The 142,747-nt window shown below is 43.5% G+C and overlaps 3 protein-coding genes and 1 long non-coding RNA gene across 13 annotated transcripts; 3 read left to right on the top strand and 1 right to left on the bottom strand.

Moving 5' to 3' along the window:
- The first annotated feature begins 1,886 nt into the window (after positions 1–1,886).
- On the top strand, positions 1,887–34,880 carry SLC26A2 (solute carrier family 26 member 2). Of its 6 annotated transcripts, none has more exons than XR_008993392.1 (6): positions 1,939–2,246; positions 19,596–19,678; positions 19,865–20,040; positions 22,147–22,878; positions 24,274–32,084; positions 32,115–34,880. XR_008993392.1 is itself a non-coding variant. In XM_036881531.2 (6 exons), exons 4-6 carry the CDS (start codon positions 22,177–22,179, stop codon positions 25,789–25,791), a joined length of 1,743 nt encoding a protein of 580 aa, XP_036737426.2. In that variant the 5' UTR covers positions 1,939–2,246; positions 19,596–19,678; positions 19,865–20,040; positions 22,147–22,176; the 3' UTR covers positions 25,792–34,880. The 6 variants fall into 6 exon arrangements, 5 of the variants coding, with proteins under 5 accessions (XP_036737428.2, XP_036737427.2, XP_057346841.1 ...); XM_036881531.2 differs by having other exon boundaries at positions 22,147–22,288; positions 22,766–22,878; positions 24,274–34,880; XM_036881533.2 differs by lacking the exon at positions 19,596–19,678 and adding an exon at positions 16,031–16,104 and having other exon boundaries at positions 1,887–2,246; positions 24,274–34,880.
- Positions 34,881–54,518: 19,638 nt separating this feature from the next.
- On the top strand, positions 54,519–112,967 carry HMGXB3 (HMG-box containing 3). Of its 5 annotated transcripts, XM_036881539.2 has the most exons (21): positions 54,822–54,955; positions 57,497–57,635; positions 58,508–58,682; positions 61,652–62,149; positions 63,232–63,330; positions 68,357–68,488; positions 72,735–72,881; positions 72,978–73,153; positions 74,929–75,104; positions 75,214–75,311; positions 83,126–83,224; positions 85,865–86,014; positions 96,702–97,003; positions 97,499–97,626; positions 100,066–100,197; positions 101,105–101,289; positions 106,206–106,425; positions 107,723–107,856; positions 108,642–108,758; positions 110,655–110,864; positions 111,557–112,967. In XM_036881539.2, exons 2-21 carry the CDS (start codon positions 57,499–57,501, stop codon positions 112,022–112,024), a joined length of 3,783 nt encoding a protein of 1,260 aa, XP_036737434.2. In that variant the 5' UTR covers positions 54,822–54,955; positions 57,497–57,498; the 3' UTR covers positions 112,025–112,967. The 5 variants fall into 5 exon arrangements, with proteins under 5 accessions (XP_036737438.2, XP_036737434.2, XP_036737437.2 ...); XM_036881543.2 differs by having other exon boundaries at positions 54,519–54,955; positions 72,735–73,153; XM_036881542.2 differs by lacking the exon at positions 72,735–72,881.
- Positions 63,344–65,139, top strand: LOC130680407 (uncharacterized). Its single transcript, XR_008993403.1, has 2 exons — positions 63,344–63,455; positions 63,666–65,139. It is a non-coding gene; the product is annotated as an uncharacterized LOC130680407 (long non-coding RNA).
- Positions 112,968–113,119: 152 nt separating the features above from the next.
- Positions 113,120–141,136, bottom strand: CSF1R (colony stimulating factor 1 receptor). Its single transcript, XM_036881546.2, has 21 exons — positions 140,924–141,136; positions 136,803–137,060; positions 136,081–136,365; positions 134,214–134,350; positions 133,432–133,591; positions 130,804–130,990; positions 128,353–128,468; positions 128,063–128,183; positions 127,794–127,981; positions 126,613–126,728; positions 121,116–121,242; positions 120,879–120,983; positions 120,294–120,404; positions 119,458–119,620; positions 117,277–117,368; positions 117,081–117,175; positions 115,941–116,063; positions 115,749–115,860; positions 115,085–115,184; positions 114,090–114,198; positions 113,120–114,001 (listed from the first exon to the last, which is right to left on the bottom strand). Exons 1-21 carry the CDS (start codon positions 140,970–140,972, stop codon positions 113,864–113,866), a joined length of 2,892 nt encoding a protein of 963 aa, XP_036737441.2. The 5' UTR covers positions 140,973–141,136; the 3' UTR covers positions 113,120–113,863.
- Positions 141,137–142,747: the final 1,611 nt, after the last annotated feature.

The following is a 142,747-nucleotide window of genomic DNA, read 5'->3' as shown; positions in this document are numbered from 1 at the left end:
GCTCCCCAGAAAGGGAGTCTGGGAGAGAGATTAAACTTTCATTGTAAACTCTTTGCTATTTTGAATTTGTTTACCCTACTTGTATATTTGTTTCCAGAACAATCAAATTTAATAAAAAGTTAAAACACTTCCACTGGTGAAAATCAATCAGAACAGCACATTGGGAACAGCTCATTCACTAACACATGTCACTTTGGGCCTACATAGTGGGGCCTCAGAGGAAATGACCTCACCTACCTTGAAAGAGGGGTTAGTCAAGAAGTCCTGAGGAGTTACATCCTGAAGTCCCCTCTAACCAGAATGACTTGTTTGCTGACCCACAATACCCTCACTTAACACATCATTAGTTATTCTTTGGAAAGCAGTTTGGAACAGAGCAATGTCTATAAACCCTCTGGTTGCCAGCCACCTCTGTGAACCCTGAGACCAACAGGAGGGCAAATGTCCTGGCTTAGAGGAGAGAAGTAAAGAGTTTGGGGTCTGGCTGATTGGGAGGCTGCCCTGCTGTTATCAAGGAAAAGCAAATTATTAGCCCGCTCTCCATTCTCAGGGTGGTTATCTGGTTACCCCCACACCTCGCAGACGACCAGGTCATTAACTGTGACCCTGGGCAAGTACCCTAACATCTCTAAGTCTCATTTCCTATAAAGGAAGAATTATAATACAGAACCTCCTTGAAAGCTGCTGTGAGGATTAAATAAAATAATGACTATGAAGAGTTTTGTGCATCCAGAAATTGGCATGGGTTGCCATTCTGCTGATTTTGCAGCCTTTAGGGAATTGACAAAGTACTTTACACCTATTGACTTGCTTGACCCTCTCTAGGACTCTGGGTGGTGGTAAGGAATAACTACCCTTTGAAAGGTGAGAATATTGATGCTTACTGACATGAAATGATTTATCTCACAGTCATAAGAGAGAGCATCAGGAGCAGAAACCAGCTGTTCCAATTCCAAATATGGCTTGTGACTTCTGGAAGCTCTGAATTTGGTGGCTAACAGAAATTTGATGATCATCTCTAGAGAAGAGAGGGAGTTCCTAAATGACTGTGAAGACGTTTATTGGAAAGGGAAGCGAAAGAAGTGAACCATTTTGCTTCCTTCACAGGTCATACACTTCTCCCTTAAACTATAAACAAGAAGACGAACAAATTGACATATACTCGTGGCAGATAGTGCCCATATACTCCGGGTCGGATAGTGCTCAATGCCAGGCACATAAGCAAGACAACAGGTTAGTGACTGGCTGAGAAGGTCTCACTGGGGAGAAGGGAGGGGAGGCGTTTAGGCTAAAACCTGACGGACAAGAAGAAAACAGGTAACCCGAACCAGTGTTAAGATCCCCAAAGGGAACAAGCTTGGCGGGTAAAGAGGGGCCAGCATGAGCGGTGAACAGTGAGGAACGGAGAGATGCAGGTGGAGGAAGCGGTCAAGGCCAGAGCATTTAGGACCTGGAGGACATAAGGAGGTATTTGATTTTATCTGTAAATGTCAAGGAAAGCCACAGAGGGTTTTAAACGAGGATTGGAATTACATTTCATATTTATTTTTACCATGTTTATTTACATCTTAAAAAGAGCTTCTGGCTATTGGGACCTCCACCGGAGAATAACTTACACTAGGGGAAGAGCTCCTAGTTTTCAAGCTTTCCTTTCCCCATTCAGGGCCTCCATTTCCCCATCTAATAAGGGGGACGGGAGGGAACGGGGTCGCAAGGAGTCAGTGACTTTGCCCCTTGCAAACGTAGCGCACTTTGCAGGTCTAGGCAGAGCGCTTTCGCGTCTCTCCTGATACTTTTTCCCCACTACACTCTCGGGGTTAGGTTGGAGAACCCGGAACCTGCCCACTTTGCAGATGATTCATAGCTACCAGGAGCGGGAGCGGAATCGCCTTAAGGCCCAAGGCAGCCAATCGCAAGGAGGAGAGCGTGCAGGGGCCGGGACCCCCGCCGGTTCTGACTGAGTCATTGGCTGGCGGCAGCGTCGCTCTCCCGCGATACCACGTGACCGCCAGGCCCGGGTGTTGGCACTGGATCCGCCTTCCACGCCTCCGCTGCTTCCGGCTCTCAGCTTCCCTAGGTCTCTCCCGGTCCGGCCCCGCCTCCGCGGGGGCCGGGCGATGGGCGGGGAAGGGTTCGGGCCGGTTAAAGGGAGGCCGGCTGGGGAAGTGCTCCTTGAGCCTTCGCCGTCTTGTTCGCTACTTCTCCGTGGCGGAGGTCGCACCGCCTGGCCGCCCCAGACCCAGGAGGTGAGAGGAGGGGAGGGGCGCAAGAATAGGGAGCGGAGCGATGCCGGCCTCCCGAGTCAGCGGACCCCTCGTAGGGTCGTCCTGGCCTGTGTCCCAGGCGCGGTGAGAGGAAGCCCGGACCAGAGGGGGCCGGCCGGCGTCGCGGCTCGCCGCGGCAGGGGGCGCGCGTCGGGGCTGTGCGCTCGGTAGGCAGGCCCGGAGGCAGGGCAAATATCAAAGACCCGCGCCCCCTCTGCAGTGATCCCGCCCCCGCCCCTGGGTGCCCCCGCACCTCGCAGACGACCGGCCTGCTCTTCACCCCGGTCGTCGTCGAGCCTTTTCCAACCCAGATATCTGGGAGCTGTACCAAAGAGATAGGAACTGTCACTACCATCCTCCCCTTCACCTCTTTAAACAGATGGGGAAACAGGCTGAGATAGGAAAAGAGGACTTGATCATCTTGGATTTTAAAACCACACACCCGGTTAAGTGCAAATCAAGACTCGTAGTACTTGGAGGCCCATAGACTAAGTTGAAATTCTTCACTGGATAGATAGAGACGCTGAAAGGACACCGAGGGCTAAGGCTTTGCCTAAAATTACACAGCAAATGCTTTGCAGAGCTAGGAATTATGCCCAGCTCTCCCAGACTCAAAGAATATTAGGCTGGGGCCCTTTGCTTGCACAGATGAGTGAGTTAGCATTAAGAACTTAAAAACTCCTTTCTGGCTCTCATTCCAATACATTGTTTTTCCTCCATGTCCCTAGACTCTTTATGTGAAATCTGGAACTCATGTGATATCCAATATTGGGTTAAGCAGAAGTTCTTGTTTTTGAGAATTGAGTCAATAGGAAATGAAGAGCCAAACCTGTTGGGAAAAAAATGAACCCAGTTTTTTCCTTCAGGAGTTCCCCCAAGGGACAGAGTTTGGTAGCTATCATTTATTTATTGAAGAAATGCTATGTGCCAGGCACTGTGCTAGATACTTTACTTGTGTTAGCTTTACGAAAACGTGCAAGTTAGGTAATGTTAACCCATTTTACAGGTGAGAAACTGATGCTGAGTAAAATGAAGTTTTTCACCAGGTGCCATACAGCTGTTGAACAATGTAGCTGGGATCAGATTAGAGATCTGTCTGACTTCAGAACATATCCATTGATCTCTGAGTATGGCCCTCAGTTCACTGGCTCAGAATCATCCAGGGTGCTCTCTTGGATCTTATCCCTGGATCTGCCTGAGAATCTGCATTTTAACAGATTCCTATATGTGAATTACTATTCTATAGGCTATCTAGAGATGACATTCAGGGCTTTGGAGAAGTCTAGATTAGATTTACTGGGAATGACTTTTGAACATTGATTTCACTTTTAGTAAGCATAATTCCCTAGGTGGATGGTTGCCAAACTATAATTTCTTGACACACACTGGATTATGGTGTATAGGGCTGAATGGGGAAGGGTAACTCCTTTTTCTTTACCACACAGCTGTTAAACTGTCATCCACTCAACAAATATTTGTACAACACTTATTAGGTGCTGTACATTGTTCACGGCACTGGGAATACAGCTGTGAACCAAACTAAGTTGCTGCCCTCATAAGAAGGCTAGATGATTCACACAAAAAAATAAATGTATAGTATGAGATGGTCAGAAGGGCCATGAAGGGAAGCAAAGCAAAATAAAGGTGATAGGAGTACAAGGCAGGGTGGGCCCAGGAGGGAGGCATGGCAGCTGCAGTGGTGCTATCTTATATATTGTGTCTAAGAAGGAATTGATTGAGGCACCATTTGAGCGAAAACCTAAAAGAAGCAATGGGGAACGCTATGAACTTAGCTGTGGAGTAGCATTCTAGACAGAGGGCCCCCAAACGTAGATGCAGGCAGGATCCTGCTTGGCTTGTTTGATTCCTATTTGGGATGGTAATTGTCTAACCAAAATGTATCTACAGATGTAAATTTTGCATTGTTGCTCCTAATAGACAAAGAAAACCACAATGTTACCAAAGCATGTGCGTAACATGAAAGATAAAAGTGCTTTCATTGTAATTCTTTTACCAAACCTTCTATTAATAATGTTGTATAAACAGCTTTAAGCACTTTGTTACCTTCACTTATTAAAATGAATAATAGACTCACACATGAATTGAGCACTTGGCGGTAAAACAGTGCTTTGAACTAACTGTACCAAGACCTCTTAGCAAGGAAAATAATGTTAGAGTCATGAGGCATTTTAGAAAAGGAGCTAAGCTTGAAAATTGGAAGATGAGGTTTGAGAATCTGGTCCCACCAGTTGCACACGTGACTAAACTTTGATAGTTCTTATACGGAGAATACAAATTCATAGTCTGTTCTCAAGTTTATTGAGGAGGCAAGTGAGAGGTGTATATGAAATATTTTTGAAAGCAGTGAATTACTGTGCAAGGAGCTATTATTTATGGTTTTATATTAATGTATTTTCCTCTTGGATAGTTTACTATATTGTCTTATATTGGGCTTTATACTAGAAACAATATGTCATAGTGCTTGCACTACTGATATAATCCTTCTGTTGGTTCTTCCTTTTGCATCCCAGATATAAATGAACATAGCTAATTGTTAGGCTGGAGAAAGGAAAAACAAGGACATGCAAACAGAACAGAGAGATGCCATAGGGGGAGAACAGACCAGACCCCAAAGTCCGTGCTGTATATGGAAAGGGGACAGCTCTCCCTGAATTCCATCCTGATGTGCCAACTAAGACCCGGATGTCAGCCTCCTCCCTCTTGGAAAGAAAAAAGTTTCTAGTTGACTATTATGTCACCTTTAGCCAATCATACCTCTCAACACCCCTTAGGATAGCTTGCCCTCTCCTCCCCCTCCTAATCCCTTATAAGCGCCCCACCTCCCTAACTGAGTGTGACTTCTCTGGCCTCTGGCAAGAAGGCCACAGAACCTCACCCGGGGGTATTTAAATAAATTAACTGGCCCTTTGTTGCCTCTCTTTGCCTGCTTATTCTGGCTAGAATTTATCTTACACTAATCATTTGTGATAACTGGAAAAAGAAATATTTTTTGTCTTAATTATCTTTACTTGTTCATTTCAATAAACATAGGTACATACGCATACATACCAAATAGGAGGCACTGTGTTAGGTGTTGGTTTATGTAAAAAGGAGGACAACTTGGTGCCTGCCTTTCCATGGATATCCTAGTTTGAGAGAGATGTAAACGTAAACGCTAAGTAGATATATGTACTCTGTTGAGAAAGCATGGCCTAAGAAGTTTCAGCCTCCTTCTCCTGTGGTATTTGAGGTTGTCCTTAAAGGATGGGAAAAAGGACCACCATGGATGAATATAGATGGGAAAGGCATCCCAGACTGAAGGAACAACATGAGCAAAGGCCTAGATGAGCAAAGGATACTTAATATTTTCGTGGATTGGTGACTGACACACTCTTGCATGGAAGAAGGCAAAAGAGGCAGTTTGGGGCTCATTCATCTCATTCATACGAGAGAAGAAAAGTTTTTAGAATATATTCAGTAGGGAGCCATTGCAGATTTTTGGAGTGTATCTAAATGGTGATCCTGTGTTGTTAGTGAATGATTTCTTTGAAGAAGAGGCAGCATAGTATTGTAGTTAAAAACATTTGTTCAATTAAGTGTTGAAGGATAAAATATGTCTACAACTTTCAAATAGTTCAGGGGAAAAAAAAACTAACCTGTGTGTACAGAGAATGCAAAAAAGCCAGATGTAATGAAACATAAATAATTGGTGAGTTGTTAGATTGTTGAATAGGTGAATTGTGAATATACAGATGTTCCATGTATCATTCTTTCAACTTCTCTGAAGATTTGAAAAGTTTCAAAATAAGCAGTCCAGAGACAGAGTAAGTTTGAATCAGACAGGATTTGGCTCCAGTCATGGTCACAATTGCTTATAAGTGTGGAGTACTGGAAATTTATTTCCAAGCCCCACAGTCCACACCTATTCCAGCCTAGTTCAACTGAAATTTTCCATGTAAAAGACTATTTTTGATAGATGACTTGTTTACATTACTATTAGGTTAATGTTAAGACTTCAAGTTTTCCCAGACTTCAGATCTAGATTATTTTATATGATTGCTATTTATTTCTCTGTCTTGTTTTGGAATTTTTAGTATTTGCTGTGATTCCATTTTATCTCCCTTGCTGGTTTATTAGCCATAACTCTTTTTTTTTTTTTTTAGTGTAAACAGAACTTTTATATGCACTGAAACCAAAATATTCATCTGACTCAGTTAATCACGATTTTCGCCTTATTGTGGTGGTCTGGAACCAAACCTGCACTATTATGCCTCTGCCTCTCACTTGTTATATATATTTCACAGTGAGAATGTATTCATGCAATTTCAAAAGAAAAATTCCTCAAAATTCTCCCTCTCTATTCTAGCTCAGGCACCATTTTGCAAAGGCTATTTTCAGACCACACAAAAACAAACATGCACATATTTCATATATATACATACATACCTATGCATATATGGTTATATATAGTTGTGTGTTTGCTTTTGCTCTTATTGTTTATTTAATTTTTTAATTTTGGTATCATTAATGTACAATTACATGAGTAACACTGTGGTTACTAGACACCACCCATTATCAAGTTCCCACTACATACCCCATTAGAGTCACTGTCCATCAGCGTAGTAAGATGCTATAGAATCACTACTTGTCTTCTCTGTGCTATACTGCCTTCCCCATGCCCCCCCACACACATTATGTGTGCTAATCCTAATGTCCCTTTTTCCCCCTTAACCCTCCCTTCCCACCCATCCTCCCTAGTCCCTTTCCCTTTGGTAACTGTTAGTACATTCTTGGGTTCTGTGAGTCTGCTGCTGTTTTGTTCCTTCAGTTTATTCTTTGTTCTTCTACTCCACAGATGAGTGAAATCATTTGATACTTGTCTTTCTCCACCTGGCTTATTTCACTGGGCAAAACACCCTCTAGCTCCAACCATGGTGTTGCAAGTGGTAGGATTTGTTTTATCCTTATGACTGAATAATATTCCATTGTGTATATGTACCACATCTTTATCCATTCATCTACTGATGGACACTTAGGTTGCTTCCATTTCTTGGCTATTGTAAATAGTGCTGCGATAAACATAGGGGTGCATCTGTCTTTTTCAAACTGGGCTCCTGCATTCTTAGAGTAAATTCCTAGGAGTGGAATTCCTGGGTCAAATGATATTTCTATTTTGAGTTTCTTGAGGAACCTCCATACTGCTTTCCACAATGGTTGAACTAATTTACATCCCCACCAGCAGTGTAGGAGGGTTCCCCTCTCTCCACATCCTCGCCAACATTTGTTGTTGTTTGTCTTTTGAATGTTGGCCATCCCTACTGGTGTGAAGTGACATCTCATTGTGGTTTTAATTTGCATCTCTCTGATGACTAGCGATGTGGAGCATCTTTTCATGTGTCTGTTGGCCATGTGAATTTCTTCTTTGGAGAAGTGTCTTTTCAGATCCTGTGCCCATTTTTTAATTGGATTATTTGCTTTTTGTTTGTTGAGGTGCATGAGCTCTTTATATATTTTAGATGTCAACCCTTTATTGAATATGTCATTTATGAATATATTCTCCCATACTGTAGGATGCCTTTTTGTTCTACTGATGGTGTCCTTTGCTGTGCAGAAGCTTTTCAGCTTGATATAGTCTCACTTGTTCATTTTTGCTTTTGTTTCCCTTGCCCGGGGAGATATGTTCATGAAGAAGTTGCTCATATTTATGTCCAAGAGATTTTTGCCTATGTTTTTTTCTTAAGAGTTTTATGGTTTCATGACTTACATTCGGGTCTTTGATCCATTTTGAGTTTACTTTTGTGTATGGGGTTAGACAGTGATCCAGTTTCATTCTCTTACATGTAGCTGTCCAGTTTTGCCAATACCAGCTGTTGAAGAGGATGTCATTTCCCCATTGTATGACTCCTTTATCGTATATTAATTGACCATATATGGTTGGGTTTACATCAGGGCTCTCTAGTCTGTTCCATTGGTCTATGTTCTATTCTTGTGCCAGTACCAAATTGTCTTGATTACTTTGGCTTTGTAGTAGAGCATGACGTTGGGGAGCATAATCCCCCCAGCTTCATCTTCCTTCTCAGGATTGCTTTGGCAATTCAGGGTCTTTTGTGGTTCCATATTAATTTTAAAGCGATTTGCTCAAGTTCATTGAAGAATGCTGTTGGTATTTTGATAGGGATTGCATTGAATCTGTAGATTGCTTTAGGCAGGATGGCCATTTTGACAATATTAATTCTTTCTACCCAAGAGTATGGGACAAATTTCTATTTGTTAGTGTCCTCTTTAATTTCTCTTAAGAGTGTCTTGTAGTTTTCAGAGTATAGGTCTTTCACTTCCTTGGTTAGGTTTATTCCTAGGTATTTTTTATTCTTTTTGATGCAATTGTGAATGAAATTGTTTTCCTGATTTCTCTTTCTACTAGTTCATCATTAGTGTATAGGAATGCAACAGATTTCTCTATATTAATTTTGTATCCTGCAACTTTGCTGAATTCAGATATTAGTTCTAGTAGTTTTGGAGTGGAGTCTTTAGGGTTGTTTATGTTACAATATCATGTCATCTGCAAACAGAGACAGTTTGGCTTCTTCCTTGCCAATCTGGATGCCTTTTCTTTCTTTGTTTTGTGCAATTGCTGTGGCTAGGACCTCCAGTACTATGTGGAGTAAGAGTGGGGAGAGTGGGCATCCCTGTTTTGTTCTTGATCTTAGGTGAAAATCTTCCCCCTTCCCGCTGTTAAGTATGATGTTGGCTGTGGCTTTGTCATGTATAGCCTTTATTATGTTGAGGTACTTGCCCTTTATACCCATTTTGTTAAGAATTTTTATCATGAACGGATGTTGAATTTTGTCAAATGCTTTTTCAGTATCTATGGAGATGATCGTGTGGTTTTTGTCCTTCTTTTTGTTGATGTGGTGGATGTTGTTGATGGATTTTCGAATGTTGTACCATCCTTGCATCCCTGGGATGAATCCCACTTGATCATGTTGTATGATCCTCTTGATGTATTTTTTAATTTGGTTTGCTAATATTTTGTTGAGTATTTTTTGCATCTATGTTAATCGGGGATATTGGTCTGTAATTTTCTTTTTTTTTTTTTGGTGTCTTTGCCTGGTTTTGGTTTTAGAGTGATGCTGGCTTCATAGAATGAGTTTGGAAGTATTCCCTCCTCTCCTACTTTTTGGAAAACTTTAAGGAGAATGGGTATTATGTCTTCTCTAAATGTCTGATAAAATTCAGCGGTGAAGCCATCTGGACCAGGGGTTTTGTTCTTGGGTAGTTTTTTGATTACCGATTCAATTTCGTTGCTGGTAATTGGTCTGTTTAGATTTTCTGTTTCTTCCTTGATCAGTCTTGGAAGGTTGTATTTTTCTAGAAAGTTGTCCATTTCTTCTAGGTTATCCAGTTTGTTAGCATATAGATTTTCATAGTATTCTCTAATAATTCTTTGTATTTCTGTGGTGTCCGTCATGATTTTTCCTTTCTCATTTCTGATTCTGTTTATGTGTGCAGATCCCCTTTTTCTCTTAATAAGTCTGGCTAGGGGTTTATCTATTTTGTTTAGTTTCTCAAAGAACCAGCTCTTGGTTTCATTGATTTTTTTCTATTGTTTTATTCTTTTCAATTTTATTTATTTCTTCTCTGATGTTTATTATGTCCTTCCTTCTGCTGACCTTGGGCTTCATTTGTTCTTTTTTTTCCAGTTTCAATAATTGTTACTTTAGACTATTCATTTGGGGCTGATCTTCCTTCTTTAAATAGGCCTGGATTGCTATGTACTTTCCTCTTAGAACTGCCTTTGCTGTGTCCCACAGAGGTTGGGGCTTTGTGCTGTTGTTTTCATTTGTCTCTATATATTGTTTGATCTCTATTTTAATTTGGTCATTGATCCATTGATTATTTAGGAGCATGTTGTTAAGCTTCCATGTGTTTGTGAGCCTTTTTGTTTTCTTTGTACAATTTATTTCTAGTTTTATACCTTTGTGATCTGAGAAGTTGGTTGGTAGAATTTCAATCTTTTTGAATTTACTGAGGCTCTTTTTGTGGCCTAGTATGTGTACTGTTCTGGAAAATGTGCACTTGAAAAGAATGTGTATCCTGCTGTTTTTGGGAGTAGAGTTCTGTAGATATCTGTTAGGTCCATCTGTTCTAGTGTGTGGTTCAGTGCCTCTGTGTCCTTATTTTCTGTCTGGTTGATCTGTCCTTTGGAGTGAGTGGTGTGTTGAAGTCTCCTAAAATGGATGCATTGCATTCTGTTTCCTCCTTTAATTCTGTTAGTGTTTGTTTCACATATGTCGGTGCTCCTGTGTTGGGTGCATAGATATTTATAATGGTTATATCCTCTTGTTGGACTGACCTCTTTATCATTAAGTAATGTCCTTCTTTATCTCTTGTTACTTTCTTTGTTTTGAAATCTATTTTGTCTGATAGAAGTACTGCAACACCTGCTTTTTTCTCCCTGTTGTTTGCATGAAATATCTTTTCCCATCCCTTCACTTTTATTCTGTGTATGTCTTTGGGTTTGAGGTGGTTCTCTTGTAAGCAGCATATAGATGGGTCTTGCTTTTTTATCCATTCTATTACTCTGTGTCTTTTGATTGGTGCATTCAGGCCATTTACATTTAGGGTGATTATCGAAAGATATGTACTTATTCCCATTGCAGGCTTTGGTTACCAGTGGTTCAAGGGTAGCTTCTTTACTATCTATCCGTCTAACTTTAACTCACTTATTATGCTATTATAAACACAGTCTTACAATTCTTTATTTCTCTCCCTTCTTATTCTTCCTCCTCCACTCTTTATATGTTAGGTGTTTTATTCTGTACTCTTGTGTTTCCCTTGACTGCGTTTGTGGATAGCTGATTTTATTTTTTACCTTTAGTTAGTATTTGGTTGGTCTGCTTTATTTGCTGTGATTTTATTTTCTCAGGTCTGTTTAGCCTTAGGGGTACTTCAATCTAGAGCAGTCCCTTTAAAATACCCTGTAGAGGTAGTTTGTGGAGGTAAATTCCCTCAGCTTTTGCTTATCTGGAAATTGTTTAATCCCTCCTTCAAATTTAAATGATAATCTTACTGGATACAATATTCTTGGTTCAAGGCCCATCTGTTTCATTGCATTAAATATATCATGCCATTCTCTTCTGACCTGTAAGGTTTCTGTTGAGAAGTCTGATGATAGCCTGATTGGTTTTCCTTTGTAGGTGATCTTTTTTCTCTCTCTGGCTGCTTTTAATACCCTGTCCTTGTCTTTGATCTTTGCCATTTTAATTATTATGTGTCTTGGTGTTGTCCTCCTTAAGTCCCTTGTGTTGGGAGATCTGTGAGCTTCCATGATCTGAGAGACTATTTCCTTCCCCAGCTTGGGGAAGTTTTCATCAATTATTTCTTCAAAGACACTTTCTATCCCTTTTTCTCTCTTCTTCTTCTTCTGGTACCCCTACTATATGAATATTGTTCCATTTGGATTGGTCATACAGTTCTCTTAATATTCTTTCTTTCCTAGAGATCCTTTTATCTCTCTCGGCCTCAGCTTTTCCATATTCCTGTTCTCTGATTTCTATTCCATTAACTGTCTCTTGCACCTCATCCAGTCTGCTCTTAAGTCCTTCTATTGCTCGTTTCATTTCTGTTATTTCTCTCCAGACTTCATCCCTTACCTCTTGCATATACCTCTGCAGGTCCATTAGCATGGTTATGACTTTTATTTTGAATTCTTTTTCAGTAAGATTGGTTATAGCTGTCTCATCAGGCCCTTTGTCTGGCAGCTGAGTGATTTTGGACTGGACCAGGTTCTTCTGCCTTTTCATGGCGATAGAAGTGATCGCTGGCAAGTGGTGCGTGTGTCGGCTGGGAGAACAAAGTCCCCTCCTGCTTGCTGGTCCCCTTGCCCTTCTCTGCTGCCCCTGTGGCCAACTGCACACAGGAGCAGTCTCTGGGATAATCCCCTCAGCTACCATAGGCAGGGTGGCCCTTGAGATAGCCTAGGGCCCTTGCAGGGGTCCCAGATGAGCAGCATGTGTTTTCCTGTGAGAACAATGTCCCTTTGTGCCTTCTAGAATTTATGCCAGCTTCCTCTGCCTGTGCCAGGCAGCTGCATGTAGGCAGCAGCCTCTGGGTTTGTCCTGGTTAGCTGCATGCTGGGAGAAGACTCTGTGTAGTTGCTGTCGGCAGGGCTGCTCCCCGGCTGTTCTGCAGCAGTGGCAGGTCAGCTGGTTTGCTTGCAGTGCTGGCCAGGGTTAATGAACAGCAGGCTGCTTATCACTGTGAGGGGCTTCGGAGCTGCGATGCCACCCAGTGGGTTAGGACGCCTGAAGTTCCTTAAAATTCCCAGCCTGCTGGGCTGAGTATGCCAGGATGATTTTGTCCACTTGTTAAGCCCTTGTCCCATTAAGAGTTTCAAAGCGCCTGCTTTTCTTTTGTCCCAGGGGGGCCAGCTATGGGGACCCACCTGCTTGCAGTCTCAGTCTCAGATTTTACTTTTCCATTTCTCTAATAACCAGTACACCATGCAATGTTTGTGCTCCCGGTACAGATTACTAGGGCTGGTTATTTAGCAGTCCTGTGCTTCCACTCCCTCCCCACTCTGATTCTTTTCCTCCCACTGGTGAGCTGGAGTTGGGGGAGTGGTCAGGTCCCGCTGGGTGACAGCTTTGTATATTACTCTTTTCGTGAGATGCTCAGTTCTCGCAGATGTAGATATAGCCTGGCTGTTGTACTGTATCTCCTGGTCTCTCTTTTAGGAATAGTTGTATTTGATGTATTTTCAAAATATATGTGGTTTTGGGAGGAGATTTCTGCCGCCCTACGCATGCTGCTATCTTGAGAAATCCCTCGCCATAACTTTTTGTTATTATTGAGACTGCATATTGTTTATAGTATGCATCTTTAACTTACCTACCTAGCTTCCAGTGATATTAAACAATTTCATGTATGGTATAAGAACTTTATAATACTGTGCTTTCTCCCCTCCCGGTTTTGTGTGTGTTAAAATATTGATAACATAAAATTGGCCATTTTAACTGTTTTAAGTGTACCATTCAGTGGCATTGAGTACATTCACAATGTTGCATAACCATCACTATGTATTTCCAAAACTTGAAACAAACTCTGTAACCATTAAGCAGTAACTCCATTCCTCCCTGTCCCTGGTAACCTCTAATCTGTTTCCTGTCTTTATAAATTTGACTAGTCTAGATATTTCATCTAAGTGAAATTATACAATACTTGTCCTTTTGTATCTCACTTCTGTACTTAGTATAATGGTCTCAGAGTTCATCCATGTTGTAAATGAAGAGTAACAGGACATCATTCCTTCTTAATAGCGAAATAGAATTCTAATGTATGGCTTATACCATATTTCGTTTATCCATTCATCTGTTGATGGACACTTGGGTTGTTTCTACCTTTTGGCTATTGTAAATAATGTTATGAACATTGGTATACAAGTATTTTTGAGTCCCTGTTTTCAGTTCTTTGGGGCATATAGTGAGGAATAGAATTGCTGGGTCATATGATAATTCTCTTTAACTGTTTGAGGAACTACCAAACTGTTTTCCACAGTTGTTGCACCAGTTTACATTCCCACCACAATGTATCAATTGTTTTTCAAAGAACAAAATTCAGATTTTAAAAGTCAAAGTTAATTCTTTTTGAAAAATTTTTTTATTAAAATAATCTATCCATCTACAAAATACTTATTAAGTGCCTCCTATGTGCCCAATTCTCTGCTAGGTGTGAGAGAACATGAAAAGTGTAAAACAACTCCTTAAATAATTTTTAATCTAGTTGGGAAGACAAAGCGTACAGTCAACATTTATTGAACATCTAACAATGGGAATTCAGAGAAAAATAAGATACCACTTAAGTACTTATGACCTATATATATTCCTTCCCTCCCCATTTAGTTTTCTAGTTTTGGCTTCTCTCCTGTGTTTGACACATCCATTTGGACACTTAGAGAAATCTCAAACCCACAAAACCTAAAGTCAGAACTTTTTGTTGCCTCCTATTGTTCCATTTCCTCCTCTGTATTCCCATATGCCATCCTTCCTTTTGTGTGGTGCACCTCAGAATTCATCTTAGATTTGTCTTATCTCCTTCAAGTGCCATCTCTCAGCTAGTACCACTGAAAGTTCGAATCTCATGTCCTCCATTCCTGCCCTGCCTTGGAGTTTATGCCTTTGCCAACCACAGCTTCCAGGATGAAGTCCAGGCTTCTTCTGGTTATGTAAGAAATCGATCTTTCACTCAAGTCTTATTTTCTGTGACTTAATCCAGGTGAATTTTTCCTGGGTCTTGAATTATGCTAGGACTCTTCACTTGACTTTCCTTTCTTATTTGCTTTACGACTTCTTTGTGTTGGCCTGAAGTCTATTCTCTAATCTCAGAATACACCAAACCTCTTACAGCACCTAAAGTTAAAGTTTATCTGTTTATAGCTCTATCTTAACCTACTGATTTTGGGTGGAGACTGGGTTTCTTACTCATTTTAGCAAGAACTTCATGCTCTCGCATGTGCTGAGTAGGCATTGTTCTTGGTACTGGGGATAGAGTATGTATGAGGTTATAAATAATAGTATTTAAAATATATATAAATATGTATTATTATTTCAAAAGACACTATGAAAGTGCTATGAAGCAAATAAAGCCAGGTAAGGGTTTAGAGACTGATGGGATTGTGAGTATTTTATTTGGGACAGTCAAGGAAGGCGTCTCTATGGAGTTGATATATAAGCTGAGACCTGAAGGATGAGAAAAGGCTAACAAAGATCTGGGGGATGATTATTCCAGATCTTGGAATAACTTGAGTAAATGCAAAGTTCCTAAGAAGGGAATCACTTTATTTAGCCTGTTTCAGCAACAGCAAAAAGGCCAATAAGAAATGAGGGTGGAGAGGTAGGCAGGGTTCTCAGATATTGTAGGCTATTGCCATAGCCCAAGTGAGATATGATGGTGGAGAAGTGATTGGATTCCAGATACTTTGGGCAGTGTGGAGAGGATGGATATGTTAATCAAGGTAGAGTAGACAGGATTTACTGATGGATTACATATGGGAGAAGGGGGATAGGGAAAAGAAAGATTACTCCCTAGGTGTGGGGTTCTAGGTTCTGACACATTGTGTCTAGTGCAATGATTAGCTTTTGTAGGTGTTTAATAGATGTTTATGATTTAAGACCACTACTCTGTCTCTAGGAGCTCACATTAGCCAATCCAGCCTTGGAAGGCTTGTTGGCATGTATGAACATCTGTGAAGTTAGTAGGGGTTGCTGGTCCAGAGAACAAAGATGGTTCTGAACTTTCACCTGATGGGGAGTGGTCCTTCCTTTTCCCCCAGGAGGCCATTTATCTCACAGTGTTAACTTCTCAATCTACAGCAAGGGCCTGGACCAGCGGCCTGGGCTCTAGCCATCCTGGTTGCAGGAATCTGTAAATGGGATGGATATGGATACTGAAGCTTCACTCATCCTTGGCTTCCCTGGGCCTGACAATGCTGGGATCTTCCTCAGATTTGTCTGACAAGAGTGAGTTGGACGATCAGATGGGACGTGTAAATGGAGACTCTGTCTTGGTTGTACCTGTTTACGGTTTAGTTTTATTTTTCTAAAACAATCTTAAACCATTTTTTATTCATAGAAAGCACAAAAGTAAAATATTAATTGCTTAGTGGAAAAAGAATCCCATGACATAACAGATCAGAAGATGTAATAAGGTAATACATAACTATTCATCAACTGAGTGGTGTAGTAAGTGATTTTGTCAAAAATTTTCAGGGCCAATGTACTGCCTGCAGATTAAAATCTACCTTTCCTACATGGCATACAGGGTGCTCCAGAATCTCTCCCAGGTATGTTTGCATTTCACACTAACCTCCCATATGCATCTGATGCTTTAAATATACCATTCTAATTTTTTATTCATTTCTACTAGCCTCAGAACTATTGCTGCTTTTGTTTTCTTCTCCCTCATCTGTTTTCTAAGTCCTCCCTTATCCTTTCAACTCTGACTCAGACTTCAGGGCCCAGGTGAGATATGTCCTTTCCTTGGAGCCTTTCTGAACGATTCCAGCTCTCGCGGACTTTCCCCTGCTTAGACGCTATGTTTATAATAGGTGGCAGTTCAGTCTTATTTAGCAGTGAGTTATGGCATACATATACAGTTAGAACAAAACATGAGACAGACTTTACCATTCCCTTCCGAAAATTATTACCCTCTGAAAAGGCATTTCAGTTTCACAAACTGCTGAACTGTTTTATATGCACTATTGAAATTTATGCTGTAAACAACTTACGAAAAGTAGGTATTGTTTCACTTATCTCTGCAAATTTTCAGAAAGAAGTTAGCTGACCCCTCATGTATTCTTTTCTAGTCTAGTGCTCTTAGACTCTCAGTAATTCACATGGGAAATTGTGCCAGTGGCTGGGCTGTTCTAGGACTGTTTGTGAGTGAAAACCTAAGTTTTTAAGAGCTAGAGATGGAAAAGTGTAGAGAAAGGAGAGTTGGGTACAAGTTTGTAAATAATTAGGCTAGGTTGTCTGGGTAGCAGATAGGCAAAACTGGGGTTTCTGGTGTTTCGATGTACCTGAAGTTTGAGAAATCTAATTAGGTGATAGGAATAAGTACTATGCTCAAAAAAGAGCTATTGTTGGATTCCTAAAGTCTGGATTGTATTACCTAGTGTAGTCACTTTATAATCTATGTATAGCTTTATATTTAAAATGGGTTTCTTATAGACAGCATATAGTTGGGTCTTTTTTTTTTTGTCTGATCTCTTAGTGGTTTTTTTTTAAGATTTTAAAAATTTTGATATCATTAATGTACAATTACTTGAACAATATTATGGTTACTAGACTCCCCCCATTATCAAGTCCCCTCCACATACTCCATTACAGTCACTGTCCATCAGCATAGTAAGATGCTATAAAATCATTACTTATCTTCTCTGTATATACTGCCTTTCCCGTATCCCCCCTCCTACAATATGTGTGCTAATCGTAATGCCCCATTTTCCCTCTTATCCCTCCCTTCCCACCCACCCTCCCCAGTGCCTTTTCCTTTGGTAACTGTTAGTCCATTCTTGGGTTCTGTGAATCTGGTGCTGTTTTGTTCATTCAGTTTCTCTTGGTTCTCCTTCCCCAGAGGTTAGTGAAATCATTTGATACTTGTCTTTCTGCGCCTGGCTTATTTCACTGAGCATACTACCCTCTAGCTCCATCCATGTTGTTGCGAAAGTAGGATTTATTTTCTTCTTATGGCTGAATAATATTGCATTGTGTATATGTACCACATCTTCTTTATCCATCTACTGATGGACACTTAGGTTGCTTCCATTTCTTGGCTATTGTAAGTAGTGCTGCAATAAACATAGGGGTGCATCTGTCTTTTTCAAACTGGGCTGCTGCATTCTTAGGGTAAATTCCTAGGAGTGGAATTCCCAGGTCAAATGATATTTCTATTTTTAGTTTTTTGAGGAACCTCCATATTGCTTTCCACAGTGGTTGACTAGTTTACATTTCCACCAGCAGTGTAGGAGGGTTCCCCTTTCTCCACATCCTCACCACCATTTATTGTTGTTTGTCTTTTAGATGTTGGCCATCCTAACTGGTGTGAGGTGATATCTCATTGTAGTTTTAATTTGCATTTCTCTGATGATGAGTGATGTGGAGCATCTTTTCATGTGCCTGTTGGCCATCTGGATTTCTTGTTTGGAGAAGTATCTGTTCAGCCCCTCTGCCCATTTTTTAATTGGCTTATTTGTTTTTTGTTTGTTGAGGTGTGTGAGCTCTTTACATAATTTGGATGTCAACCCCTTATCAGATATGACATTTATGAATATATTCTCCCATGCTGTAGGATGTCTTTTTGTTCTACTGATGGTATCCTTTGCTGTACAGAAGCTTTTTAGTTTGATATAGTCCCACTTGTTCATTTTTGCTTTTGTTTCCCTTGCCCAGGGAGATATGTTCATAAAGAAGTTGCTCATGTTTATGTCCAGGAGATTTTTACCTATGTTTTTTTCTAAGAGTTTTATGGTTTCATGACTTACATTCAGGTCTTTGATCCATTTTGAGTTTACTTTTGTGTACGGAGTTAGACAAAAATCCAGTTTCATTCTCTTGCATGTAGCTGTCCAGTTTTGCCAACACCAGCTGTTGAAGAGGCTGTCATTTCCCCATTGTATATCCATGGTTCCTTTATTATATATTAATTGACCATATATGCTTGAGTTTATATCTGGACTCTATTCTGTTCCACTGGTCTATGAGTCTTTTCTTGTGCCAGTTGATCTGTTAGTCTTTTAATTGGCATGTTTGAACCATTCACATTTAATGTGATTATTTATATGTTGGGGTTAAACTATCATCTTGCTAGCAACTTTTAACGTGGTCCATCTTTTTTCCCCTTTTTTTTCCATGTTCTTTTGGGTTAATTGAGAATTTTTAGTGACTCCATTTTATCTCAAGTGACTTATTATTTATACCTTAAAAAAGTTTAGTGGTTACTCTTGGGTTTACAATATATACCTTTAATCTAAGCCTACCTTCAAATAATATTATAATGCTTCCCATCTAGTATAAGATCTTACAATTCTCAATTTCTTTGTGCTTCTGTTTTTCTACATTTTATTTTACATATAGTATAAAAAAGCATTTCTATTTTTGTTTTAGACAATTATATTTTAGAGCAATTAAAGATTTTTGAACTAAAAATTTTATTTATTTTCATTTGTTCCATTTCCTGAATTTTATTTCTTTGTTGGGTACGATGTAGACCTGAGTTTCTGTCTGGTATATGGGTATAGAATAGTGCTAGTCTGCTGGCAGTAAATTCTTTTACTATTTGTTTGAGAAAGTTTTGTTCCTCCATCTTTTAAAGATATTTTCTCTTGGCATAGAATGTTGAGTTGACAGTTATATTTCTGTGATAATGGTATCACTCCATTATCTGGCTTGTGTGGTTTCTAAAAAAGCCTGCTCAATTCCTGTCTTTGTTCCTGAGTGTGTAATGTATTTTTTTCTTTGGCTCTCTAAAGGATTTTACCTTTGTCTTTTGTTTTCAGCAGCTTGAATATGATATGTGTAAGTGTGGGGTTTAGATTTGTGCCTGGTATTTTTGGTGATTCTTGGATCTATAGTTTGGTGTCTGACATTAATTTTGGAAAATTCTTGGTCATTATATCTTGAAATATTTCTCCTGCCCATTCTCTGTCCTTTCCTTTCAGGATTCTAGCTATGCATGAATTATATTGCTTAGTGTATCCCAGAGCTCTTGGATGTTTTCTTTATTGCTGTTATTTTTTAGTATTATAAAAATTCTTTTTTTCTCTTTCTGTTTCAGTTTGGGTAATTTCCGTTGGCCTGTCATCAGTTTTACTGATAATTTTTTTGACTCTGTCAAGTCTGCTGATGATCCTGTAAAAGGTATTCTTCATCTCTGTTACTGTATTTTTCACTTTTAGCATTTCAGTTCAGTTTTTTCTTAGTTTCCATAACTCTTGTTGTGTTTTCTAGTATTAATTTTTGTCTTTTTCCTTCCCAGATAGCAGCCATGTAGAGCAAGGTTTAGATTTTGTTAGTTTTTCCTTATGCTTCTTTTGCCTATTTTAGGCTTGGGGCCTTTTGGTCCAGAAATTACCAAGAGCTGTCTCAAAACAGAAGAACATACGAAGTGCACTCAAACTAGCTTGGCTGGAAAGTATGAAGTAAAAAAGAGTTATAAACTGGTTGCACAGTGGAATGAAGAGCTGCTGTGTATATTCACCAATCTGATTGACTTGCTCAGGGTAAGTGGTCATCTAAACATACTTTTCTTCCTCACCCATTTAACAAGACTATCTAACTAACTATTATTTTATTCTTATTTAGTGAGATGGCCAGCTGTAGACCCTTCATCCTAAACAAAATTGTGGGTTACTTTGATAAATCTTGTGTTCTTGAGTGGGTCATAGGTTCTGGATTATGGTATCTTGGTGTCGGCTCCCCCCGCCTCTGACCTGCAGATTTGGAGGGAACGTGACAGAACGCTGCAGATCTGAAAGGCCACCAGGGGACTCAAGGCATCACAGCACGAGAGTCATGCTGAAAAGGCACTCCTCATATTTATTGAGCAAATGAACTTAAATATCAAAAGAATTCTGTGTAGGGGGTTCAACACAGGATCAGCACACAATCATTATCTGACCTTGAATCTAGCCCTAGGGTGTGACGCTCCTCAAGGATACTGAAACCATGTGAGGGCGTCACGAGTTGGAGGAACTGTTTTGGCTCTAATCACTCTGTTTTTGATCATGCATCAAGACTTGTAGGAAAAACAATCAAGTCATATTATTTGTACATTTGATTTCTATATTACTTGATTTATGTATTAATCCCATACTTGGTAATGTTAAATTTTTAGAACCTCACAAGGGCCTGTCAATTCCAAAACAGGGAACTTTCTGAGTCTCCCATCCAATACATTTTATCTCTGTTTGTCCACAGTCTTAAACTTGTTTATTCATTATTCTTTCAGTCATTATTTTATAAGCCTAATATCTCAATTAGAGTTACTATGTATTTGTTGATGATTACAGTGACTTGTAAGATGTCCTTTCCTCCACAAGCTGGAGAGACCCTTACTTAACTAACACAAGAGTGTGGTTAGTCCTGTAATGGAGGTGCAAAATTCTATGGGACTCAGAAGGTATAGTGATTCATTTGGGCTGGGGGAGATTGGCCAGTGCTCTATAGAAGGAATAGCATATTAACTGGGTTTTTAAAAAGATTAGGATCTTTATAGGCAAAGAGGTGGATGGTCAGTTAAGCTATGCAAATATCTACCAAAGACACTGAATTCTGAAGTATTTGGTAAACAGTTTATATTCTATGCCTTTGAGAGCCTATTTCTCTTTCTTCCTCTTTTAATTCTTATTACAAGACCTTGTTTTTTTATTGTCCCTTCTCTGTTTCTGGTTATTTTTACCTTGTTTTCCTGTAATTCTTAGTGGTAGATCTTATATTACTAATTCTGTAGTTTAGTCCCCAGTGATGCAGGATCACCTGGGTCCCCCTTCAAGTGGACATGTTGGCAACATTATTCCACCATCCAGCTTATGTTTCAGAGTGTGTATTTAGAACAATAAAGCAAATCTTGCTTTGCTTGAATACAGGCCCTGCCCACAGGGCAGCTATGACTCAATCCTGGAACAAAGTAGAATAGACCAAAACCTTCCAGAATTTATCCCCATCATGCCCACCCCACAATCCTGACATTTGTTTGCTTCAACACTCTCTTAATCAGCTTCCTACTTTTCTTTCCTACTAAGCAAGGGTATGCTGTTCAAACACCCAAATGCACTCTGCCCTAGCTCCTTTTTATTTCCCAATACATTTGTCTTTACTCCATCACTCACACTTTCTTCTGTGTTTTTTCCAACAATTTGTAGTTATTTAAAAAGCCCTCTCTCATCAAAGGACCATCTTCCTTGTTTTGGGGGCTTACAGGTAGGGATGATGGTTTGAGACTAGTTTCTGTTTTGCAGTGTATGTTTGAGTAAACAACCTGGAAGGAAGACAGTTGACAGTATATAGAAATGAGGAGAAAGGCCTTTTCTGGAGGTAAAACTGCAGGGGAAGCGGGGAGCCAGGTAGACATGGAGAAGAATCCTTGATGGTTTATACTTTTTGGGAAATCCTGTACCCAGTGAATTAATTTGCTTTGACTTGGCTGTTTATAGTCCTGTTCCTTTTTTCCTAATCAAGACAAATGAGGCTCAACTAAGGAAAGTGAATATAAGATACTTATCCCGAAACTGAACTCCTCTTTTAACTCTCATGAATGACAAGTAGAACTATTAAAATGTGTGAGCACTGAGAATTACTTAATTAACTAACCCTGGTATTTTCTCTAGGGTAAGAGGCTGAAGCATCTTTCTCCAGAAATGTCTTTGGAAAGCAAAGGGCGACATGACCTTCCATCTAGAGACCCTGGTGAAGGAAGTGTCCAGTGCAGTCCTCCGTCTAGGACCCATCTGGGGCTTGAAAGGGAATCAAGTACTGACTTCAAGCAATTTGAGGCCAATGATCAATTCAGACCTTATCCTAGGATCCATATGGAGCCTCAAGAGAAATCAAATATTAACTTCAAGCAATTTGTCATAAAAAAACTACAGAAGAGTTGCCAGTGCAACCCATCCAAAGCCAAAAAGATGATTTTTGGTTTCCTTCCTGTTTTACATTGGCTCCCAAAATATGACCTGAAAAAAAACATTTTAGGAGATTTGATGTCTGGCTTGATTGTGGGCATCTTATTGGTGCCCCAGTCCATTGCTTATTCCCTCTTGGCTGGCCAAGAACCTATTTATGGTCTGTACACATCTTTTTTTGCCAGCATCATTTATTTTCTATTGGGTACCTCCCATCACATCTCTGTGGGCATCTTTGGGATTCTGTGCCTTATGATTGGTGAGGTAGTTGAACGAGAACTGCACAAAGCTGGCTGTGACACGGCTCACATTGATTCTTCTTTAGGGATGACTTCACATGGGAGCACAGTAGACCAGACACCATATAGGATATGTGACAGAAGTTGCTGTGCAATTACAGTTGGCAGCACTATAACCTTTATCGCTGGAGTTTATCAGGTGAGAAACAGTGGAACAAAGGGATTGTTTCAGGCAAACCATGAAATCTCAGGCCTCTAACGCATCTTAGAGGTCATAATAATTAAAGCCATCATTGACTGAATGCTTAGGCTATGTGAGGGATGGAGCCGGAATTCAAATCCCTGCTTGATTCCCCACATAAGATATGGCTGCTGCTTTTCTCCATAGGCCACTTCTTAACCAATGAATTTCAGTCAGCCAGATTTTAATTATTTGGTTGTAAAAATTTAGAGCAAAAAGGGACTTTAGGCCACCCAGTACAAACTCCTTAATTTTGTATGTCGAGAAACATTGGGTTTGCTTGGTGTGGTTGGTTGTTGGCAGAGTCAGTGTCCACGAACGGGCCCTGGAAGAGAAGAGTACGGGAGGCTACAGACGACCTCCACCCCGTCCTTCAGAATTGTTGCGCTGGTCATTTTCTTGGACTGTTGGGGAGGGAACAAGTTAAGGACCACTATTTCATATCAGCCATGACAAAGGATTAAAAATTAGTCTTCTTGGGTTTCCCATAGAATCCACCAGTCTGCCATTATCCTCATGCCCCTGCCTTTTGGCATCCAGAGTCAGTGCCAGCATTAAACCTCTTCTGTTCCAAGCATTTGGAACCAGTAAGGGAAGGGGAAGAGTAACTCTATTTGGCCCTTGCCTGAGGGTCGGGGGGAGGATGGAATGGTGTGCAGAAGTTGTGCTCCTCAGAATCCAGTTTGCTTTTTTGTTGGTATGCTTTGCTAAGAATAAAGGAGGGTTTGATAGAATTCTGAGGAACTATTGGGAAGAGGGAAAAAGAAAAAAGTTGTATCTGTGAGGATGCAGAATTGGTATGGGAAGCAGTGTGACATAGTCACAGAGACACTGGATGAGAATAGTTTCTCCCTATCAAGTCAAAGAGATCTATAATAATTTTAAAAGTATGATTCTATTTTTATGTGAATCTAATTTTTTGTTTTATCAGTTAAAAGTTCATTCTTACAGTAATTATTTGTAATTTAAAGAAAATATGTTTTTTAATTAGAAGAACTTTTCCAGTCTGAGTTTCTATGATTTCTTGTGGGTCTTTGAGGATTTTTTTCTTTTTCAAAGAGGTTGGAATCTTATTCCAAGTTTAAGAAACATTGTATAAGAAGGTAGAAATAAATTCTCATCTCTTTTGAGCTAATGAGTAACAGTGTGACCTTGGGCAAGTTGCTTAGTCCTCTGTCAGTAAAATGAGCCCCCTTGCTGTAAAATAAGTGGATTGACATATGATTGCATTTTTTCAAGCTCTAACCTGTGATGCTCTACTGGTATGTCACCATGCAAAGAAATGCCAAGGTAATACAGGATTCAGAAGCTCCTTTCCATTTATATTTAACACTTGTATATCTCTTCTTCCAGGTAGCGATGGGCTTCTTTCAAGTGGGCTTTGTTTCTATCTACCTCTCAGATGCCTTGCTGAGCGGATTTGTCACTGGTGCCTCCTTCACTATTCTTACATCTCAGGCCAAGTACCTCCTTGGGCTCAAACTTCCTCGGAGCAACGGTGTGGGCTCACTGATCACTACTTGGATAAACATCTTCAGAAACATCCATAAGACCAATCTCTGTGATCTCTGCACCAGCTTTTTGTGCCTTCTGGTTCTTTTGCCAACCAAGGAACTCAATGAGCACTTCAAGTCCAAGCTTAAGGCACCGATTCCTACTGAACTCATTGTCATTGTGGCAGCCACATTAGCCTCTCATTTTGGAAAACTCAATGAGAAATATAATATCAGTATTGCTGGGCATATTCCCACTGGATTTATGCCACCCAAAGCACCGGACTGGAACTTGATTCCTAGTGTGGCTATAGATGCAATAGCTATCTCTATCATTGGCTTTGCAATCACTGTATCACTTTCTGAGATGTTTGCCAAGAAACATGGCTATACAGTCAAAGCGAATCAGGAAATGTATGCCATTGGCTTATGCAATATCATCCCTTCCTTCTTCCACTGTTTCACTACTAGTGCAGCTCTTGCAAAGACACTGGTTAAAGAATCAACAGGCTGCCAAACTCAGCTTTCCAGTGTGGTGACAGCGCTGGTGCTTCTGTTGGTCCTCCTGGTAATAGCTCCTTTATTCTATTCCCTTCAGAAAAGTGTCCTTGGTGTGATCACTATTGTCAATCTCCGGGGAGCCCTATGTAAATTTAGGGATCTTCCCAAGATGTGGAGGGTTAGCAGGGTGGATACAGTTATCTGGTTTGTTACTATGCTGTCCTCTGCATTGATAAGTACTGAAATAGGCCTGCTCATTGGGGTTTGTTTTTCTATGTTTTGTGTCATCCTCCGCACTCAAAAGCCAAAGATTTCATTGCTTGGCTCAGTGGAAGAGTCTGAACTCTTTGAATCCGTGTCTGCTTACAAGAACCTTCAGGATAAGCCAGACATCAAAATTTTCCGCTTTGTAGCCCCTCTTTACTACATAAACAAGGAATATTTTAAATCTGCTTTATATAAAAAGACTGTCAACCCAATCTTAGTAAAGGCAGCTTGGAAAAAGGCAGCAAAGAAGATCAAAAAGGAAACAGCGACTTTCAGTGGGGTCCAGGATGAAGTTTCAGTGCAACTTTCTCATGACCCCTTGGAGCTCCATACCATAGTGATTGACTGCAGTGCAATACAGTTTTTAGATACAGCAGGGATCCATACACTGAAAGAAGTTCGCAGGGATTATGAAGCCATTGGCATCCGGGTTCTGCTGGCTCAATGTAATCCCTCTGTGAGGGATTCTCTGGCCTGGGGAGAGTACTACAAAAAGGAAGAAGACAACCTTCTCTTTTATAGTGTATATGAAGCAGTGGCTTTTGCAGAAGAATTGCAAAATCATAAAGGAATATGTACTCCCAACAGTCTGAGTCTTTCCACTGAGTAGATAGAAGGAAGAAAGATAGCTAACCAGTAGGTTCCACAATGGAAATGTTGTACGCTTCAAATGCTAACCTGCTGGCTAGGCAGTATTCTTCTTTGGAAGCTGATGGCTTTTATAGATAGAAAGGTGCAGCAGAGCTCATAGGTAAAATCAAAAAGAAAATACTGTGGTTTTAAGCTTTCCTGCAAATATGAGGTATTCTTGAAATTAAACATCTATTGAATTGAACTATAAAGTATCCCCAGGACTTAACTACCACGTTGTTTTAGAAGATAAGCATTTAGACTCTTCTCCAGGAAGTAAAGGGGTGAAGCTGGCATTTATATAAGAAGTGCTGGAGCCTGCTTGACATGGCTCTTTGGAGAGGAGTAGAAAGGTGGCAGGGAAAGGATGTTGTGCTTGCTTTTGTACCTGCAGGCCCAGAGGCTTCTGGAGCACACAGTAATGACTAGACAAGTTTATTCTTTTTGTAAAAAAATTTTTTCTTATCATTAATCTACAATTACATGAAGAACATTGTGTTTACTAGGCTCTCCCCTACCCCAAGTCCCCCCCACAAACCCCATTACAGTCACTGTCCATCAGCATAGTAAGATGTTGTAGAATCACTACTTGTCTTCTGTGTTGCACAGCCCTCCCCTTTCCCCCACCCCCCACATTATACATGCTAATCATAATACCCCCTTTCTTCTTCCCTGCCCCTATCCCTCCCTACCCTCCCATTCTCCCCAGTCTCTTTCCCTTTGGTAACTGTTAGTCCATTCTTGGGTTCTGTGAGTCTGCTACTGTTTTGTTCCTTCAGTTTTTCTTTTGTTCTTATACTCCACAGATGAGTGAAATCATTTGGTATTTGTCTTTCTCCGCTTGGCTTATTTCACTGAGCATAATACCCTCTAGCTCCATCCATGTTGTTGCAAATGGTAGGATTTGTTTTCTCCTTATGGCTGAATAATATTCCATTGTGTATATGTACCACATCTTTATCCATTCATCTACTGATGGACACTTGGGTTGCTTCCATTTCTTGGCTATTATAAATAGTGCTGCGATAAACATAGGGGTGCATCTGTCTTTTTCAAACTGGAGTGCTGCATCCTTAGGGTAAATTCCTATGAGTGGAATTCCTGGGTCAAATGGTAAGTCTATTTTGAGCATTTTGAGGAACCTCCATCCTGCTTTCCACAATGGTTGAACTAATTTACATTCCCACCAGCAGTGTAGGAGGGTTCCCCTTTCTCCACAACCTTGCCAACATTTGTTGTCTTTTGTCTTTTGGATGGTAGCCATCCTTACTGGTGTGAGGTTGTATCTCATTGTGGTTTTTATTTGCATTTCTCTGATAACTAGCGATGTGGAGCATCTTTTCATGTGTCTGTTGGCCATCTGAATTTCTTCTTTGGAGAACTGTCTGTTCAGCTCCTCTGCCCATTTTTTAATTGGATTATTTGCTTTTTGTCTGTTGAGGTGTGTGAGCTCTTTATATATTTTGGATGTCAAGCCTTTATCAGATCTGTCATTTACAAATATAGTCTCCCATACTGTAGGGTACCTTTTTGTTCTATTGATGGTGTCCTTTGCTGTACAGAAGCTTTTCATAGACAAGTTAATTCTTATTTGTACTTCTCTATCCCAGTCTTTGCTCCCTAGATGGCAGTAGGATCTTTGGCTTTTAATAGGAAAGGGCTCTTCCTCTCCTGAAGGCAAGGGACCATGGGCACAACCGTATCAGGAGTATCATGGCCAGGCAGATCTGTGGAAGCCTACTAGTCAGTCAGCCACACTTACAGAACACTCTAATCCATTTGATGTATTTATTCACGTCCTTTGTTTAGGGTAACTAGATAAGCAAAGTGCTTCTCATAGCAAAAATAATGGGAAGCCTCCCTGTCTTTTCTGTGATCTGTCTGTTTCTGAGTATTTCCCTACCATTAAAGCTCTGGTTTAGCTTTTAGTTACTTAGTGTTTCCTAGAGAATCTGTCCTAACTGCTGTGTCTGATTACCTGTGACAAGGATGCCAGATAAAAGGCAGAATGCTGACTCAGATTCTTTACAGCATTTTAAATGAGCTTGACACAAACGGTTAAGGATGGATTGCAAAAAAAGGAATGATTGACAATTTCCCTTAAGAATTTGTTTACTTAGCAGTGAACTTTTTCTTTCCCATAGCATTTTAGTGCAAGGGTCAACTGGGGGATGATGATCTTTCTCAAACAGAAGCTACTGTTCATTTTTACTCTGCAAGAAAAATATATTGTAATCAATGGAAAAGAATGCACAGAAGTGAGAGTGCTTCTAACAGAATGTCAGTGAATTTGTAGCTATTTTAGTGAAAACTAAGCTAATGCTTACTGCCATGTACCCTACTGTTGTACAGTAAATATTGATGACAGTGACAGCTTTTGAGTATTTGGGCCACCAAAAACTGTTATGCAGGAAGATTTAGAAGGATCACATTCATACATCCCAAGTTCTGTGGGTGTATTATTTATGATAGCTGGCCATATGTTGTGGCTATGGAATAATTCCTTTTGGAAAGCAAGAATTTGCAACATTGAAAGCTTATGGTTCTGTATCTGGACCTTGATAGGTGAGGGGTGGGGGGACAGGTTTTCAAAAATTAGGACTAGGAGACTAATTTATGTGATGTTGAAACATTTAGCCACACCATTTAAGACAAAATAGTAATTGCAAAAGTGCAAAATAATTTTTAACCTTCTCTTACATTCTAAACAGTTCCAGTATTTATGAGAGGCAAACCCTGTATTAAGGTATCTATTGGAGAAGAGTGATTTTAAAAATACTTCGCCTTCTTGTTGGCTCCATGAACTGCAAGTGCTGCTTTTCTACTGGTAGAGCTCTGTTCATCTGTTTATATGGAAAATGCCTTTCCATTCTTAAAACAAAGCAGTTTCTCAGAAAAGCTGAATTTCTTTCTTTGAGATGATTGACATCATGATTAAAGAGCATCCTAAACTTTGACATCCCTTTAGAACTTAAGTCCAGAATTCCAGAAACGTTTGTATGTGTGGGTTTTATTCTTTGTTTTTAGCCAATTTTTGCTGCCATCATCCAGTCTTATGAATAGTAACAGTGTCTTGTTGGTCATTTGTCTTTAATCCCTCTTGTCCCTCCCCCAAGCCAGGTGTGAATCCAGACCATTAAAAATGTCTAATGCCGTGTGACAGAGTAATGAGTATGTGTTCAAGATGACTATTAGCAAACACTAGCACAAGGGAAAAAAGTCAGCCCAAGGAATTTAGAAAATCCTTTAGAAGAATGGAGTAACAGGATTTGGACTTTTATATCTGACATTTCTGTCCATTGGCTATAAACAATTCTAGAGCTTTATGCAATTAGTAAATTCTTGAATTGTATTCTGGTTTGTTTCTCCCTCACCCAAACAAATGAGATTCTGCTTTGGTAGCCATTTGTAAAAACATTTAAGATTTCACTGCAATTTTTATCTCATCTCTCTTAAATTGAAGTCTGCCTATACTAATATGTTGTTAAACTTTTTGATTACTGGTACTTAAAGGATGAGACCAAGTCCTAACAAAACCAAATTTTTCATTTGCTTTCTTGCTCAAGGGCTTGGATTTTAGTTCAGTAGGTAATATTTTACATGATTGATTAACAGAAATATCTTGCTTGCTCAAAACTTTATAGAGTCTAAATGAAGTGTTTTCTTCTTTTTAAAAAATTTTTTATTAAGGTATTATTGATACATGAAGGTTTCACGTGAAAAAACAATGTGGTTACTACATTTACCCATATTATCAAGTCCCCACCAATACCCCAATGCAGTCACTGTCCATCAGTGCAGCAAGGTGTCACAGATTCACTGTTTGCCTTCTCTGTGCTACACTGTCTTCCCCGTGACCCCCCTACACCATGTGTACTAAACATAATACCCTTCAATCCCCTTCTCCCTCCCACACCCCATCCCTTTGGTAACCTCCAGTCCCTTCTTGGAGTCTGTGAGTCTGCTGCTGTTTTGTTCCTTCAGTTTTGCTTTGCTGTTATACTCCACAAATTAGGGAAATCATTTGGCACTTGTCTTTCTCCGCCTGGCTTATTTCACTGAGCGTAATATCCTCCGGCTCCATCCATGTTGTTGCAAATGGTAGGATTTGTTTCTTTCTTATGGCTGAATATTATTCCATTGTGCATATGTACCACATCTTTATCCATTCATCTACTGATGGACACTTAGGTTGCTTCCATATCTTGGCTTTTGCAAATAGTGCTGAGACAAAACTAGGAGTGCATATGTCTTTTTGAGTCTGAGAACTTGTATTCTTTGGATAAATTCCTGGGAGTGGAATTTCCAGGGCAAATGGTATTTCTATTTTTAGTTTTTAGAGGAACTTCCATACTGCTTTCCACAATGGTTGAACTAGCTTACATTCCCACCATCAATGTAGGAGGGTTCTCATTTCTCCACATCCTCGCCAGCATTTGTTGTTCTTAGTCTTTTGGATGTTAGCCATCCTAACTGGTGTGAGGTGATATCTCATTGTGGTTTTTATTTGCATTTTCCTGATGATTAGTGATGTGGAGCATCTTTTCATGTGCCTATTGGCCATCTGAATTTCTTCTTTGAAGAATTGTCTCTTCATATACTCTGCCCATTTTTTAATCGGGTTATTTGCTTTATGGGTATTGAGGCATGTGAGTTCTTTATATATTTTGTATGTTAACCCCTTGCCAGATATGTCATTTACAAATATATTCTCCCATACTGTAGGATGCCTTTTTTTTCTGCTGATGGTGTCCTTTGCCATACAGAAGCTTTTTAGCTTGATGTAGTCCCATGTGTTCAATTTTGCTTTTGTTTCCCTTGCTCGAGGAGGTACGTCCAGGACAAACTTGCTCATGTTTATATTCAGGAGATTTTTGCATATGTTGTCTTCTAAGAGTTTTATGATTTCATGACGTACATTCAGGTCTTTGATCCATTTCGAGTTTACTTTTGTGTATGGGGATAAACAATAATCCAGTTTCATTCTCTTACATGTAGCTGTCCAGTTTTGCTGACACCAGTTGTTGAAGAGGCTGTCATTTCCCCATTGTATATCCATGGCTCCTTTATCGTACATTAATTGACCATATATGGTTGGGTTTATATCAGGGCTCTCTAGTCTGTTCCATTGGTCTATTGTTCTGTTCTTGTGCCAGTACCAAATCTTGTTGATTACTGTGGCTTTGTAATAGAGCTTGAAGTAGTAAACCATTTTCTTATTGCTTATTGACAAATGTACAAAATTCTGAATATCTTCAAATGGTCATTTAATTGAAGTGTAATGTGTACACTCTTGTGGTTAAAACTCTTATATCCAGAGGGGTGGAGTGTACCAATACACAGGGAGACTAAGGATAACATTCAAGCGAGGGAATAGACCATTGAAGACTCTCTCTGGCAAATGAGGGAGAAAAGAGAGAGACTCATCAGAATAGGATCCAGTCCCTGGTTAGCCCCATTCAACAGTAGGGAGATGAGGATAGGAGCCACACCTTAGTTTGAGAGCAAGGTCAGAGCTGGGTTCTGTTTCTAGAAACAGAGGGGCACAGACTCGCCAAAGCAGAAAGAAAGCAAGCATGTGGTGGCCTGGTTGGTGCAAAAGCCTGAGTTGACCTCCAGAGCACTAAACCTAGTGACTATAGCCTCTGAAAACAGATCTTTACTTTATAAATACATTTTATTTTGAAAATAGGACCAAAGAAAAACAAAGTTTGGATACTCTGACTTAGCTTTTAAACAGGAAGAGACATTGAAGCCAAAGTTCCTTGGTAAATTTGCAGGGAAATAACTGGTGGTCTTTAAAGACTGATCAGAGTGTTAGATGAGTTCATTAGACTATTATAATGCTAGTGGCTACATTTTGACAAGAATAGTCATTCCCTGCAGGAGTGTTTTCTTAGTAATTTGTCATTTCAAAACACTGGGTGTTAGCCCTGATCTTAACATAAAAGTGAGAAAAGGGCTGCAGTGAATTCCTTGGGAACTTAAATGGAGTCCAGAAGTTACCTTGTTGCCAGGCTGCTGTGTCAGGAGGTGTCTCCTTGTGTGCTCGGTGAAACCGCGACCCAACCCAGATCGGGTGGTTTCTTGACACTAATTGAGAAAGAATCCTCGAACAGGTCAGTTGAGTGTAAGGAAGGAATTCACTAAAGCAAGAGTAGTAGTGAGTGGCAACAGCCATGCGTGCAGTAGAGAGCAAGGAAGAGCAGAGGGAGGAAAGGGAAGTTCATTGAACTGCTCGGCATAGGGCTAATCCCTTGCCAACAATTCGGTGTAGGGCTAACCCCTTGCCAACAACTGAAGCCAGGGTCGCCTTGCGTCCAATGTCTGCTTGAATCTGCACAGCGTGGGAATTAAGCCCCTACCATTCCAGGATTTGGAGGAGCTGCAGAGCACTAGATGGAGTGAGATTATGTTCTGAGAACGTCCCCAAGCAATGAAAGGAGATTCTCGGGCAGGCTACTAAAGAGTGTGATTGTACAGCTGCCGTCCCATCACGGTCACCCAGGTGGTTGGAGCTTGCAAGCCCAAATCAGAGATCTCAGTAGCCCTTCCCTGGTTGTTTAAAGTAGAACAGAGTAAGACTTGTGCTTAAGTCTAGAAAACTGAATGAAATAGCAAAGTAACACACTTAGCACTGGGAAAGAGGTCTCTTACTAAAAATCTCCCAAGGCTTGGAAGAGCATGGAAACAAAACAGTAACCTGAGCAGCAAGAAGGCTTTACTTAAGGCAAAGAACACACTCGGAGACAGGGGAGTGCAGGAAGCCTCAGAGAGGGGGCGTGTGTAAAGGCTTAGGATTTGTGTCTTTTTAAGGATTTCAAGAATGTGGTAAAGGGACAAGGGAGCATAGGCTTGACATGTGGTCTCATGCTGTCTGTCTGTCTCTGATGACAGACATGTCATCATCCATAGTCAGCCCTCTAGAAACTCTGTAAAACAGACTTAAAACACAGGAATTTATTGTCCCTGTTCTTCTGTAAGACTGGTTACCCTCAAGCAGTGGAGACATATCATTTAGGACTGCTATTCCTGCCTTAAGAGGGTCGGTTGTTAGCTAATTACCATAAAGTATGTTAGAATTTTGCATCCTAACTCCCTGGCTTTTAAAACGGAATCTTAGCCTTAAGACGAAGTCCCTCCTGTTCTTACTATATCTCAGCATTTATATTTATATATCAGCATTTTTCATCATAGGCAGGAAAAATTAATCATGATACTTGTCCCATGTTCCTGCTCTACCTCAGTATTAAGATAAATTTGGGCTATGTGATCTCTATTAACATTCTTAATGAATTGTTTTCCTCTATGTATTGCTATGCATGAGCCATAGATTCTTTTTGCATCAATGTGGACAATACCTCAAATACTTGAGGACCTATGCAGGAGTCCAGGATCCTGGGCCAACTGCTGGGACTATGATACTAAATCCAGTGTGTGGGCTGGATGATAACTACTAGATAACACACAGCGGCAACTCAGAGTTGTTTTATGGGGGAGCTGATTTGAGCTTCTACTGGGGTCTCAGCAGGAGTCAGGCAACTGAGGCAAACAAGGAGGCATGGATGCCCCTGACCTAATCAGGGAGTGATTCCACAGTAACATGGGAAAAACCCAATCGATATGATTTAGACTTTGCTTAATTTTTCTCTTCTGTCATGCATTGTATTTTTCCCCTTCTAATGTTTTCCTTACCTGTTCTAATGATGCCTTACTTGAAACTGGGTTTAAAAACTGAAGAGGAGGAAATTGGATTTAGAAATTTTTTAGGCTCTAAATTGGCTTTTGTGTGTGTGTATGTGTGTGTGTGTGTGTGTGTGTGTGTGTGTGTGTGTGTGTGGATTTAGGTGATCATGAATAGAATCATTTGCATGGTAATAACAATGAAAATTATCATGGAACTGGCCAAAATAATACACCAGCTGGTTTGTTATAGCCTAATACTAAAGTAAAATACTATTGAAATACTGTAAATTAAAGGTACATTTTAGTTTTTAAAAAAATATTAATAACTCTGGAAATGGAGAATTTAGATGTGGGAGTGGGGAAGACTTATTTTTATAAGGTAAGTTTATCCTGACAAGGACTGTTTTTTCATAAAGTATTTTGCACCTGAAATTTTAAAGTCAACATGTTAAATACCATTAGGAAAGTTAAATAAGTGCTATACTAAATAGTGGATTTTTTTTTTTTTTTTAGTATTTTTCTTTTATTGATGTAAAATAGGGTAGGGTGGAGATTTATTGAATTATGACGACTGGATTAATGAAGGACACTAAATGCCTTCATTGGAGACACCATGCTTGTAAGTCTACACTGGAACCTTGTATAACTTTTCTTGGACTTGAATTATGGCTCTGAAAAAGTCCAAATAATTATAATCTTATTACAAAATACCAGTGACAAAATTTCTAATTGAAGGATTTGTAGTTAACAAACAAACAGCCTTAGCTAGAGAGGATTTTTAACTGCAGCTCTAGTAATCTTATTTTAGGGAGGTTCTCTTCCCCCATCCCATCCCTAAAATAATAAGATACTTGGAATCAAACAGCTCTTGCCTTTTCAGTTCAAATTAGCAGGTAAATTACTGTTTGAGTTTTGTTGCTGCCATGATTTCTCAAAAATCAGTGTGAACAAACTAATCTGTATACAATGCTGCCTTTACTTGTCTCCTTTACAATTTTATATACAAGTCAAGACAATATCAGGGTGACAGGTGAATGAACTTAAATTCTCAGTCTTGTCTATTCACTAAAAAAAAAAAATACTGCCTTCTTTTTTTTCAATTATTCAAGGCTAATGAGTTTAGGAACATTTTATACCAAATACATCTTTTTTAATTGAAGCTAAGTGCTTGATGCTATTCCACATAAATCCTGCTTAAACCTCAATGGGATATAGATGAGTTACTGATGGATTGCAGCCTACTGCAGGAGAGGGACTTGGTGAATAGCAGATCCTTTTCTTCTGGAGGGATATGTTTGTGCTCTTCATTATAAGATACTATGTGTTGAGATCTAAAAGTATAATTTCATTTGTCTGCTAATAAATTGTTATGCTAGTAAAATATTACTCTGTGTCTAAATTATTTAAGAGCAAGGGGCGTTCTAAGAAACACATTTAGGTCACCAGTGAGCATTAAAATACCGTCTCTTACATAATGAGAGTGATTCAGTCATTAATTTTCCTCAACTGCAACCAAAGGATCTGTCCATATAGAAAGATGACATAAAGCATAGAGAAACCCGATTCTTTCCTTTTTATTTTATGGCCTTAGGTGAGTCAGTTAACCCTTTAAGGACTCTATTTTTCCATCAGTGTAGAGAGGAGGAGGATTTGATTGCTTGAGGACCTTCTAGTTCTCATGTTGCATGACTTCTATTCTGTACCGTGTTGGAATCAGAAAACCCAAGTCTGGCTCATGTTTGACTACTGACCTAACTCTGATTTTTGGTGAATTTTGAGCCACATTTTTCCCATTACTAAACTGAGGCTAACACTTTATACAGACTAAGTGAGAGAATTGGGAGTGTAATTCCTAACTAGAACATAACACTTTGTAAGGAATAATCTGTGCCATGACCTCCCCATACCTGCCATGAAGCCTCTCCTAGAATTCCTCCCCTTTCTGCCTCCTAATCCTGTGGAAGAAGTGAGAGTGTGGGCATAGAGCTAAGGACAGTTTTCACTCTTCTTTTATAGTACTTCTGTAACTGGGCATTCTGCCTCCAAGCTCATGTCCACCCCACAGAGTGAAGGAGCTGGACTGAATGGCCTTCTGAGGACTCTTCTAGTCTTACCATCATGTGCACTAAACACCCAACACCCTGGGTCTGCATGTAGCATCTGGGTTCCAGAGCTAGTGAAGCGCCTCACAGATTCCTCCAGCATCCCCTTCAAGCACCTGGGAGGCCCTGCACCCCCATCTGTCCTTTCAGTGCTTGTGTTCTCAGCCTCTTCTCTCCACATTTAGCACCACTGCTTATGTTTTTAATTTTCAGATCCACTTGAAACTGATGAAAAATATGGCTCTCCTTGGAGCAATAGCCACTTGTGCATGCGCATACACACAAATGATCATAAAAAGACTTTTCATAGACCTCCCCTATATCATGAACACCTTGCATTATAAGCTTTCTCCGGATGAATACATCCACATCTGTGGTTTCAACTCCCTTGTTATCTGTGTAATAGTGGTAACCAAACATGATTTCCAGCCTGGCCTTTCTAGAACAACCAGCCTGTCTATAAATCTCCAGAGCTGTTGCTATTGGACAGCTCTGCCTGGATACCCAGAGGCACCTCACATGCAACACACCCCAAACTCATCTTCTCTTTCCCTATTAACCTATCTCAATAATGGGTGACCTAGCTACTCAAGCCAGAATCTAGAACTGTTTCTCTTAAACTCCCATCCAAATCCACCTACCTGGTAAGAGTCTCTTAATGTTCTCACCTTCAACGATCATTTTGTGCCCTCAATGTTCATCATTTCTCTTCAGAACTATACCACAGCCTAATTAGTTTACCCATTTCTCTATAACCCAGTCTCCACACATAAGTTATCAATTCTTTTCTAAAAAGATACTTGAGAAAGGATCATGGAAAGATGGTGGCGTGAGTAGTTCAGAGGAAATTTCCTCACCAAAACATATATATTTATGAAAATACAGTAAATACAACTATTCCTAAAAGAGACACCAGTGGATGCAGTACAACAGCCAGGATACATCTACATCTGCAAGAAATCAGCATCACATGAAGGGGGTAAGATAAAAGCTGTGGCTAGGCGGGACCCAAATGCTCCCCCACCCCAAAACCCAGCGGGAAGAAAGGAGTCAGAACAGGGAGGGAGTGAAAGCCCAGGACTGCTAAACAACCAGCTCTAGAAATCCGCACCTGGACTGCAGACACAAGGTGCACGGGGTGCTGGATATTAGAGAAACGGAAAACCAAACCTGTGGGCAGGTCCCCACAACCGGCATCCCTGAGACAAAAGAAAAGCGAGTGCTTTCTGCAAGTCTTAGAGAGACAGGGCCCCATAGCTGGATGAAGTTGTCCCGGCAGCTGGGAATACCGGGGAAACTTAGGTGCCCTAAACGGAGGCAGTGCAGCTTGAAGCCCCTCACAGGACTAGGCAGCCTGCCAGTCATTCCTCCAACTGGCGCAGACCCCAACACACGGGCCCAGTAGCCGGAGAATGGGAGCGCGCGCCGGGGGTGGAAGCGCTAGAAGGAACCGAGAGAAGATCTGTGCGCTGCAGGGCTAGCCCACAGCGGCGTGACCAAACAGCCCGGGCGAGGCTCGCGTGCACTGGCAGCGGAGCCAGAGGGAGCAGGCGCGCTCCCAGGAGCTGACTGGAATCCCAGCCCAACACACAGCCGCCCAGCCAGACCCAAAGGCCAATGCTGCCACACAGCTGCCTGGCAGGATCACTGCTAGCACGGACGAGCGCACCTGGCATGTCTGCCACTCCCCGCAGGGCTCCGTGCTGTACTGACGGACACCCCGCCCACAGCAGCTTAGGAGATTAACCCAGTGAGTGCTCCAGGAGTGCAGGTAGCCATCACAGGCAGCGGAGAAGGGCAAGGCATCCAGCAAGCAGGAAAGGACTTTCTTCTCCCAGCTGACACACCCGCAACCAGCCTACAGCCACTGCAATTGCCATGAAAAGGCAAAAAAATCTGGTCCAGACCAAGATAGTTACACCTGAGAAAGGATCTGCAGAGGCAGACCTAACCAGTCTCCCTGAAAAAGAATTCAAAATAAAAATCATAAACATGCTGACAGAGCTGCAGAGAAATATGCAAGAGCTAAGGGATGAAGTCCGGAGGGAGATTACAGATGTCCGGAGGGAGATTACAGAAGTGAGACAAACTCTGGAGGGATTTATAAGCAGAATGGATAAGATGCAAGAGGCCATTGATGGAATAGAAACCAGAGAACAGGAACGCATAGAGGCTGATGCAGAGAGAGATAAAAGGATCTCCAGGCATGAAACAATATTAAGAGAACTGTGTGACCAATCCAAAAGGAACAATATCAGCATTATAGGGGTATCAGAGGAAGAAGAGTGAGAAAAACAGATAGAAAGTGTCTTTGAAGAACTAATTGCTGAGAACTTCACCAAACTGGGGGAGGAAATAGTTGCTCAGACTACGGAGGCACACAGAACTCCGGAGAGACAGGATCCAAAGAGGTCAACACCAAGGCACATAATAATTAAAATGGCAAAGATCAAGGACAGGGACAGAGTATTAAAGGCAACCAGAGAGAGTAAAAAGGTCACCTACAAGGGAAAACCCATCAGGCTATCATCAGACTTCTCAACAGAAACCTTACAGGCCAGAAGAGAATGGCATGATATATTTAATGCAATGAAACAGAAGGGCCTTGAATCAAGGATACAGTATCCAGCACGATTATCATTTAAATACGAAGGAGGGATTAAACAATTCCCAGACAAGCAAAAGTTGAGGGAATTTGCCTCCCACAAACCACCTCTACAGGGTATCTTACAGGGACTGCTCTAGATGGGAGCACTCCTAAAAAGAGCACAAAACAAAACACCCAACATATGAAGAATGGAAGAGGCGGAAAAAGAAGGGAAAAAAATAATCATCAGACTGTGTTTATAACAGCTCAATAAGCGAGTGAGGTCAGACAGTAAGGTAGTAAACAAGCTAACCTTGAACCTTTGGTAACCACGAATCTAAACCTGCAATGGCAATAAGAACATATCTTTCAATAATCACCCTAAATGTAAATGGACTGAATGCACCAATCAAAAGACACAGAGTAATAGAATGGATAAAAAAGCAAGACCCATCTATATGCTGCTTACAAGAGACTCACCTCAAACCCAAAGACATGCACAGACTAAAAGTCAAGGGATGGAAAAAGATATTTCATGCAAACAACAGGGAGAATAAAACAGGTGTTGCACTACTAGTATCAGACAAAATAGACTTCAAAACAAAGAAAGTAATAAGAGATAAAGAAGGACACTACATAATGATAAAGGGCTCAGTCCAACAAGAGGATATAACCATTATAAACATATATGCACCCAATACAGGAGCACCAATATATGTGAAACAAATACTAACAGAATTAAAGGAGGAAATAGAATGCAATGCATTCATTTTGGGAGACGTTAACACACCACTCACCCCAAAGGACAGATCCACCAGACAGAAAATAAGTAAGGACACAGAGGCACTGAAAACACGCTAGAACAGATGGACCTAATAGACATCTACAGAACTCTACATCCAAAAGCAACAGGATATACATTCTTCTCAAGTGCACATGGAACATTCTCCAGAATAGACCACATACTAGGTCAAAAAAAGAGCCTCAGTAAATTCCAAAAGATTGAAATCCTACCAACCAATTTTTCAGACCACAAAGGTATAAAACTAGAAATAAATTCTACAAAGAAAAGAAAAAGCCTCACAAACACATGGAGGATTAACAACATGCTCCTAAATAATCAATGGATCAACGACCAAATTAAAATGGAGATCCAGTAGTATATGGAAATAAATGACAACAACACAAAGCCCCAACTTCTGGGGACACAAGTGAAATCAGTCTTAAGAGGAAAGTATATAGCAATCCAGGCATATTTAAAGAAGTAAGAACAATCCAAAATGAATAGTCTAACGTCATAATTATCAAGATTGGAAAAAGAAGAACAAACGAGGTCTAAAGTCAGCAGAAGGAGGGACATAATAAAGATCAGAGAAGAAATAAACAAAATTGAGCAGAATAAAACAATAGAAAAAAATCAATGAAATCAAGAGCTGATTCTTTGAGAAAATAAACAAAATAGAATAGCCTCTAGCCAAACTTATTAAGAGAACCAGAGAATCAACACACATCAACAGAATCAGAAATGAGAAAGGAAACATCACGACAGATTCCACAGAAATACAAAGAATTATTAAAGACTACTATGAAAACCTATATGCTAACAAGCTGGAAAACCTAGAAGAAATGGACAACTTCCTAGAAAAATACAACCTTCCAAGACTGACCAAGGAAGAAGCACAAAAGTTAAACAAACCAATTATGAGCAAAGAAATTGAAGCAGTAATCAAAAAACTACCCAAGAACAAAACCCCCGGGCCAGACGGTTTTATGTTGGAATTTTATCAGACATACAGAGAAGACAAAATACCCATTCTCCTTACAGTTTTCCAAAAAATAGAACAGAAGGGAATACTCCAAAACTCATTCTATGAAGCCAACATAACCCAAATACCAAAAACAGGCAAAGATCCCACCAAAAAAGAAAATTACAGACCAATATCCGTGATGAACATAGATGCAAAAATACTCAATAAAATATTAGCAAACCGAATTCAAAAATACATCACGAGGATCATACACCACAACCAAGTGGGATTCATCCCAGGGATGCAAGGATGGTACAACATTCGAAAATCAATCAACATCATCAACCACATAAACAAAAAGAAGGACAAAAACCACATGATCATCTCCATAGATGCTGAAAAAGCATTCGACAAAATTCAACATCCATTCATGATAAAAACTCTCAACAAAATGGGCATAGAGGGCAAGTACCTCAACATAATAAAGGCCATACATGATAAACCCACAGCTAACATCATACAGAACAGCAAGAGGCTGAAAGCTTTTCCTCTGAGATCGGGAACAAGACAGGGATGCCCACTCTCCCCACTGTTATTCAATATGGTACTGGAGGTCCTAGCCACAGCAATCAGACAAAACAAAGAAATACAAGGAATCCAGCTTGGTAAAGAAGAAGTCAAATTGTCACTATTTGCAGATGACATGATATTGTACATAAAAAACCCTAAAGACTCCACTCCAAAACTACTAGAACTAATATCGGAATTCAGGAAAGTTGCAGGATACAAAATTAACACACAGAAATCTGTAGCTTTCCTACACACTAACAATGAACTAATAGAAAGAGAAATCAGAGAAACAATTCCATTCACAATTGCATCAGAAAGAATAAAATACCTAGGAATAAACCTAACCAAGAAACTGAAAGACCTATACCCTGAAAACTACAAGACACTCTTAAGAGAAATTAAAGAGGTCACTAACAAATGGAAACTCATCCCATGCTCTTGGCTAGGAAGAATTAATATAGTCAAAATGGCCATCCTGCCCAAAGCAATATCCAGATTTGATGCAATCCCTATCAAATTACCAGCAACATTCTTCAACGAACTGGAACAAATAGGTCAAAAATTCATATGGAAACACCGAAGACCATGAATAGCCAAAGCAATCCTGAGAATGAAGAATGAAGTGGGGGGGGATCTAACTCCCCAATTTCAAGCTCTACTAAAAAGCCATAGTAATCAAGACAAGTTGGTACTGGCACAAGAACAGAGCCACAGACCAGTGGAACAGATTAGAGACTCCAGACATTAACCCTAACATATATGGTCAATTAATATTCGATAAAGGAGCCATGGACATACAATGGGAAAATGACAGTCTCTTCAACACATGGTGCTGGCAAAACTGGACAGCTACATGTAAGAGAATGAAACTGGACTATTGTCTAACCCCATAAACAAAAGTAAATTTGAAATGGATCAAAGACCTGAATGTAAGTCATGAAACCATAAAACTCTTAGAATAAAACATAGGCAAAAATCTCTTAGACATAAACATGAATGACCTCTTCTTGAACATATCTCCCCGGGCAAGGAAAACAAAAGCAAAAATGAACAAGTGGGACTATATTAAGCTGAAAAGCTTCTGTACAGGAAAAGCCACCATCGATAGAACAAAAAGGTACCGTACAGTATGGGAGAATATATTTGTAAATGACAGATCCGATAAAGACTTGACATCCAAAATATATAAAGAGCTCACCCACCTCAAGAAACAAAAAACAAATAACCCAATTAAAAAATGGGCAGAGGAACTGAACAGACAGTTCTCCAAAAAAGAAATTCAGATGGCCAACAGACACATGAAAAGATGCTCCACATCGCTAGTTATCAGAGAAATGCAAATTAAAACCACAATGAGATATCACCTCACACCAGTAAGGATGGCTACCATCCAAAAGACAAACACCACCAAATGTTGGCAAGGTTGTGGAGAAAGGAGAACCCTCCTGCGCTGCTGGTGGGAATGTAAATTAGTTCAACCATTGTGGAAAGCAGTATGGAGGTTCCTCAAAATGCTCAAAATAGACTTACCATTTGACCCAGTAATTCCACTCATAGGAATTTACCCTAAGAATGCAGCACTCCAGTTTGAAAAAGACAGATGCACCCCTATGTTTATCGCAGCACTATTTACAATAGCCAAGAATTGGAAGCAACCTAAGTGTCCTTCAGTAGATGAATGGATAAAGAAGATGTGGTACATATACATAATGGAATATTATTCAGCCATAAGAAGAAAACAAATCCTACCATTTGCAACAGCATGGATGGAGCTAGAAGGCATTATGCTCACTGAAATAAGCCAGGCAGAGAAAGACAAATACCAAATGATTTCACTCATCTGTGGAGTATAAGAACAAAGGAAAAACTGAAGGAACAAAACAGCAGCAGAATCACAGAACCCAAGAATGGACTAACAGGTACCAAAGGGAAAGGGAGTGGGGAGGATGGGTGGGTAGGGAGGGATAAGGGTGGGGAGAAGAAAGGGTGTATTATGATTAGCATGCATAATGTGGGGAGTGGGAGAAAGGGGAGGGCTGTGCAACACAGAGAAGACAAGTAGTGATTCTACAACATTTTGCTATGCTGATGGACAGTGACTGCAATGGGTTTTGTGGGGGGGACTTGGTGTAGGGGGGAGCCTAGTAAACATAATATTCTTCATGTAATTGTAGATTAGTGATAACAAAAAAAAAGGAGAATGAAAAGGGGGATTACTCCCTGATAGGATAAAACTAACTGCAAATCAAAGATTAATGCATGCTTTACATATCCTTAATTTTTATCTTTTAAAGGGTGTCAGATGATCAGCTATGGAAGTACATTTTTCTGATAATATTCCTTTCTCTTAACAACAAAAAAAAAGCAGTTCCTGTGTGGTGATCTCCAAAGGTTCTTCACAATGGTATAACGGTCATATCAAAGTGTGGGCAAAGGGTTTGTTTGTGTTTATATACAGAGGATCAAAGCCTAATTTGGCTACCCAGAAAATGAATTAAGATATGATATGAAGAAGAACTTCCAACATCAACATCCTCTGGAAGAGTCATTCCAGAAGATGATCATCAAAAAACTTCAACAAAGATCCTGGCACTGTTGCAGTTGCAGCTGCATTAATCCCACCAGTTCCTGGACTTGCCTTTGGAATGAAGAAGGAGATATCTAAGCTGGCCTGTGCATACAGTAAAACAACAAATTTGACTGGATCTATACTGTCAGAACTCAACCAAGAATTAGGAGAAGTGCAAGTTGCAGTGCTCCAGAATCATGTGACTATAGACTATCTACTGTTAAAAGAACATATGGGATGTGAACAGTTCCCAGGAATGTGTTGTTTTAATTTGTCTGATTTTTCTCAAACTATTCAAATTCAGTTAGACAATGTCCATCATATCATTGATAAGTTTTCACAACTGCCTAGCGTACCTAACTGGTTTTCTTGGTTTCACTGGATATGGCTGGTAATTGTAGGTCTGCTTTTGTTATGTAGCTGTATTCCTATTATGTTAATGTGTGTACGCAATTTAATTAGTAGTTTGTTAAAACCTATACATGCTTATGTTACTCTACAAGAAGATATATCAAAGAAATAGTCAATCTTCCCATGTTTTCTTCCGTCTGCGACTTCTATAGCTTTTCTTCTTCCTTCCTAATTACAACCCTTTAGTAGAATTCGTGCCTCATATCGAAAATTACCGAGTATCATAATTCTTCCAAGTGGTAAAGATACCTCAAGACAAATGCTGGGCATAGAAACCACAGGGCATAAATCTGCAAAAAAGTAAGAAGCTAACCTTTTCAAAGAATATTGCTTCTCCCTCACTTACCAACTTTACATTTCCCTGTATGGCCCCGGAAGATGACTGGTTAGCCAGAGACGGGTAAGATTCCTCAAGGGGGGAACAACCTAAGACAGGCACAGTCACAGGGGGGCCATCAGGTGAGAAATTGGGAATCAACAGAGGTGAGGCTTAGAACCTCATCCCCCCTGTTTTGAGAGAAATCTTCTGCATCCGTGGATGTTTTGTTGCCCTTGTCTAGCTTGGATTAATACTTAGTCTATAGGCACAGACCTGTTCATCTACATTTGCCCTCTTACAGCACTAAATTATGTTTTCTACCTTTATCTTGCATCTACCTACTACTTCAGCATTTTACTAAAAAATAATAATAATAATAAGGGAGAAATGTGGGATATACATATAAATCAAGTACAAAAATCAAATGAATAATCATATCTGACTTGATTGTTTATAGTTCATGATGCGTGATCAAAACCGAAAGTTTCTGTGATGACTGCCCTTGTACTGTTCACCATGTAACTTATTCACTATGTAAGAATTTGTTCCCCATGTAAGAACTTGTTCATTATGCTTCACAAGATTGGAGACTGTTGAGAATTAGGCTTGGGGTTGATTAATGATTGTGCATTGAGTCCCCTGTACAGAATTTTATTGTTGTTAACAGCCACTTGATCAATAAATATGAGAGATGCCTCTCAAAAAAAAAAAACAATAGAAAAAATCAATGAAACCAAGAGCTGGTTCTTTGAAAAAATGAACAAAATAGATAAGCCTCTAAGCCAAACTTATTAAGAGAAAAAGAGAATCAACACACATCAACAGAATCAGAAACGAGAAAGGAAACATCACGACAGACCCAACAGAAATACAAAGAATTATTAGAGAATACTATGAAAACCTATACGTTAAGAAGCTGGAAAACATAGGAGAAATGGACAACTTCCTAGAAAAATACAACCTTCCAAGACTGACCAAGGAAGAAACGCAAAACCAATTACCAGCAAAGAAATTGAAGCAGTAATCAAAAAACTACCCAAGAACAAAACCCCCGGGCCAGATGGATTTACCTCAGAATTTTATGAGACATACAGAGAAGATATAATACCCATTCTCCTTATAGTTTTCCAAAAAATAGAAGAGATGGGAATAATCCCAAACTCATTCTATGAAGCTAACAGCATCCTAATACCAAAACCAGGGAAAGACCCCACCAAAAAAGAAAATTACAGACCAATATCCGTGATGAACATAGATGCAAAAATACTCTATAAAACATTCGCAAACTGAATTCAAAAATAAAGCAAAAGGATCATACACCACGACCAAGTGGGATTCACCCCAGGGATGCAAGGATGGTACAACATTCGAAGATCCATCAACATCATCAACCACATAAACAAAAAAAAGACAAAAACCACATGATCATTACCATAGATGCTGAAAAAGCATTTGACAAAATTCAACATCCATTCATGATAAAAACTCTCAACAAAATGGGCATAGAGGGCAAGTACCTCAACATAATAAAGGCCATACATGATAAACCCACAGCTAACATCATACTGAACAGCGAGAGGCTGAAAGCTTTTCCTCTGAGATCGGGAACAAGACAGGGATGCCCACTCTCCCCACTGTTATTCAATATGGTACTGGAGGTCCTAGCCACAGCAATCAGACAAAACAAAGAAATACAAGGAATCCAGCTTGGTAAAGAAGAAGTCAAATTGTCACTATTTGCAGATGACATGATATTGTACATAAAAAACCCTAAAGACTCCACTCCAAAACTACTAGAACTAATATCGGAATTCAGCAAAGTTGCAGGATACAAAATTAACACACAGAAATCTGTAGCTTTCCTATATACTAACAATGAACTAATAGAAAGAGAAATCAGGGAAACAATTCCATTCACAATTGCATCAAAAAAATAAAATACCTAGGAATAAACCTAACCAAGGAACTGAAAGACCTATACCCTGAAAACTACAAGACACTCTTAAGAGAAATTAAAGAGGTCACTAACAAATGGAAACTCATCCCATGCTCCTGGCTAGGAAGAATTAATATCGTCAAAATGGCCATCCTGCCCAAAGCAATACACAGATTCGATGCAATCCCTATCAAATTACCAACAGCATTCTTCAATGAACTGGAATAAATAGTTCAAAAATTCACATGGAACCATAAAAGACCCCGAATAACCAACGCAATCCTGAGAAGGAAGAATAAAGTGGGGGGGGATCTCGCTCCCCAACTTCAAACTCTACTACAAAGCCACAGTAATCAAGACAATTTGGTACTGGCGCAAGAACAGAGCCACAGACCAGTGGAACAGAATAGAGACTCCAAACATTAACCCAAACATATATGGTCAATTAATATACGATAAAGGAGCCATGGACGTACAATGGGGAAATGACAGTCTCTTCAACAGATGGTGCTGGCAAAACTGGACAGCTACATGTAAGAGAATGAAACTGGATCACTGTCAAACCACATACACAAAAGTAAACTCCAAATGGATCAAAGACCTGAATGTAAGTCATGAAACCATAAAACTCTTAGAAAAAAACATAGGCAAAAATCTCTTAGACATAAACATGAGTGACCTCTTCTTGAACATATCTCCCTGGGCAAGGAAAACAAAAGCAAAAATGAACAAGTGGGACTATATTAACCTGAAAAGTTTCTGTACAGCAAAGGACACCATCAATAGAACAAAAAGGTATCCTACAGTAAGGGAGAACATATTCATAAATGACAGATCCGATAAAGGATTGACATCCAAAATATATAAAGAGCTCACATGCCTCAACAAACAAAAAGCAAATAATCCAATTAAAAAATGGGCAGAGGAGCTGAATAGACAGTTCTCTAAAGAAGAAATTCAAATGTCCAACAGGCACATGAAAAGATGCTCCACATCGCTAATCATCAGAGAAATGCAAATTAAAAACCACAATGAGATATCACCTCACACCAGTAAGGATCGCCATCATCAAAAAGACAAACAACAACAAATGTTGGCAAGGTTGTGGAGAAAGGGGAACCCTCCTACACTGCTGGTGGGAATGTAAATTAGTTCAACCATTGTGGAAAACAGTATGGAGGTTCCTCAAAATGCTCAATATAGACTTACCATTTGACCCAGGAATTCCACTCATAGGAATTTACCCTAAGGATGCAGCACTCCAGTTTGAAAGAAACAGATGCACCCCTATGTTTATCGCAGCACTATTACAATAGCCAAGAAATGGAAGCAACCTAAGTGTCTATCAGTAGATGAATGGATAAAGAAGATGTGGTACATATACACAATGGAATATTATTCAGCCATAAGAAGAAAACAAATCCTACCATTTGCAACAACATGGATGGAGCTAGAGGGTATTATGCTCACTGAAATAAGCCAGGCAGAGAAAGACAAATACCAAATGATTTCACTCATCTGTGGAGTATAAGAACAAAAGAAAAACTGAAGGAACAAAACAGCAGCAGAATCACAGAACCCAAGAAGGGACTAACAATTACCAAAGGGAAAGAGACTGGGGAGAAAGAAGAAAGGGGGCATTATGATTAGCATGTATAATGTAGGGGGTGGGGATAGGGGAGGGCTGTGCAACACAGAGAAGACAAGTAGAGATTCTACAACATCTTACTACACTGATGGACAGTGACTGTAATGGGGTTTGTTGGGGGGGACTTGGGGTAGGGGAGAGCCTAGTAAACATAATGTTCTTCATGTAATTGTCGATTACTGATAACAAAATAAAATAAAATAAAAATAAATAAATAAAAATAAAAAAAGGAAAGCTGTTGCTTTTTTTTTTTTTAACAGTAATTGGAAGTATTCAGAATGCCGACTGAAGAAAGAAAAGCTAGAATCCAGCTAATCCAGGTTTTGTAAATGTACCGACTCTGGACTTCAACATCAGCATTACCTGGGAACTTGTCAGAAATGCAAATTCTTGGGCCCCACCTAAGACCCACTAATTCAGAAATTCTGGAGGGGGAGCCCAGCAATCTGGGTTCTAGCAAGCCTTCCAAGTGATTCTGAAGTGAGCAAACTTTGGAAACCACTGAGCTTATTGGGAAGTTGGCTCCTGACCCACAGTGTGCTTGATTTTCCTGTGGCTAATCCAGTTATTCCCAATCTTTTTTGCACATGGGAATCACCTGGGGAGCTTCAAAAACTATTAATGCCTGTGGCCCATCACCAGAGACTGTGATTTAATTGGTCTGGGATTAGGCCTGGATTTAGGAAATTTTTTAAAGGTCCTCCAAGGGACCCTACGAAGCAGACAAGTTTGGGAACTATTGGGTTACTCAAAAGAGAACACACATATTAGTCAAATTCATTTCCAAATTCCATTCAAGGATGTTTCCTGATTACTTCAGAAGACTGGAATCCTGTCATAATGATACTGCCTAAAATTTAAGTGCAATATCCCAGTGTGGATAAAGTGAAGGTTCCTGTGGCCAGGATTCTCACCTGGCCCTGGTTGGCTAGCTCACTACACACATGTGGGCAATGCATCGTTATTGACTCTATAAAGAGCCCAGCCCAGTGCTCTGGGCAACATGGTAGCACAGCTGCAAGGCTGCAGGAGAGCAGAATAGAGGACAGAGACTGGGACAGCTGTGCAGGCAGAGGGGCCCAGAGGCAGAGACCGGCTTGCTGCATGCAGACTCACTCTGAATGGATGGGATTCTTGTGATTGACCTGCGACTGTGGAAATAAAGTTGGGTATAACCCTTTCACCCCAAGAACGTTCTACTGTCATTTCTTTGGTCACATTGAATGCATAGTGAACTTGCCCAGGGCTGAAACCCATTGGCAAGACACCCATGTAAAAAAAATCTTTATTCTTGTGAACTACATCTTTTAAATTAAAAGAGGCAGTTAATTCCTACATTATTTTGTTTGGAGGAAATCTGTAATTTTGGAATCCACAAGAGTTTGTGTCACTCATTAAATATTCATCTATGCCATTTAGCTGTCCAAAAACGGCATTGGGAACACCTACACGAGTGGAAAGGAACCATCAAAGTTTCTGTATGCTTGAGATGGCCTCTGTGATGGTGATTTTTGGCTGCTGTAGTAAAGATGCTTCCCCCTCACCTTCACTGCCAGTTTCATCAGGACTTTCACCAGTCTCCATGCCCCGGATGACCTCTGTGTCCCTCAGCTCCTGCGAGATGATGAGATCATCATCTGCAGTGACAAAGTCCTGGAAATGTATTTCATCTGGGACACAGGTGGCAATAGCCACTGAGTGCCACAACTTTTCAATGGCAATATCTGGTTCACTGGCTGCTGCTGCTGTGTCAGAATCTGCCAGTTGTATAGGTATGATGCCTGCCTTCTGCCAGCATTTCACTGTGGACTGCTTGACTGACCACCATGCTGCAGCTATCATGTCAATGGCCTGCTTGATGTCCACTGTTTCTTGATCTTCATGGCTGTTGAGCTGGAGCAGAATCTGCATTAGAAGGTGGCTCCTGTACAGTGCTTTCACGATATGAATTATGCCAAGTTTCAGTGGCTGTAGAATTGGCAGCACAGTTGGAGGGCAGATACCCCACCTGAATCCTTTCCAAGCGTGGAAGCACGTTGTGAGCAGAGCAGTTGTCAATCAGCAGGAGGATCCGGCCTGCTTCATCCTGGTATCCACTTGCATCAACCACTCATTAAACAGACTGTGTCATCCATGCCAACTGGTTGGCTCAGTAATCACAAGGGAGGCAATGGACGTTCCTGAGGCAGTGTGGGTTGGCTGACCTACCAACAATCAATGGCCTCATTTTTTCAGTCCCTGAAGCATCGCAACAAAAGAGTACTGCCAACTGCTGCTTTGCTTTCTTGCCCCCTCTACAATGGTCCCCTTTAGCAGCAAATGTGTGCTGGGGAAGCAACTGAAAAAATACTCCTGCCTCCACCTGATCATCTACATTTGCTCTCTTACAGCACTAAACTGTTTTCTACCTTTATCTTGCATCTACCTACCACTTCAGCATTTTATTAAAAATTATAATAATAATAAGGGAGAAATGTGGGATTCACATATAAATCAAGTATAAAAATCAAACGAATATTCATCTTTGACCTGATTGTTTATAGTTCATAATGCGTGATCAAAACCGAAAGTTTCTGTGATGACTGCCCTAGCACTGTTCACCATGTAAGAACTTATTCACTATGTAAGAATTTGTTCACCATGTAAGAACTTGTTCGTTATGCTTCAGAAGATTGGAGACTGACGAGAATTAGGCTTGGGGTGGATTAATGATTGTGCATTGAGCAGTGAGTCCCCTATACAGAATTTTATTGGTGTTAACAACCATTTGATCGATAAATATGAGAGATACCCTCTCAAAAAAAAAAAAGAAAAAGGACAGTGGAGCTAGTTTAGCAAATCCATGTCAGAGCAGTAAGGATGTGGTCTGGTTCTCAAATCTCCTCCAAGGACACACCCAGTAGCTGCTGTGTACTTCCTAGGGTGCCCAAGTGCTGTATCAGACGTTCTGATCCTTCTAGGAAGGACTTCGACAGGGCTCTCCAAGTGACACTTCCAAGTTAGATTCCTCAGATGTATGCGTTATGGAGAACAAACGCAATGTAATACAGTGAAATTCTGAATAATGATTAAATTCCAAAGTATGTTCTGTGGGATGTTCTTAAATGTTACATGACAAAGAGAATTCTGTTATCAGATATTTGGGAAACACAGGATCAAACCAGAGTAAATAATTTTTGTACTGCAGGATTCTAGAGTCTTTAATGTGCTAGTGTGTGACAGATCTCCAAAGAGGGAGGCTTGAAGGATACTTATACAAGTGTTTGCCAAATGGATTTGACCACACAAAGCTTTCTCATGATCATGTGAGGGACTCATGTTCCATAGATGCACTTAGGAAAACTTTCATTTAGAGAAAACTAATAACAGAATATGAGTGTACACTAGGCCAGGGGTTGGCAAACTACAACCCTTAGGCCTAATTCATCTGGCTGCCTTTTTTTCCCAAAGAGCTAAGAATGCTTTTTACATGTTCAAATGGTTACATTTTAAATAGTTACGTAAGTCCTTGCATAACATTCTGGTTTTTCCTCTTGGCTCCCAAAGCCCCAGATATTATTATCTGGCTCTTTAATAAAAGCTTGCCAAGTCCTGTACTAGGCAAAATAAATAAATAAATAAATAAATGTGTGATTTACATTCTATCTCATCTGAACTCATAGGTGCTTCAACTAGAATCTATTAATATGATTTCAATCAGTGATGTGATCAGAAGGTAAGGGAAAATTAGAAATATTTTTATTAATTGATTAGTTGGCTCTGTATTATTTCCTAAGATTTTTACTCTCATATCTCACTTTGAAAAATAAAGATTTCAAAACCAAAAAAAAAATACTCCTGCCTCATCAGCATTAAAGATATCATCTGGGCTATAGTCAGCAATCAGTTTTATGATTTCCCCCACATGCCACTCATAAACCCTATCTATTCCTAGACCATTCATTAATCTTTCACTATCATCTCTACAAACTGCTTTCAAAGCAATTCCACGGCAATCCCTAAATCTGTTCAGCCAGCCCATGCTTGCTTGAAAATTCTCATAGCCAAGCATGTTGGCCAAATTCAGTGCTTTTTCCCGAGTGACAGAACCAGTCGCAAGACCATTTTTGGCATGGATTTCTTGAAACCAAGCAAAAACGGCCTCATCAATGTCATCATAGAGAGCGTTTCTCATCCTTTTCCTCTGGGGCCCCACAGATGCCTCCCGCACCTTTTCTTCAAATTTAGTGCGATCCTTTAAAAATGTAGACAAGGTAGGAGTGATAATGAACTCTTTTGCCACATCACCTTTCCTCCTACCTGAGTCTACAGCTTCCACAGCTTTCATTTTCTCCTCCAGGGAGAACTGCCGACACTTCTTGTTTCCCTTGTTTGCCATATCCACAGAATGAGGGCTGGGCCACAACTACAGGGTTGTGTTCCTCCTCTCCTCTACTTGTTTTGCCACAAGTGTGGAAAACTGAGAAGAAAAAATGGAGTACCTATCAGGAACCAAAGATAATGGATTCCCCTTAGAAGATGGGTTCAAGTTTTTAAAAATCCTCTTAGGAAATGGTAACATAAGGCCAAAGTCAAGAGAAGATAGGAATCATGCTGTTTGTAGAGATTAACTTATACAGACTCATAGAATGTTTGAAATAGAAGAGCTCTTAGATAAAACAGTCCGAGCCTCCATAAAAATAAGAACAATCTCTGCTCTGCCTATGAGAATGCATTGAAATAATAGATAGTAAAAGAACTTTGCAAATAGCAATGCATTGTTTGAATTCAAGGGATTGTTATCTGGCTCATTTTATAGATATAGAAACAGGCCTGGGGAAGGGGTCTACCCAGATTCACACAGCTGAAATTTGTTAGTTTAGTGCTATTTGTGCCACTCCACAGTCCTGCTTGAAATTCCACCAAAATGAGATCTTCAAAGCTCTATCATCATTTAGGTTGGAAGGATTTTCACTGTGGGAAGATGTTTCTGACAGCCATACATTCACTTAATGGATATTTAGAGGTACCAAGTGCTAAGGATAGTGATGAACAATATAGTTAAGGTTCCTGCCCTTATGAAATATACACTGTGGTGGAGGGAGATAAACAATAAGTGAACAGATAAATAAGATAATTAGAGTGTGATATATGCTATGAAGGAAATTAACATGATCCAGCAGTAGCAGTTTCGGTAATTGCCTGCTTGGACCTTTATTGTGAGAGTTCTCAAAGGATGAGAGGAAATGTTGTGACCTTATGCTGTGACTGCCCCTACACAAGGGCTTCTACCACACCTCCACACATCTATCTATTCATGGCATCCTTTACGTGTTACTTATTGTTCTCGATGCCAGCCATGTATAGATGAGTGGAGAATAGTACTACGTTAAGCATAATACTATAAAGAGGTTACACAGTACGTATGACATAAAATGGGGATGACTGACTGGGTGGGGTATGGATAGGTAGTGAACTTCAAAAAGCAAATTATATTGATATTGGGTCTTAAAGTATAAACAGTAAGAATTAGTGAGATGGAAGGAAGTATAAAGTACTACAAAAAACAAGATGGCATGGTCAGAAAAAAAATTAGGCTTTTTGAAAAGAAAACAAGGGCCAAATCACAAAAATGCCTAGTAAAAATTCTAGCTTGATCCTGGGACAATAAGAAGCTTTTAGAGGGTTTTGTTTTGTTTTTTAATAATATGATCAGATTTGCACTTTATATAGAGTCCGTTGGTTGCAAGGTGGAGAACCTAAGGGTAAAGAGAAGGCCCTAAATCTGAAGATAAAAGCAGGCTAGCCTGATAGGCCATATAGTTGGGGTATGTTGAGTACAATAGGAAGCTACTGAAGGACTGTAAGCAAAGAAGAAAGATAACTGCTGTGTGAAGAATGGAGTTGAAGTGTGTCAAAGAAAAAGTAGACTAGTGAGGAATAAAGGTTTGGATTAGAGTAACAACGGAATTAGTAAGAAGCAGTCAGTTCTGAGCGACATTTGTGCAGATCTTGCTGATGTCCTGTGTCAAGGATAACTCCCAGATAACCTGGGCTTTAGCACCAACCTAGTGGATGGTGGTGCCATTTACTGAGATGAGAACCAGTTACAGAGAAGATGGGAACCAATTACTGTGGCTCTACTTCATAAACGTAATTTGTTACTTTACATGCTTAATATATAGTTTTCATGCGGCAAGACTGGGATTCAAACCCATGGGGGCTCACTGCAAAGCCAGTGTTCTGAAAGCTAGAGTGCTGTATAGCTTGTGTAAACTACCAGTACTGAGAAGGGACGTGGGAAGAGAATGAAGCAGGAACCAAACCAGTCTTGTAGGTCAAGCTGTTTGACTTTTACTCTGAGTGAAGAAGACACTGAAGGGTCTTAAACAGGGAGTGACCTAGTAAGACTTACAGGGCAAAAAGGTCAGCCTGGCTGTTGTGTCAACAGACTGTAGAAGGGACAAGAGTGGAGGCGGGAAACCTGGTAGAGAAAAGTAGGCAGACTGGAAATATATCGACAAGATGGTGAGGGTCGTGCGGGTACTTGTACAAATGTGGGACAATCTGTGACATTAGAGGGAAAGGGCAATACAATGCTTATCTGATTCCGTAGCCTCTCACACAGTCATTCAGCTTGGTTCGAATCATTTCAGGAACTTACTACCATTATTGTGCGCGGGACAGTGGGTGGGACCGACTGAGGGAAGATCGCCGGGTTGAGGAGGACGGCTTGACGCGGCACTAAGAAGAATCCCATCCTGAACGAGCGGGTACAGACTAAGGACGGCGGTGTGAGGCCTTGGGGGCGGTGCTGGGAGTCTGGTGCTGGAGATCCGCAAAGTAGGACGTGGCTTTGAGAGATAAGGCGGGGCCTCGACACCACACGTTCGGCACAGCCCCGCCCCAGTTACCTGAACGCCCTACAGGAACGCCCCGCATTCCCCCGGGGGCGGCTGCAGCTTCCTCCTCCTCCTCCTCCCGGAACTTCCAGCCGGAAGCGGCCCGCCCGCCATAGCAGCCGGGCTCTAAGCCTCTGAACAGCTCCTATGGGCCTGCCCCTCAACTAGGGCTGGACTGTTGCGCTTGCGCTTCGGGCGGTGTGGTGGAGGGGTGGGGGGTGCGGGGGGGTGTCGGACGCAGTCACGCGCCGCCTGCCGCTTCCGGCGCGCCGCTAGGGCAGCCGGGACGGGTCTCCTTGGCGATCCTGGGTGTGCTGTTGCCGTTGCCGCCACCGCTGCCGCCCCGCCGTCCGTGTCCCAGCTGCCGTCCTCGGGCTCCCGGGGCTGGATCCCCCGGGGCCCTCGCAGCGCTGGTGACGAGCCTGCGGGACGAAGCTCTGCTCCACATCGCGGCTCCGAGGAGGGGAGCGAGGGGGCTGTCGCGACTCCGCGCCGTGTGTTGCTGGGCGGCGCCGCGGCGCCGGGGCTGCTCTAGAGCCCGGGATGCGCGCGCGGGCGCTCGCCGCCACTTCCTCGTTGCCGCTGTCGTGCCTGGGGCCGCCTCTCGCGGGCAGCGGGGAGCGCGAGTGCGCCGCGCGGCCGGGCGCCCCGGGGAATGTGAGTCGCCCGGTTCGCACGGCCCTGCGGGTGAGTCCTGCGCTCGGCCGCCGCGCTGCACCTGCCGCGGGCCCGCTGGTGCCCTGCGGCCTCCTCCACAGAGCGGAGGGGTGGTGCTTAGGCACCTCCCGCCCGCAGGCGGTGCCTCCGGGAGCCCTGAGGCCCGGAGGGGAGAGGGACGACCCGAGTGATGCGTGGCCCGCCGCTGAGCCGTCAGACGCCGTCTATGCGGTTCCGGGAAGAAAGGAGCTGATGGGATAGTGAGAGTGTCTCTCAAATTTCAGTTACTGCCCTTAACCAGTTTCACAGATGAGAAGACTGAGGCTCAGAGGAAGCAGATTGCTCAAGGTCACAGAGCTCTGTGCGGATGCTATTATGATATTTGACTTAAATTAGAACCCTCGTCTGCCCTTGGTTTTAACCTTTATATTAACCTGCCTTTTTTTGCATTGCTGTCCTGAGGCCTAGCATCTGAAAGCAATGTTGGGCTCAGGCCTGAAATGGGTAGACAAACACACACAAACCCAGGGTAGTTTCTCCCTGCCCCCACCCCAAGGTGGTCGTAATGACTTTGGTTTCCTAACTTGTTTTGCTCTGGGTGTTAAAATCCTGTATGCTCTTCTTTACAAATGCTCTCCTGCTTTTGTACTGCTTTTCTCTGCAAGACTGAAGGGCTGACAAATCAATTAATGAGGACAGAAAAATGCAGACTCCGCATAGCTTTGATTTGAACTCTAGCTTCCCTTAACTCAGTAAAGTGATTGGCCTGTTACCCAGCCAAACCTGTGGGTTATGTTCTTTTCCAGGGTTGCACTGTGACAGAATGAAGGGGTTTTTTGGTTTTGTTTTTAGTGGGAAAGGAAATCATGTGAAGATGACAGAACTAGAAAGAACCTTAGGAATAATGTGTTCTTAACCTGGGGTATATCTTTAAAATTATAGGTGAAATATTGTCTGTCTGCATTTTCTGGGGTAGTAGTTTTCATAAAGGGATTCTGGCCTCCCAAAAGGTTAGGAGCCACTGATTTCAGCCTCTTCCACTCACATAAGGAACAGTTGAGATTTAGGGCAGGGTATATACACTTGTCTGCGATCATATGTTCAGACTGTAGATGTGGACCTAGGTCTCCTGACTTAACATGTAGTGCTCTTTTCATCTTTATGCCTCATCAGATACCTCACTGTGGAGTGAGGTCTGAAGGAGAGTGAGTGCCCTTTGTATTACACACATCAATCAGTCATGTGTTTACTACCACAACTCCCTTTTTCTCAGAAGCTTAATTTTCACAAGCACTTATATTATTTCCTTCATAAAGTTCAAGTGGTTTCTGGGAACCTTTTCTCCCTCTAAAGAGTGAATCTCCTGGGTAAGACTTCAATGTAGAATGTGGCTACAAATAAACTAGCTCTTTTTGAACCATTCATTCAGTTTTTTTTTGTTTTTTTTTTAATGCCCTCTGTTTCCTAGGAAAAGCTATTAGTAGACTTTCTGATTTTTTAGGCCAGTGGTGAGAGAGCTATGGTTGGCCTGTCAGACTGCCTTTTGGACCTGACCTGCCAGTACTGTAGCCACTAGCCTATATGTGGCTGTTTAAATTAATTACAATTAAAACAAAATTTAGTTGCTCAGTCACGCTAGCCATATTTTAGGTGCTCCATAGCCTTAAGTAGCTGCTATATTGGAGAGCACAGATACAGAACATTTCCATCGTTGCAGAAAGTTTGTTGAACAGTGCTGGTTTAGAGGGTTGCCAGTGGTAATGAGCAGCATAGTATAATGAACAAAGGCTCAGAGTTGGAATTTTGAATTTAAAAATCTGTCTTTCAAGAACCTATCTGGGTGGTGGCCTTGGGCAGGTCATTAAGCATCTCAGCCACAGATTACTCATCTTTAAAAATGAACCCCTTTTGTGTACTGCTTGACTCTTCCCAAAGTTATGTTCTATGACATCCTTTGAGCCTCATCACTCAATCTGTGGTAAAGTGGGTGAGACACCTCTCTCTTTGCTTGTGAGAGAATTGACCCTAAAGCAGCTAAAGGTCCTGCCCAAAGCCATGCATGCTTCAGAGTTTAAAGAAACCTCTTACGTAGAGGCACTGAACTGCAATTGATTCACTAAGTGAATCAATGAGGTAGCTTGCTTAAGGTGATGAAACATGAAACATGAAGGAGGGTCCAGAATTTGTGATTCCTCCAAGTATTCTTTCTGCCTGTTAACATGTGGAATTCTTGTAATGTGGGGCTAATCTTTGAGTTGAAGGATTACTATATCCACGAGTGAATGCAAGCAAAAGGGCTATCTAAGCTAATGATCCCAAATTGGCCTGGTCAGAGGAGTCACCTGGAACACTCGTTAAGTGCAAGATAATGCAGATTACCCTCTAGAGATTCTGATTGAGAGGGACCAAGGTGAAACCCTGGAATCTCTGTGTTAAGAAGAACCCCTCCCCGCCCCCTTAGCATCTCCTGAGTTTGGGAAATGACTGAGCCTTAAGGGCTTCACGGAGGTAAGGGATATTGGACCAAGAAGGTACATTCTTCAAATTTGTTTGTATTTGACTTTCCTCTAGCCATGGATGCATCATGTGATGGTACTGAGGTAACTGTCGTGATGGAAGAAATTGAAGAAGCCTACTGTTATACCTCCCCTGGGCCACCCAAGAAGAAGAAAAAGTATAAAATACATGGAGAAAAGGCCAAGAAACCCAGGTTAGCCAACACATTTTGGTAGCAGGCATTTATAAACAGAAGCTGCTTGGAGAGCTGTGTTGAGGAAGACTTTAAGCTGCGTCCAGACTCACTGAGAGTGCCGTGTCCATGGTTGACATCTCTAGATGGGCGGTGGGGTTGGAGGGAAAGGGAGGTGGGGAGTGGGAAGTAGTGGATTGATGTTAACAATTGCCTTTTCCCAGCCAGATCTTGGTCATGTTTCCAGCTGTCGCAGGAAATCGTACCATACAAATGGTGGAAGCTCTGCACAGAAGAACTGTGTTATTTATCATTACCATAGTTATTTAAATGTTTAGGGCATTAATAAAAATAAGGTATTATAAATAGTACCAGTGATATCTGTAAAGAATATCGAAATTGTAGCTTTGCTCTCCCTCTTAACTTGAGCATGCCAAACTTCTTGCTGGGGCTACCAACACTCAGTGGCCTTGATAGTTCTACTTACTTCCTGCTCTCAGCCTGGGGGAAGTGCTGCTGACCAGTGAGATGACCAAAGGCTGTGTAGAGGTGTAAAGAGGGTAAGTGAAAACCAGACTGTAATCAGCTCTCTAAGTAGCCTTTACCTGAGAATGGAATAATGGCATCGAGTCTGTCTGTGTTCGTGTTGGGTTTTAAAGCCAGTCATCCCTGCAGAAAAAGTGGTCCATGGAAAAGTAAACCAGATAAGCCAGATTTACTTCTCCTTCCAGGTTTCTGGAGGGAGAACGTTCCTCCTGTATACCGTCTGGGGGTGTTATTTAACTCTTCACTACTCAGACCCTAACACTGAGGCTTTGAGTGCTTGGATCAAAGAATAACACTGTAGTACTGGTTGAATGAGGGAAAATCTTAAGAAGTCGTTGCTTCCTCAGGTCGGCTTACCTTCTGTACTATTACGACATCTACCTGAAAGTGCAGCAGGAGCTCCCCCACCTCCCGCAGTCTGAGATCAACAAGAAGATTAGCGAGAGTTGGAGGCTTCTTAGTGTAGCCGAGAGAAGTTACTACTTGGAAAAAGCCAAACTAGAGAAAGAAGGTTTGGATCCTGTAAGTAATTATTTGTCCAGCTGATTTCTCCACTGGGTCACTGGTGAAGGCCCTGGGAAGACCTCTTCTCCTGTTCTCCTGTTTCCTTTTCTTGGGAAGACTTCGAGTTGGGTCCATTTTATCTTTTTTAGTCTAATACTGTCTGTTCCCATTTTTATGATGCGCTGCACTCTTTTTTTGTCATCTTTGGTTGCAGCAGTACATGGGACTAACATTTTCTGAGTTATCTGCAATGAGCCTTTGGTTCCTTTTTCAGATTTTAGCATAACTTGGAGACACTTATCCTTGTGAGTAGTTAGTATTATTTTTCCCTTAACTTAATAGTTTATTTAGGCATTTGTCCTACACTGAGTTTTCATGTTATCAGTGTAATGAAATTAATTTTTATTGTATTGATTGCTATGAGTTGTAACACAATCAGCAATTAGCTCCTGTGTTCAGAGGTAGATACAGCTGCTTTGTCCATTGCCATGTTCTTCTGTTACCACTAGTGGTTGTGAACTATGCTACAAGCAAAATACTGAAGGCTACAGCCAAAAATGATGAAGGCTTTGAGTGCTTGGGTCAAAGAATAATCAAGAAAGCTTTTAGGTTTGTTTCTGTCAGCATTTTGTTATTTCTAGTTCACAACAGTAAAATGTTTGGGCAACTATTAACATGGTTTGTTTTTTAACTGAAACTCCTGCTGGAAAAATAATAAATTTCAGCTTGTTAGTGCAGGCTGAAACCTTTTAACCTTAATTCCTCTCTTCAATTGAAAGAATTGTCTCTAAGTTATCTTTTGATAATGTAGAGCAAAGGTTCTTCAGAAATGCAACAGCTGTGTTGTAGCAGAACAGGTTGTATTTTCTCTAAGTGGAGCTCATCTTCCACCGTCATTTAGATTATTCTGTCCTTATTGGCTTGGCTTCCCTTCCTGGAAGAGCTTTGTGTTACCTATAGTCTTGGATATGCCACTCTGTACACTGTCCTCTAGATGATTTGTTTATAAATTGTGAGTCTGGGAAGCAATCCCTGCGGGGTAAAGGAGGTGGAGTCTAGGAAAAGTACATACACATTCTTCCTTTGGTTTCCCCATTATAAAGGCAGCAATCTTTTTGCCCATGCTACAGGAAAATTTTATCTAATCCTGGAGTGATACAGTTTTTAAAACTAGGCACTAATGTGGGTCCTTATTAAGACTTCAAAAAATTTTAAGTAAGTCATCTGTAATGATTTTTCTTTGTCCATATGTGAATTTATATTTGCCATCATCTCTACCACTTGCACAAACTATTCATTCATCAACTCTGATATTATCTAGCTATGACCTTGGAAGAATAACCTTTGAGGTTTGGTTTCCTCATTTGAAAAATGGGGATAATAGTAGATACTCAGAATGTTTAACATAAATAATTTAAAGCTGAGTTCTTGGCACATACTGACTTGGCCAATAAATATCACTCTTTAGTAGATTTAATGTCCAGTGACCGTATCATAAGAAAAGGTGTCATTTATTGAGCATCTGGAATATGCCAAGACTGGGTAAGGCTTCATGTGCTGTTTGACCTCTCCCAGATTGCCTGATACGACAGTGAAATTCCCCTGCCTGCATGCTTCGGGAGCCTGTCAGAGAATTTCATGGCAGGCTGTCTCCTTAGCAGACCATCAGGTCTCCTGCTAAGTGGCAAGATCTGTGATTCTGGTGTTACTCCTTCCAGTTTGTAAGGTGAATGTCGTTCAGGCTGCCCTAATTTCTCTGTTTGAATTTGTTGATTAAGTCCAGACCATCCTATGCATTTGCCACCATTTAGTCTTGTTCTCCTGACCTGACTGCTTCAGAGGGTGACTTAAATGTCATTTCTCCATTCTCTCTCCAATAGAGGCTCCATAAAAGATTCAGTCTGTCTACTTTCATGTTTCATCTTGAGTGCTTCTTTTGTACCCTCAGTAGTCTCATTGACTTCTTTTGATTTAAGGATCCTTTTGTAATTGACTTGGTGTTCCTTTTAAAAGATGCTTCTCAAATTATTTTTTTGCTCCATTTAATTTCAGTTCTCACTTAACTGTTCACTTTGAACTTTTCTCTTTTCCTTAGTGGGTAATTTCAGTTTAAATTGGAAAAATAAAGCAAAAGCACCTTTTCTTGATACCAGTTAACCATTCAGGGTTGTGCTTCTAGTACCTGGTCTACTTGCTTTTAGAAGACTTGGCCTGGAGTCCCAGCTTTACTGCTTACAAATTTTGTGTTTGGGAGAAGTACCTCCTTGAACTTCAATTCCCTCATTTGCCAAATGGGAATAATAATAGTATCTAATACTTGTGTTGTTTTTTAAGGTGAGGGAAGTATTTTCTAAACCTTGATATCCTATGTCAGTGTTAATATTTATATTACCCCCCTGCCCCAAACATACAAATACATTCAGGCCCTTTTGTCAGATAATTCCTTCCATGTACACCTTAGCTTTTTGATCTGTTCATTCTCTTCTTGTAAGTCTGGGAAAACCAGTGATGTCAGAAGCCGTGCTTGCTACCTTGATTTCCAACTTGGCTTTAAGTCTTCGGCTACTTTGGAAACCTACTAAGTGTCATAGCTGATCATGAACTCATAAATAGCCAGATTCAGCCTCTTCATTTTACAGATAGAGCAGGGAAGCCTAAAAAGGGGAAAGGATTTGGGCAGGACTGTGCCACACCTGGGATTCCAGCTCAGTTTCAGATGCCAAGATCAGTGCCCTTTCCAGAGTCTAATCCACTTTATCTGTCTCCTGTGTGATTGAGCAAGTAAGCCACATTGACTAAAGTGTGATTCAAATGAAGATGTATTTCTGTTGACAGTGGCTGACCCTGTCTAAGTCTCAGGTGAAGAGAGTGGAGTCTTTCTGGTCCCTTGTGCAAAAATAAACAACAGAAAGAACTCCTAAATGTATATTCTTGGTCTTACTGCATTTATCTGTTTGTCTCCCCCTTCTTGGCTTCCTCATCCCCAGAACTCTAAGCTCTCTGCACTGACTGCTGTGGTTCCGGACATCCCAGGTTTCCGCAAGATCCTCCCCCGTTCAGATTACATCATCATTCCCAAGAACAGCCTGCAGGAGGATCAGAGCTGCCCTCAGCTAGAGCTGTGTGTGGCCCAGAACCAGATGTCCCCAAAAGGACCATCTCTTGTGTCCAGCCCTGCCCTGGAGACAGTGCCCAGCCACGCAGGCTTGGCAGAGCAATGCCTGGCTGTGGAGGCTCTTGCTGAGGAGGTGGGAGCCCTTGCCCAGCCAGGTGCTGTACAGGAGATCACCACGTCAGAGATTCTCAGCCAGGATGTGCTCCTGGAGGAAGCCTCCTTGGAGGTGGGAGAGAGCCACCAACCTTACCAGACAAGCCTGGTGATTGAGGAGACCTTAGTGAATGGTTCACCAGACCTCCCCACTGGAGGCTTGGCTATGCCTCACCCCCAGGTTGGGGAGAGCATGTCAGTGGTAACAGTCATGAGGGTAAGTGGCTTTGGTGCTGATGTCTTTTGCTTTGTCTGGAATTAATCAAAAGGCAGCTAGCACCATGAAATGTGATTTTGGAACAGTGGTTATTAAGAGCACTCTTGTGGAACTTCTAGAACACTGCAGTTCTCCTTTTTGCCCTTGGGCTTGCTCCAAGGTTCTCTTCAGTTTCTCAGGCAATTTGACCAATTCCTCTTGCCCAACGTAGCCAGAATTTTCTTCATATGAGATAGTACATAGCAGAAGGGGTGGAAGTGGTATTTGGGCCAACCATGAGTGAAAGCCAGGATTTGTCAGGCTATTCATATTAGTCAGGATGTTATTGGTTTGGTAAGCACAGTGGCAGCTTGAACTGTTAAGGAGAATTTTCAAATTGTCTTCCTGGGCACTGAGTAGGTAGGAAAAAGGAAGTTCTCTTCAAGACCAGGTTGATGGGACTAAAAGCTGAGAAAGAAGAGGCAAGTCTCTCTCCAGTGGCTTAAGTGTCATGCCTAGTTGAGGAGAAAGAACAGTTTCAGTGATCATAGCCTACTTCCCTAGAAGGGGGTCACTGCTACTATGCTCTCTGTTACCCTGGGTAGGGTGGATCCCTAGAGAGGTAGGGGTTCTGCTCAGGCTGAGGGGACCAGCATGCTGCAGCCCCTGAAGCCAGGACTAAGGAGAGCAGGTACCCCTGTTAAGGAATCCATGCCAGGCCTAAACCCATTTTATTGTTTGTTGCCTCAGTGCTGTTTTTGGTGATAAAGCATGCCACTGGCTGGGTTAGGGCAGATTGATCGGGTGCTAAGAACATTTGACAGAAGAATTGGGTTCTTTAAATTTAATTGATTATATAATCTTAGGAGTCCTAACTCTCTTAGAACTTGAGTTTTCTCATCTGTAGAATGAGGATCGTACATTCTGTGTAGTAATGGTTTTCTCTCTCTTTGTTTTTAAACATTTGTGATAGTTGTAAATTCTTTTTTTTAATAAGCACATTATCTATGGTTATTGTATTTGATCAGTCTTCCAGTGTTACAGGTGGCCCTCAGTGCTCTTCACTCCGTTGCAATAAAACTATTCTCTCTGTGTGCCCATAGGATTCCAGTGAGAGTAGTCCCTCTGCACCAGCCACACAGTTCATCGTGTTGCCTCTTCCTGCCTACTCGGTTGTGGAGAACCCCACCTCCATCAAACTGGTCAGTGTATGGGGAGTTCATGGAGATTAAGGCTCCATAATAGCTCTCTTCCGGGTAGCTTTCCAGAGGTCTTAACAACCTTAGGATACTGGGACTGGCAGAGGTCTCCAAGATATCTGGCCCAGGTATTTAAACTAGAGGTGAGGGGTAGGGTGGGAGTGGTTCTATGAATGGAGCTCCACAGGATCCATGAATTCCTTAAATTACATACAAAGTTTTTTCCTTGAGAGCATTTTCCTGGGATAGGTTCCATGGATTTTATCAAATTTTCAGAAGCATACATGTTTAGAAAAATTGTGGGGCCACTGATCTAAATCAATTATGTTACTGTGCAGGTCAGGAATAATGCCCAGAAAAGAGAAAAGATTTGTTCTCTTTGTGAGTCAAGCTGGGCTGCAAAACAAGCCAGAACTAGGACCCAGGTCTTTTGATTCTCAGCTGGTGTTTTTTTCTGTCACACACTTCAACAGGCTGAAATTTATACCTAAGTATTTCATGTTTCTTTATGCTATTGTAGGTGGTATTTTAAAGCTTTTTTCAATATCTGATTTCTTACTGCTAATACAGTATTAATTGATTTTTTTGCATATTAAGTTTGTATCCTGTAACTGCTAAACTCATGTATTCTGGTAGCCCCTTTGTAGAGTCTGTTGCGTTTTCTGCATAGATGAGCATGTCTAAATAAAGACAGTTTTGTTTTTTCCTTTCTCATCTGGATTCTTTCTTTTTCTTGTCTTACTACATTGTCTAGAAACTCTAGTATGATGTTGAATAGAATTGGTGAGAGTGTCTTAGAGGGATCCTTATCTTAGGGGGAAGTATTTAGTCTTTCATCACTAGGTATATTAGCTTTAGGTTTTTCCTAGGTAATCAAGTAAGTTCTCTTATATTCCTAAACTGCTGGGAGTTTTTATTAGGAATGGGTATTGGATTTTGTCAAATGCTTTTTCTGTGTTGATTGAGATGATTGTATGAATTTTCTTTTTTAGTTTGTTAATGTGATTTCATTGTTTTTCAAATGTTAAGCTAATCCTGCATTCCTTGAATATACCCCACTTGGCAATGATATATTATCCTTCTAATATATTGTTGGATTTGATTTCTTTTTATTTTGTTAAAAATTTTTGTATCCAAATTCTTGAGGGATATTGGTTTCTAATTTTCTTGTACAGTGTTTGTTTGGTTTCAGTGTCAGGGTGCTACCTCATAGAATGAGTTAGGAAATATTTTCTCCTTAGTTTTCTGGAAGAGTTTATGTACTATTGGCATTATTTCCTTCTGAAATGTTTGGTAGAGTTATCAGTGAAGTCATCTCAGCCAGGAGATTTCTTTGTACGTAGGTTTTTTGTCCAATTTAAAAAATAAAATGTATGGGTGCATTACATATATAATAAGATACATAATATATAAAATATGTAAAATGTGTATTCTATTGAGTGAGCTTTAGTAGTTTGTCTTTCAAGGAATTTGTCCTTTAATCTTAGTTGTCAAATTTATTAACATAAAATTGTTCAAAACATTTCTTTCTGTAAAAAAAAATGTAAAATAAACATAACATAAAATTTACCATTTTAACCATTTTTAATTGTGTAATTCATTGCCATTAAGTACATTCACAGTGTTGTAAAGTCATTACCAGTATCCATTTCCAGAATTTTTTATCATCCCAAACAGAAACTCTGTACTCATTAAATAATAACTCCCTATTTCTCCCTATCCCCAGCCCCTGGTAACCTCTGTTTTACTTTCTGTAACTGTATTTGTAAATTCTGTATACCTCTTATAAATGGAATCATGCTAATATTGTCATTTTGATCTGACTTTTTCACTTGCATAATGTTTTTCGTGGTTCATCTATCTTGTAGCATGTATCAGAATTTTATTTCTTTTTGAGGCTGAATAATAATCCATTATATATATACTAAATTTTTTTATCCATTTGTAGACATTGGTTTGTTTTTACCTTTTGGCTGTTGTGAGTATTGTTTTATGAACTTTTGGTGCACACAAGTCTGTTGGAGTCCCTGCTTTTAGTTCTTTTGGTTATATACCTAAGAGTGGAATTGTGGGATCATACAGTAATTCAAGGTTTAAAGTTTTGAGGCGCCCTTGTACTTTTAGTATCTATAGAATCTCTAGTGATTTTACTTCTCTCATCACTGATACTGGTGATTTGAGTCCTTTTTTACTGATAAACCTGCCTAGAGATTATCAGTTTTATTGATCTTCTCAAAGATCCAGCTTTCAGCTTCATTGGTTTTTCTCTATAGTTTTTCTGTTTCATATTTCTCTGATTTCTGACCTGATTTTTATTATCTATCTTCAGCTTACTTTGGTTTTAATTCGCTCTCTTCTAGTTCCTTAAAGTAGAAGCTCTGGTCATTGATTTGAGACCTTTTTTTTCTAATATAGCCGCTTAGTGCTATAAATTTCCCCCTAACGAACTGCTTTAGTGGCATCCCCCAAATCTTGAATTGTGTATTTTCATTTTCATTCAGTTCAAAATACTTCCTAATTTATTTCTTTGACCCATGAGTTACTTAGAAGTGTATCCTTTACCTTCCAAATATTTGGGACTTTCCAAATACCTTTATTTTATTGATTTCTGATTTAATTCCATTGTGGTCAGAACTTTGTAGTTTCTAAGACTGACTGAATCATTTAAAATTCACTGAAACTTATTCATGGCCCAGAATATGGTTTGTCTTGATAAATGTTCTCTGTCCACTTGAAAAGAATGTGCACGCTGATGGTGGGTGGGGTGCCCTGTGCAAGTCAGGTCAGGTCAAGCTGATAGTGTTCAACTCTTTTATGTCTTTACTACTTCCATTCTGTCAGTTGTTGAGGGAAGGCATCCACCTATCATTGTAGATTTATCTATTTCTTTTTCTAGTTCTGTTAGCTTTTGTGTCATGTATTTTGACTGTTAAGAAGTACATAAACATTTAAAATAATGTCTTGATAATTGGTCCCTCAGCCATTATGAAATGACCTTATTGATCTCTGGTAACGTTCTTACCTAGGTAATCTGCTTTGTCTGGTATTGAGTTTTCTGTTGATTATTGTTATTAGCAGGATATATCTTTTTCTATCCTTTTGCTTTTGACCTATTTATGTCTTTGTATTTCAAGTACTTTTTCTTGTAAGCAGCATATTGTTTGGATCTAAGAACAAGACCTATCTGACAATCTCTTTTTTTAACTGTGATATTTAAGCCATATATTTTTAATGTGATTATTGATATGGTTAGGTTTAAATCTGTCATCTTACTATGTTTCTTTTTGTCCTGTTTTATTACACTTTCTTTTGAGTATTTTTTGTGAATACATTTTATCTCCCATTATTGGCTTGTTAGCGATTAACTTTGTTTTGGTTTTTGTAGTGGTTTCCTCAGGCATAATAGTATGCATCTTTGATTTATCACAGTCTGTCTTCTAAAATCCCTGCTGTGGATAAACAATATATTCTTAGAAAGTGGTAGTATTTTAAACAGCCACTGCAACCTGATTCATGGAGAAATTGCTTATTTCTTCTGATCTTTTGCTCTCCTGGAAATTACTATTCTTTCATGGTCTAATGGGTGCCAGCCAAGCTCTTCTAGAAAAGTGTTTTATGAACAATACTTAAGAATGAAGCAATTCTTGAACACTTAAATTTTTCCTAAAGCCATTTCTGTAAGTTGCTATATAGGAGTATTTCCAGGTTCATGGTAATTGATTTATAGAACAGACCTAACTTTAATTTTTACTGTTTTCTGGGGGTATTTAGAATGAATGTTCTATATGGGGCCACAGTCTGAGAAACGAGATGTTTTATGTCCCAGTAATAACAGTCTCACAAGCCTGTAGAATCTTTTACTATTGACTAAAAGACATGTCTCCTGATTTCTTACCTCATTTGCTTCTTCAAGATATCCATGAAATCGGAAGGGCAGATGATTTTACAGAGGAGGAAAACCAGGGCCAAAGAGCTAAGGGACTTTGCCTTGGTATTCAGTTTGTCAGTGGCAAAGTTGAGACCTGAAGCCTGGTCTTTTTCCCTGCTGCCACAGCACATCACACTTAGCTTGACCTGCTGCCACTATCATAATCACCTTTTTCGTAGGTGTTCTGGCAGAGGTAGCCCAGTGACAGCTTGGTGTTTCCTCAAGGGAGATTTTTGGTTTTTGGTCAGCCTAAGGAAGCTGGGATTAACAGCTGAGTAAACCTGCATAAGTGACAGAATAAATCTGACAGGGAAATGTTTTCCTCCCAGCATTAATCAAGAAATGAGCAAGGCTAATTTCTCTTTGTAGCTGAAATGTGATAACCCATTGTAATACATTCTGTTCAAAGGAAAATCTTCGGAGATGGTGAGAGCCAGTGGCTGAATATATTCACATACAAAAATTCTGTAGAGTGTCAAAGGACCTGTTTTCTCCTGAAGTTCCCTCTCATTTTTTTAGTGACCGTAGTCTATTTTGGTATTTCTGAATCCTAGGTCCTAGGTTCTCTGACTTATAACTAACAATAATGAAGAACAAGCAATTGTTTGAAATAGAAATAGAACTGTAGGGTGCAGCCAGATGGATGGGAGGAATCTTGGACCAAAAATTAAAGAGATCCGGGTCCTAGGTCTAGCTCTGCCCTTAAGTTACTATGATTTGAGGCAAAGCACTTCACCACTCTGAACCTCAGTAGTAATAATACCAACTTCATAGCATTGCTGAGAGCATTAAATGAAATATTGGTAAAGTGTTTAGCATTGTGTGGTACTTTGTTAGTAGCAACTATTACTGTCTTTATTTTTCTGGTACCTGTGTAACCTTGGGCAGCTATCTTTCCTTATTTGAACTGAGTTTCTCCATTTCTAAAAAGTGAACTAGTTATATCTTACGACCTTTCTAACTGTGACCTTTTAAGATACCATGAGTTGGATATTCTTCTACAAGCTGGTATCCTCCTGGCATTGTTGTGTTTAAAATGGTCATGAGGATCTGAGAGAAATCAGACTGTGGTGTTGATTCTGTCCCACTCTTTCATTACAGACCACTACTTACACCCGCCGTGGCCATGGTACATGCACCAGCCCAGGTTGCTCCTTTACATATGTCACCAGGCACAAACCACCTAAGTGCCCTACCTGTGGTAACTTCCTAGGAGGAAAATGGATCCCAAAGGTAAGGCCCACTGACCATTGCTGCTTTGGAAGCCCCACAAAGTAGGATAGGCTTCCTGTTCTTACAGAACAGAAAGAAGACATAAAAAATAAATACCCTTTTTTATTTTCTGACTGTAGAAATAAGTCAATTTCATTATAGACTGCTTTAAAAAGAAAGAATAAAATGTTATCCATAATCTTACACCGTCCAAATAAAAGCTATTATTAAATAACATTTTGGCATATATTCTTCCAGTCTTTTTTCTGTGAATATACAACTTCTCTGTCTTGCTTATTCTTATTTAACATATCTTGCCATTAAATATCCTTCAGGATGTTACCTTTATTTTATTTTTAAATTTTTTTTTAATTAAGGTATCATTGATTTACAATCATATGAAGGTTTCACGTGAGCAACATTGTGGTTACAACATTCACCCATATTATCAAGTTCCCCCCAACTCCATTGCAGTCACTGTCCACCAGCGTAGTAAGATGCTGTAGAGTCATTACTTGTCTTCTCGGTGCTATACCTTTATTGTGTGTGCTAATTATAATGCCCCTTAATCCCCTTCTCCCTCCCTCCCCACCCACTCTCCCCAACTCCTTCCTTTTCATGATTGCTAGTCCCTTCTTAGAGTTTGTGAGTCTGCTGCTCTTTTGCAGAACGTTATCTTTAACTGCTTCATAATTTCCCACAAAGACTACACCATGTTAATTTATTCATCTCCTATTAGGGTTAAATTTTTAACAATCTACCTTTCACACTGACTGCTTAGTTATTCAGATGCATTGCTCACATCCTTTTGCTCCTTAGCAAAAGTCCTCTCAGTCTCCTATAGCTCCCATTAAAAGTGTAAGTCTTTAACCTGATACTCGAGATCTTCCATAGTTTATCTTTCCAAATATATACCTCTGTCTCTCTCTCTAAATAAATGATGCTCAATAAATAAAAGAGTATTAGAGCTATGCCTCTGTGAAGTTAAGTTCATAATATGTTTTTTGTTACCTGTTTATGCTTGGCATTGACTGTATAAATCATACTTGACATATTTTTGATATGATACTATAAATTATTTAAGGTCAAAGGGACCACAATAGTCAGAAGGTTTTGTAGAGGAGATGGTCCTGAAGGATCAGTAGAATTGTGGGTGGGTAGAAAAGGTAAGAGAGAGCATTGTTTTTGTGAAAATAACTTAGGTTAGGATTGTGTTTGTTGTGTGTCAGCATGGTCCAAACTCATTGGTGTGGAGAAAATGGAAACAGCATACTGTACTGCATACAATAGTAAATATATACATACCTACTATACAGCATGCTATATTGTAACATAAAATTGCTCTGGGGCAGTTTCCACAGAACATCTCTTAGAAATACGGAGATACTGGCTTTTACCCTCTGGCTGACTGTCAGAGTTCAGGGCAGCACCAATTCCAGGAGACAGAATAAGTTAATGAAGAATTCCTCATTATTCAGGGAGTCAACTTCCCTCAGTTCAAACCCCTGCTTTTCAAGTTTTTAGCTGAGTATCCTTGGACAAGTCATTTTATATCTCTATTCTGGAGTTAGGTTTCCTTGATTGATAATGGGAGTTAACAGTAGCACTTACCTCATTTGGGGCTGTAGGAGGGGTCCGATGAGATGATCCGTGGAACGTGGATGGTGCATTCCATGTGTATATTAAATCCTCAGTGAGGGTTCCTCACTATCATTAGCAGCAGTGTAATTACTGTCTGTTATTGCTGTTCACATTGCACTTCAAGGGGCAGGAAGGACTGGGTGCCAGTGTCTCTGAGGAAGTTTTTTTATATTTCCTGTGCCCATCCTCTCTGGTGTGCTGCTATGAAGCAATTCAGTTTATTCTCACCCTAATTATTCTCCCCGAAATGAACTTGCTCAGCTGCAGTGTGGAGGTTGAACTGGAGAGTAGTTGGAATCCTTCCTGACTCTCTTCACTGCTGCACAGCAGGCCTGTCAAATGACATTACCTCTTGTGCTTTTGCATACGAGAGTCTAGTTGACCCTGAGGCCTCATCTCCTTCAGATTCTGTTTGCACTTTGGCTTTCTTCTCATTTTCATTTTATGTCTGTTTTCCCCTCTTTGATCAAAACAACTTTTGAGCCATGGTTCTCTTTCTGAGATCAAATTCATGACATGAAAGTTTTTCTTAGCTACTTGTCCCCATCATGACTTGCTAAGTGAGAATTCTTTTTCCCAAAGGTTTTTTTGCTTACATAAAGAGTAGATGCCATGATTTCTGAGTCTTATAGGAATAGAATTAAGTGAGTGAGAGAAGAAAATGGATAACATTTTAGTATCACTGCACTTAGAATTGTAGAGTTAAAAGTGACTTTGGATATCAGTTAGTTAAACTCCCAAAGTTTTTAACTGAGGAAAAGTATATTCAAGAAAAGTGACTTCAATTCACATAGATAATTATGCCAGCTACTTTTTCACTAAGCCACACTTCCACAGGCATTACTATATTGTTTAGCTGCAGCATCTTAAGATTTTTTGAGTTCTGGTTTTGAAGGAGCAAGTATAAACCTTTTATAAAAGCTCCATATGTATCCTTGCCAGTCAGGAAGTGACTCACCTTTTCTTGTATTGTTCTAGAGTTCATACTGGCTGACATTAGCCCAAGAAGCATGTGGCACAGTTCCCAGTGAGTTGGATGGAACAAAAGATGGTATATAAGGCTCTTCAGTGCAGGGCCTCACTCCTGTGGGCTCTCTGATAGTGGTAATTGAGGTCTCTCAGCCGAGTGGGCAACTGGTAGTATTTACTTTCCATTTTTAAAGTGACATCTAAAAAGGGTAGGCTGAGTTAAGGAAATGTGAGATCACCAGCTAGAGTCGTTTGCTCTGATTGCTTAGATTTCGAGTCTTCCTACAAAGGATTTTTGTCTAAAATAGTCTACTTCATGAGCAGTGCTTTGCTTAAAGATCTCATCTCAGGAGTTTAACTTGTCTCCTGTTTTACTGCTGAGTTTTCCCGCTTTAGTAGTCAGTGAGCTCTGTTCAGTTTGCCTGTTATTTTTCCCTGTATTTACTCTTCCTCATGGGCTATTACATGTTAGAATTTGAGGATACTTTACTGGAGATCTCTTAAAGCACATCAATACTGGTTCTTAGCCAGAGGCAGCATATTTCCCCAGGGGGTTCTGGAAATGTGAGGGGTTTTGGTAGTCAGTGACTGGGAGAGAATACTGAAATTTAATGACATTATGTACAGATGTTAAACTCCCTGCAACATGCAGAGGGTTCCTGGACCATGAAGAATTGGGCCACTCAAGGCTGTCTTGCTGCTGTTGAAGAACACTTAAAAGAGTCCAGCTCTTATTTTATAATGGGGAAATGAGGGTTCAGATGAAGCTTGCTTTAGATGACAAGTAATCAGTTGTAAATCAGAGCCTAGATAGAACCCAGCTTTTAAGTTTTGTGTCTCTTACAGTTCCTTTCACTGTTTACATGGAAAAAACTTTCTGAGACTTATCCCAGAAACAACCACTGTTGTAGAAAAAATTTTTTGAGTGTGTGTTTGTGTGTGCATGTGCATATGTAAGTAATATGTTTCCAAAGCAGTACTGATTGGATAAAGTCCTGGCACCAAGGAATTTTTAGAAGTATGTCTAGTACGGCAGCTGGTATTTTACTGAGTTTGAGTATTTTCTAGCACATATGTATGAGTTAGTTTGACCCAATAAGAAGTTTGTGTTGTAGATGTATGTCAGCTTTAAGGTTTACCTAAAAGAATCAGGGACAAAAGATAAAAAAGAGTTTTCCCTAATGGAGTTGGAAGCTCTGCATCTATCCATGTGAGATTGTGACCACATTGGGATTAACTCTCATAAATGGGCCACCAAGATAAACAATTTAGGGTTCTAGGCCCAATATGGCAATACGACAACCTCTTTCTAGACATAAAGGAGGCTTTCAGCAGTCAAAGGTCGAGTTAAAAAATACCAACATTTGTTTGCTGAAACCTAAAGAGACATGTGAATGAGAAATTCATTAGGAGGAGAACAGCTTTATCCTAACTCAGGCATTGAATACTATAGTGAAAGGAACCTGAAGTTAGAAGACTTAAGATTCAGGCCAGTTTTATAATAATTGAGACCTCAAGTTAGCCTCTTCCTCTCCATGGGCCTCAGTTTCTTTATCGGTTGTCCATATGTTATTGTTGTAAGGATCAAGTGAGAGAATATTTGTGTTGTCAGCTGTACAATGCCATATGCATGCAACGTATTCTTATTTTTTTCTAGGAAAAGCCAGCCAAAGTCAAAGTGGAATTGGCTTCTGGTGTCTCCTCCAAAGGCTCTGTGGTTAAAAGAAGTCAGCAACCTGTCAACACTGAGCAAAATTCCCCTAAGGAAAATGCCTCCAAACTGACTCTGGAGAACTCAGAAGCTGTAAGCCAGCTCCTAAGTGTAGCTCCTCCAAGAGCAGTGGGTGAGGAGAGTGAGTGGGAGGAAGTGATCATCTCAGATGCCCATGTTTTGGTCAAGGAATCTTCTGGGAGTCGTGGTACAGCAGCCACTAAGACACCGGTGGTCAAGCATGGTGTGCAGCCTGAGGTCTCTCTGGGGACAACTGCAAATGACAGTACTGGACCAGATACACCACTGCCAGCCGAGGGGACCAGCACCTCCAGTCTACTCTCTGCTCCTAAAAAACCTACAGGGTAAACCAATGTGTTTATATATTGCAGGATTGTATTTTAGAATAGCAGTTTTGGAAATGTCCCATGTTTGTTTTGTCCCATGTCCTTATAGCATTTTTAAGAGAGAGAGCAGAACCCAGTTATTAGTTCCTGTTTTTATAGATTCAGAAATCAAAGCCTAGAGACATGGAATGATTTGCCTTCCCTCCCTACACTGTGCTATCCATGCACTGCTCTCGGGTTCCTGTATCCCTCTTCGAGTCAGTCTCCCTAAAGCAATTATTAGGCTTTTGCTGGTACAGGCGTGGGCAGTATTACAAACTGGCATCCAATCCTGAATAGTAGATTTGGAAAGAGAAGCCTTATTAAGGCAGCTTAGAGAACGAGTTCCTTCATGGTGGCCAGAGAATTCAGTTCTGGTGTGACTGTCCCTGTCTTCTGTTTGACCTTGGGCATGGTCATTTCATGCTCCTTCTCTCCTCTGAAAAGTCTTGAGTTGATATTAAAAAAAAATCTCATCCTTAATGGTTGACCACACCACCTGAAAAAGCTTATGTGTAAAACATGCAGCCCAGTGACTTGCAGTTTAGGAGGAGGTCCATAAGGTGGGCTATTTTTTCCCCCTTCCCTCTTTAAATGCTTAACTGGATTCTCCATGTAGTGTCTTCACACAGGCAATTAGGATCTTATAACTGAAAGCCCTTATTTATGGCAGTGGTTCTCAGTGGGAAACAGTTTTGCCCCCAGGGTACAATGTAGCAATGTTTGGAGACATTTTGGGTTAACAACTTCAGAAGGGGTGCTACTGGGATCTCGTGGGTAGAGACCAGAGATACTGCTGAGCATCGTATAATGAATAGGACAGATCCCAACAACAAAAATTAACCAGCTCAAAATGTTAATAGTGCCCGCCAAGGTTTAGAAATTCTGGTTTATGTTATTATGACCTAGAACTTTTTATTGTCAAGCAGGAAATATGTTCACATGGTTCAAACTCAGAAGGTATATGGAATATACACTGAAAAAAAAATCTTCCTTCTATCCCATCCTTTGGTTACCCATTTCCCAGAGACAGTAAATATTCCCACCTTTCTTTGTTTCTGGAGATAATTTTAAGGACATAAAAACATATATGTTTGTGTGTATGTATATATGTGTACATATATTTTCTCCCCACCTTTTTTTTTACATAAATGGTAACATAACACACATACTTCTACATCTTGCCTTTTTTTATTTAACAATACACCTTGAGATGGTTCTGTATCCTTAGAAAATGAAGCAGTGTGCTTGAGACCTTTTATTTTGAGCAGATCACTTTAACAGTTATGAGGCCTTCTCTGGTATAGGCTCTGTTCTCAACATTGAAACTACAAAGATGAAGAAAACATGGCCCTTGTTCTCTGGGGTCTGTAAGCTGCCCTTATGGTTGAGATGGATACACTTTAAAAATACTTGCTCTAATTAGAGACAGATTAGGTGTTACAACTGTAATACCTGTTGGTATGCCATACTTTAGGCACTGCTTTCAACTTTTTTATCTTCATGATGACCCCATCAAGTATATTTAATTACTGTCCCACTTTACCATGAGGAGCTTGAGGTTAGTGAAAGAGTAAGTGAAATTGCTTGCCCAGGCCACACAGCTACTTACTGGTTTAATTCTCCCGTTTGTCCAAAGCCTAACAGTGTAACCACTCCACTATCCCTTTAATAAAGTGGCATTTGGAGATTGCACGTTGGTTTCTTTGCCTTTGGTCCAGAATTTATGAGATTTACTTTCTTGCTTTTTTCAGAGTTGACCTGCTCACCCATGGGCCCAGAGCTTCAGAGCTTAAAGGCAGAGCACGGGTCAAGTCCTCCTTACTGGCTGCAGCAAGACCCATGAGAGCAATTCTCCCGGCCCCAGCTAATTTGGGCCGAGGCAGTAATGTGGGACTGCCTCGGCCCAGGCAGGCCTTTCCCCTGAGCGGTAAGGAGGAGGGGCTGTCTGATGGGAAGGGGTCAGGGTTGGGGACAGGGATGGAGGTAAGAGACTCTGAATGCACTTAAGTCATCAGTTTGGCTCCTGGTTGTCTCAGATAAGACTTCCTCTGTGAGGACTTGTGGCCTGAAGCCAAGCACGCTGAAGCAGCTGGGCCAGCCCGTCCAACAGCCATCTAACAATGCTGAGGTGAAGGTAAGACCCACCCCACAAAGGGGGAGCTACTTGCGGGGCCTGGCTGCTCCAGTACAGGGCTTCCATTTAGTGTGTCTAAGCCATAGCAAAAAGCCTATTCTTACACTGGTGGACCTCTAGGAGGAGGTTTAGCATGATTGAGTTAATATATATATATATATATATATATATATATATATATATTTCTTTTAATTTTGTTATCATTAATCTACAATTACATGAAGAACATTATGTTTACTAGGGTTCCCCCTTCACCAAGTCCCCCCCACAAACCCCATTACACTCACTGTCCATCAGCATAGTAAGATGTTGGAGAATCACTACTTGTCTTCTCTGTGTTGCACAGCCCTCCCCATGCCCCCTCCACATTATACATGCTAATCGCAAGGCCCCCTTTCTTTTCCCCCACCCTTATCCCTCCCTTCCCACTCATCCTCCCCAGTCCCTTCCCTTTGGTAACTGTTAGTCCATTCTTGGGTTCTGTGATTCTGCTACTGTTTTGTTCCTTCAGTTTTTATTTGTTCTTATACACCACATATGAGTGAAATCATTTGGTATTTGTCTATCTCCAGCTGGCTTATTTTGCTGAGCATAATACCCTCTAGCTCCATCCATGTTGTTGAAATGGTAGGATTTGTTTTCTTCTTATGGCTGAATAATATTCCATTGTGTATATGTACCACATCTTCTTTATCCATTCATTTACTGATGGACACTTAGGTTGCTTCCATTTCTTGGCTATTGTAAATAGTGCTGTGGTAAACATAGGGGTGCATCTGTCTTTTTCAAACTGGAGTGCTGCATTCTTAGGGTAAATTCCTAGGAGTGGAATTCCTGGGTCAAATGGTATTTCTATTTTAAGCTTTTTGAGGAACCTCCATACTGCTTTCCACAATGGTTAAACTAATTTGCATTCCCACCAGCAGTGCAGGAGGGTTCCCCTTTCTCCACAACCTCACCAACATTTGTTTTTGTTTGTCTTTTGGATGGTGGTCATCCTTACTGGTGTGAGGTGATATCTCATTGTGGTTTTAATTTGCATTTCTCTGATAACTAGCGATGTGGAGCATCTTTTCATGTGTCTGTTGGCCATCTGAATTTCTTCTTTGGAGAGCTGTCTGTTCAGCTCTTCTGCCCGTTTTTTAATTAGATTATTTGCTTTTTGTTTGTTGAGGTGCGTGAGCTTTTTATATATTTTGGATGTCAACCCTTTATCGGATCTGTCATTTATGAATATATTCTCCCATACTGTAGGGTACCTTTTTATTCTATTGGTGGTGTCCTTTGCTGTACAGAAGCTTTTCAGCTAGATATAGTCCCACTTGTTCATTTTTGCTTTCGTTACCCTTGCCCAGGGAGATATGTTCATGAAGAAGTTGCTCATGTTTATGTCCAAGACATTTTTGCCTTTGTTTTTTTGTAAGAATTTTATGATTTCATGACTTAAATTCAGGTCTGATCCATTTGGAGTTTACTTTTGTGTATGGGGTTTGACAGTGATCCAGTTTCATTCTCTTACATGTAGCTGTCCAGTTTTGCCAGCACCATCTGTTGAAGAGACTGTCATTTCCCCATTGTATGTCCATGGCTCCTCTGTTGTGTATTAATTGACCATGTATGTTTGGGTTAATGTTTGGAGTCTATTCTGTTCCACTGGTCTGTGGCTCTATTCTTGTGCCAGTACCAAATTGTCTTGATTACTGTGGCTTTGTAGTAGAGCTTGAGGTTGGGGAGCGAGATCCCCCCCACTTTATTCTTCCTTCTCAGGATTGCTTTGGCTATTCGGGGTCTTTTGTGGTTCCATATGAATTTTTGAACTATTTGTTCCAGTTCATTGAAGAGTGCTGTTGGTAATTTGATAGGGATTGCATCGAATCTGTATATTGCTTTGGGCAGGATGGCCATTTTGACGATATTAATTCTTCCTAGCCAAGAGCATGGAATGACTTTCCATTTGTTAGTGTCCTCTTTAATTTCTCTTAAGAGTGACTTATAGTTTTCAGGGTATAGGTCTTTCACTTCTTTGGTTACATTTATTTCTAAGTATTTTTTCTTTTTGATGCAATTGTGAATGGAGTTGTTTTCCTGATTTCTCTTTCTATTGGTTCATTGTTAGTGTGTAGGAAACCCACAGATTTCTGCGTGTTAATTTTGTATCCTGCAACTTTGCTGTATTCCGATATCAGTTCTAGTAGTTTTGGAGTGGAGTCTTTAGGGTTTTTTATGTACAATATCATGTCATCTGCAAACAGTGACAGTTTAACTTCTTCTTTACCAATCTGGATTCCTTGTATTTCTTAGTTTTGTCTAATTGCCGTGGCTAGGACCTCAGGTACTATGTTAAATAACAGTGGGGAGAGTGGGCATCCCTGTCTTGTTCCCGATCTTAGAGGAAAAGCTTTCAGCTTCTTGCTGTTCAGTATGATGTTGGCTGTGGGTTTATCATATATGGCCTTTATTATGTTGAGGTACTTGCCCTCTATACCCATTTTGCTGAGAGTTTTTATCATTAATGGATGTTGAATTTTGTCAAATGCTTTTTCAGCATCTATGGAGATGATCGTGTGGTTTTTGTCCTTCTTTTTGCTGATGTGATGGATGATGCTGATGGATTTTCGAATGCTGTACCGTCCTTTCATCCCTGGGATGAATCCCACTTGGTCATGGTGTATGAGCTTTTTGATATGTTTTTGAATTCGGTTTGCTAATATTTTGTTGAGTATTTTTGCATCTACGTTCATCAGGGATATTGGTCTGTAGTTTTCTTTTTTGGTGGGGTCTTTCCCTGGTTTTGGTATTAGGGTGATGTTGGCTTCATAGAATGAGTTTGGGAGTATTCCCTCCTCTTCTATTTTTTGGAAAACTTTAAGGAGAATGGGTATTATGTCTTCTCTGTATGTCTGATAAAATTCCAAGGTAAATCCATCTGGCCCAGGGGTTTTCTTCTTGGGTAGTTTTTTGATTACTACTTCAGTTTCTTTGCTCGTAGTTGGTTTGTTTAGATTTTGTGTTTCTTCCTTGGTCAGTCTTGGAAGGTTGTATTTTTCTAGGAAGTTGTCCATTTCTTCTAGGTTTTCCAGCTTGTTAGCATATAGGTTTTCATAGTAGTCTCTGATAATTCTTTGTATTTCTGTGGGGTCTATCGTGATTTTTCCTTTCTTGTTTCTGATTCTGTTGGTGTGTGTTGATTCTCTTTTTCTCTTAATAAGTTTGGCTTTGAGGCTAATCTATTTTGTTCATTTTCTCAAAGAACCAGCTCTTGGTTTCATTGATTTTTTTCTATTGTTTTGTTCTTCTCAATTTTATTTATTTCTTCTCTGATCTTTATTATGTCCCTCCTTCTGCTGACTTTAGGCCTCATTTGTTCTTCTTTTTCCAGTTTTGGTAATTGTGATGTTTGACTATTCATTTGGGATTGTTCTTCCTTCTTTAACTATGCCTCGATTGCTGTGTACTTTCCTCTTAAGACTGCTTTCGCTGTGTCCCACAGAAGTTGGGGCTTTGTGTTGTTGTTGTCATTTGTTTCCATATAGTCCTTGATCTCTATTTTAATTTGTTTGTTGATCCATTGATTATTTAGGAGCATGTTGTTAAGCCTCCATGTGTTTGTGAGCCTTTTTGTTTTCTTTGAGCAATTTAGTTCTAGTTTTATACCTTTGTGGTCTGAAAAGTTGGTTGGTAGAATTTCAGTCTTTTGGAATTCACTGAGGCTCTTTTTGTGACCTAGTATGTGGTCTATTCTGGAGAATGTTCCGTGTGCACTTGAGAAGAATGTATATCCTGTTGCTTTTGGATGTGGAGTTCTATAGATGTCTATTAGGTCCATCTGTTCTAGTGTGTTGTTCAGTGCCTCCGTGTCCGTACTTATTTTCTGTCTGGTGGATCTGTCCTTTGGAGTAAGTGGTGTGTTGAAGTCTCCTAAAATGAATGCATTGCATTCTGTTTCCTCCTTTAGTACTTGTTAGTATTTGTTTCACATATGTTGGTGCTCCTGTGTTGGGTGCATATATTTTTATAATGGTTATAGCCTCTTGTTGGACTGAGCCCTTTATCATTATGTAATATTCTTCTTTATCTCTTGTTACTTTCTTTGTTTTGAAGTCTGTTTTGTCTGATACTAGTACTGCAACAGCTGCTTTTTTCTCCCTTTTGTTTGCATGAAACATCTTTTTCTATCCCTTGACTTTTAATCTGTGCATGTCTTTGGGGTAAGTCTCTTGTAAGCAGCATATAGGTGGGTCTTGCTTTTTTATCCATTCTATTACTCTGTGTCTTTTGATTGGTGCATTCAGTCCATTTACATTTAGGGTGATTATTGAAAGATATGTACTTATTGCCATTGCAGGCTTTAGATTCATGGTTACCAAAGGTTCAAGGTTAGCTTCTTTAGTATCTTACTGTCTAACTTAATGCGCTTATTGAGCTGTTATAAACACTGTCTGGTGATTCTTTATTTCTGTCCCTTCATATTCCTCCTCCTCCATTCTTTATATGTTGGTTGTTTTATTCTGTGCTCTTTTGTGTTTCCTTTAACTGCTTTTGTGGGTAGTTGATTTTATTTTTTGCCTTTAGTTAGTATTTGGTTGGTTTGCTTTCTTTGCTGTGATTTTATTTTCTCTGGTGACATCTGTTTAGTCTTAGGAGTGCTCCCATCTAGAGCATTCCCTCTAAAATACCCTGTAGAGGTGGTTTGTGGGAGGAAAATTCCCTCAACTTTTGCTTGTCTGGGAATTGTTTAATCCCTCCTTCATATTTAAATGATAATTGTGCTGGATACAGTATTCTTGGTTCAAGGCCCTTCTGTTTCATTGCATTAAGTATATCATGCCATTCTCTTCTGGCCTGTAAGGTATCTGTTGAGAAGTCTGATGATAGCCTGATGGGTTTTCCTTTGTAGGTGACCTTTTTCCTCTCTCTAGCTTCCTTTAAAACTGTCCTTGTCCTTGATCTTTGCCATTTTAATTATTATGTGTCTTGGTGTTGTCCTCCTTGGGTCCTTTCTGTTGGGAGTTCTGTGTACTTCCATGGTCTGATCGATTATTTCCTCCCCCAGTTTGGGGAAGTTTTCAGCAATTATTTCTTCAAATACACTTTGTATCCCTTTTTCTCTCTCTTCTTTTGGTACCCCTATTATGCGGATATTGTTCCTTTTGGACTGGTCACACAGTTCTCTTAATATGGATTCATTCCTGGAGATCCTCTTATCTCTCTCTGCGTCAGCTTCTCTGCGTTCCTGTTCTCTGATTTCTATTCCATTAACGGCCTCTTGCACCTGATCTAGTCTGCTCTTAAGTCCTTCCAGAGATTGTTTCATTTCTGTAATCTCCCTCCGGACTTCATCCCTTAGCTCTTGCATATTTCTCTGAACATCCATCAGCATGGTTATGACCTTTATTTTGAATTCTTTTTCAGGGAGATTGGTTAGGACTGTCTCCCCAGATTCCTTCTCAGGGGAGGATGTCTGAATTAGTCTGGTTTGTATCAAATTCTGCCTTTTCATGGCAATAGAGGTAGTTGTGGGGAGCTGGCATGTGTGTCAGCTGGGAGAATGTCCCTTCTTCCTGGTTTGTGGCCTTCCTATCTTGGGAGAACGGCGACCCCTAGCAGCTTGTGCTGGGCAACTATGCGCAGACGGGGTCTCTGATTCTTGCCCGGCCGCTGTGGAGTTAAGCTCTGCGGTTGCTGTGGGCGTGACCGCTCTCAGGCTGTTACTCCACTATGGCGGGGTCGCATCCTAGGGGAAACGGGTGGGAGGCTATCGCCATGAGGGGCCTCCGAGCTGTGCTGCTGCCCAGGGGGTTATGGCGCCCGGAGTTCCCTGGGATTCCCAGCTGCTGGGCTAAGTGTCCAGCTGTGGGGTCCCTGTCCCTTTAAGACTTTCAAAAAGCACTCGCTTTGCTTTGTCCCAGGGGTGCCGGCTACAGGGACCCACTCACAGGTTTTACTGTCATGTTTCCCTAGTATCCAGCATCCCACACACGCACTGTGTGTCTGTGCTCCAGTGCGGATGGCTAGGGCTGGCTGTTTAGCAGTCCTGGGCTCCCTCTCCCTGCCCACTCCAACTCCTCTCCTCCTGCCGGGAGCTGGGGTGAGGGGCGCTCGGGTCCCACTGGGCCCTGTCTTGTATCTTACCCCCTTCGCAAGGCGCTGGGTTCTCGCAGGTGTGGATGTAGTCTGGCTATTGTCCTGTGTCTTCTGAGTTAATATATTTTTAAGTTCTCTTTCTTGTTAGAAGATGAATGAATGTTTTTTTTTTTTTTTTTTTTAATAATTATTTTTTATTGAAGGGTAGTTGACACACAGTATTACATTACATGAGTTTCAAGTGTACAACACAGTCGTAGAACATTTATATACATAATTCTAGGTTCCAGCTATCACCCTACCAGGCTGTTACAATATCTTGACTATATTCCTTATGCTATACATTACATCCCGGTTACTAATTTATTTTACCATTGGAAGTCTGTCCTTTTTTTTTTTTTTTTTTTTTGTGAGGGCATCTCTCATATTTATTGATCAAATGGTTGTTAACGACAATAAAATTCTGTATAGGGGAGTCAATGCTCAATGCACAATCATTATTCCACCCCAAGCCTAATTTTTGTCAGTCTCCAATCTTCTGAGGCATAACAAACAAGTTTTTACATGTAGAACAAATTCTTACATAGTGAATAAGTTACATAGTGAACAGTACAAGGGCAGTCATCACAGAAACTTTCGGTTTTGCTCATGCATTATGAACTATAAACAGTCAGTTCAAATATGAATACTCATTTGGTTTTTATACTTGATTTATATGTGGATACCACATTTCTCTCTTTATTATTATTATTTTTAATAAAATGCTGAAGTGGTAGGTAGATACAAGATAAAGGTAGAAAACATAGTTTAGTGTTGTAAGAGAGCACATGTAGATGATCAGGTGTGTGCCTGTAGACTATGTGTTAATCCAAGCTAGACCAGGGCAATAAAACATCCACGTATGCAGAAGATTTCTCTCAGAACGGGGGGGTGAGGTTCTAAGCCTCACCTCTGTTGATCCCCAATTTCTCACCTGATGGCCCCCCTGCGACTGTGCCTGTCTTAGGTTGTTCCTCCCTTGAGGAATCTTACCCGTCTCTGGCTAACCAGTCATCTTCCGGGGCGAATGAATGTTTTTAAACTTTGTATTTAGAAATAATTCAAAATTAGAAAAATAGTTGCAGAACTAAAAGTAATAACAGTATAATTTTTACTCAGTCACTTGTTTTATCATGTGTGCTCGTGTGTACCTTCCCCATATGTTTGTTTGAAAATCAACTTAAATGCGCTATTATAGAGTCATTACTTTTAATTTGGAATGCTTTCTTCATTTTTTCTTTTTTAATTATGTAAGTAATGCCTGCATTCTGTTTAGAACATTTGAAAAATTTATAAATAATAGTAAAAGGAGATACCAATCATGATTTTCCTCTCACCCTCTGACATCTTGTGAATAATCTTTCAGGTGCCTTTCTATGCCAACATTATTCAACCACATATTTGTGTGTATAGTTACTATATGCCTCTCTCAGGAGTTAGTAGTTGTAAATCTGATCCTTAGTGTTTCTGATGCAGTGTTAGCAGCTGCACAGAAGAATGTGGCAAGCTCTGGACTTGAAAATGACACTCTGCCTTTGGTGGAGTGGTGACTGCTGACTAGCCTCCCACAGGGCTCATTTGGAGCATAGCTGTACAAATTCCCTGGGAGACTTGTTCCTCAAGCTGTTTTAGGACAATGGACCTAAGGAGTTGGAGTTCAAAAGCACCAAATAATGTGTTCTGATCCACAGCTACTCAGTGGTGCAGCCAACAGGACGTCGCAGGTGAAAGTTGTGGAGGTCAAGCCCGATATGTTTCCTCCTTATAAGTACAGCTGCACTGTCACACTGGTGAGCGCAACTGGGGGTGGGCTGGCATGAGGTGGTTTGGGTTTGTGGTTGAAGGCGAGTAGGAGTCTGAAAGGGTGGGGAGCAGTAGTTAGGAGTAAGAGTGAGTGAGGGATGGATCATCGATTCTGAAGATTGCGTCACAGACAAATGATAGCAACTGGGTGAGTCAGCTAGGTCTGCGTTTTCAGGTGAGAGCTGCAGAGTGTAGGTCAGCTGAGACCAGGATATTTCTAGGAGAGTAATTGGAAATGAGAATCCAGTCCAGCTTTAGCATTCAACAGTCTTTGAACCTTTTAGTCTCAAGAAATCTCACTGATCTGCCTTGAGGGGAAAGAGCGTGGCACACAAAACAGGTCAGGATCCCAGATGGAGCCTGGCCACTCCACATCTAAACTGGACCTTGCAAGATGGGCAGGATTTGGATGGTTTGAGAAATGTGTTTTTCCTCCCTAAAACAGAGTCACATTCAATACCTGAAAAGGGTTGAGAAATGCTTCTTTAGTAAAGCAGTTTATTTTGTTTAACCTGGCATTTCTCACCAATTTCCCTCCCCCACCCCATTTTATTTTTAATGTAACACATATTAACATCCCAGTAAACAAATGTGTGACTCTGGGATCATGCTTTTGCAGGATAAGCACATGGAGCAGTGGAATAAACACTAGATGTTGAGAGACTTAACATAGCCCTGGCTCTGCTGCCAGCATGCCGCATGACCTTGGGCAGGGCTCTTCTCTGGTCCTCAGTTCTCACTGTTGGTAAAATGCTGCATTGGTTTAGATACCGTGTTAGGGATCCTCTTGTTCTTAATATTCTCTTTTTTTTAATCCTTAAGGTACCAACCAGCCAGGTACCTTTTGGCAGATTCTCTGGCTGAGTTGAGTTAGGTACACCAATTTTCAGAGAGAAGCTAGATTTTTTTTTTTTTTTTGTAGATAATTATTTTTTTATTGAAGGGTAGTTGACACACAGTATTACATTACATTAGTTTCAGGTATACAACACAGTGATTCAACATTTATATACATGATAATTCTAGGTACCAGCTATCACCATACCAAGTTGTTACAATATTTTGACTATATTCCTTATGCTATACATTACATCCCGGTTACTTATTTATTTTACAATTGGAAGTGTGTACTTTTTTTTTTTTTTTTTTGTGAGGGCATCTCTCATATTTATTGATCAAATGGTTGTTAACAAAAATAAAGTTCTGTATAGGGGAGTCAGTGCTCAATGCACAATCATTAATCCACCCCAAGCCTAATTTTCGTCAGTCTCCAATCTTCTGAAGCATAACGAACAAGTTCTTACATGGAGAACAAATTCTTACATAGTGAATAAGTTACATGGTGAACAGTGCAAGGGCAGTCATCACAGAAACTTTCGGTTTTGCTCATGCATTATGAACTATAAACAGTCAGCTCAAATATGAATACTCATTTGGTTTTTATACTTGATTTATATGTGGATACCACATTTCTCTCTATATTATTATTATTTTTAATAAAATGCTAAAGTGGTAGGCAGATACAAGATAAAGGTAGAAAACATAGTTTAGTGTTGTAAGAGAGCAAATGTAGATGATCAGGTGTGTGCCTGTAGACTATGTGTTAATCCAAGCTAGACAAGGGCAATAAAACATCCACGGATGCAGAAGATTTCTCTCAGAACAGTGGGGGTGAGGTTCTAAGCCTCACCTCTGTTGATCCCCAATTTCTCACCTGATGACCCCCCTGCGACTGTGCCTGTCTTAGGTTGTTCCTCCCTTGAGGAATCTTACCCGTCTCTGGCTAACCAGTCATCTTCCGGGGCCATACAGGGAAATGTAAAGTTGGTAAGTGAGAGAGAAGCCTTATTGTTTGAAAAGAAGCTAGATTTTTTAAAATTCTTACCTGGTGAAGGCAGGCAGGTGCATAAAGAGTCATTCAATCATCCAAAAAAATATTTATTGAGCACCTGCTTTGTGCTAGGCACTTTGCTGGGACTCTAATAGTAACAAAACAGCACAGTATAGTGTGTTAACGCATTAGTTTGGTCTGATCCTAAAGGAGAAAAGCTCTGTTATCCTAGAGATCTGCTCAGGTTTCTTGTCCAAAGAACCAATTACTACCTTCTCCATGCCATCCATACCTTTGCTGCTCCCTCCCTTTGGCTGCAGGAGGCCCTTAGGGTTACAATCTGGTGGGAACTGCCCAGAACCTTCTTTGGTTGATTAGACAACAACTTGTCATAAGAGACTAGATGGTAGAGCTTTGAGCTGAAATAGTCCAAAAATCACAATTTGTCTTTAGGCAATCTTTAGTCCTCCACAGTCTCTAGTACTCTCTGTTAGAACAGGCCTGCTTCACTCTACCAGGTGCTTGGACACTGAAAGCATTTGAAATTCTGACCCTTGAGAGTTAACTTACGTGTTTTGTTGGTGGGGAAGGGCCTGCCAAAACTATATAGGCTGTATTAAGATTGAAGGGCTAACTGCAGATAAGACTTCAGGGCCCCTTGGAAGTTAATCTAAATCTAGTTTTGCATTTGCCACTCTCTTTTCTGATTTACTGATAGCTGGTCATCCTCGTTCTTTGCTCAGGTGCAGGTATAACTTAACTTTTATAGAATTGAACGCTGGTCTTTCTCTTTTAGGATTTGGGCCTGGCTACCTCAAGAGGCCGGGGAAAGTGCAAGAATCCCTCTTGTAGCTACGTCTACACCAACCGGCATAAACCACGGATTTGTCCCAGCTGTGGTTTTAACCTCGCCAAAGACCGGACTGAGAAAACCACCAAGGCTCTCGTGAGTTCCTTCCCCAAACACATTCCCCAGCCTTGGATTGGGCTCTGTTAGCAGATTTATTTTAGTAGAAATGAAAGTATTTCTTAGTACGTAATAGTAGAGAGCCAGAACTGGAACCAGGTTGTAGGTTCTGAACCTGGGAAAGTGCTTTCTTCCCTCTAGACTTTGTCCTCATTGCTCAGGTAAGGGGGTTGACCACATGCTTGGACACTGATTACCTTCTGGCCCAGTGGACCAGGAGTTCATTCACCAAAGAGCGTGGCAACCCAAGCTTTAAAGAAGATTCTGAAGGAGAGAGGAATGGAAGGATTACACCCTCTTAAATCTGAGGCCTGGAAGGACTTGTCAGTAGTATTTTGGTGAATAGGTAGAGATTGCCAACCCCAAGACTTGGTAGACTAGGTCACTGCTTCCCAGGCTTCTTGCTGAGCTTTTGGCTAATCACAGAGCTTTACTTTTAGCATTCTTGGCAAACTTGCTTTGAAGTTGGACCAAACTATTTAGATGGTTAAGCACATTCCACTTGCCCCCTTAGGATTCATTTTTTATTTATTCGAACCAGGAAAATGGGCCTTTTCAAAGGCCCTCTGAAATTCCACCTGCATACTTGAGTGAACAGAAAGATACAGCACCTAAGGCAGAACAAAATGCATTAAACAGAATGACTAGGATGACGATCACAAGAGAAATCTCACTGATCTGCCTTGACGGGGAAAGAGCATGTCGCACAAAACAGGTCAGGATCCCAGATGGAGCCTGGCCACTCCACATCTAAACTGGACATTGCAAGATGGGGGATGAAATGGAGGAAAGGCATCTGCCTTCCCACCCTGGATCCTCCTTATACTGTGTGGTGATTGGTAATTATGGGATAGAACTGAGTTCTCTGTAGGTGGGTGCCGTAAACATTCCTTTCTCCTATTTTGTTGTAGCTGTTGGTACAGTTTGCAGTACGGAAATGGGTGTTGGTCTCTAGATCTAAGATGATGAGATGACTTCATTTTCCAGCTCAGACAGGAATTTATCTAGGGATTCTTGCCAAATGATTTCAAATCCCACTGTTATTTATATGCTGTCTTTGGCTAACTAGTAGCTGCCTACCCACAGGACCCTCATCTTTAGACATTTCTTCACCTTCTAATTTTCTCATGTTGAAGAAATAAAATGTAATTATTGTTTTCCACAGAATGAAACACAGCAGAAACCCAGGGGCCTTAGCTTGTATTGCTCTCTGAGGGCCCCCTGGCGGCCATACATTGCCTATGCAGTTTGTCTTCAGTGGCTGTAAATAAGGCTGAAGTGGTCTTCATTCCTTTCCATCTTTCATCTGTGGCTCAGAGGTGAAGGACCATATGTCCTGCCAAGCGAGCTTCCAGCCCATGGTTCAGCATAGTCATGACAGGGAACACACGACCTCCCAGGGTGACTCACTCTAGTGTCAGTCAGTTCTACAGCCACCCATTCATCCATTCTTTTAGCAAGCATATGCTGAATGTCTACTCTGGTCAGGCTTTTGGAGATTGAAAGATGAATAGGACATGGCACCTTCCCTTGAGGACCTTACAATCCAGTGGGGAAGAAGATAAGTAACCAAACTGTTAGAAATGAGACAAGAGTTGTCACAGATGTGCAGAGTTAATAGAAAGCTGCTTCTTGTTATTATGCAGTTAATTTCTACAAAGCAACATATATTATGCCCAGCAAATGTGAATTGGCATCTTTTGTGTGTCCACACTCGTATTGGGAAGCAGTGGGATCCTATACTCACTGGAGGGGGACACTGGTTTACCAACTGTGAGGCAGTAAATTTAGGCAGTAAAGCATTGTACTCTGGGAGCACAGAGGGAGTGGTTCCTGCTGCGTTTGCATAAGGGATCAGGGAGGAACCTCCATTGAAAACTTGCCTGGGAAAGGATCTGTTTTTTGTTTTTTTTTTTTTTAAATTATTTTTTATTGAAGGGTAGTTGACGCACAGTATTACATTACATTAGTTTCAAGTGTACAACACAGTGGTAGAACATTTATATACATAATTCTAGGTTCCAGCTATCACCCTACCAAGCTGTTACAATATCTTGACTATATTCCTTATTCTATACATTACATCCCGGTTACTTATTTATTTTACCATTGGAAGTCTGTCCTTCTTTTTTTTTTTTTTTTTTTTTTTTTTGTGAGGGCATCTCTCATATTTATTGATCAAATGGTTGTTAACGACAATAAAATTCTGTATAGGGGAGTCAGTGCTCAATGCACAATCATTAATCCACCCCAAGCCTAATTTTCGTCAGTTTCCAATCTTCTGAGGCATAACAAACAAGTTCTTACATGTAGAACAAATTCTTACATAATGAATAAGTTACATAGTGAACAGTACAAGGGCAGTCATCACAGAAACTTTCGGTTTTGCTCATGCATTATGAACTCTAAACAGTCAGTTCAAATATGAATACTCATTTGGTTTTTATACTTGATTTATATGTGGATACCACATTTCTCTCTTTATTATTATTATTTTTAATAAAATGCTTAAGTGGTAGGTAGATGCAAGATAAAGGTAGAAAACATAGTTTAGTGTTGTAAGAGAGCAAATGTAGATGATCAGGTGTGTGCCTGTAGACTATGTGTTAATCCAAGCTAGACAAGGGCAATAAAACATCCACGTATGCAGATTTCTCTGAGAACAGGGGGGGTGAGGTTCTAAGCCTCACCTCTGTTGATCCCCAATTTCTCACCTGATGGCCCCCCTGCGACTGTGCCTGTCTTAGGTTGTTCCTCCCTTGAGGAATCTTACCCGTCTCTGGCTAACCAGTCATCTTCCGGGGCCATACAGGGAAATGTGAAGTTGGTAAGTGAGAGAGAAGCCTTATTGTTTGAAAAGGTTAGCTTTTTACTTCTTTGCATATTTATGCCCTGTGGCTCCTATGCCCAGCATTTGTCTTGAGGTATCTTTACCACTTGGAAGAATTATGATACTCGGTAAATTTGATATGAGGCACGAATTCTATTTAAGGGTTGTAATTAGGAAGGAAGAAGAAAAGCTATAGAAGTAGCAGGCGGAAGAAAACATGGGAAGATTGATTATTTCTTTGACAAATCTTCTTGTAGAGTAACTTCAGCATATATAGGTTTTAAGCTACTACTTAAATTGCGCACACACATTAACATAATAGGAGTATAGTTACATAACCAAAGCATATCTGTAATTACCAGCCATCTCCAGTGAAACCAAGAAAACCATTAAGGCACCTTAGGCATTTGTGAAAACTTATCTATGATATGGTGGATATTGTCCAACTGAACTTGAACAGTCTGAGAGAAATCAGACAAATTAAAACAACCCATTCCTGGGGACTGTTCACATGCCATATGTTCTTTTAACAGTAAATAGTCTGTAGTTGTAAGAGTTTGGAGCGCTACAATTTGCACTTCTCCAAATTCTTGGTTGAGTTCCAACAGTATAGATCCAGTCAAATTTGTTGTTTTACTGTATGCACAGGCCAGCTTAGATATCTCCTTCCTCATTCCCATGGCAAGTCCAGGAACTGGTGGGATGAGTGCATCTACAGCTGTAGCAGTGTGTGGATCTTTGTTGGGGATTTTTGATGATCATCTTCTGGCATGAGTCTTCCAGAGAGTGCTGATGTTGGAAGTTCTTTTTCATATCGTATCTTAGTTCATTTTCGGGGTAGCCCAATTAGGCTTTGATCCTCTGTATAAACACAAACAGACCCTTTGCCTACACTTTTATATGCCCTTTATACCCTTGTGTAGAACTCGTTGGAGGTTACCACACAGGAACTGCCCTTTTTTTTTTTTTTTTGCTTTGTTTTTGGTATCACTAATCTACACTTACATGACGAATATTATGTTTACTAGGCTCTCCCCTATACCAGGTCCCCCCTATAAACCCCTTTACAGTCACTGTCCATCAGCATAGCAAAATGTTGTACAATCACTACTTGCCTTCTCTGTGTTGTACAGCCCTCCCTTTTCTCCTACCCCCCCATGCATGTTAATCTTAATACCCCCCTACTTCTCCCCCCCTTATCCCTCCCTACCCACCCATCCTCCCCAGTCCCTTTCCCTTTGGTACCTGTTAGTCCATTGTTGAGTTCTGTGATTCTGGTGCTGTTTTGTTCCTTCAGTTTTTCCTTTGTTCTTATACTCCACAGATAAGTGAAATCATTTGGTATTTCTCTTTCTCCGCTTGGCTTGTTTCACTGAGCATAATACCCTCCAGCTCCATCCATGTTGCTGCAAATGATTGGATTTCCCTTTTCTTATGGCTGAGTAGTATTCCATTGTGTATATGTTTCTTTATCCATTCATCTATTGATGGACATTTAGGTTGCTTCCAATTCTTGGCTATTGTAAATAGTGCTGCAATAAACATAGGGGTGCATCTGTCTTTCTCAAACTTGATTGCTGCGTTCTTAGGGTAAATTCCTAGGAGTGGAATTCCTGGGTCAAATGGTAAGTCTGTTTTGAACATTTTGATGTACCTCCATACTGCTTTCCACAATGGTTGAACTAACTTACATTCCCACCAGCAGTGTAGGAGGGTTCCCCTTTCTCCACAGCCTCGCCAACATTTGTTGTTGTTTGTCTTTTGGATGGCAGCCATCCTTACTGGTGTGAGGTGATACCTCATTGTAGTTTTAATTTGCATTTCTCTGATAATTAGCGATGTGGAGCATCTTTTCATGTGTCTGTTGGCCATCTGTATTTCTTTTTTGGAGAACTGTCTGTTCAGTTCCTCTGCCCATTTTTTAATTGGGTTATTTGTTTTTTGTTTGTTCAGGCGTGTGAGCTCCTTATATATTCTGGACGTCAAGCCTTTATCGGATGTGTCATTTTCAAATATATTCTCCCATACTGTAGGGATCCTTCTTGTTCTGTTGATGGTGTCTTTTGCTGTACAGAAGCTTTTCAGCTTAATATAGTCCCACTTACTCATTTTTGCTGTTGTTTTCCTTGCCCGGGGAGATATGTTCAAGAAGAGGTCACTCATGTTTATGTCTAAGAGGTTTTCGCCTATGTTTTCTTCCAAGAGTTTAATGGTTTCATGGCTTACATTCAGGTCTTTGATCCATTTTGAGTTTACTTTTGTATATGGGGTTAGACAATGGTCCAGTTTCATTCTCCTACATGTAGCTGTCCAGTTTTGCCAGCACCACCGACTGTCATTTCGCCATTGTATGTCCATGGCTCCTTTATCAAATATTAATTGACCATATATGTCTGGGTTAATGTCTGGATTCTCTAGTCTGTTCCATTGGTCTGTGGCTCTGCTCTTGTGCCAGTACCAAATTGTCTTGATTACTATGGCTTTATAGTAGAGCTTGAAGTTGGGGAGTGAGATCCCCCCTACTTTATTCTTCTTTCTCAGGATTGCTTTGGCTATTCGGGGTCTTTGGTGTTTCCATATGAATTTTTGAATTATTTGTTCCAGTTCATTGAAGAATGTTGCTGGTAGTTTCATAGGGATTGCATCAAATCTGTATATTGCTTTGGGCAGGATGGCCATTTTAACGATATTAATTCTTCCTAGCCACGAGCATGGGATGAGTTTCCATCTGTTAGTGTCCCCTTTAATTTCTCTTAAGAGTGACTTGTAGTTTTCAGAGTATAAATCTTTCACTTCTTTGGTTAGGTTTATTCCTAGGTATTTTATTTTTTTTGATGCAATTGTGAATGGAGTTGTTTTCCTGATTTCTCTTTCTGTTCGTTCATTGTTAGTATATAGGAAAGCCACAGATTTCTGTGTGTTGATTTTGTATCCTGCAACTTTGCTGTATTCCGATATCAGTTCTAGTAGTTTTGGGGTGGAGTCTTTAGGGTTTTTTATGTACAGTATCATGTCATCTGCAAATAGTGACAGTTTAACTTCTTCTTTACCAATCTGGATTCCTTGTATTTCTTTATTTTGTCTGATTGCCGTGGCTAGGGCCTCCAATACTATGTTAAATAACAGTGGAGAGAGTGGGCATCCCTGTCTAGTTCCCGATCTCAGCGGAAATGCTTTCAGCTTCTCGCTGTTCAATATAATGTTGGCTGTGGGTTTATCATAGATGACCTTTATTATGTTGAGGTACTTGGCCTCTATTCCCATTTTGCTGAGAGTTTTTAACATGAATGGATGTTGAACTTTGTCAAATGCTTTTTCAGCATCTATGGAGATGATCATGTGGTTTTTGTCTTTCTTTTTGTTGATGTGGTGGATGATGTTGATGGACTTTCGAATGTTGTACCATCCTTGCATCCCTGGGCTGAATCCCACTTGGTCATGGTGTATGATCCTTTTGATGTATTTTTGAATTCGGTTTGCTAATATTTTGTTGAGTATTTTTGCATCTACGTTCATCAGGGATATTGGTCTGTAGTTTTCTTTTTTGGTGGGGTCTTTGCCTGGTTTTGGTATTAGGGTGATGTTAGCTTCATAGAATGAGTTTGGGAGTATCCCCTCCTCCTCTATTTTTTGGAAAACTTTAAGGAGAATGGGTATTATGTCTTCCCTGTATGTCTGATAAAATTCCGAGGTAAATCCATCTGGCCCGGGGGTTTTGTTCTTTGGTAGTTTTTGGATTACCGCTTCAATTTTGTTGCTGGTAATTGGTCTGTTTAGATTTTCTGTTTCTTCCTGAGTCAATCTTGGAAGGTTATATTTTTCTAGGAAGTTGTCCATTTCTCCTAGGTTTCCCAGCTTGTTAGCATATAGGTTTTCATAGTATTCTCCAATAATTCTTTGCATTTCCGTGGGGTCCGTCGTGATTTTTCCTTTCTCGTTTCTGATACTGTTGATTTGTGTTGACTCTCTTTTCTTCTTAATAAGTCTGGCTAGAGGCTTATCTATTTTGTTTATTTTCTCGAAGAACCAGCTCTTGGTTTCATTGATTTTTGCTATTGTTTTATTCTTCTCAATTTTATTTATTTCTTCTCTGATCTTTATTATGTCCCTCCTTCTGCTGACCTTAGGCCTCATCTGTTCTTCTTTTTCCAATTTCGATAATTGTGACATTTTTTTAGACCATTCATTTGGGATTGCTCTTCCTTTTTTAAATATGCTTGGATTGCTATATACTTTCCTCTTAAGACTGCTTTTGCTGTGTCCCACAGAAGTTGGGGCTTAGTGTTGTTGTTGTCATTTGTTTCCATATATTGCTGGATCTCCATTTTGATTTGGTCATTGATCCATTGATTATTTAGGAGCGTGTTGTTAAGCCTCCATGTGTTTGTGAGCCTCTTTGCTTTCTTTGTACAGTTTATTTCTAGTTTTATGCCTTTGTGGTCTGATAAGTTGGTTGGTAGGATTTCAATCTTTTGGAATTTTCTGAGGCTCTTTTTGTGGCCTAGTTTGTGGTCTATTCTGGAGAATGTTCCATGTGCACTTGAGAAGAATGTATATCCCGCTGCTTTTGGATGTAGAGTTCTATAGATGTCTATTAGGTCCATCTGCTCTACTGTGTTGTTCAGTGCTTCCGTGTCCTTACTTATTTTCTGCCCAGTGGATCTGTCGTTTGGGGTGAGTGGTGTGTTGAAGTCTCCTAGAATGAATGCATTGCAGTCTATATCCCCCTTTAGTTCTGTTAGTATTTGTTTCACATATGCTGGTGCTCCTGTGTTGGGTGCATATATATTTAGAATGGTTATATCCTCTTGTTTGACTGAGCCCTTTATCATTATGTAGTGTCCTTCTTTATCTCTTGTTACTTTCTTTGTTTTGAAGTCTATTTTGTCTGATATTAGTACTGCAACCCCTGCTTTCTTCTCACTGTTGTTTGCTTGAAATATGTTTTTCCATCCCTTGACTTTTAGTCTGTACATGTCTTTGGGTTTGAGGTGAGTTTCTTGTAAGCAGCATATAGATGGGTCTTGCTTTTTTATCCATTCTGTTACTCTGTGTCTTTTGATTGGTGCATTCAACCCATTAACATTTAGGGTGACTATTGAAAGATATGTACTTATTGCCATTGCAGGCTTTAAATTCGTGGTTACCAAAGGTTCAAGGTTAGCCTCTTTAGTATCTTACTGCCTAACTTAGCTCGCTTATTGAGCTGTTATATACACTATCTGGAGATTCTTTTCTTCTCTCCCTTCTTGTTCCTCCTCCTCGATTCTTCATATGTTGGGTGTTTTGTGCTGTGCTCTTTCTAGGAGTGCTCCCATCTAGAGCAGTCCCTGTAAGATGTTCTGTAGAGGTGGTTTGTGGAAAGCAAATTCCCTCAGCTTTTGTCTGTCTGGGAATTGTTTAATCCCACCGTCATATTTGAATGATAGTCGTGCTGGATACAGTATCCTTGGTTCAAGGCCCTTCTGTTTCATTGTATTAAATATATCATGCCATTTCATTCTCTTCTGGCCTGTAGGGTTTCTGTTGAGAAATCTGACATTAGCCTGATGGGTTTCCCTTTATAGGTGACCGTTTTCTCTCTAACACTCTTTCCTTTAACACTCTTTCCTTGTCCTTGATCTTTGCCATTTTAATTATTATGTGTCTTGGTGTTGCCCTTCTTGGATCCTTTCTGTTGGGGGTTCTGTGTATTTCCGTGGTCTGTTCGATTACTTCCTCCCCCAGTGTGGGGAAGTTTTCAGCAATTATTTCTTCTAAGATACTTTCCATCTCTTTTCCTCTCTCTTCTTCTGGGACCCCTATAATACGGATATTGTTCCTTTTGGATTGGTCACACAGTTCTCTTAATATTGTTTCATTCCTGGAGATCCTTTTGTCTCTCTCTATGTCAGCTTCTATGCGTTCCTGTTCTCTGATTTCAGTTCCATCAATGGCCTCTTGCATTCTATCCATTCTGCTTATAAACCCTTCCAGAGTTTGTTTCATTTCTGCGATCTCCTTTCTGGCATCTGTGATCTCCTTCCGGACTTCATCCCATTTCTCTTGCGTATTTCTCTGCATCTCTGTCAGCATGTTTATGATTCTTATTTTGAATTCTTTTTCAGGGAGACTGGTTAGGTCTGTCTCCTTCTCTGGTGTTGTCTCTGTGATCTTTGTCTGCCTGTAGCTTTGCCTTTTCATGGTGATAGGAATAGTCTGCAGAACTGGGACGAGTGACGGCTGGAAGGACTTCCTTTCTTGTTGGTTTGTGGCCCTCCTCTCCTGGGAGAACAGCGGCCTCTAGTGGCTTGTGCTGCACAGCTGTGCGCAGACAGGGCTTCTGCTTCCTGCCCGGCTGCTATGGAGTTAATCTCCGCTGTTGCTGTGGGCGTGGCCTGGCTCAGGCAGCTGCTCCAAAATGGTGGAGTCGCGTTGGAGCAGGAGCTGCTGGGAGGCTATTTATCTCTGTAAGGGGCCTCCCTGCTCCCTGCAGCCCAGGGGTTAGGGTGCCCAGAGATCCCGGATTCCCTACCTCTGAATTGAGTGACCCGCCCTGCCCCTTTAAGACTTCCAAAAAGCACCCGCCAAAACAAAACAACGCCCACCAAAAAAAAAGAAAAAAAAAAAGTTTTTAATTAAAAAAAAAGGTGGTCATTCGTTTTTCTTTATTCTCCGGTGCCAGCCTCAGGCCTCTGCTCACCGGTCGGTCTTGCTGCCCTGTTTCCCTAGTATTGGGGTCCCTATCCCTTTAAGACTTCCAAAAAGCGCTCGCCAAAACAAAACAGCAAAAAAGCAAAAAAAAATGGTCGCGCGCTTTTCTTATGTCCTCTGTCGCCCAGCCTCCAGTGCCTGCTCACTGTTCTTGCTGCCCTGTTTTCCTAGTTTCGAGCGCCCTGCACTCTGGCCCGGATGGCTGGGGCTGGGTGTTCGGCAGCCCTGGGCTCCGTCTCCCTCCCGCTCTGCCTGCTCTTCTCCCGCCGGGAGCTGGGGGGAGGGGCGCTCGGCTCCCGCGGGGCCGGGGCTTGTATCTTACCCCCTTCGCGAGGCGCTGGGTTCTCTCAGGTGTGGATGTGGTCTGGATATTGTCCTGTGTCCTCTGGTCTTTATTCTAGGAAGGGTTGTCTTTGTTATATTTTCATAGATATATGTTGTTTTGGGAGGAGATTCCCGCTGCTCTACTCACGCCGCCATCTTCCACCCCTTCAAAATCGGAAAGGATCTGTTTTTAATGAGCATTTCAGAACCTTATTCCTGAAACAAGCTAACTGGTATACAAAGTTCCCTTGTACCCAGAAGCTACAGAGTATCAAAGATAGATACTAAAAACAGTATAGATACTTTTTTGCACATCAGCTACCATTTATAAAGTTGTCATTGCATCTCAGGTACTGTGTGCAAAGTGCTTTACTTGCAAAACTCTTTACTCTGTACAACAACTCTAGGAGATTACTAGTATTTTGGTCTTCCATTTCATAGGTAAGGAAATTGAGGCTCAGAAAGATTAAGTAAATTGCCTTGGATCACACATGTACAGCTGTTATGTGGCATATCTAGAACTGAAACACAGGTCTGTTAATGTCCAAAATCCATACCTGGTGAATGGAAGCTGACTTTTGAATCCATTACCAAACAGTGTATACATTTCTTTTATTTTACTGATAGAAGTTGAGCACCGGAGAGAGAGAGAGAGAAAGCACCTGCTGTGAGTCCCACAGTGAGTTAGTTATTAGCTGAGGTAGTTAGGAGCCTAGGCTACTCGCCCTTGGTCATTGGGCCCATTGCTCTGCCACTTGGCAGCCACTCCTTGTTTCAGCCCAAGGCTGGCTCTTCGTGACCTGGCTGCTTTCTTCCCAGGAGGCAAGCTCACCACTCTCCGAAGTGCTGAGTGCCACAGAGCCCCTGAGCATGGCCCAGAGGGAGATCCAGCGCCAGTCCACACTGCAGCTGCTGCGCAAAGTCCTGCAGATTCCTGAGAATGAGTCAGAGCTGGCTGAGGTCTTTGCCCTGATTCATGAACTCAACAGTTCTCGACTTATCCTGTCCAACGTGAGTGAGGAGACAGTCACCATCGAGCAAACCTCTTGGTCGAATTATTATGAGTCTCCGTCCACGCAGTGCCTTCTCTGTAGCAGCTCATTATTCAAAGGGGGACAAAAGTAAGCACCCCCTTGAGATGTACCCTTTCCCTAGCTGCCCCATCTCACTCATCCCACATTGTCCCTTCCTTCAAGCCCTTTAAAGCTATAACCTTTGAAGATGTTATTTCTTGCTTAAGTTTTCTCTATTTTTCCAATTGGCAAAAGTAGAGTTATAATAACATTTAGTAACTACATTATTTCTGTTGAAAATGCCTGAAAGTCACTGTCACCAAATTTAGGATTTAGTTTACATCTGAACTACCCAGCGTAATGCCTGGATTTGGGAGTACAGTGAAGTTGGTTACGTTGGATAATAAGTTCAGAGTTATCTTTAGGGATGATTCCACAGATGAGATTCCAACAAAATGGGAATACCCATCAAGAAAATCTTGAAACAAGCTCCAGCACCTTCATTTGCTTATTGCAGTGAATTTTGAAATTAATCACTGAGCCCTGGAACTGCATTAAGAAGTTGATTTCCTTTCTGTTTTTTGTTGATGTTTTTGGTACTAGCTCCCTGGCTGGGCCCCAGGAGTGCTGGCTGCTAACAGCCAGCCGGCTGCAGGTGGTGACTGCCCAGGTGAAGATGTGTCTGAATCCCCACTGTCTGGCCCTGCACAGTTTCATGGACATCTATACAGGTAGGTATGAGCCTTTCTTCCCTCAGAGGGCCCCAGAGAAGCTTGAGAACACCCTCTGAAGGTCAGACCTCTAGTCCTTGGAGCACTAGACCTTCTCAGATGGGGCTTCTGAGAAAGAGGGGATTTTTCCTTCTGGATGTTGTAAGCCCAAAAGATTACATTTACCTCTTAAGTGTTAGAACTCTCTAATCTGGAATCTAAACAAAGTTAATTTTAAAATACTAGATCTTCATTGTGGAAAAACTGGAAAATGCTGACAAGTAAAAAGAAGAAACTATTCCTGCTGTAGACTTACTAGTAGTAGTAATTGTGCTGTGTGTTGTTTTGGAATGCTCTTTTTTAAATTTAACAGTTTATCATGGGCATCTTCCAATGCCAGCAAGTGGAGAAATACATGACCTTTGTTTTTGTCTTTTAGCCATTCTAATATGTGTGTGTAATGGTATCTCATTGTGGTTTTAATTTGTATTTCCTTGATGACAAATGATGTTAAGCATCATTGTATGGGCTTATTTGCCAGCACTGTATTTTATTTGGTGAAGTATCTGTTCCATTGAATTGGGTGGTTTGGTTCCTTACAGTTGAGCTTTAAGAGTTACTTACGTAGTCTGGGTACAAGTCCTCTGTCAGATAAGTGCTTTGCAAATATTTTCTTATGGTCTGTGGCTCGTCTTTTCGTTTTCTTAATAGAATCTTTAAGAGAGCGAAAGTTCATAAATATGGTGAAGACCAATTCCTCGGTTTTTTTCTTTTTTTCAGGGATTATGCTTTGATGTTATGTCTACCTAGGCAAAGATCTTAAATATTTTTCCTGTTTTCTTCCAAACCTTTTTTAATTTTATGGTTTATCTTTAGGTCTGTGACCCATTTTAAGCTAATTGTTGTACAAACTGTGAGGCCCAGATTGTTTGTTTTTTTGTATTGTTCTGCATATGGACGTCCAGTTGTTGAACCACCCTTTGGTGAAAAGCAGTATTTTTTCCATTGTATTGCCATAGCTTCTTTGTTGAAAATCAGTTGGTCATGTATGTGTGGGGCTAATTCTCCACTCGTTTCTGTTTCATTAGTTCATGTTGTCTATACTTTTGCCAAAAGCACAGTTGTCTTGATTACTGCAGCTTTATAATAAGTCTTATAGTCAAGTGGTATGAATCCTCCAGCCTTGTTCCTCCTGAATTGTTTTGGCTATTTTTGTTCCTGTGTATTTCCATATAAACGTTACAGTCAGCTTGTCAGTATCTGTAGAATCCTGCTAGAATTTTAATTAGGATTATATTGAATCTGTAGATCACTTTGGGGAAGTTTGACATACTTAAAAATACTGAGTCAAAAAAAAAATTGAGTCTTATTCATATTTCTCTCTCTCCATTTTATTAGGTTTTCTTTTATTTCATCTTTTTAAAAAAATTTTCAGCTTTTATAGGTTCTACACATATTTTGTTAGATATATACTTAAGAATTTTGTTCAGTGCTAAGTGGCATGGTTGAATTTCTAATTGTTCAGTGCTATTACAGAAATATGATTGGATTTGTCTATTGACTTTTTTATACAGTGACCTTACTAAACTCACTAGTTTTAGGAACTTTTTGTAGATTAGTGTTATTGCTTAAAGTTTGTCAATTTGGTAATAAAAACTGGCATATTATTTCCTAATTTGTTGTATTTCTTTGATTACTAGGAAGGTTGTATATATGTATTTTTTTTTCTCTTTTGTGAATTTCTTTTATAGACATTTCCATTCTTTGGGGTATTTTGTTGACAGTTTTTCCCTAGTTTATCATGATCTTTTAAATTTGTGATTTCTATTGTTGGACACAAAGTCTTTTTTTTTTTTTTTACTTCTTAGAAACATTTTTATGTAATTGGAGCCTTTGATCTTCCCCTTTATTGTTTCAGCCTTTGTTATCATGCTTTGAAAGGCCTTCCCCACTCCTCTATACCCTTCATTAATGAGAACACATATTCCAGAATTTGCTTTTGTGCAAATATAAAATCACCCTCTTTTATTTGTCCTAAGTTGACTGCACTTAAATTCCTCCAAGTCTTTTACCTCAGGATGTGGTGTAAGGATGATTTTCTAGCCTTTGTTTCATCTCTGCACATTCCTAGGCTAAAGGATGCTTCTGGTCTGGGCCATGGTGCAGCAGTGAGAGGTAGAGGAGAGTGACCTCTGTTGTTGTGGGGACAGAGGTGTGTGAGGGATAGGGAGATGTTTCTTTTTTTCATTAAAAATTTTCTACACATACTTCATTTTTCATTTAACATTATTTTATGGACAAGCAGAGCATTTAAGTCTACTTATTATTTTTAATGATGAATAGTTTCCTGTTTCATGAATGCACCATAATTTATTTAACTATTTCTCTTTGTTTCCAGTTTTTTTGCCATTGTGAATGTTGTTACAGTGAATTTCCCTGTTGCCTATCTTTAACCTGCAGGTCTCTTTAATGTGGGGAACAAGCTGCTAGTGAGCCTTGATTTGCTTTTTGCAATCAGAAACCAGATCAAGCTGGGAGAGGACCCCAGAATGTCCATAAGCACTGTTCTGAAGTCAGTGCAGGAGCAAACAGGTAAAGGTTGGCTCCCTCCCTTTCCCAGGGTTAATCCTAAGATCCTGGGAATTTTCAGTGATGGTCGTTTGTTGAAAGGATCATCTTGGAGGACAGTCTGATATTTTGAAAAGGAGACGTTCTTGACTTCCTAACACACTCTTCCTTTTGAATTTTACAAATGCCAAACTAACATTGGAAATTATGAGTCTTACCATGCATCCAGGGGCCCTCAGCACAAGATTAAACTGACTTTTTGAACGTCATCCTTTGATCATAGATAGACTTGGCTTCACTGCATGTTCATCAGACACACTCTGAATACACAGCTTCTGAACGTCTGCAACCAGTCCCACGGCTCATGCTGAGACCTGAGGGTGGGATCCACCCTCCCTTACTATTAGAAATTATTTTTCCCCTTGCTTTCCTTACTTCTTTCTGTTTATGATTTTCCCATCCTGTTCCTACAGGCTCTAGTCCCCCTCCACCTGTCTTGCTATGAGGTCATATAAAGTAGATAGAGCAAAAGTTCTAGGGTCAGATGGGACTGTGTTTGAGTTGGCTCTGCCACCTAGTGGCAGTGTGATTTTGAGCAGGTTATTCTCTGTGCCTCAGTTTCTCCTGTTATAAAATGAGGATAATAGCTCCTGGTTTATAAAGATGTGAGAATTAAGTGAGGAAATATTGTCAAAGCTCTTGGCACAGCGTCTCGTGCCTAGTGGGTGCTTAGTACAAGGCAGCTATTTAGGTTGCTACCGGAGCACCTGAAGGTCAGGGTACTTGACTTTGGTGGTGGTGAGTACTCTTGGGTGTTCTTTGTGGGAGAAGCAGTCCTGCAGAATTGCCATTCTTGCTGGCCATTGGCTCATCCCCAGTGGCCTCAGAGTGTTTTCCTGTGGCCTTCTCAGAGTTCTTGCTCTCCTTCCAGAGAAGACTCTGACCTTGGAGGAGCTGAACCAGCTGCAAGAGCTGCTGTGCAATGGGTATTGGGCTTTCGAGTGCCTGACTGTCCGAGACTACAATGACATGATCTGTGGCATCTGTGGTGTGGCCCCCAAAGTGGAAATGGCCCAGAGGAGTGAAGAAAATGTGCTGGCACTGAAGAGTGTGGAGGTAAGTGCTTCTCAGCTACCACGGGTGACCTTTAAAATTGCTCTTACATTTTGGCAACCACCTTCCTACACATGATGTCTCCAGGAACAGGTAGCTCCAGTGCTGTCCTGCATAAGGCAAGTGGCTTTTGCCCAGGTTTTCATCTACGGAAGGCCTCGTGGAAATAGGGGCATTTGTTACTTACTCAACATACATATTAAACATGAACTTGGGGCACTTCTTAGACACTTGGGAAATAGTAGAAAAAAGACCCACAAAGTGTCTGGGCTCATTTCGCTCACGTTCTGGGTTAGGGAACCAGGAAATAAAAATTATTAACGATTGTATATATTAATACAACATTAATATATACTATGTGAATATATGTAGGACAGTAAAGCAGAATAAGGAGAAGAGAGCAGTGGTAGAGAGGGGAATTCCTGTTTTATAGAGGGTAGTATCGGAAGGCCTCTCTGATACAGTGGTATGAATAGAAATTTGAAGCCCATGTAGCTCTTGGGGGATGCAAGGCAGAGGGAGCAGCAAGAAACAGGGTCTGAGGTGAGCTTGTTAACATGGTTGAGGAATAGGAGAGGCCAGTGTGGCTGGAGTGTGTGAGCAGTGGAGACAGTGGGGTAGGGTATGTGAGGTTCAAGAGACCATAGGAAGCCCAGCTCCCCGTGAGGTCAGGTGAGCCATTGGAAGGACTTATGCTGAGTGAAGGGGAGAGTCACTGAAGGGTCTTAAAGAAAAGAGTGACCTGATCTCACTTACTTACGTTCTTAACTAAAAAATGTTCACACAAAGATAACACCAAATTCAGACGGCATTATACTTTAAATTCTAACAAACATCTAAGAAATACATGATGCCAGTCATAGAAGAATAGTATAAGTGCGTATATTTCCCTAGTTGAAAACAAAACCAGTCATTTAATAAGAGAAAAAATTGGGGCTAATTGTCCTCATGACTATAGATGCCAAAGTCTTGAACAGCATAATAGCAAATCAAATCTACAATGAATAAAGTAATACATTGTGACTAAGTTTATCCCAGGAAAGAAAAATTGTCTCAACATTAGAAAATACACTAGTGTAATTCACTACTTAATATTTGAAGGAGAAAACCCATATGATTCTTTCATTAGATATAAAAATAGATTTCATTATTATTCAATACCCATTTATGATAAAGCCCTTAGCGAACTGAGACTAACAGGGAATGTTTCTTAAACTGGTTTAGGGTTTTTACAAAAAATGCCTAGATGGATTAGCTGCCATGGTCACGCTGTAGGGTCTGGCCCGCATGCCCAGTGAGTGCTCTGTGATTATGCCAGCAGTTGCCATCGGGGGTGAGGTTGCCATCTGTGCACTGTACCATAGTAACCGAGAGGACTGGAAAATGAAGTAACAGGACTGGTACGGGACCTCTGGAGAAAAGCTTTGGTGTATTTTGGCATGGCCAGCAGAGCGTTTTAGGGATTAAGTGCATATTCCTCTTTTTCTTCCTATTCAAAAAAGGGGCATATATTTATCAGCTACTTCTATTTGAAGGATGGTGGTACATGAAAACAAGCATAATGCTCTCTGAATGTTCCTTGTAGATAAAATGAACTGTAAAAAAATCACTGCTTTTGTGTTACCTCACCAGGAGGCTATGCCAGACTCATTCAAATCTGCTTGCTCAATGGTATTATTAATTAAGGCAGCTACAGTTTATTGAGCATTTTATTACATATCCCAAGCTCTTACTCTGTGCTCAGTGCTTTACCATATAATGTACTTCTCACCCCAACCCTGTGAGATTTTTTAGGTGAAGGGACTAAAGCACAGGGGGACTCGTCCAAACTCACCCAGCCAGGAAAGAGTGAGCTGGAACCTCACCTCCGTCTAGCTGGTTGACTCCAGAATCTGACTCCTAAATGCTGTTGTGCTCACCAGTGCCTTCTGGGACGCCGGCTCTGTTGTTTTTTTATTTAAAACACATCTGACTACAGAGACTTTTTGGTTTCCAGAATAAACAGAAGCCTACCCTGCAAAGCTCATGTCTCCTAATCTTTGCCTCGTACCTGCCTTGTCCCAGTCAAGACTCTTTCCTCATGGGACGGAGTAGTAGCCCCTGCGTTGTCAGTGTGTACGCTGCCACCCTCCTCGGGCCTCACTTGACCTCCTCCCTTGGTGTATGCAGAGCGATGGGCTGTAAAGGGAGCCGAGGGTATTCTAGTCCATGAAATAAAACCAGAGATTATGGAACAAAACTTACGTATGCAGGTGTCTGTGAAGACACTGGTTGGCTCCTCCCCTCAGGGACTGTGTAGAGAAGGGCCCTCTGGACTGATGACAACAGCCATGTCAGTTTGCACACACAACACGTTGTTGACATTTTCTGTCCTCTTGTTCTTTGCATCAAGAGGGTGAGCTCAGTACCCTTTGAAACTCTGGTGGGAGAAGCATGCCATTTATTCACAGCATGCGCTAGTGCCCTGTGACTGGGAAACAAAGGGGAGTAAGTTGGGGGAGATGTCTTTGTGTAGAGCAATGGTTCTCATCCTTTGTGGATGTAAGAATTGCCAGTGGTTCTCAGCTCTCCAGTAATGCAAATGACTGTCATCTAAGGAGTAGGATCAGGGTCACACTTCAAAGCCCATAAGAGGGCATTCAAGAAGAGCTGAATAATAGCACAAGAGCTAGATGCCTACAGTAGATAAGTAACCTGCATGAGGTAGAGGAAATAGCTGTGTGCTGGCAAGGTCTGCATGGGAGGACCTTCTGGGGAGGTGATGGATCACAGGGCCCTGGAGGTGGTGGGATCTCACTGAATTTGATTCCGATGATTCCTGCTAGCTGGGAATAGTGATAAGGGCTTGTGCTTTGGAACTAGACCTTGTTCACATTCTTTTTTTTTTATTAAGGTATGATTGATATACACTCTTACGAAGGTTTCACATGAAAAAACAATGTGGTTACTACATTTACCATATTATCAAGTCCCCCCCATGCCCCTGCAGTCAGTGTCCATCAGTGTAGTCAGATGCCACAGATCCACTATGTGCCTTCTCTGTGCTACACTGTTCTCCCCGTCATCTCCCACACCATGTGTGCTAAACATAATATCCCTCAGTCCCCTTCTCCCTTCCTCCCCACCCGCCCTCCCCCACCCCTCCCCTTTGGTAACCACTAGTCCCTTCTTGGAGTCTGTGAGTCTGCTGCTATTTTGTTCCTTCAGTTTTGCTTTGCTGTTATACTCCACAAATGAGAGAAATCATTTGGCACTTGTCTTTCTCTGCCTGGCTTATTTCACTGAGCATAATACCCTCTAGCTCCATCCATGTTGTTGCAAATGATAGATTTGTTTCTTTCTTATGGCTGAATAGTATTCCATTGTGTGTATGTACCACATCATCTTTATCCATTCATCTATTAATGGACACTTAGGTTGTTTCCATATCTTGGCTATTGTAAATAGTGCTGCAATAAACATAGGGTTGCATATGTCTTTTTGAGTCTGAGAACTTGTATTCTTTGGGTAAAGTCCGAGGAGTGGAATTCCCAGGTCAAATGGTATTTCTATTTTTAGTTTTTTTGAGGAACCTCCATATTGCTTTCCACAATGGTTGAACTAGCTTACATTCCCACCAGCAGTGTAGGAGGGTTTGTTTCCCTTTCTCCACATCCTCACCAACATTTGTTTATCTTAGTCTTTTTGAGACTGGCCATCCTTACTGGTGTGAGGTGATACCTCATTGTGGTTTTAATTTGCATTTCTCTGATGATTAGTGATGTGGAGCATCTTTTCATGTGTCTGTTGGCCATCTGAATTTCTTCTTTGGAGAATTGTCTCTTCATATACTCTGCCCATTTTTTAATTGGGTTATTTGCTTTTTGGGGGCGTGTGAGTTCTTTATATATTGTGGATGTTAACCCCTTGTTGGATATGTCATTTACAAACGTATTCTCCCATACTGTAGGAATGCCTTTTTGTTCTGTTGATGGTGTCCTTTGCTGTACAGAATCTTTTTATGTAGTCCCATGTGTTCATTTTTGCTTTTGTTTCCCTTGCTCGAGGAGATGCGTTCAGGACAAAGTTGCTTATGTTTATATTCAGGAGATTTTTGCTTATGCTTATGGTGTCTTCTATGAGTTTAATGGTTTCATGACTTACATTCAGGTCTTTGATCCATTTCGAGTTTACTTTTGTGTATGGGGTTAAACAATAATCCAATTTCATTATCTTGCATGTAGCTTTCCAGTTTTGCCAACACCAGTTGTCTTTGACAACAGAGGCTGTCATTTCCCCATTGTCTGTCCATGGCTCCTTTACTGTTAATTGACCATTTATGGTTGGGTTTATATCAGGGCCCTCTAGTCTGTTCCATTGGTCTGTGGTCTGTTCTTGTGCCAGTACCAAATTGTCTTGATTACTGTGGCTTTGTAGTAAAGCTTGAAGTGGGGGAGTGTAATTCCCCAGCTTTATTCTTCCTTCTCAGGATTGCTTTGGCTATTCAGGGTCTTTTGTGGTTCCATATGCTTTGTTCAAATTCTAATTCTGTCCCTTACTCCAGTAGTCTCATCTCAGAACCCCCCAGGCTTGTGGAGTAGCGGTTCATTAGGTAGCATCTGGCAATAACAGGTATGACATGGTAGCTCCCTTTCTTGAAAGGTGGGGAAAATGACATGAATACAGACAGATTTGTGGAAGGAACTTAAGAGATTCTTCAGGTCTTAGAGAGTGCTATGGTTGGGGAGAAAGGAATGTGGCCAGAAGTCAGTCAGGTGCTAAGATTTCAGACTTGGGGGTGATCTGGTAGCGCATGGCTGTCAGATTTCACCCTTGCCCTCTCCCTCCCCCAGCCTTTGTTGCCCCAAATATATCAAGTGTATTGTGTTGTTAATATTCTGTTGCTCCTATATTTGACCTTTTTTATGTTGACCTTTTAGTTCACCTGGCCTGAGTTCCTGGGCCCTACTGAGGTAAACATGGAGGACTTTTGGGCCACAATGGAGACAGAAGTGATTGAGCAGGTGGCCTTCCCTGCTAGCATCCCTATCACCAAGTTTGATGCCTCTGTTATTGCCCCGTTCTTCCCACCACTCATGAGAGGAGCCATGGTCGTCAACACAGAGAAAGACAAAAACCTGGATGTGCAGCCAGTACCTGGTAAGGCCACCTGGTGGCTGACTAGGGTCAGGGAAGGCCCTGTGAAGAGTCTGGAACATTGTCCATGGCAAGACAGCACAAATGGCAGAGAGTGGGCTAGGCCTACGTAGAGGACTCCTTCTGGAAAGATAATGACAACTGGGACATAATTCCCTAGAGATTAAAGTCATGGTACAGAGTTTTGAATAGCTGCCAGCCATATTGTATAGGACTGGCCCACAGAGCCCCCAACCCATCAGCCTTCTGGGATGTACTATACTGAACAGTGGGAATCCTCTGAAAAATGCTGATAATAAGGCTCCAGCCCCAAAGATTCTCATTAACAGGCATAGTCGGGGTCAGGGTGTCTGCTTTTAAGCAGATCTTTCTGATGATTTTGCAGATACTCTGTATATAAATTGCAAAGCCCGGGACTTGGCTGTGGAGAGCATAGGCTTCTGAAAACTTGGGTCTGATTCCCAGCAGTGCCATTTAGTAGCTGTGTGACCACCAAATCCCTTCATTGCCCTGAGTGTCTGTTGCTTCATTTGCAAAGGGGGCATGATAACTATTACCCCCTCCTGGATTGTTGTGAAGATTAAATGAGGTAATATAGTTAAAGTGATAGCCTTCTACTTTTTTTTTTTTTTTACTACAAGTCAGTCAGAAATTGTTTCTGCATCATGACCCAGCTTTGACACTCATATAAACATGCACTTTTCCTTACCAAGTACAATATACTTTATTTTCTATTTTATTTCATTTAAGAAATTCTGGATATTTTATTAGTATTTAATATGTTGCAATCCACTGATTCTCAAACAGTGCTTAACATTAGATGCCAAGGTCCCACTTCATATTTGCTGCTTCAAAGCCCAGGAATGTTTTTTTAAGGCCTCCACATAGTCTGTTGGTTAGGCAGATTCAGGAACATAGTATATAGAGAACAGTTTTAAAGTGAGAGTTGCTGCCCTTATTTGCAGTTGTGGTAAGCATCTGAGATTTTGATTCTGAAAAACCTTAAAAGGTTAAAAGCTGGCTCATTTTGGGGTTCTTTTCAAGGGTGCTCTGCTGATACCTCACCTAGGTGTTCAAGGGCAGAAACTTGTTCAAGCTCTGAGAAACTTCTAATATCTTTAGAAGTCATAAGATTTGCCTTGAGTCCCCCTCTCTAGCACCCAGGGCAGGGCGCAAGGCAGAGCCTGCTTCCACTGCCTGCCATACTGTAGGCCCCTTGTTCTCACCCTGGCTCATGAGAGGACTACCTGTGACCTCTGTTGGCCAGCAGCCCTTGCATTAGCACCACCATGTCTTGCAGGCAATGGCAGTGCCTTGGTGAGGCTGCTCCAGGAAGGCACCTGCCAGCTCGAGGAGATTGGCTCCTACAGTGAGGAGGAGCTGCAGCACCTGCTGAGGCAGTGTGGGGTCCCCTTCAGGGTGGAGGACTCCAAGGTGAGCACTGGGGCAGGAGAGACTGGAACTTGGGAGTAGGCTGGTGGGGGTTTTTCTGGGCAGGGGTATAAATGCCTGTAACTGGGTGCCTATGTTGGCAGTCTACGAGGCCTGGGAGACAGGCAGCCAAATGGTGACATGCATGTGAGTCCTTTCTCTCCAGTCAGTTTCTCTACTGAAGGTGGTGTGCCCGGACTCTGGCATCAGGAATCCTGGCTCTCCTGATAACTGTGTGCAACCTCAAATAAGCTACCTTACATTTCTGAGCCTCATTTTCCCCATTTGCAAAGTGTAAATAACAAAAATACTGATCTCATGAGGTTGTTGTAAGGAAGGTAGTTTGCACAATATCTGGTTATCACCCATCCTAGCTCTTAGGAAATGGATACTCTTATATCCATAGAGAGTGTGCACATGAGTTTTATCTATATATTATTTACTTCCCTTCGGGCTAATGTGCTGTTGAAAATTTTCTGCTCCATTCAAGTTCAGCCTCAAATGTTGGCTTCTCTTGGAAGTATTCCCTGCCCTGTAAAAGTAGGAAGAACCCAGGCCTCAGAGTCTGGCAGCTGACCATTTTGGCTGACTGTGACCTGGTCCTTTCAGGGCCTCAGGTCCCCGTCTGTACCTAGAGGATGTCGGGCCAGTGAGGCCACAAGGCCCACTCTGGCCTTCGCAGATGAGTCTTCTGTTTCTGGGAATTGAAGGGAACATTCGGTGCTACACACCAGGCCTGGTTCTTAGCATTTACTGCTGTTCTTTTTTATCTCATCCTTCTGCTCCAGGACCAGCTCTGCTTCTCCTTGTTGGCTCTCTATAAATCTGTACAGAATGGAGCCAGAGCTAGACAGCCCCCACCTCATCTTACAGGGGGTAAAATCTATAAGATGTGCCCCCATCAGGTAAGAGGCTGATAGGGAGGAGCAGGAGTAAGTTTCTTCAGGTCAGATCGCCTACACAGAGGATCTGACAGACCCAGGTCATCCTGTGGGAGCTGGCACTCAGTCACTGGGCAGCTGTGGCTTAGGTGCAACTGTTTGAGCTAGGCAGAGAGCCTGAGTCAGCATCAGTGAGCACTTCCTAAGTACCTTACCAGGTGCTGGCCTCTCCCTAGCTGTTGAGGCTACAAAGGTGAGCAGTGAAGCTGTCATTCCTCCCTCGTGGACCTCATCTTGGTGGGGATCTAAAGTCACCACGGCTCTGGCAGTAGCTCTGAAGGAACTAGACAAGTCCTGAGGTAGAAAGTAACAGAGAGCGACCTGCTTCCCATGGGCCTGCCAGACAAGGCTGCGAGTCCCAGTGATGAGCTAGGAAAGAAATATGCCAACAGAGGGAAGGTGACCATGCAGTCTTGAGAAGGGAAGCCTGGGAGCCAAGAGGAGGAGAGGAGAGGGGTCACCAGCGGCCACATCGAATGGAGCTTTGCAGGCCGTGGTAACAGTTTGGATTCCTGCTAGAGTGATGAGGGACCCATTGCACAGTTTTGAATGGGAAGTGGGGTGGTCATGGTCTCATTTTTGTTTTAAGACATGGTCTGTGGAGAGAGTGGACAGGATAAGCACCGGGTAGCTCACGCACCATGTGACAGAGTAGAGCCAGGCATATACTGGTATAGAAAATCCCCTGAACCAGTACCAAATGGGGAAGAGAGGGTTTAGCAGAGCCACCAGTTCACTGAGGTGTGTGCTTGGGCAGGGCGATGAGTTGTCAAGAGAATGGGTTCTCAGCTCCTTTGACAAAAGTCTGTCTGAGGGCGATGCTCACTGCTTTATCCTGGAGATGAGAGCCTGCTTACAGGGTTGTGTGCATGCGAATGGGGAGGCGTCAGAAACACTTGACAGCACAGGGGCGGGAGAGCTGTAGATCTCAGGGCTGAGGCTGGGGAAGCTGTTCTTGGAGGCGATAGCCAGGACTGGTGGGTGAAGGCAGGGAGGCAGAGGCATCGTATGCAGAGCTGCCCAGCAGTGGAGTGGCGCTCAGGGGCCCTGCCAGTGGAGGTGCTTACTAGCCTACTTCAGGGGTTCCCATCTGGGTGGGGGGAAGCTGCTCAAAAATACTGATGCTTAGATCTCACGCCTTGAGGCTTATTTGCATTTGGTATGAGGCCCAGGAACCTCTAATTTTTTTTTTGGTATCATTAATCTACAATTACATGAGGAACATTATGTTTACTAGAGTCCCCCCTTCACCAAGTCCCCCCCACATACCCCATTAGTCACTGTCCATCAGCATAGTGAGATGCTGTAGAATCACTACTTGTCTTCTCTGTGTTGCACAGCCCTCCCTGTGCCCCCCACATTATACGTGCTAATCGTAAGGCCCCCTTTCTTCTTCCCCCCCTTCTCCCTCCCTTCCCACCCATCCTCCCCAGTCCCTTTCCCTTTGGTAACTGTTAGTCTTTCTTGGGTTCTGTGATTCTGCTGCTTTTTTGAGGAACCTCTATTTTTAACCACATCTTAGCTGCTAGTGCTGTGCAGCCAGGAGTGGGAGCCCGGGACTGGATGGTGCTTGGGAGGGCGAAATGGAGGGTGATTTGGAACAGATGCCCGGGGGGCCTTTCACCCTCAGTCAAGGACCAGATACTCCCAACTCTTCTCAGGAGAGCTGGGATGAGCTGGTGACTTCATTTAGGGACATAAGTAGGAGGGTAGTGGAATGTCATGGGCTCTGGCAGGAGGACTTTCACTTCAGTCATGAAATCAGATTGTCATCTTGCTGGGAAGAAGCGGCTGAGGCCTCGGCACTGCCTGCAGCTTGGCCTCTCACCCCTGTGCTCTGCCCCGCCTCCCCCGCCACAGGTGGTCTGTGGCTCCAAGTACCTCGTGCGGGGCGAGAGTGCCCGGGACCACGTGGATCTGCTTGTCTCTTCACGCCATTGGCCTCCTGTCTATGTGGTAGACATGGCCACACCAGTGGCCCTCTGTGCTGACCTCTGCTACCCAGAGCTCACTGACCAGATGTGGGGAAGGAACCAAGGCTGTTTCTCTAGCCCCATGGAGCCGCCCATGGTGAGTTTCCTTCTGAGGAACTAGAATAAATCCTGTGGGCTGGCCACATTTCACCCACTGGTTCTTCGGAAAGGCCTTCTGGGAACAATCACCAGCATCTTTTCCTTCATCAACAATTTGTCTTCAGGCTCTGGAACCAGCATTTACTCCACACATTTTTACTGACCAACCTGTGTGTGTGTGTAAGGCCACAGCATGTCACTTAGTGTGCCCAGGATGTCCCAGATACAAGTATCTCAGGGTCAGCGGGTCACCCTCCAGATAAGCCTAGAAAATTGCCATCTTTGAGAGACATTGTATACACTGACTTACTTACAGTCCAGACCTACCCTGTCTTGGACTTGCCCATTAATAGACTGCATGGCATGCCTGTTGTAATCTAAAGGCACAGCTTAGAAAACACTGACATTACCCCAGTCTCTCCTTTTATTAAAAGCCCCAGAGTGGAAAATGAACTTGTCCAGTCAGGTAGTCCATCTGGCTCTGGAGGTGACCACTGTCACTACCCCTGTTCTCACAGGAGGACATGGAAGCACAGAGGAGGAGGAGGGGGACTTGCCCCAGGAGAGATGATCTGTGGTGAAATGAGGGTTTAATGAAACAGGGCTGACCCACAGCCTTCACTCACCCACCACACAGGTGCTACCTTGGTCATTCCCTCATGTCAAAGTGGCTTCTTATCTCTGCCCTAGAGCACGTCCTGCCCGGAACTCCTGGACCAGCATTATGCCGTGGACATGACAGAGGCTGTGCACTCTTTCCAGCACCCGGTCACCAAGACTGCCACACGACGCATTGTCCATGCAGGCACACAGCCCAGTGCTGGTGACCCCAGTGCTGGGCACCACTCCTTGGCCCTGTGCCCTGAGTTGGCACCCTATGCAACCATCCTGGCCTCCATTGCAGACAGCAAACCAAACAGCGTCCGCCAGCAGCCCATTTCCTTTGACAATGCCACCCACTATTACCTCTACAATCGCCTCATGGACTTCCTCACCAGCCGCGAGATTGTCAACCAGCAGATCCATGACATTGTGCAGAGCTGCCAGCCTGGAGAGGTGGTCATCCGTGACACTCTCTACCGCCTTGGGGTTGCTCAGATCAAGACAGAGGCAGAGGAGGAGGGTGAGGAGGAGGAGGTGGCCGCAGTGGCAGAATAAGCCTGGCTCTTGTACAGGGACTGCACTGTCTCAAGCCATAGTGAGGCCCTTCCCTGGGGCGGATTCATCCAGGGGACAGGTGGGAGCCTTCACCTGTAGTGAAGGCCTCTGATGCTGGGACTTACCAAAGAGCTTCCATTTCCTGAGCACAGGGGCCCCAGGGCCCTTGGTTTTCAACCTCCTGGGGGTCAGGAGAGACACCAGGACACTCTTAATAGCCCTGAGAAAGCACGTGGGGGATGTGTGTGTTTAACAAAGGGAAAGGGAGGCTGAGGGAAGACTGGTAGCTGGTGGTGTCCCTGGGGTCTGCTGCAGGTGAGTGTTGAGGTCCTAGGGTAGGCTACAGTGGAGCTGGCTCTAGGTGGGAAGGCCACTGAGGTGTCTCTTCCCACCCATGAAGAATGATGGATGTCTCAACCCCCATAGCTGCCCAAGTTCTTAGCCTGTTGCCTTTGACTCAGGGCCTTAGGGGCCTCATTTGCTCTAGGTGTCCCTTTGGGCTCTTGGTTGTCTCAGAGGAGGAATGCATTTCCCTCCTGCTCTTCCTGCACCCAAATCGGGAAAGCTGAGGAGGGAGAAATAGCTGCAGCTCTCTTCCAGGACTGCTTCTCTGCCCTGAGCTTTGAGGAAGAGGACCCCCTTCCTCCTTTCCCTGGCCACTGCTGCTGCATCCTACATCCTCTCTGGGCCCTGGACCCTCCCCACAGAGGGGATGTGGCCCAGGGGCATGACGTAACCTGGCGGCAGTAGGAAAAACTCCCTTCTGTGAAGGGGAAGCAGACTGGGCCATAAGGACACAGCAGGACTGGCTCGAGTGCCCAAGGTTTGCTTAGGGCCCAGGAATTGGCCATGTGTTACTTAATTTATTGAGAGGAGTGGAGTAGGTGGCTTTTTTCCCCTCCCTCTTCCCCCAACAAAAATAAAATTTATTAAATTATCTGGTTTTGATGAAGCAAGAGTCAATTCTATGCTGATTGTGTGGGGCACAGTGTCGTTGAGCTTGAGGTTCTGGGCTGGTCACTTGACATGAAGGGGGATGGAAGGAGGTCCCAGGGCATCCACAGGCCCTCGTGTGGCACAGAGAACCATAGCTGGCTGTGTTAATGTTAGTTTAATGACAGAGACATCCCACAGTCTGTTAGTTATAATTAGGCAACCTGGGGAAGTGTGTGCTGCTTTCTTGGTGTGGCCAGCCACACGGGTGCCCTGTCTTCCAGCTCAGAACGATGAGGGGCTAGGCAGACACCCTGAACTTTTAGCTTCCACCTGGCTCATTATAGCAGTACCAGATCCAGGGTGGGTGGCACTGTAGAGAGAAGGCTAGAGGGCAGAGGCTAAGAGATACAATTAGATTCTTACAAGGAGCCACCCTGTTCCAAAGGGCTTGAGCCGGGGGTGGCCTCTGAGCACTTGTCTGGTCTTGTGCTTCACTTGGTTAGAAAGGGTGTTCTCTTGCTAAGACTCAAGGAGCCTTGTTTTCTCAATGTTAGGGCAGCTCCAGGGAACTTCGTAGTCACAAAACCAGCCCATTTCCATTGAGACACGAGGGGAGTGGGGAAGGTTAAGAGTGAGCTGGGGCTTCTACCGGTTGGCATAGCATTGAGAACAGTGGGCAGGGGCTCAGCCTCAGCCTCAGTCCCTGACTGGCAGTGATGGCCCAGGCCCTGGAAACGGTCCTCTCTGACCTCCCATGAATTACACATTCTTGAGTTGTAGAGCTGGGCCAGGCTGTTGAGTGAAACAATGGAGGGCAGAGTCTGTTCTCTCCATGGTACCCCTTCCATAAAGGAGTGGAAGCTCGGAGGAGGGGGCAGGCAGTGGTTCACAGTTGTCACCTCCTCAGCAAAACTGGTAGTTGTTGGGCTGCAGCAGGGGCTGGGCTGCATCTGCCTGCTCACAGCAGGCCAGGTGGTTGCTGGAGCTCTCCTCCCCCGGCTCACTGCCACTGCTGCTCCTGCTGGGCAGGTTGGTATAGGCCTGAGGGCGGGAGAGGGCAGGCAGGTCAGTCCTGATTGCTGGGGCGCAGCTTGCCCTGCCTTAGCCATTGGGAGCCAGCCCCACTCACCCGCTCTCTCCTGCCCACGTGGGCCTGCTCCTGAAGGAGGGAGCAGATCTGCTCGAAGGTGGGTCTGCGGGTGGGCTCCAGGGCCCAGCAGGCCTGCATGATGCCATATCTGAGACAGGAGAGAAACTCCCCATTGGTCTGGGATCCACACACACACGTCCACACCCTAAAGAGTCCTGCCCAGCAGAGGTCCCAAAACCTAGTCAAAAGTGAGCTTCACCCAAGACCTGTGCTAAGTCCTTGACGTGTTATTTCATTTAATCTTCCCAGTAATCCTTGGAGAAAGGTATTTTCAACACACCCATTTTGACAACTGAGACGGGAAAAAGCTCAGAGATGCTATCTCACCCAAGCTCCTAGAACTGAGAAGGGGCACTCTTGCTGCCTGCAGGTAGGTTTGAGAGGTGGGCTGAGAGAGGAATGGCTGGTTGACTGTAGCAAGAGACTAAAGTGGCAGGTGGGCTGAGGGGTGTGCCACAGCTGGGTGTGTCCACCTTGGCAATGAGTGCCTGGGTGGGTCCCGAGGGCAGCTATGTTGAGAGAGTGACTGGGAAGAGATGCAGTGGGTGAGTTCATGGCCAGCTGGCCCCTTCAAAGGTTGCGAGGGCAGGGAACCAGTGAGAGGCAGTAGTAAGGTGGTCAGGAGGCTACGGTGGCTTGCTTGGCTGCACTAAATGAAAAGCTGGCCAGCACCTCCACCAGGACAGAAGAAATGAGAGGAGCATTCCTCAAGGTCATCATAACAGTCCAAGTTAAAAACCTATCATCTGAGTCAGGACCAGCCCCAGTTAAGAGCACTCAGCTTCAAGAACATCCCCCGTGATACCTGGGGAACCAGGGGAACCCTGAACTTGGCAAAAGGGGCTTGTTTTCATCCCCATAGGGGAGAGGAAACCTGGCCCTGGAACATTGTGGACAGAAGGAGTAGGACCATATGCCTTTCCACCCCTTTCAACCAAAGGTGTCCTCCTTCCTCCCTAGGGTCCTTCACTTACATGTTCTTTGGGGCAAACACAGGCTGGGCCATTTGGTATCCATCCTTTACCAGTTTATAGAATTTGCTGTTCACCAGGATGCCAGGGTAGGGGTTCAGCCCTGCGGAGGTCAAGATCATGTAAGAGATCACACTCAGTGTTCGCCTTCCTCTTTCCCTGCGCCCACACATCTCGGTGAGGCTGGATGCGAAGGGCCCTTCCTGGACTACGATAAAGGAACTGCAAAGGGCCTATTACCTAGGCCTCATCACACCATACAGAGAATTCCAGCACAGGCTTTGGAGTAGTTAACAGGAGTGCATGGAAAGCCTAAGCCCAAGTCCCTGTGCCTAGCGCTTCAGAAAGGAGAGCCATGCTTCAAGGATATGCATGTTTCAGACGATGAGGGGCCAACAACACAGTAGGAAGCTGCAATTATGCAAGCTCGCACATGAGGGAACAGCCCAGAAGGAATGCCTCTCGGGGTGAGGGTCTGCCCAACCCACACAAGAGCTGCAAGAATGCCCAGCTTTAAGATGCTTTGTCCACCCCTTCACTCACACTAGCCCTTGTTCTGCCCTGAGCACCAAGCAGCCTTGACTAGCATCCTCCACAAGGTGTAGGATACCAGTTCACCAAACACGAATCAGCCCCAGGCTGAGCCTGCTCTGGTCCAGCAGCTCACCAAGTGAGAAGATCTCCCAGAGGAGGATGCCGTAGGACCAGACATCACTCTGAACCGTGTAGATGCAGTCGAAGATGCTCTCTGGAGCCATCCACTTCACAGGGAGGCGGGCCTGGCACAGCAGACTCCAGTCACATTGGACCCTGTCTCACCATCCCCTCCCCAGCCTGGCCCATGCTTCCCGCTACTCACATTGCCCTTGACGATGTAGTTGGAGTCATTCATGATGTCCCTAGCCAGCCCAAAGTCCCCAATCTTGGCCACACGTCCACTGGTCAGCAGCACGTTCCGGGCTGCCACATCCCGATGGATGCACTAAGTGAAAGCACTGCAGGGTTAGTCTTGTGAGGCCCCTGCCTCCCTGAGCCCAAGGTGCAGGAGGAGCAGCCCGGGCCCCAGGAGGCCTTTGGTCCCCTTTGAAGGAGTGGGCATCCATTGGTCGTGTACCCTGGCTTCTGCCCCTACCTTCTACCAGGACCCGTATCTGAGAAAATTTAATGTGGTCAGGCAGTGCAGCTTTTAGAAACCACCATTACTGTGTCTCTCTGGCCCTGAGCAGCAGGAGCTGACTTAGAACCTGCTGCCCTGTCTGGGCTCAGAAACAATGATCCCTCGTGCTGGGAGCAGCCTCTGGCCCACAGCAGTCACTAATAATAGCAGCTGCCACCTTCAGGGCCTTCCTGTGCCAGGCCCTTCCCTAGGCATCTGTACCCATAATTGTTTTGCTCTAAAATACCCTGCATTTGTGCTCATTTTTGTAGGTGTAGAAACTGAGGCTCAGAGAAATTCAGTAGTTGCTCAAAGTCACACAGCAAGTGGCAGAGCCATCAGTCAAACCCTGGACCCCCCAAGTGCTTTAAGGAGGATGGTCACAGCTCCCACTGTCTGGGTTGAGTATTGAACACACAGTTTCATACCCAACAGCAATTCAGGGAGGTTCTGTTATCCCCACGAGACTGTGCTTTGTGAGGGGACACAACAGTTGTCTCATTCACACTACTGAATAAAAAGGAATAAAGCCTATTTTGGAAACGGGTCCTCCTCAGCCTGCTGTGCACCGGGAAACAGGCTCCTCTCGGGCTGGGGCTCGCTCCCTCCTGGGAACCCTCCAGACACAGCTTTCTCCCTTCACTCTACCCCTACAAGCACTTCAAGGCAGCAAAATGTGTGGCCACCGCTTGCTTGCTCTCTGGCCCTCTGACTCCCCCTCACCCTCCTCACCCTCCCCACGGGCTTCCCTCTCCTCCCTTGTCCTCACCATCCGGCCTCACAGGAGTTCAGCTGCCCCCACCTCCCTGGGTAACCACATGCCAGGACCTGTTCCCAACTCACGTTCTTGGAAGCCAGGAAGGCCATGCCCTGTGCCACCTGGCTCGAGAATTGGAGCAGGTCACACAACTCCAGCAGCCGCCCGTCCTTGTCCGGGTCTGGTGTGGGGAGAGGTATTAGGGCAGCCCCACCACATGCCTGCCTCTCCCTGTCCGGGATCCAGCAGCCCCTCTCCTCCCCAACCCTGGTACCTCCTCACCTTGTTCAGAGTAGGAGTCGTTGGAGGAGGAAGTGGAGACAGGCCTCATCTCCACATAGGTGTCCACACCCTGGCTAGAGAAGCCACTGTCCCTGCAGAAAAGAGAGGGCCAGGGGCAGGTGGGTCCCATCACTGCATTGCCCAGCTCAGGCTTTGACCTCCAGCTGCCCCATGGCCTCTCCCAGTCACTTAGCAGAGAAGGGCAGGGACCTTGGGGTCAACTGGAACAACCTTTCTGACAAGGAACCTCCTGCCATCTGAGTAATCATTGATCTCTGGCCATTCAGGGAGGTAGTTAAACCTGTTCTGTCTTTGGGCAGCTCTGCCTGTTGGTAAGCTCTTCATTGTTCCTAATGCCAATCTGCCCCTGGGATTTTCTTCCTCCTGGTCCTCGCTCTACCCACAGGGACCACGGAAAAGTGGGCTCTCTTTTCCCCTAACAGCTCTGCAGGGACTTGAGCATATTCTAGGGCCCCTTCTTTGATCTCACTCCATTGAGACAGTGGCTCTCACCCCTGGCTTCACTTTAAGATCACCTGGGGAGCTTTTGACGCTCTGCATGCCCAGACCATCTCCAAAACAATACGGGCAAAGCCCAGTCAATTGCACTTGTAAATCTCTCCAGGCAATTCCAGTGTGCAGCCTGAGCTGCAGCCCACTGGTCTAGAATAGTGCTTCTCAAACTAATTCAAGTGCATGTGAATCACCTGGGGAATCTTATTTAAATGCAAATTCTGATTCAGCAGGTCTCCTTGGACCTGAGATTGTGCTTTTCTACAGCTCTCAGGTAATTCCTATGAGCCCGTGCTTTGGGTAGGAGGTAAGTTTGAGAAACACTGCTCTAGATTGAGTAGCCACTACTGCTAATATTTCAAGCAGATATGATTTCTTCATCTCTCGCTGTACTGTTCCCTCTGCAATAGAGAAGTTTACTTGACAATGTCCATACTTGAGTGTTTCCAGAAAGAGCATCATCTTATTTACGGTCTGACCTTGACAAAACCATCCCTTCCCTTGGTCTAGAAACTATACTTCTATTAATGTAGTCTGGGATCCCATTGGCAGGATTGGTTCACAGGCCATTTGCCCTTAAAATCACCCCATTCCATGAATTGCTTCTCCACCTGCAGATCTGAAGATGGAAGCTCATACTTTGGTTCTCACACTTTTGATCTGATCTGGCCTGAGGTTCTAGCCTGCAGAGGCCCAGTATGAGATGCACTCTCAGAGGCCTTGTCAGAGAATTGAAAGAGGAAACGGATCCTGTCAGCCCCCGTATTCAAGGACACTGGATGGAGCGAAATGGCCTCCTTCCTCTTTTGCCTCCTCAGGCTTGGCAGTTGGCTAGGGTGGGGAACCAGTATGCATCCTTCTTGTTCTGATCCTGTCCCAGCCCCCAGCATCCTGGCTTGGAGGCCCCCACAGGTTCCAAGACCAAGTCTTCCAGGAGGGCGGTGTGGCTCAGGTGAGTACTGGACCAGGAGTCAGGAGAGCAGAATTCTAGCCCAGGCTCCACCTCTGCCCTGAAGGATGAGTGACGGGAAACTGGCCACTTCCTCTCTGGTTCCCCATGTGGCTCTGTCCATCTGCCTTTGGGTGGCTTCCAGCAATCACAGCATTACAAAATAACTACTGAGCAGAAAAGACCTTGAGAGGTTTGATCTGTGATGGCTTTCCTGGGGAAACAGGCCAGAGTAGACCCGGGACCTGGCTGCAGTCATGCTGTTTTGACCCTTCTTACCCAGCAACCAACACACTGTCCCCACCTTTGTGCTGCTGGGGACAAAGAGTGCTCTGTAGCCCCCAACAGCATGAACCCTGGGAGAAACAGGGTGATTATCCCCAAGAGCTGCCCATCTCTAGCTCGGACCCCAAACAAATCATGGTTGAGCTTTACATACATTAAAGTGATGATTTCATTAATGCCTGTCTTTACTAGACTATGAGCTGCCTGTATTTGCCCTCGATACTCCTAGCACATAGTAAGTGCTCAATATTTCTTGGATGATGGGAATAGGAAGTAGAAAAACTGAGTTCCCCATATAACTTGGGGTGGCTACTCCCCACAGCACAGATGAGAGTGTGAGAGTCGCACAACTACCCAACCTTAGCTGGCTTTGGGGACACCTGGGGGACCCACCTCCCAGTCCTGGCCCACTTTTTGCCTTGCAAGGGTACTACCTGTGGACATATTTCTTCTCCGGGTGGATGTTCTTGTAGCTGGTGCCCACCTCAGGGTCCTGGCTGGGACTCAGGCTGGGCTCCAGCATGGCCTCAGCCTGCCTTCGCAGAAAGTTGAGCAGGTCGCCATAGCAACAGTACTCAGTGATGACCAGGACAGGGCCTAGAGCAGCCAGGAGAGTAGGGTGAGTGTAGCCCTTACCCCATTCCCCCAACAGGAACAGGAACATAGGGGCAGGGGTCGTGAGGCACCCTGGACTGGGACTCAGGACCACATTCTAGACCATCTGTGAGCAGCTTTCTCTGCTTTCTATGGCTCAGTAACCCTTCTGTCTAAAGTAGAGGAATCTCAAAAAAACTGTAGCCAAAGAATGTTTTTTCAAAAGTAAGTCTGGTAGTTCCATAGAGGTCAAAGCTTTAATAGAAGAGGATGGGATGGACTGGAAGTCCAACAGGCTCTGGGGCTCGTCTGTGGACCCTGCAGTGAGTGTCCAGTTGTCTTTGGGTGGGGGCTTCTTAAAAGGTAGATTTGGGGGCTTCAGACCCACAGAATCAGACCCCCTAGAGCAATGCCCAGGAATCTGCACTCTTATTTCCTTCTCTGTGTGACTCTTGATGCCCACCGATGTCTGAAAACCACTTCTCAGAGCTCACAGAACTGTCTATCATCTGTAAGCAGCTTCTGACCAGCCCAGCATCTGGCCTAGGAATTTAAGGGATTCTACCTTCACTTGGAGAAGATGGGAAGGGTAAGATGGAGGGAGGTGACCCTAGGGCCCTCAGACACCCAAGAGGCTCCAGAAGCATGGGCCTCTGTGCCTGACAGGGCCCCTCACCTCCATGGGTGCAGGCTCCCAGCAGGTTGACAATGTTCTCATGCTGGCCCAAGTGACTCATGATCTTCAGTTCTGACATGAGGGCCTCCTTCTCATCAGCGTGGGCCGTGGCTGGAAGGTGGGGCCATAGGTCTCCCAGATGGAGAGGGCAGGACATGGAAAGCCACACAGGAAGCACCCAGGGGAGTAAGCAGGGGGCACCCCAAAGCGATCAAAGGCCAAAAGAAGGAGAAGGAGAAATGCAGACACACAGATGGGGGTCAGGGGAAGAGAGAGGAGAGATGGCTTATAACTAAGCTGGTCTTGGGTGGCAGGAAGCCAAGCTATGGCCAGGCTGTGATCCAGGCTGGCCTCTGAGCACCCTTCCTCCTTGGGGCTCAGTCAGAAGCCCCTCCACACCCAGGAGTTAGAGGGAGCGGAGAGCTCACAAAGGAAACCAAGAGTCTTTACCCCAATCCCAGGTTCTGTCCCCCAGTCTCTGACAGGCGGAAAATGTGAGTGATGCCTCTTGTGACAGGGTAGGCCCTCCACTAGTGCACACCACCTCCCACCTGTCCCACAAATGCCCCAAGACCTTCTCCTCACACTTGAGCATCTTCACAGCCACCTTCAAGACAGCATCTTCCTTGCCCAGACCAAAGGCTGTGGCCTCTACCACCTTCCCAAAGGCGCCGGCTCCAAGGGTCTTTCCTGCCACACACACACAGGCTCCTTAGATCCCAGGGCACCAGAGAGCCCACCCTCTGAGGGCCCACAGGCTCCCTGTAGCCCTTGCCGGCCCTGTGGTGGGAGGGCAAGGTGGGTGCTGCAATCCCATCTCACCAAACTGCAGGTTGTTTCGGGGGAACTCCCACTTCTCATTGTAGGGCAGCTGGGTGGGGTCGATGAAGGTGTAATTGTTGCCCTCATAGCTCTCAATGATCTTCCAGCGTACCTGGTATTTGGGCTTCTGCAGGGGAAGAGAGAAAGTGTGTGTCAGCTGGGCCTGGCAGGTGGGTCTCAGATCTCACCCCCGATCCCCAGAGTAAGGGGTGTGGCAGTCCTGTGACATGGCTGGAGGAGGCAAGCTGTGGCTCTAGACGTGGTGAGAGAGGCCATGCCACTTCATGCCCATGGCCCTGAGATCCCTGTGTTTTCTTAGCTTAGCCTCACAGTGTCCCTTCTCCAAGCCTCAGTTACCCTATCAGTGTAGTGGAAACCTTGGACAGGATCACCTCTGGGGGCCTTGATAGCTCTGATAATTTGGTAATTCCTGAGCCAGAAAGGAGCGTGGAACCTGAGACCCATTCATCCATCCTCCTATCCAAATATTATTTGTTTTTATCTTTAATTGTGGTAAGATACATGTAACATAAAATTTACCGTCTCAGCCATTTCTGAGTGTACCATTCAGTAGTGTTAAGTGCATTTACATTGCTGTGTAACCATCTCCAGAACTCTTTTCATCTTGAAAGACTGAAACTCCATACTCATTAATGACTCCTACATTCCCCAGCCCCAAGCCACTAGCTCCTGACTCCAACTGCTCTGGGTGCCTCATTTAATTGAGATCATGCACTATTTGTCCTTTTGTGACTGGCTTCTTTTCATTCAGTATGTCTTCAGGGTTCATCCACGTTGTAGCATGTGTCAGAATTTCCTTCCTTTTCAAGGCTGAATAATATTCCAATCCACATATTTCACTGAGCACCTATTTGTGCCAGGCACATTAATTCGGGATTGAACAAGACAAAGCCCTGCTTCCGTGGAGTCTACATTTTCGTGGCTGAGATATTCAACTCAAACAAATACATATGCAGGGAATTTTCAAATAGTGCCATGAAGAAACTAAAGCAGGGAAATGGGCTAGAGAGTGACGGATACAACTGAAGGTAAGTCAGGGAAGGCCCCTGAGGAGAACAGAGGGAGGCAGCCATCTGGTCACCTGAGGGGGCACTTTGCAGGCACAGTGAGCAGCAGGTAGAGAGGCCTGGAGGCAGGAAAGGTCCCAGCAAGTTCGTCAGACTGGAAGTTGCCCGTGTGGCTTGAGGGGTGTGGGGGAGGTTCAGAGACAGGGAGGTCGTTAAGGCTGTGGTAAGTGAGTAGATTCCCTCCTAACTGCAGTACAAGCCCTTACATCTTGATGCAGGTGAGTGACACAGCTGACTGTGCATTGGTAAACTTGGGAGAAAGAGAGGGGGTCTGTGGGGAAGAGGGGTCCTGCCCACAAGGCAGGTGAACGCCCCGAGGACCTGGGCTCCCTTCAGGCTTTCCATGCTGTTTGGGAGCAGCCAGCAGGGACAAGTGATCTGGGGAAGCAAGGAGGAGAAGCAGCTGCCTCTGTTTCCTGCCCAGGGTGGCAGCTGCCCCGGGGCATCAGGCCAGGGGGTGCCTGTGAAGTGCTGATGGAAGACAGAGTTTAGGTGGAAAGGAAGCTGGGCCTGGGTGCTGGAAGACACTGAGGCCCTGGGTCAGCAGTCCCGCTCTCTTTCCTGTCAGCCCTTGGGACAGGGACCAACTGGGCTTTGCTTAGCAGCTGGGCTCCTTCATGGGGCACCCAGCTCCGAGGAGCTAAGGGGGGTATGAGTGGGTGGAGGACTGGGGAGGAGGGCAACCTGGGGCTGCGAGCCTCGCTGGTTAAAAGACTGGTTAAGATGACTCCAGGTAGCTGTGGGGAAGAGCTTCCAGATGGTATTGTAAGAGAAAAGACTGCACTTAGACCCAAGAAAGAACTTCCAGGTGCTGATTCAGGAAGGGAGTCTACAGGTAAACTTAAGAAAGTATGTATTATGGCTTGGGAGGAAAGTTTGAAATGGGACAGGAGGAGGAACTTTCTGAGTCTCAGAGGATTCAAACCCTGTGCACGGGTGCCTTCCCAACCCAAAAGACGGAGACAGAGTCAGGAGGGGATTCTCTGACCGCTCCGGGCCACTTCCATCCCCAGGAACCTCTGTGGCTAAGGCTGTTTCTTGTCCTCACCACTTCTTCCTCTGGCCCTGCAGCTGGGCCTGAGTCAGCCCCTGCCCCAGGCCAGGCAGGGGGTAGTGAGGAAAGGGAGCAGATCAAAGGAGCAGGACATTGGCTGGCTGGGATCTCTAAGTCCCAGACTCTGTCTGCAGGAGGGGCAGCTGTCTCTCCCTTGCCTCAGGCACCCCTGCCCCAATTCTTGGGAGGTAGCCACGGACCAGAACACAGCCTCTGCCTGCCCTGGAGAGGGCTCCTGTGTGGCTTCTTGGAGTTTCTACCCAAACGGTCCTCTCCTAAAGCAGAGCTCTTCCAGGGAGGTCAAGCTGGGCATTTAATGATCTAGTAGTAGTTGTATGATAGCAGCGAGTCCTCCTTGAGTACACCCATGCCTGGGAACTTAGCAGATGCATGGGTGATCAGGGAGCTTACCCCACACTCGGTGTGTGCATGTCGTTCATCGCACACAACAGGCCCAGGCCCACCTGCAACTTCCCCTTGGCAACAGAGGTGAGCAGGGAGACATCACTCAACCCTCCTCATCTTAAGTCTGCTGGTTCTGGGAGGATGGATATTCTTGAGGGAAGGTGACAACTTCAATAATTCCCACTGGGGATCTTGGGGACCTTCCTTGGTCCACTTCCAATATGTCCCCTGACCCCAGAGCTCAGTTCTGACCCCAGAATCCCAGCCTTTGCTCCTCCCTGCCTCATCCTTTCCTCTCTGCATCCCTCCTCTTTCCAGTCTGCTAACTTCTGCCTTTTCTCTCCCCCCTCGGCCTTCCCTGTGGTCTCTTTGGGGGCCAGAAAGACAATGACTCAGCCCTGAGGCAGAAACAACCCTTCCCTCAGTGGGCCACCCCTCACCCCAGGCATGGGCACTGAGGACCAGCCAGGTTGAGTCCCCAGTGAAGTGGCAAATCTCAGAACCCCATGGGGCAAAGCAGAGAATTGGACAGAGTGCATTGAGGCAGGGGCATAACCATCTTGGCCCCTCAAGGACTTGTCCCAAAGGATACCCTCCTTCTCTTAGCTTTGGGTGGGTTCAGGACAGTTGAATTTCCTGTATGGGAAACAAGGTGACTGGGAGTACATGTTCCAAAAATGATCCCACAGAGAGAGGGTAAGACGTCCCCAAACCACTGCTGTGTAAGGGGGCTGGGCATTCAGAGGCAGAAAGGGCTGGTCGGGGAACTGGGCCCTTCTCTGGAATCTGCAGAGCTGTCCTGGGCAGAGAAAGCAGCTCTGCAGGGCACTGGGAGGCAGTTTTCAGCTCCATATAAGGAAGAACTTTGCAACAGAGCTGCCCAGAGAGGGAATGGGCAGCCACAAGAGTGAGGTAGGTCCTGTCCCTAGAGGTAGGCCAGCAGGGCCCAACAGGCACGTTGGCTGTGTAGTCAGTCGGGAGATGCCCAGCGTTGGACCTCCTCAAATCCCACAGTGGGTGGGCTGACTCGGGTTCCCCAGTTAACTTCCTTCTGGGATGAGGGTGTGCAGCTTCCCTGCTGAGCGCTCTGTGCCCAGAACCCTGCTGAGTCTGTCTGCGTTACATCATTGGATGCTCACAGCAACCCGGTGGGGTGACTGCCATTACTAACATTTCACAGAAGGAGAAACAAGGGCTTGAACAAGGCTTAGAAATGAACTTCCCATCCAACTTCCAACCTCGGGCTCATAAACTGGACCACCAGTAGGCTCTTAGAATGTCAGAGGAGGGCTAAGTTACCAGTCTCCTGGTACATGTGGGGAAACTGAGGACCAGAGAGGGCAGTGTGAGTCAGCCAAGGTAATAGGGCAAAACAGTGGTAGAGCAGGACCCAGACCCCCAAAGTCTTGGTCTGGGGCTGTGGTTTCTTGCAGGGGCAGGGGTTGCACTTGGAGCCGGCTCTTCATGCAACGTGCTGACATGAGCATGGAGAGCTGATTCCATGGGCCCCTGGGGGTCCCCCACATCCCATCTGCCCCGTCTACTCTAAGTGGTCTTCTCATACTCGAACCCCCAAGGCAAGGTGTAGAGAAGAAAAGGCAGCCAAGGGGGCCTACCAGGTGGGTCAACTACAGCTGAATCTTCGCTCCCTTGTTCAAACCCACTGATGGTCCTGAGCCCACAGCATGGGGCTCAGCCTCTAGGACCCCAGCGTTTCCCCACCTGCCTCCTCTCGCAAGCACTCACCTTGGTTTCCCCCATGCTTCAGCAATACCTTCCCCTGAGTCTCTTCTCCCCTTTAAGCCCCATCCTCCAAGGCGTGTCCCACCCACAGCAATCCGCCTTCTCCAAGCAGACTTCATTCCCCACCAGTACAAGAGAGCTCTCCACCCCTGGCCTCCCTCAGCCTCTGGCCTGGCCCTTTGGGTGTCTGATTACACTGGGCGTCCTCTTGGCTGCAGGGAGGCAGCTGGGCCAGGTGGTGGAGGCTGCAGGCCCCACTTAATGAGAGGCCCCTGGAACCCTGAGTCCGATTTTTTGCCATAATGGAGCCTCAGTTTCCTTATTGTAAAATGCTGGCTGATAGAATTTGCGTCTGGTTTGTCATGAGAGTAAAATAAGATGATTCAATGTTATACATAATTGTTAAAATTACAGCTTTTTAAAAAACAGCCTCTGCCATTGACCAGCTGTACATCAAGGCAACTGTCTCAATCTCTCAGAACTTTAACTTCTGACTCTGTAAAATGGGGTTAGTGATATATCTACATGCCATGGCTGTCGTGGGCATTAAATGAGAGGATGTAGGTAACACGCTTCATAAAAATGTCCCTAAAATCGCTGCTGCTGATTGGGTATACAGAGTGACAGGCTATACACTGACTATCAACATGTAATAAGTGGCAGCTTTGATTAATAACAATATTACACAATGAGGAGGAGGAGGAGGAGGATCAGGCCTTCCTTCTCCACTAGACCACCAACCCCCTGATGGGGGGAATACAGGCCTGGCCCTGTGATGGCCTCTGTGTGTGCCTGGAAGCCCCGGCTGGGACAGGATCCCGTGTTCACCCTCTCTAGAGCCCTATTCCTCACCCCGTATCATTTTTTGCTCTGTAATCCATGCCCTCGCTTTCCTGGTTATTTGATTAGTGACCATCTCCTCACTAGACAGTGGACCCTATGAGGGTTCTAACCTCCTAGGGCTGTACGAGGTCATTGAGATAATGCCTGTGAGGAGCTTAGCACAGTGCCTGGCACAGAGCCTCAGAGGCCCGAATTTTGGCTCACCCAGCACCCAGCCACTCAAGTTGGCATGCAGTAGTTGCCCACTAATGACTGGCTGACAGAGTAAGTGGGTGTTTGGGGACTGAGGGGTGGACCTGCATAGCCTATGTGAGGGTCCAGCTCTTTCGGGTGCCTGGCTGCCCCCTGCCCTGCCCATGCTTACCTGCTTGTACTTGTAAAAAAGCACCAAGAGGAGCAGAAGCAGGAAGGCCATGATGGCCATGCAGGCAGCCAGCACTGGAGTGAAGAGGGGCTCATCAGGGGGCTGCAGGCGGGCTCCTAGAAGGGGCGGGGCAGAGGAGTGAGCCAGCAAGCAGGGGAGGCCTCTGAGACCCGCACGGAGATCAGGCCAGTGCACTGCCTGGAACCCAGCAGGTGCTCAGATGCTGTTGACTGAACAAAATGTCCTTGCATCTGGAAGCCCTGAGAGCCTCAGATAGCCTTCCTGCAGGCCCTCCCCAGCCAGGAGCAGAGAGGACAGGCCCTCTAGCTCTGCTCATACCCAGCCCCAAACCCTGCCCAGAGTCACAGCCTTGTGGCTGGGGAGCCCCTCAGGTCACAGAGTCCCACCCCCAGCCAGTACAGGGAGCCTCTGCAACAGCCTTAGTGCTCAGCCATGGCTTGTGTGCACATGTACGCACACACGCATACACCCACAGGGATGAGAGTTCACCACCTATGCCTCTGGGCAGCTTGGACAGAAAGATCTTTCAGCGTTTAGACTGAAATCTGCCTTCCCAGTATTTCCCTGCAGATTCCCTGAGTGTCCTTTGGAACCACAGAGACTTTTGAGGGTCTGAAAGCCAGGTTCATAGCCTCCTCTAGGTCTCCTCTTCCCAGATCAATAATCTTAGCTCTCTCAACATTTCTACCACTTTTCCCAGATCAACAGAGTGGGTCTGAGGCCAAATCTCACCTCTTCCACTTAAGAGGTATGTGACCCTGAGCCTGTGACTTCTCCCAAAGCCAAAGGTTCACCACCTCCAAAGTGGGAAGGAAAATAGTACTAACCTCCTAGAGCTGTATGAAGTTCATTGAGATAATGCCTGCGAAGAGCTTAGCACCAGTGTAAGCACCCACTGAACTGGTGGTATATTGTTGTTATTATATGACCATGAGCAGTGAGACTGAGAGCAGCTGCAGGCAGCTGCAGGTGGGGTCTGGCCTTGGCAGCTGTGAGGAGACCTTTGGTCAGGAGGGCTTGGAGTTGGACCCAGAGAGGTAGAACTCAGTATGGCTGGGGTCTGCTCCACATTGGAACTCTGGCCCTGGCTCCCTGGGACAGAGGCAGTTTCCTGGGCCCCCCTACTGACCTGGCCTGGATGGGGAGGAGTGAAGGCTCACCTACAGAGATGGGCCAGAAGACCTGGGAGCTGTTCCCCAAGCTGTTGTGGGCCCTGCATTCATATGTCCTATTGTGTTCCAAGGTCCCAATGACCAGCAGGCTCTGGACGGTCATCTTGTGGAAGGGCTCCTGGCTGAGGACCTCTGGATGTGAGTCCTCCAAGATAGGCACTTGGGTCTCATCACATCTGGGAAGAACAGACTGGCTCAGAGTTTTGAGGTACCCAACCCCTCAGCCCAGGTGAGGAAGGTGAGTGGAGTCCACCTACCTATCAGTGTGGCCCCTGCACTGCAGCCATGTCACACTGGGCTGAGGGTACCCAGAGGCATCACAGAGCAGTGCATCAGAGCCGTTGATGAAGGTCCATGTGAGCCGTACCTCTGGTGGGTCTGAGGAGGAGAGGAGGAACAGAAGAGGGAGGGCCAGCTGATCCAGAGGCCCCAAGTCCCGTGTCTCCCCGCCCCACACTGAGCCTGTTCTTCCCCATTCCCTACCCGCAGCCTGTCTCTCCAGGGAGTCCCAGGGACCCATGCCCCCAACCTCTGTTCCATCACTCACATCGAAGGGTGAGCTCAAAGGTCATGGCACTCCCACCTCCAGCGTTTCTGGCCAGGAAGGAGTAGCGGCCGGCCTCAGAGGGCTTTAGGCGAGGCAGGGAGAGGGTGGAGGTGTACCTGCGCGGGAGGGGCAGGCCGTCTGAGGTGAGCCCCAGCTCTGGGGGACGACAGTCTCAGACAACCACCCGGAAGGGCTTCGTTTTGTTTTTGGCAATGCATGTAGGGCACAAAGGCCACGGTGGAACAAGACGCCCAGGCTGGGTGCCATTGAGACCTGGGAAAACACCCAACCTGATTTCCTTCTTTGCTTTTCTCATTTTTAAAGTGGTTTTGTTCTGAGGTTCAGTAGAAGTGATGTCTGTAAAGTGCCAACGCTCAGAGGCACATCACTGAATGTGCCTGCTTTTGCTGCAGTCACTGGGCCAAGGAATCCCTGCTGAAAATGCCAGCCCCCAGGTCAGCTCCCACCCCTAAAGCACCAGCCTTGCCAAGAGGGACCGTGAGAGGGATGAGAGGCAGGCTGCAGCCATGGGTCCCCAGAGACCAGGGTCCAAGTCCTGGTGCTGCCATTTCTTTACTGTGTGACATTAGACAAGTATTTAACCTCTCTGATTCTTTGCTTTCTTTGCGTGAGGGTGGCACTGGTGGTAATTAATTTACAGACTTGGCCTAAGGATTAAAGGGGTGTGTATTCAGAGTGCTTGGCACAGAGCCTGACACATTGTAGGCACTAATTTAATGTTTCTCTTTATTATAGAAAAGACCTGGAAGCAAATGCAAAGAACAAAAGTTATCCTCAACTCATTCCAGGTAATTTTCTGCTTTATTATTTTCTTAAACTCTATTTCATAATTTTTCCATAATGAACATGTAATTTTTAATAAGTAATCTTTAGAAAATGAATTATAGCAAATTACCAGCTCTTGCTTGGAAAATATCTGCAGCCACTGCTAGACTAACGCCTATGGTATGCAAAGGGCACTCTCATTCACCCAGACCTTTGGGGTACAGGACCCCTCTAAGGTGTCAGTTTACTATAACTAACATCTACCTGTTAGGCTGAAAGAATTTAACTTTTTTGCATGACTCAAAGTCACCATCATGAACACACCCATCTTATGAGCTAAGTTCAGTGGCTGTTTGGTGCCAGGCTCATCTGCCCTGTGCTGAATGTATTTTAAGGGATTTCCCTGGTTCCTTTCCACAGTGTCCCTGTTGCTTATGGGCTCCTGAAGCCTGTCCATGGACCAGCCCCCTCCCAGTGGTCTATAGACTCCAGATTCAGAACTTCTGTTTAAGATGAGGGAAAGCTAGAAATCCTGGCCAGAAAGGATGAGAAGGGAACATCCTTGTTGATTCTCACAACCTACAAGCAAGAGTCCCAGAATGAATGAGGTCTAGGCTCTGGGAGCTAGAAAGAGAACCCAGAGAGTTTTGGAGTTCCGAGATGTGTAAGGGATTGTCTAGTCCAGGGATGACCAACAAGCCTCCTCTCATGAGCCAATTATGATTAAAACACTGCCTGGAGACTGTGCTGAGGACTCTGAAGCTGTTTCTGGACCCTGAAGGAAAGAGTTAAAAAATGGATTAGTGACGTCCATCATGAGTGTGGGAGGGGAAGTCATCTCCCATGTACCTCATATTTGCTATCCTTGGTCGAGCTGTACTCTCTCATTCAAATTGAAGAGGGCAAAGAAACTATCATTTTAAAACCTGGTATCAGTGTTCCTCCTATGGAGGGAACTCCTGTTTAGATACCTACCAGGTTAGGCCACTTTGAATGGAAAAGTAAGATCCTGAGGACATAGTCCATAAGGGCACAGGAAAAAAAAAATTCCTAAAATATCGTATGTGTGAGATAAGCAGGATTCTGGAAGCGGAGAGCTGGGAGAAAAGAGGCTGTGGAGTTAGATGGCACTCTATGAGAAGAGTTTTGAGAAGAAAGACCAGTGAGAAATTCTCAGAGGTAGGTGACCACAGTCCTTTAAAGAACTTCCGATGTATCTGTGATTGTGTTATGTCAATCCCTCTGCCCCTCAAAACTGTTTGTGGCAGATTCTCTGTTCAGTCATTATCAGAGTGTGTGTAAGAGTAGAAATCATGGGGCTTTGTCTTCTACATTTGTTTTGGCTATGAAAGAGGAGATGAATGAGACTAAGAGTTCTTGAGTGACCATGAGATGCACACCCCAAAAAATGCTAGAGTTCTTGAGGACAGCGTTGGATTTCCCAAGGATGTAGCCCAGAGGGGTAAGCCAATTTGATCTAAACCTCAACCACAGATGACTGATATTGAGGCTCTCCATGGTCAGGGAAATGGAGACCCAGAAAGGGGAAGGGACTTGCTCAAGGTCGCATAGCAGGTTGAGGCAGGACCCAGGTGTCCTGCCTCCTGGCTGAAGAATTCCCCATCCACCTGTAAGACTATCCAGATGGGGGCTTATGTGTGGTACCTGTATGTGTCCTTGTTAGTGGTAAAAGTGAGCTTGGACTGTTGGTCAGAGAAGGGTCCCAGATAGGTCCAGTTAAGACCCTGCAGGCCTGGGTAGGCCTCCACCTTGACTTTGAGATCAAGCTTCTCACCCACGGTCACCTCCTGGAAGAGGTTCTGTTCAGAAGTCAAGTTCAAGTAGGCGCTCTCTGGAAAGCAAAACACACAGAGAGCTGGCATTAGGGGGAATATGTCCTAATTTGTTCATTTGGTGACCCACCCATTAATCCAGTCATTCAGCTGTACCATCCCTTAGAACCTACTATGTGCCAGGCACACAGTTACCCCACTCCAACCCAAGACATGCCCTCTGACACTCTCTTTCCACCACCCACTGCAGAAACACAAAGCTCCAAGCTCTTCTCTTCACTGAATCCCTGGGAGAACCTGGACAAATTTATATCCTCCTTGGAGCCTATACCTCCTTCTTTGTATAATGAAGAGATGGAACATATCTTAAAAAAATTTTTCGCAGCAGTAAAAAAAAGTCTGCTTTTTCACAGGGCCTCACCCATTTCTCCTTCTTCTGGTAGTAGTTCAATCAGTGAAGCTTTCACATCCAGCTCTAAAGTGGTCATGTGATCTAGCCAATCAGGGTAATATGTCTCCTTTGGGCCAGTGACTGTTTTGGGGAAGGCTCGTGAGTCCATGACACTTATGTCCATGATTTTTATTGGAACTCTGGGAAAAAAGAAGCCCTCATTCCACTGGGATTGCCAAGCCTGGTGCTGCTAGGGGTCCCACAGAAAAATGTAGAGCTGAGAATTGGGAAGCAACAGGTTCTTATCCACCTGAACCTAGTCCCAGATTACCTTGTCCCAGATTACCTGAACACCTAGATCAACTCTACCTGAAGCTCATATCCATGGGATTTTAGCTATGAGGCCAATAAAATTTTCTTTTAATTAGTTTAGTTTGAATTGATTTCTGTTACTTCTACCTGAAAGAGTCCTGACTAGTTTCTTCTAATTAAATCTTGCATGAATTAAAATCAAGCTGCTCTAGTTGAATCTCAGGCAAAGGAGTTGTCCCAGGAACCCTCATTTGCTCAGCCTTTCTGTGACTTTAATGGAAGCCCTGAAATACCTTCTCTAATCCTCCAAGACTTTACAGAAATTTCTGGACTAGATAGTCTCTAAGGGCCCCTCTCCTTAATCAATTCTATGAAATCTAAAATTCACTCTTTTACCCTGTGATACACCTGCTGAGAAGCCCCCTATCTCCCTATCAGCTCCACTATTCAGCTTGGCATTCAAGGCTCTCTTCACTCAATCTCCCTGTGCCCATCTCTTTTTCCTACTCACTCACTCACTCACTGCTCTATCCATCTGAGTCTCCTTAACATCCCCCAAACACACCACAGTTGTTCTGACCGTGGAGGTTGTGTTTAAGCCTTTTCCTCTACCATGACCCCTATCCTTGTTCTCCCTTCTATTTAGATCCATTTCATCCTTAAAGATTCATCTGCACCAGGGAGGCCCCACCTATCACTCCAGGTCTCTGGACTCCTGTTGCCCTTCTAGACTATACATTAATTAGGTACCATGTTTGCTCTACTTCATGCATCTGGTTCTCCCTTCAGATATCTATCTTCTCTCTCCAAGTAATCTGTGAGCTTTTAGGTCAAGGCTTCTCTCTCTCCCCCTTAGCCATCTATTTATTTATCCATCCATCCATCCTAGCTCCAACCACTTCCCACCACCTCCACCATCACCACCTTAAGTCCCCATCACCTCTTGCTTGGACTAAATCATCTCACTGCTTCCACCTTTGTCTCCTTACAGACAGTCCTCAAAAAAGCACCAGAAAGCCATGTTAAATCTTGTTCTATCCAAGCCAAATCATGTTACTCCTTTGCTCAACCTTCCATCAGCACCCCATCTCTCTCAAGAGGAAAAGCCCAAGTCCTTGCATTGGCCTACCGGGCCCTGTGGGATCTGCCACTTTCTCCTTTCATGCCTCTGGTGTCATCTTGTACCACTCTCCCTCCTGTGCTCTGCCCCAGCCACACTGACTGGCTTGTGTCTTGCATGTGGCAAGCACAGTCCCCCTGCCTTCAGAATGTTGCTCTGCCAGGAGGTCTTTTCTGCAGTATTATCTGCTGAGTTTAGTCCCTCAGCGACTTCAAGTCTTTGCTTAAATGTCAGCTTCCCAGTGAGCTCTTCCTTGATGACCACCCTAATTTTAAACTGAAAACCCTACAGAACTGGTTTATTTATCTTGCTCATTGCTTGTCTAGACCAATAGAGCAAAAGCTTCCTGTGAGCAGGGGTTTTGTATCTGTTTCATCTGCAGCTATATCCTCAGCATCCAGAACAGTGTCTGGCCAGAGGCATGAATGAACACAAACATTTATTCAGTGACTGCTGAGATGTAGCAGTGCACTGTAAGAGCTCCAAGGAGGGAGAGAGGGGTTCTGGTGGAAGATCTAGGAAGGATCCCAGAGACATGGCTCCCTAGCCAGGCCCAGGGTAGGGGGATTCTAGTGGAAGTGTTAGCAGTGCCGCCTCCTCCTCTCCCTCCTTCTCAGTCCCCTTACGCACCTTCCTTGCCCCAGGATCCCTGCCAACCCTCCCCACCTGATGCTCACCTACCACCCAGAAGACCATGGAGGTGGAGTGAACGCCTCGGGCGTTGGTGGCCACACAGGAGTAGTTGCCAGCATCTTGGAAGCCTACGTGATCGAGGTTGAGGGTCAGGACTTTCTGGTAACGGTTATCATGGAAGTCAGATTGTTGAGAGATTGTGAGCTGCAACCACAAGAAATGGAAATGGTATACAAGGTTGTTTAGTGATTAGAAAAATCTGGGTTCAAATCCTCAGCCTTTAAGGATTACTATCTGCCCTTCCCTGGGCAAGGGACTGAACTCTGAGCTTCAGTTTCTTCATCTGAAAATGGGAATAATACTGGTCTGTGCTTCTAGGATTTTAGTGGGAAATAAATAAGATAGTGCATGTAAATGGTGTAGGCTGTGCCTGGCACAGGGGATGGGAAAAGGTTCTGAGAAGCAGCCTAATGCATTCCCTTCTGGGAATATTCCCTCTTCCTACCTCTCTCCCAGAGTCGTTTCTTATATTCCTTGGCTTCAAAGGTAGCCTAGGAACCCCTTGCAAATTCGGAAGTGAGCTGACATCTGGGGATAGAGTACTGCCTTTCCCACCCCACCCCCACAAGATTCAGTGATGTGAGCCTGAGCTCTGGCTCTGGACCAGCTATTGACGGGCAGTGAGGTCTTGGGTGAGCCCACTGCCTTCTTGGCCTGGGCTATGCCCTCAGCCCAGAAAGCCAGCTTGGGTGGGGCTCCATCCTGCAGGGCTAGGTGTGCTTGGCGGGTAGGCAAACTTCACCCTGCTGTCTCCTCAAGGACTGACCTTAGTGTCCCCATGTAGGAGGGAGACATCAAAATTGACATCAACGTTGCTGGCTGAGCACATGATCTGGGCAGCCTCTCCTTGAATCCGCACAAGCTCTGCAGGCTTCAGTATCAAGGTTGGAGGCCCTGGGACAACTGAGATCAGGGGAAGGGACCCTTGAGCACCCAGGCCAGAGATGTCATCCTTCTCTGTGCCATGAGCCAGGCTGCTGGCCAGGGCCCCAGCCATGCCCCCATCCCAAATCCTGGGTGGCAGCTTTGATGCCTCTATTTCTCCCACAGCAAGTCTTGGTCTCCTTAATGGACCACTTCCCTCCCTCAGCACCCCCTCTCCCCAGTCTCACTGCCGTTCTCTGCTCTGGACTCCTGCAGCAGCCACCAGGAGGGAGGGACCCCTGCTGCCTGTCTGACTGTTCCACAAGCTAGCTTCCTGAAGAATGTAAACTGGATCATGCCTGTCTCCTGTGCCAGTATTGGGTAGCTTCCTGCCCCTCTCAGGCCAAAGCCGAAGTCCTCCCCAGGTACCCAGGCCCTGGCACTGAGCATCCCAGCACCTCCTCCTTGCTCTGCAGCCACATTGGTTCACCAGCCACAGACTTTGCACTGCCCCACCTCCTGGAATGCCCTTTCTCCTGCACCTCAGATGGGGGGCTGTCCCCATCTTTCACCCCTTAGCTCAGACATTCCTCAGAGAGGTCTACTGTGGCCAGGTCAGCCGGATCAGCCTCCCTCCCACAGATCCAGCTCTCTGCGGCAGTTTCTTGTTTGCGTTCTCTCAAGTCTGTCTCTCCCAGGAGGGTGGCAGATCCGTGAGGACAGTACCCCAGCAGCTAGTCCAGTGCCTGACCCATAGTAGGCGCTAGATTCATGTTTGTGGCTGTTGCTGTTGGTGAAAGATGATCTAATCCAGTTGCCCAAGTCCAGAGACACTAAAGGACTCATTCAAGGTCACTAAAGAGGTCATAGCAGAACTAGGTCCCAGGGCTCTTCAAGATGACGTGCAAGGAAAGAGCCCTAATGGCCTCCCTGGCCCACGGAGAGGGGTCCTTTGACTTCCTAAACAGGTTTTGTGGCCTCAGAGCCCAGGGCCTTGGGACAGCCATGCCACTCTGGCCCTGGTCCTCATTATAGGGGCCTGAGTCCTGTCTCAAGCCCAGGCCTGAGCCTGGAGCCCTGTTTACTCACACCAGTCCTTCCAGAAACCAGGTCCCGTCCCCAGCTCACCAGGAGCAAGGGGGAAAAGGAGTGAAACGTCACTACTATTGTCACCCCCACTGTCAGCACTGTCCGAGGCATGCACCACCATTTCCCCGTGGCGTGGCTCACCACTCCTCCCTCACATGCCCAGTGCCCAGCCTCAGGCTGGCACTGCATGGGAAATCCACATCTGGGCAGGCGGGAGAGCTCTGGGCCTGCCTTCTGTTCCCAGAACAGGTGGAACCTGTTTCCACCGCATGACTTTGGACCTGCTGTCTCTGCTTGGAGCAGGTCCTAGCAGGGCCACCTCCTTCTCATCATTCATATTCTGGCTCCAATAAAGTGTCATTCTCTCAGCGTGGCTCTCCCTGTCCCCAACCCCACGTACTTTCAATCCCATCACCTTGTCTGGTGATTTTCATAGCGGGTCTCATGATCTGAAATGGTCTTGCCCATTGAGTTATTGCATGCGGTCTGTCTCCCCTGGCCTGACGCCCCCTGCTTGTCCCAGTAGGTGCCCAGAGATGACTGCAGTGTGATTGGAAGGAAGACGTGAAAGAAGGAGGACACCCATTGCCCTCCTCAGGCCCAGGTCCTGCCACCACTCACATATCTGATAGCTCTCCGTCCCTGCGACCACACCTGGCCTGTCCCTCTGCCCCACGCACCTTTCTGCACTTTAAGCCGGATGCTGACCGATGCCACCATCCTGCCGCCTACCCGGGCACTGCACTGGTAGTCTTGGCTCTCAATGAACTTGGCCCTGTGGACAGTGAAGCCGTGCCAGAGCGAGAAGGAGTAATTGGTTTGGCGCAAGACAGGCCGGCCCCGCACTCGCACTAGCGAGACACCCGCCTCCAGTGCTGGGTCGGTGAGCAGGCAGGGCAGCAGCGCGTCCTCGCCTTCCAGCACCATCACTTCCTGAGTCAGCACCTTCCAGGGCCGATCAGGGTCTGGGGGAGAAGGGATACAGGATTAAAACTGCAGTCCCTCCACTGTGCCAAGCAGTCCCTGGACACTGGTGACAGGGAAGCTCAGAGATACTGATCATTTGCCTGAGGTCACACAATAGCAGGGAATCTTAGCCCGTTGCTTTAGTGGGGACGCTGGAGCCAGGTCCAGCCCAACTTGATGCTGTGTGACCTTGGGCAGATGACTCAACCCCTCTTAGCCTTTGGAAGATGGGCATAATCCTAGAACCTCCCTCACAGGGTTGTTGTGAGGATTACATTAAATTGGAAGTGCTGTCACTGGTCCTTCTTCATGGCAGGTGATCAACAAATGTGTAGCTCGTTTCTGATGGTTGATAATATTAGAGCCCAGCCCTTCTGCCCAGCCCTGGTGGAGCCTGCTGGGCTGGGCCCTTCGGGAGTAGGCTCAGAGTCCTCACCTTTGACATAGATGTGGATAGTGGCGCTTCCCTCCAGGGGGCTTCCAGGCTCAGTGCAGCGATAGGTTCCCGTGTTTTGGAAGGTGGCATTGTTCGTGGTCAGGATGCTGTTGGGGGCATCAGGGTCCATGGTCCAGTGCGGAGAGATGGGGCCGTCCCATTCCACACTGCCATTGCCCACACATCGCAGGGTCACCACTGTGCCTGGCTCCACAACCAGCTCAGGGCCGCTGGGCTCTATCTCTGGGACCCCTTTAGCTGGTGGGGGGCAGATAGCAGACAGAAGTGAGGCCTGAGGTGACATCCTTTGGGCTATTCCCAGCCTCTGAGATGGGTGCTGCCCTGGCAGGGATGGTGCTGGGGTTCAGCTGTGACTTGTAAGATAACCTTGAACAGGTCCCTGCTCCACTCTGGTCATCTGATCAGGTCCCTCTTCTGAGAAAGGGAGGCTAGGGGCTTCCTTGGCCTCCCACCCAGCCTGTGTCCCAGGGGGACTCCTCCAGCCCCTGCCTCAGTCTGCCCAGCTGTGATTACATCATCTTTCTGCCCAGGAGTGGACTCTTTCAGCCTCATGTACAAAGTGGGCATCCATAGTCCCAAGCCAGGGCCTGGCTCAAAGCAAGGGGCTCGAACAAGCAAAGACAAAAACGAATGAATGGAATGTTCATGGCAAAGTCCTCCCACTTAATTCATATGGGAAAGAAAAAAAGGGATGGCCCAGTGGAGTTAGAAAGCTCCCAGGAGTCTTCTTCTGTGCCTGTTCTCACCATTGGACATCTGGACTATAGCACAGCAGATGGTTCAGAGACTCTGTGCCTCAGTTTTCCCCATCTATAAAATGGGACAATAACTGTACCCATTTATTTGGGTGTCAGGAGGTTTAAATGCATGGAAAGCCTTTAGAACATCACCTGTCACTGCATAAATACTCAGTAAGGGTTAAGCATTGTATTTATTATCTTGTTGGCCCCCAGCCATCCACCACAGCACCCAGCATTGTTGTGTTTTATCTCTTTTAAGGAAAATTTTCTTGAAGGAGAAAAGAGAACTTGAAACCCAAAACCCATGTCAAGGCCTCCAGGAAGAAGGCCCATTGCCTCTGCAGTGTCAGCACTTTTGTAAGGCCTAAAATAGGGGCAAAGGAGGGAAGTGAGAGCTGATTCAAGGCCTTGGAGGGGCTGCCAGGCGCCCCTGGCCTGTGCAGGCGGAAACACGTTGCTGGTGCCCAGCCCGGCCCCCAGTTTCCGCTCAGCCTGCGGCCCTTCTCCTCGGGTGCTCTCACTTCTGCTTCCTGGCCCTCCCGGCCACTGTCCCCTCCTGGGGAGACGCCCCCAGGTGAGGGGTGCCACCTGCTGGGCATTACAGCATCCTGGGCTGCCCTGACCCACTGGATGCCCCGAGTGACTCCAACCCCTCTGCTACAGCGACAGGGACGTGGACATTCTGCCCAGGGCATTGGGGAAATTCAGAGCTGCTCCACTGAACTGCACAGAGCTCCTTGAGTGGGTATTTCCACTCCACCTCCACCACAGACCCTAGAATTGGAAAGATCTGTCAGATTATTTCAGGATGGCTTAATCTGTGTTTTGATTTTGTACCCATCAGAGATGTGCAGTCTCTCTGCCTGAGCTTCTGATCAGCATAGAGATTGAATGAACTAGTGAATACTGCCAAAGCCAGCACTTGGGGTTGTAGCCTTCCTGCATCATGTGACCACCAGAGAGAGGGGTAAGCACCATTTTTGGCAGGCTGTTGGTAAATCCCAACGGAGCTGGTGTGCCTGATTATAGCTACAGCAATGCTGGGCCCCAGGCTGGGGTTTTATTGCAGGGAAGAGCTTGAACTATGGGGTCACACCAACTTGAGTCTGCAACTTGGTTTTCCCTTACTAGCAGGGTAGGTTGCTTAACCTCTCTGACCCTCAGGCTGCTCTTCCAACCAATGGGAATAATCCAGGTTCCCACCTCTGAGGTCTTAGGAGAATTCAGTGAGGTGATATGCAGCCCTGGCTCTGCCAGCTGCTCCTGCTCTGGGCTGCTGCATCAACTGCTACATTTTCAGCCTCCTTTCTGATCCTGAGACTCTGCTATCTAAAGTTTTAACCTCTAAGGGTCACATCCGGTGACTGTGTTCTCAGATTCTGTGAATCTGTGTTCCACTTCTGCAGCCACCTGGTCCCACAGGCACCTTGTCTCTTCCCCTTCATTGCCTGTCTCTCTAGCCGCTGCCTTGGCCTCGTGGAATTGTGGTCAGCAAGAGACAGCAGTCCTGTTTTGTGATGTCCTGTTGTCCCAGATATTCACGAAGGGCAGAGCTGACACCCTCAACTTCCGCCCCCAACTTCCCCTTGCTGGCTCAACTGGCGGTAAGGGAGAGCCTGCTCAGTCCCCTGTCCTCCCTGGGTTGGGGACTGTGGCTTGGTGAACACTGACCAAGAACCCCTTCTGTGCCTGTCCAGAATCCAGCACTCTTACCACAGCTCCTAGGATGTCTCCCAACCTATACGCCTTCCCTTCAACACACACACACACACACACACTACACACCAAGACCTAGGACACAGCCCCTTCCCAGCCCAGGATCTCAGCGAGTCTTCCATCTCTAAGGTATTCTAAACCTGTCCCCAAACTCCCTCAACAGCAGTCCCCCTACACCCATTCATTCACCACTGGTCTACTAGGGAGAGAACTTAGGTTTGCAGCCCGCTGTCCCCATCTCTTCTCTCCTTGGGGGCTGCATTCTGGACAACCCTCTTTTCCCCACAGTGCTGTCCCAAAAGCAAGTTCTGGGCATAAGGACAGGCCAAGGCAGTGAAAGAAAACCCATGAACCTTTTGGAGAGGAATAGTCCCTATCTTAATTGGAATGGTGGGTACGCATGCACATACATTTATCAAACTTCATCAAACTGTATACTTAAGAATCTGTGCTTTCTGCTCAAGGTAAGTGATATCTCAATAAAAAAGAACAGACTCTCAAGACCATTGAGATGGACTGAGTTAAAGAAAGACCTTCAGTGGGCTATTGTCAGGGACCAGATGTGCCTATTCCTCAGTGTCCCACAGCCCCAGGAGAGGCCAGAACTGAGGCTGCCCTTCTGCTTCATCCCCACTCCCCATCCTGCCCTGAGTCCCTTCAGATAAGCTTGTGATCAAATATAATACATGTTTGTTGGGCCGACTGTAGCTATGAACCAAGCGCTCGGCCCCTCCCCTCCATTAAGCACCCTCCCAAGTGGAGTTTCTGCATCACTGATCCTGCCACCAGAAGTGGTGGGGTGGGGTCTGCAAGGGCTCTGGCCTGGGTGATCCTCGCTATCCTACCCACCACACACCTCCCTCTAGCCCTAGCCCTATACTCTCTTCTCCTAAATTTCTCTCTTCTGAGTCAGAGAGGATAACCTTATCTCTCATCTGACCCCTTACCCAAGGCTCCCAAGAAAGGAACGCTGCCCATTTGGGCCTTCCCAAGTCAGATTCTGCCGAACATCAGTGAGTCACAGGCTGGCAGAGCTGACAGAGCCATCAAACTTTTTGGAGAGGAATAGTCCCTATCTTAATTGGAATGGTGGGTACACATGCATATACATTTATCAAACTTCATCAAACTGTATACTTAAGAATCTGTGCTTCTACTCAGTATAGGTTTGGACCAGCACCATTGGTGTCTTCTAGCTGCTGTTAGGAATACAGAATCTCAGGTTGTACCAGAGACCTACTGAGTCAGAATCTGCTTTGTAGCAAGATGTCCAGGTAATTTTATGCACAATAAGGTTTGAAAAGCATTGTTTTAGTCCATTCCTTACCACCCCAACACCTGCCATTGAATAGGTGGATAAGAAAGCCCTGGGAGCACCAGGGGCTTGCTCAGGGCACATGGTGAGTCGTGTCTGAGCTGGGACAGACGTATAGTCCTGGCCCGGGGGAAAGCCACTCCTCCCACACTCTCTTTTTGCTTCATTGTCTCTCTGAAGCAGATACCCACAAACCTGCAGTCTATGCTGAGGAAATGGAGGCACAGAGTATGGACACCCAGTGAGGGGCAAACGTTTACAGACTTTTTTGACAGGGGTCCTCCCCGTCACTCCCCTGCTCTGCCCTGAATCCCCAGTTCTGCACTTACCATACCAAGCTGTGGCCACCAGCAGGGTCAGCAGAGCCCTTGGGCCCATGGCCTCAATGGGGAGGCAGTAGGCTGATGCAGGGCTGGGAGGCGGGCAAGACACGGGCTCCCAGCTGCTGTCTCCTCAGGGACCGCCAGACAGCGTTCCTCTCTGCTGCTCTGGCTGTTTGTCTTGCTTTCCTCTTCTTCCTCCTCCTCCTCCTTGGGCTGATCCCCTTCTTCCCCTTTTAGCTAGGCAAGGCAACCACAGAGTTTGGAAATCCTGGGTCTTTAGAAGAAAACAAAGCTATGACCCCCAACCCCCGCCAAGGGGTGGGGGTTGGAGTCTGGAGTGGGCCAGCCTGAGCCTGGGGTGCTGGCTAAGTTTGGGCCCCTCTGAAGCCTCCTCCAAGGGGCCCTGGGACAGGGCACTTCCCCAAGGTCAAGCAGTCAGTAGCACAATTAAATGGGCGTCTCCAGAGCAATCAGGCGGCTCTGGCTAATATAAAGGGTAATTGGGTTGGTGTGGGAGACCTGATAATAGCAGCAAGAAGCTAACACTTACAGGACACTCACCAGCCAAGCCCTGTACATTCACTGTCTCATTTTCCCACAAAACCTTTATATGGTAAGTGCTGTTACCATTCCCATTTACAGATGGGAAAACTGAGGCTCAGAGATATCAAACACCTTAAACTTGCTCGTATGGCTACCAGATGATGGAGTTGGGATTTGAATTCAGGAAGCTTGGTTGTGGAACTCCTTTTTCATGGATCAATTAAGCTATTTATTTATTTAAACAAAGAGTCTAATTGTGCTGCTCTAATTCTTAAGAAAAGTAGCATTCCTTTATCCTCTGCTCTTCTGAAGTCAATTGCTTTTATTCCTTTTAGTTGATTCTCTTAGTATTTTGCTTCTTATTTGTAAATAGCATGGTCATAAAGTTACTCCTTGAAACTAAAAATTCACAGCATAACATTGATCCAGGAAAATGATCATTTTTCCACGTATTCAGGTACATGTAATATGTTTTATATATGCATTTATTTTCAGGAAAGTGATTTGAACCTTTAGTAATCATGAGTACCAACCAAAACGGACTTCAAGTAAAAGTAGAAAATCTGAATACATCTATAACTAATAAAGAGATTAAATCAGTAATCAAAAGCCTCCCAATAAAGAAATTCCAGAACCAGATAACTTCAATGGTGAATTCTACCAAATACTTAAAGAATTAACCCCAATCTTTCTCAAACTAATTTAAAAAATAGAAGATGAGGGAACACTTCTCAACTCAGTCTATGAGGCCAGCATTACCTTGAAACCAAATTTAGAAAAAGACATCACAAGAAAAGAAAATTATAGACCAATTTCCCTTATGAATATAGATGCAAACATTCTCAACAAAATATTCACAAACCAATCCCATAGCATATTAAAATGATTATAAACCATGACTAAGTGGTATTTATTCCAGAAATGCAACGATGATTCAATACATGAAAATCTAATACACCACACTAAGAGAAGAAGAAAAAAAATCCCACACTATAATCTCAACTGATGTAGAAAAAGCCTTTGACAAAATCTATCATAATTTATGACAATACACCCAATAAATTAGGAATAACATGCAACATCTTTAGTATGATTAAGTGCATATATGAAAAACTCAAAGCAAACTTGATGAAAGAGTGAAAACTTCTCCCTTAGATCAGGAACAGGATAAGGATGCCACTTTCACCACTTGTACTCAACATTTTACTGGAAGTTCTAGCCGGAGCAATCACAAAGGAAAAGAGGGTATCCAGATGAAAAGGAAGAAGTAAAACTACCCCTTTTCAC

Source organism: Manis pentadactyla, chromosome 2 (assembly GCF_030020395.1).
Source record: "Manis pentadactyla isolate mManPen7 chromosome 2, mManPen7.hap1, whole genome shotgun sequence".
Lineage (NCBI taxonomy): Eukaryota > Metazoa > Chordata > Mammalia > Pholidota > Manidae > Manis > Manis pentadactyla.
The sequence above is the reverse complement of the archived record's forward strand: the minus strand, read 5'-3'. Positions and strand labels throughout refer to the sequence as shown.

What these genes read in the sequence shown, in the direction of transcription:
- SLC26A2 (XM_036881532.2), top strand. Translation starts at nt 22,177, where the DNA reads ATGTCTTTGGAAAGCAAAGGGCGACATGACCTTCCATCTAGAGACCCT. An exon ending in TTATCGCTGGAGTTTATCAG is followed by an intron (nt 22,879 to 24,273) that starts GTGAGAAACAGT and finishes CTCTTCTTCCAG; the next exon opens with GTAGCGATGGGCTTCTTTCA.
- CSF1R (XM_036881546.2), bottom strand. Translation starts at nt 140,972, where the DNA reads ATGGGCCCAAGGGCTCTGCTGACCCTGCTGGTGGCCACAGCTTGGTAT. An exon ending in TTTTTTACAAGTACAAGCAG is followed by an intron (nt 121,243 to 126,612) that starts GTAAGCATGGGC and finishes CTTCCCCTGCAG; the next exon opens with AAGCCCAAATACCAGGTACG. An exon ending in GGGAGCCTGCACCCATGGAG is followed by an intron (nt 119,621 to 120,293) that starts GTGAGGGGCCCT and finishes TGGCTGCTCTAG; the next exon opens with GCCCTGTCCTGGTCATCACT.
- HMGXB3 (XM_036881543.2), top strand. Translation starts at nt 57,499, where the DNA reads ATGGATGCATCATGTGATGGTACTGAGGTAACTGTCGTGATGGAAGAA. An exon ending in GAAAAGGCCAAGAAACCCAG is followed by an intron (nt 57,636 to 58,507) that starts GTTAGCCAACAC and finishes TTGCTTCCTCAG; the next exon opens with GTCGGCTTACCTTCTGTACT. An exon ending in TGGCACTGAAGAGTGTGGAG is followed by an intron (nt 101,290 to 106,205) that starts GTAAGTGCTTCT and finishes TTGACCTTTTAG; the next exon opens with TTCACCTGGCCTGAGTTCCT.